This window comes from Haliotis rubra, unplaced genomic scaffold (genome assembly GCF_003918875.1).
Source record: "Haliotis rubra isolate DU_JTF1 unplaced genomic scaffold, ASM391887v1 Scf51, whole genome shotgun sequence".
Taxonomy (NCBI): Eukaryota; Metazoa; Mollusca; class Gastropoda; order Lepetellida; family Haliotidae; genus Haliotis; species Haliotis rubra.
In genome coordinates this window covers 2,326,275-2,470,453 of record NW_025767202.1, presented here as the reverse complement: position 1 = coordinate 2,470,453, position 144,179 = coordinate 2,326,275, and the positions used below count along the sequence as shown (strand labels likewise).

Genomic DNA, 144,179 nt, shown 5'->3' with positions numbered 1-144,179 from the left:
TGTGTGAAACCTATTTTGGTTTCCGACGCTGCGCAATTGCGGGGATATTTCTAAAAGGGGCGTACAACCATTACTGACTCCCTTTTGTACAGGAGGGTTCTACAGTTACTGTTGCAACAGGATATAACACCAGTGAGTACTTTAGTTTTACACCCGACTTGTGTCAAATCTGCCTCTCACTTTTGAATTTAATGGGATGACATTTGTTGGTGCATGCATTATCAAAATAGTCCGCTCAAAAAGATTTCTTCTACACTTTTCGACGTGCAGAAAATGGTCTGATTGTGTTAGTGTTACGCAAAGGAAGAGAGGCAGCTACACCCAGACAACAAGGTTAGATGGTTTGGAAAGTTCTCAAGTTGGTCCCAAGTGAATGACATTTATTATGTAAAACATATTGTCTTAAAGAAGTCATGTCACATATAAATTGAAGACACATATTATTCACCATTGCCACTTTATTCATTTTAAGGATGTAAACAATACGCTTGTCAGTTTTAAATAACACATGAATAAAATATAGATAGATACAACACCTCCCACGAGTGAAATTGTATGTACTTTTGTCCAGACAACGACGTCATATCTGCTCGATCAAGATGACATATATGATTATTCTGTCAGTTTTATCAGAAACATTCTTCATAGAAATCAACAAGGTCAGTATCTAGTGCTTAAGCAAATCGATCTCCACTCGATCAGAATCTAATAACTGACAGAACATGCACTTCCGTTGAACATTTACTCTCTGAGAATTTATTCTGAATCCAAAAGCCCTAATAGGGACACATACAAAGTTGTCACAGTCTCTCCTTAGATTGAGCAGTCTGTCATTGGAAATGACAGCTGATCACCCTAGATATCCATAATATGCCCATGATGGACAAATATCTATTCAATACTTGAATCCATACATCCTGATATGAATCACTTATGCTATCTGTCTTTGTGTCATGTTATGCTGATTTGGGTTTTATGTTTGAGAATGACCATGTTTACGTTGTTCTCTTTTGTCACGAGACACACGAAATGCATCTCATGCTTTGCATGTAAGTGAGTATTTGGTCAATAAATATAGAGACAAAACCCTTTCTTAATCCTAAGCAGTTTCTGTTAAAGCAGAGATTATACAAGACTATATACACGATATACTACTACATCTCAATCACCAGAGTAAAGTAGCGAATGCTTTACACACATCCCAACAAGAGGAACTTCTCAATATTTAATGTAGCATGAACACTGAACTGTCGTCATCGTATATGGCTAACTGATTGAAACACAGGCTGTAACATCCCTGAACCTGTTTAGCTCCATTACCTATTTTCAAAAGTTTCTGTTTCTACTAATGTCAGTCATTAGGTACACATTGTCCAAGGAAATGCCACTGTATGTAACTGTTCTTGAAGACACTTCCTCCCCAGACGGTGGTAAGCTGACTGTCAACGTGCAGATGACTTTGTGGTGATACAAGAAAAAAACAGGTCGCACAAAATACAAGGAGGATAAAGAAGCATGTTACCTCTGTTTTAACACTGTGAAGTACCCTATGACCCCACTCAGCCTTCAGAGGATGAAAGGAAACGCAAGACGAGGGATGAAAATTCCGTCTTGACCATCTTGCAAAATGAAGTAAGTAGCATTTTATAGTTTAGCTTCTGCTTTGATGTCCGGAACTGTGGCGGACAACCATCATCATGGATGTGTACCACATTGCTGGAAGATGTCTGAACCCGATCACTTACTGTCATATAGAGGATCAGTTAGTGTCCTCAATATCTGAGAGATACAGGTTCACCGAAAGAATACAACAAGAAACAGCAACTCCTATTTATTACCAACTTGGTACTGCAGAAACAGGAGTTATAAGGAACTCATCTGAAATATGTGCCAGAACAGTTGTATGGAATTAGCCTCACATGCTAACTTTGACATTTGTAATATAGAACGGGCATTCATCAAAATAAATGCAAGAGGACAAGTTCCAGAATGACATATCTAGTCTCTGCTGAACTTTAATGGTATCTTTTTGTCTACACCATAAAAAAGTGTTTTTGAATCATGATGACTATTCAAGACAGGTGTTCGCAAAAGGTGAGCGATCCTGACACTACCGCCCACCCATCGCAAACAAATGTAACTAATTTCGATTTGATCCTACCTGCGGGGAAATATTGACTGGAGCAAAAACGTTTTGGGATGTTTCGCTGCGTGATGCTCATTAAAGCGAAAAAAATAATGAGGCGAAGAGATCTCAGCTATAAGAAAGGTTCATTGCACGATTACTACCAAGTCGTAAGCATCACTGTCATACGATATTGATACCATGTGGACGTAGACAAGTATTCTGTCGCACAGGTGTGAACCGTCACAAACATATGAAAACGACGTTCAGTTGTTTCCGTGCAAACATCATGGGGACATATTGTGCAGGTCAAAACAGGCAAAAGCACTGGACATTGGTTTGGTCATTTGTGGGACACATTTCGCAATAGCCTCAAAGCATCTCCGATAACGCCTTTTGAAATCTTATGACCTTGGATGTTAGAGCCCTTGGGCAAGAGTCGCATGACCCTTGCGGTCATCTTCGTGGAGAGAGCAGGATCCACTCTACCTCAACGTTGTGACATTGAGACACCAACGGCTGGGATTGCTGGAATTTGGCTCGATGTACAGACATGTGACTAATGACGATGTCCTCATACAGTCTTGAGGGCAGTCTCTGGTCGTTATTAAACGAAATTAGTATCACCTTATTCTTGAGGCTAAACACTTTGGACAAATATTTATATAGTTCTCAGTGATGTTACGGTATGCATGCTTGATGTGATGTGGCTCAATGTTTACATTTTACACATCTTGTATTCATACGTATTTTGCTCTCATTCAAGGACACAAAGATATATTTGTATTTAAATTGTATTCAGAATGTGTTGTACTAGATAAGAGATACAACTCGTTAGTATTATACATAAAGGCGACTTGGGTGACGTTACGCCAGTCGAAGCATTAGTCATGAGACCGTCATTATCCATGTTCATCCAGATGTCAACACCACGTATTTGTCTTGTGTTAGCAAGGTCAGTTAAAACAGTAAAGGTGACCATTATACACATGGCGGGAGACGCCAGTAACGTCCAGCATGAGCGAGTGAGTGAGTTTAGTTTTACACCGCACTCATCAATATTCCAGCTATATGGTGGCGGTATATAAATAAATAAGTCTGAACCACACAATCCAGTGATCAACAGTATGCACATAGACCTAAGCAATTAGGATACGATGACATGTCAACCAAGTCAGCGAGCCTGACCACCCGACCCCGTTAGTCGCCTCTGACGACAAGCATGGGTTACTGAAGATCAATTCTAACCCGGCTCTTCACGGTCACGTCCCGCATAAACTTAATCGTGTTACATTAAGGTCTTGAGCTATTCGATGATCAAACAACATTTCTGTAAGAGTCGTATGACGATCAATACACGGTGCAGTTAACGAAAGGCTGATGATACCAGCATGTTATTAAGATCCGATGTTGCGCCACTGAATCTCTAAGATCACAGCCTGCTATTCCTAAATAGCAAAATGCACACTCACCTAATCAAGACATTAAGTTATCTTTAAACGTGATAAAAAAACAGCCTGGCTTCGTATTCACATGTGGGCAGAAGCAATGACGTCATTTGTGTTTTTTGACAAATGTGATATGGGAGCCAGTTTCAAGAGTGTGTTTCAGCTTCGCCTTTTCTTCCAAACGATGAACGGTTTTTAGGACAAAATAGCCAGAGATATACGGTTGCACATAAGAAGTGGCAAGTATGTAAAGTAACTGTCAGATTTGATTTGTTTTGAAGCGAGATAAACAGAATGAACCATGCGTCATACGTTTGTTTGTAATACAGCATCCAGTTACCAGTGATTCATCATCCGGTGACAAGAAGCGTGATTTAAACAGGATCCTTCACTCAGCCGTCAATGGTTTGTGGGGGCCTGAGTTTCAGATTGGCATAAGGTCAGTGGGCACTGAACACCAAACATCACCGATCATGTAAATATATCACAAGCACAAAAATTGATCACGAAGATGAAAAAAAGTTTAAGGTTATCAATTTGAATTAATCACTTAATCATATCGGCTGAACAAATTATGTCTCCTCAAACATTGTCCTCAGTTGTGATATTTCGTGTTGCGGTAAACATACAAACACGCACATGCTCATACTGAAGGGAAGATTCCCTATGATTGTGGAAAAAGCTTTGTGGCTTTTATTTCTATTTTATTTAATTACGTTTTATTGTAAGGAATCCGATAGCATAACGGTCAGTTAAAACAAAACGTGGATTTGAGACGATGTCGTTCAAACGATTTTGATTCGATTTGTCAAATTAATCAGCCCATAAACCAACACGAGTTAGAATTTGATGCAGTTAAACAAGAATATTTGCCAAGTGCTTTAAAGTGCATTCACATTATTTGAATTTGAACGCTATTTTACCTTTATGTCGTATGGTACCTCTCTCTGCAGATGATCGGGGCTGATTATTCGCTGTCTATATCGGGCTTTTTTAAATCCCATAATGTATATAATAAAAGCAGAAAAAAAAATTAAGTTGAAGTTTCCCAAATCATAAACCAGTGTGGTAATCGGATGAAACAGCACGTATCAGGATCCAGGTTGCTTGCTTCTCGCAAATGCGTTGTCCGTAGAGTATAATTAGTGCTTCACATGGTATTATTGAACTTCATGTCGTTAATCTTGTTACGTCTGTGATAGCCTGAAGAAACCAAATGCATTTAAATGTTTAAATGTTTTGTTGATGACATGGAAATACATTCTTTGAAATGTCATTAAACACACACTTGAATATATGACCTCGCCAGATGAAATGCTATTATTTGTCTTCTTGACAACAGTTAAATAGAAAGCTGACAGTAGTAGGTGATAGGCAGCGTTAACATGTGTTACAGGGGCATTGAAAAGTAGATCGGATAGACTTTGGTCTTTCAAGAAAGCCGGAGACAGATAGATAGATAGATATTCTTTATTTCTTCCAAAGTTTGAAGATTACCAGTGTATATTATGCAGTGATATTAAAGGCACGTGATACAACAGAAATGTACATGAAATAATTTATACAGGGTGGGGTGAAATACAATAATTAACAACATTTTTTTTTATAAATACAAAAATTTGAGACGCAAATTATAACATTTGCCCACACATCATACATGTAGTTTAACTGGTCTTTAACATCTTCCGGCATTCCGCCATGTAGAATTTCAGACAACTAATCTTAACTCAAGACTAAAAAGACTTACGCCCTCCACATAATCTTCATAGGAAGTTCATCATGTTGATGATATAGACAAGTGCAAAATAAATGATATCCCAATTTGTATTCTGTACGGAAAAGGTAAGACGTTTAATGTAACTATTGATCCAGGAAATATAACCAGCATTCATTAAACCCGGAACAGGTTAAGAAGCCAGCAACCGCTACATTCAAGGACGGGGAGTCAGGAGCGTGTACACACTCACAGGAGCATTAAAAAATACGAAAATGTGAAGAAAAAATCAACCCCATAATCGCTGTGGTGACATGTTAATAACAATGAGTACCACGTGCTTCACGAGTGTTTCTTTTAACAGGTGGTACATTTTTTTAATGACTATAAATAACGAATACATGTACTCTGTATGTTATTTGTTTGGAACATTATTTGGGTTCCAACATTAAGAGGAATATTTTACTGGGGAAAAACATATTTCACAGTTTTCAGTGTTCTGCGGCTAGGTTAAAGGTCACATAAACCCTAGGGGGGTACAAATACATAAATCACTAACTTGCATCGTTATAAATGAAACCCCGTCATTAAAACTACTCATTTCGACCTTTAATTGACTTAAATCGACCTTTTTTGACAACAGTGCACAATTCTCTCCCGCGAACGAAATTTCAACCAATCAGAGCGGCGCGCATCTGTGACGTCATATGAGGAATAGCTTTGGGGGCCGATGCAGAATTCATCTACATTTTAGGGGTTAAATTATCTTGTTTACAGGCTTGTATAAACCTGAAATCGTGACAATTGTTGTGGAAAATTAAAGCTATATGTTCTCACAATCTACTGTCATTTAATTTTGTCTCCTGCTTTGCCTAGTTTCCGAGTTACAACTTGTTTTCATAGACGCTTCTGTCAAAATCGATTGGTGTCGTTAGGCCCTATTTGTATAATGACTGATCCAAATTGATCCCATTTTACCTCGATAATTAATCATGTCATGTAAAAATCTGTTTGTATTCTCAAAACAGTGTCGGCCCATAAGTTTTCACATGCAATACAGCAATTAATACTCCCTTGTTGTTACCTGTGTTAGGTGGTATAAACCTACACATGTTATTTGTCATCATTCACTTGATGGTCAGTTAATGAATTTATAACAGGTATAATTATTGGTAACACACTTAGATTACCCGACAAAGGTTCCCATTTGGCATTTCTTGTGTCTGGAGTAAATATTCAACATTATAAACATCGATCAAAGGATTAACCGATAACATGCTGATTGATTAATTACTTTTATCTTACACAGCGGAATTGTCAAAAGGTAGTGTTTATGTATGTAGATTTACTAATCTATACTGAATACACTCTGTCGTGTCGGTGTCTGCGTAAAAACAACGTCCTTCTTTCAAAGGATTAACCGGCAATACATTGATTGATTGCCAATTATTGGCTAACTAAATTACTGTTTTTAAAGAAAGGCGGACATTATGCAATTAGTTGCCAGGTGTGCTATCTTGGGTGACCAATGAGACTATACACCAATACCTGAAAAGATTTATCACTTTTTCGTATATTAAACTGTTAAAAGACACATCATTTGGAACAGTTTTGTGGATATTGATGGATACATTCCTCGAACAAGGTAATGGCCTGATATTGTTCCTATAACTTTAATCTGTTTTAATTTTAATATTTGCATTTTGTTTTTATTCATTTGTCGTAGCATTCAACAGAATCATTGTTTTCGCCGTGAAGTGTAATGAGACAGATAACATGCACTAGGGTGTGTGTGCGAATTATGATTCACATTGGCAAACTATCAAATGTCTAGATATTACAGTTCTGTTATAAATTCACTATAAGTATCAGCAGATCGTCTGCTTTTTATTTAGTTTCAAAATGCATACAAGTATGATAATAAACTAATTAGGATTATAAGACCAAATATACAGACGCACATTAACTAGTATCTACATACTGGTGATGGACATTAACCATGGGAATGTAGAAGGAATTTGTCGCGCAGTATTGTGACTTCGACCCCCACCTCGCTTCCGTGGAAGAAATCGTTATGTTATAAGTTGTGTCATGCAAAATCCGTTTGGTTATGATTCCAATACATATTTAACTACGAGTAGAAAGTAGTTTTGATTTTCTAACTTGATGAAAACAAACTATAATCTCATTAATTCTAACAGATTTTTATATTTTTAAAAATGGCGGCGCCCTGTCGGGAACATCCGCCAGTCTGAGGATAAATGGTATTTAGGTTTGTTTTCACCGAGTTTAAAATCAAAACTACTTTCTACTGGTAATAAATATATATTTTATTGATAGCCAATAGGATTTTGCATGATTATAGCGTATAACATAACAATTTCTCTCGTGGCAGCGAGGTGGGTGTGAATATAATACTACTTACAATATTATTGTTACTTCGACCACAACCTCACTTCCGAGGAAGAAATCGTTATGTTACAAGTTGTGTCATAGAAAATCTTTATGGTCATCAATCATATGCATATTTTACTAGAATTAGTAAGTAGTTTTGATTCTTTAACTTCCGTGAAGCGATCTGAACACAAGTAAGATATCGTTTCAGGCTTCCACAACGCTCGCTTCGCCCTCACAAACATAACCCATTTAGCACGAACTGTGGGGTCCTGTGGAAATCTGTGCATGGGGAAACCATCGCCCGACCCCTAGGAGCAATTCACGAGAAAGCAACGATTCGGCATGTCGTCGTTGATGTCGAGAAATCATCAAAATGATGAGCGTGCTACACATTTTCTATACAACTAACTGAAAATCGTTCCTCATATGACGTCACTGCAGTGCTCTGGCGACAGAGTTACGTAACCTGTCTGTGGTTTCGTTGGCGGGCGAGAGGGAGACAGGCGACTTTTTGGCCACTTTTAATCGCTCGGTATTAATTAACCACAAGTTTTTAAAGAATAAATTTGGTGTTCCGCATAAGACTAACCACAAATCGTTCATATGTAATGGTTACAAGAGTAACAAAAAACAAAGTTTAGTGGTTCTTTAACGATTTGGAAAAGTCACACAACAAAGAAAACGAAATGGTTGCCTTCCTTGTGTGTTACTTCCAACATTCAAACAGTCGGATTGTACCGCTTGTTTCAGAACTATGAATCCTTGATTTAGAGTTCCGCACCCACCACCTGACACTTTACCGGATTCTATTGAGGTTTCTTTTGTCGATATAGAAAAGATGTTCGTTTCATCGTCAAGTCAGGAGACAGCATCAGCGTGCGGTAAAACTAATCACATACACTATCACGTGTCTGGAAGAAACGGACACTTGTTCTGACAGTTCTAAAGAGTTTGCTAACGCCATAGATATCATGTTGCAGTAGCAATGTAAAAGGCTATCTTGAAATAGATAACTGGAAATGAATAATGATTCGGGGATTGTAGCAATACATCATACGGCAAGTGGTGACCTTTTATCAATTTTCTGACGTGTGTAGTGGCCTTGAATACTCTGCCTTGATGTAGGTCAGTGTTCCATCACAACAGTGTGTGCTGCAGGTCGACCATGACCAAACGCATTTATCCAATCCTGTCACTAGATAAGGGCGTAAATGATCAGTTATTTACATCAGGCTTCTGAGGAAGCGTCGACTGACAGTTTTCAATTGATATAACGTATTTTGGTTTGAAGCCAGATTGACACTGACATTTGTTATTGAAAGGAGGTGAAGCTTAAACCGCATTCATATACCTTATGTTTTGTGTTTGTACATTACTCAAATTAATATAGTACAACCTGGATTTATATACATACACGTGTGACATGTCCACGGGGACTTAAGCAATTCATTTAATGGTTCTTAGTGTAGCACTTTGACAGGCAGGTGTCAACTGCGTATTGAAGCTATTGAAAGTAAGCCATGTAGTAACAATGCATTTTACGTGTATTACAGTGTGTTACGTTTACAGTAATAAGAAAACCAGAGGAGACAACTTCGTATGGCGTGACACATGTGGAGATTAAGTTGGAAAAAGGTTTCCCCTAAGTGTTATCTAAAAGATACAAAGGTAAACGATAATATCGTTAACGGAAGTTAAAGGAAAACCAACCAAGGGAGACGAAGACACTTATTCATTTGGTGTCATATGTATGTATATATCTACGCCAATGTATGGGTGACTAAACTTGTGTTATAGAATGTTAACAATCTGCTGAGACATTATGACAATTAATTCAATGCTCAGCAACAACACGTATATTTACCATATGATATATGCATGACAGTTATGTTTAATATAATTGTTTAAACTAAATATTTATCTTTTAAGTAACGCGAGGCTTAAACGTGTGTCATAAGGAGTAATCTGAAATTAAGACTCATCATTGTTAAAACCATGTAATGTTATATTTGAAAAAGATAGTTTGATATCATTTATATTGACATTGGAATACAGTAGCCGTCGCTTCCATGTTGTGTCTCAAACATGAATGAGTGTCGTAAAAATATAGCTTAAGTGTGTCTTTGCTTGTTTTGAATTTGATCATTGTGGGCCGATAGCTGAAAGAAATTAACGATATTCATGGCATTCAGCTTGTTACGAGTCCTGCGTCAAAGAACTGAATTACGAGTGGGAGATTTCCATCTAACAAAACACGAACAACAATGCTGGAATACGACAGACTTCGGTCTGCTATTCTATTTTTGGATAAAATGATAGTAAGAATTGTCAAACATGCAAAGAACATGCAATTTGAACAGCTTCGCACAAAGCTATTTAACGGTTTCACTATTATCCATGGTGCTCATTGCTTTGTCCTCGCTGGGAGCTATGAATACTTACATCATACTGGAGTTTTTTCATTTCACGACGAGAGTGAATATAATCTGTGACGTCTCATCCTGCATCTCTAGCCATCCTAGTATGTATACTGATGACCTTACTTAATAGAGCTACATGGAACATTCGAGGTATCAAACATGGAACTCAATTCCACATGTGTGACCCCATGCTTGATATTGGTATTCATTTTAGGAAAGAGATCTCTCCTAACCTCCATAATAACCGCCATGAATGAACAGACCTTCAGTCCACAAATACCACTATGACAAATAATATTTCACTTTAGCCATGACATTGTATCTCAATGATAATTGACCGTTTAGTTTCCCAGGCTGTTTCAAAGCATAACTTTTCTCATAAAAGGACAGCTCCCTGTAACCCCTTCAGATGAAATATTGAAACCAGGAAACATGGTACATTTCATGCCACAAGCTAAAAGGTATACTGTCAAACATCTTTGAATACAGTTTCTAACTAACCCTGTTGTACAATGCTCCGTGTGATAGACCGACCGAAGGAGGGAGAAACGTTTCACTCTACTTTGAACAGTATTTCTAGTTATTTCACGACTTATCATGATCAGCATCGTTTGGTTGGAGAGACCGCAGGTCTGAGCAGTGTGCTACTTTGTTGAAACTTACGAGCACTGTATCAGGCGGACAGGGATTCTATCTTAATTACCTGTAATGTACACCAAAACGTCCAAACCCATTACGTCAAATACGTCATACATCAAATCTCGAGGAATCGAAGGGGGAAAAAACCAAAAGCAACACTCATGATTGATCGTAGCACCGAGCGTGCAGGTCGAGGTCACCTGGGTTTTAATGATAGTTTACGACTGTGAGTCTGGAAGGTAATTTGCGTCTATGCTCCTGTTACACATGCAACTGTTGGACAAACATATCGCTAGAAGAAGCAATACTGGCATTCATGTCTGCAGACAACGCATTTGAGAGGTTTGTCAGCCACTGTGTGCCATTTTGTTCTTCCTTGCATAACACTTAACTCAGCACTTACAGACACGCACTCCATATAAACCACATTGGAAGTTCATCCTTTGTTGGGGATATAGGTACATGCAAACTGGATGAGTTTCCAAGTTTTACTTTGTTTGGCAAAGGTTCTAATGTTAATGAACCTGAAGCACGAACCTCACTTCAAAGGTGAAACAAGATTATCGTACTGGAAGCTTATATTCGTCCTCTGTATTTGTGACCTACCATTACAGATACATAGATTTGGTATGTCTGAATAGTGTTTTCGAACTTACTTTGCCTTTGCAAATTTGCACACTCAAAATATAGTGGACACTTTACGCACACGTTCCTTCAACAGGGTTTTACACGTCCACCAAATTACAGAAAACCAAATGTTTAATCTCCGGTTTTAGACGTGTTATTCCCAGCACTCAAACAGGCGGATTCAATGTATACTGAGTCAAAAAAGAAACTTCACAAAATGTAATTTGAAAAATAATGAATAATTTTTCTCTGATGATACATCTATGTATCCGAAATGGGATCCCTATCTTTCGACTCTAGAAAAACGTTAGCAAAACCCACTCAAACCCATCCATTCGTCGTGCAAATGACGTTAGTGCCAAATCAGGTTTTGCACGTGCAGTCGATCACGTGATCTTCACATCGAAGTTTTCTTCATATGCACGTGTTTGCATTGGCCTCAAGAATTGAAAAAACACTTTTAAAACACAGTTCTAACGGTACTTGAAATGCCACAATTGTCAAATGTGCAACGTGAACGTGCCGTTGGCATGTTGCAAGCGGGAAGATCAGTTATTGACGTCGCAAGAGCAATGGGATGCAGCCGTCGTACTGTGTATGACTTGCCAGGTCGTCTACAACAAACTGGCACCACTTCTGATCGCCCAAGGTCGGGTCGTCCACGTGTGACGTCACGAGCAGAAGACCGTCAAATCGTCCTACGTCACCTACGTGACAGATTTCTGCCGGCTACACGAACCAGGGCTGAGATGTTTAGATGTCGACTATCTTCACAGACCATTCGAAATCGGTTACGGGCTGCCAATCTCTATTCTCGACGTCCATATCGTGGGCCAATATTGACGCCGTTTCATCAACGTCAACGTCTGCTGTGGGCCCAACGTCACCTCCGATGGACCCAGAGAGACTGGAATCGAGTCGTCTTTAGCGATGAATCCTGGTTTACCCTCAGATTCGCGGACGGCAGGCATAGAGTCTAGAGACGACAGTGTTGTGTACAGGAAGTCGACAGATTCGGGGGCGGAATTTGCATGGTGTGGGGTGCTTTCTGTGGGAACAACCGTTCCCGACTTCTGGTCATCCGTGGAAACCTCACAGCTGCTGCTTACCGCGACCAGGTGCTCACCCCCTGAACTCGTTCCTTCCATGGCGGCTCATGGCCCAGGTCTACAGTTCCGGCATGATAATGCTCGGCCGCATACCGCGATGTTGACACGAAATTTCCTTCAAAACGCTGGAATCAACGTTATGGACTGGCCATCGAGGTCCCCTGACCTTAATCCAATAGAGCACGTTTGGGATGCACTTGGGAGAAAGCTTCGTGGTCTTAGGAACCAACCTCAGAATTTGCAGGAACTTGGCGCTGCCTTGCAAGAGCAATGGCGCAGAATCTCCAACCACGTGTTCACAAGCATCAGGCAGTCGATGAGGAGACGGTGTTTGGCAGTGGTGAATGCACGGGGCGGCCATACACGATATTGAACTATGAAATTTCGCATTTTTATTCTTGTGACTTGACATTCTGTATACCCATGTTTTGGAACGGCGGTGTAGCCTAATGGAGCTGATTATGGCACTGTCAGTGTATCGAGTACATCACACAGATCTCAGCAATGAAATAAAAACAATTGAACCATCTCTCGTTCTTTTATAGTGCCCTGAAGAAAGAATGTGAAGTTTCTTTTTTGACTCAGTATATTTCACTAGAATTATGGCAGATTTGATGGATGATTGATCTAGTGAATTAATTCTGCACCCACCACTCTGACAATGTTGCAGATTCTGCTATTGTCGATTCAAAAGAAACGTAATTTCTTCGCCAAGGCATGAGACATATACACTATCAGAAATTACAGCAAATGGACACTTTTTCTGTCAGCTCTAAAGAGTTAGCCAATGTCATATCTCATATCTCTGTATTGATAACTTAAAATGAATAATGATGTTGTCGAGGTGGTTTTGTATAACGTATTCAGGTAAACCAGCTACTGCGTCGCTGATAGAACAAGGTGTGTGTTCATATGAATGTTTAAGTGTGTGTGTGCGCGCACACGTCTGTGTGTAGCATTGTGTATGTTTGAAGTACATCAAATATGGCGCGCGCTATCATAGTTTGTCTACCAAATACGATTCAGATCACATCAAAATAAAAACAAGAATAGTTTTAACATGAAACATATAATGTTGCTATGAATTATTGGCTTTTTAACATTCACAGTGACCAAAAACATGTACAGTTAGTGGATGTATGGCCTGGTCAGCTGCATAGACAGATTCATACATGCAGTGGTATTCGGGGATTTTACGTCACACCGCAAGTGATGACCTTCTAAACATTTTCTGGACAGAGCAAGAACTGACATGTCCAGTGATCCATATGACAGCGCCTTGAGGCAGGTCACAGTCCAACAGCCTCGATGTTATTCTCAGATTGTTGATATCCCCTAGAACTGATCTCATCCTGTCACTCACAAGGGAACGAAAATGTTCAATTATCTATATCTGCCGCATCAGCCTTTGGGTCAAGCGTCGACTGACAGTTGTCCGATGATAACATGTTTGTATTGGAAGAAGCAAGACCAGGCTTTACACACAAACCTTATACTGGAAGGAGGTGAAGCTGAAACCACCTGTACTCGCATGCTTTGTGTTTGTACATTACTCAAATGAAGCAGTTCTACTTATACAACATACGTGCACATGTGCCATGTCCATGAAGGGTTTGGTAATTATTTTAATGGTCCTTATTATAGCGCTCATGACAGGAGTCAACTGTGTCTTGAAGCTATTGAAATGAGTCATTTGGCAACAATGCGTTTTACTTGAAACATGTACAATAATCGGAAAGCAGGGCGAGACATCACCTCTGAAAAATCAAATTGCAATAAGGCCAGTCCTGTCATGTATACATGCATGAATCAAGAAAGTTGTCGCAAAATGCTCTTTGCATATACGCCACTAACAAGTAGCATCTTATATCACTAGAGTTAACCCTTCATGTCATGTACATATAATCCGTCATACATGTATATAGTCATATGAGAAAATTATGGAGAGTTTTTACTGATTTGGAGTAGTAAACAGACTTGTCATTATGTCCAAATCTTGCTTTGAAGAAGCAAGGCAAGCAGGAAACGAGGCTACCTGCTGACTTTATGACTGGTAGAGTGGTAATGAGACCACACGATGCTGTTTGTCATTCATTTGACTTCGAGCAAGACATTGTCTCATCAACGACATTATAACGTTGGGCTTTTATTACATTGAACCAGAGGAGAAGACGCATATTGTTGGAATTTCATTATCGCTCCAACTGTGTTATCATATATAGAAAGAAGACACATTGACATATCGCCGTCAATTATACATCCTGTGTACATCGATCCGAAATGACGTTGTATTTCGCCAACTCCAGAATTTTGTGTCTATATTTCACAGCGTTTTATGTTGGCTCTTTTTTATCACTATAGAATGCCAAGGAATAACATGTGACAACACCCAATGCCTCACTGAAGCTCTGGACGACATTTCGAAATGTGGTGCAACAGTGACGAAAATCGTGAAATTACCTATTTTGAATTTCGGAATAATGTTTCCGTCCCACTTGTTTTGGCACCCGTGAAGAGCCACCTCCTCGTGGTGGGTGCTAGGTAACGCTAAGCGCTCTTCAACCCCCGAGTGGACCCGGGGGCATAGTGGTCCACAGCACCCCATAGCTGGTCTTTAGACCGAATTGGTCAACCTGTTTGTCGTGGGTTGCGCCCCTGTGTCGATGGAGGACGGTAGTCTGGTGGTTGAGGGCATAGGAGTCAGGAACAGTGTTCCTTTCGCCTAACAAACCACTTCGACCCTTACTTCACCTAGACGGGTGGTAGAATCGGCCCGATTCTATCAATCGGCTGGTCACGCCGTGCCCTGTGCATAGACTATATTTTTGCACATTTATCTTATTGGGTATTGGCTTTTTTATTTCCCGTAAACACATATAACTTGTTTTACAGGAAACTTTCCTCAAAACAACTGACACATTAGATTTACGACAGTACGACTCTCACCATTGCTTTTCACCTGTAGGTTACAAAGCAACCGGAGGAGCTTCTGCTATGATACGGCAGGGTGTTATTCATAGTCCAGTTTCTCTGAATACCCCTCTTCAGGCTGTTGCAGTACGCGTGACACTGAATATGGTTTTCACCTTGTGTTCTTTATACATCCCGCCATCGTATTCTCTTCGAATGTCTGATCTTCAGGCACTTTATGACCAACTTCCCAAACCCTGTGACATCATGGGTGATTTGAATGGTCATAACCCGCTTTGGAGTAGCAACGACACCAATACGAAATGAAAAATACTTGAGGAGTTTTCTTATATAACATTTTATGCCTTTTTAATGATGCTTCTAAAACCTATCTACATCCTGGAACTGGAACTTATTCCTGCTTGGACCTTTCAGTTCTAGATTCCAATTGACTGAAAGAATTTCAGTGGTCAGTTCCCGATGACCTCTGTGGTAGCGACCATTTTCCTACCGTATAAAAATCCGTTACATCATTTGATGTTCCTCCGTCATCAAGATGGAATTATACTAAAGCAGACTGGGATCGCTATGAAACTCTTTGTTAGGAAATCCTAACACCTGATGTTTTCAGTGATGTTCCCGACTCTATTAAGCTCTTCTCCGATAAGCTTCACAAAATAGCTGATGATTGTATTCCGAAGTCGTTGGTTTACTGTTGACTGCAAATACGCTAGGAAGGCACGGAAGAAGGCTGAACAGTATTTCCGTCGCCATCCAATGATCCATAATTTAAATAAATATAAAATTCTAAATGCAAAAGCCCGGCGTACTTTTAAACAAAACAAACGCCAACCTTGGCGAAATTATGTTTCAAAGATAAATTCACGAACGCCGATGTCAAAGGTATGGAACATGATCCAGAAAAGTAAAGCTAAGGGTAGCAAGTCAAGCATACACCATCTCAAATCCGGATATCAATTGTTAACTGATAAATATGATATCGCAAATAAGCTGGGTGAAACACTTGCGAAATATTCTTCCTCATCTAACTATGTTCCTCAATTTCAAGTATACCAAAATCAGCAGGAGAAGAAACTTATACATTTTCATTCGGATAACGGGGAAGATTATAACGAAATCTTTTCTATTCATGAACTTCAACATGCTCTTGAACAAGCGCACAATACTGCTACAGGAGCTGATGGTATACATTATCAACTCCTCAAACACTTACCTGAATCATGTTTAGAGACACTGTTGAATATTTTCGATGAAATTTGGACATCTGGTAAATTTCCTTCATCCTGGCGTGATGCCATAGTTGTACCTGGACGCGACCATACCGATCCATCTAGTTATAGGCCCATTTCTTTAACTAGCTGTGTTTGCAAAACCATGGAACGCATGGTCAATAACAGATTAACTTGGCACCTGGAATCTAATAATTTAATCACAAAGATGCAATGTGTTTTTTGTAAAAATTGCAGTACCAATGACCATTTAGTTCGATTGGAGTCATTTGTTAAGAATGCCTTTATTAACAAGCAACATGCAGTGTCAATCTTTTTCGATTTAGAACAAGCTTATGATACCACCTGGAAGCACGGCATCTTAAAAGCGATTTACATGATTTTGGCTTACGGGGTCGTTTGCCTCAGTTTATATCACGGTTTCTAACCGATAGTCAATTTCAAGTCCGTGTTGGTTCTACCCTATCTAATCATTATTATCAGGATCATGGTGTCCCACAAGGCAGTACTTTGTCTGTCACTTTATTTAGTATCAAGATCAATAGTTTGGCTAAATATTTAAATGATTCAATTGGTGGTTCGCCTTTTGTGAATGATTTTGGCGTTTCTTGTCGTGGGAAAAACATCATTCTGTTGAACGGCAATTGCAGTTGTGTTTAAAAAAAATCAGTAAATGGTGTCTTGAAAACGGCTTTAAATTTTCTATATCAAAAACAAATTGTATACATTTCTGCCGTAAATATAAACCGCATAAAGACCCTGAACTATTTCTAAATGGCTACCCCATCAAAGTTGTCAAGGAGGGCAAGTTTTTGGGTCTTATTTTCGATTCACATTTAACCTTCCTGCCACATATTAAATCCCTTAAAGCCTAATGCCTGAAGGCACTCGATTTGTTAAATGTTGTTTCCAATTCAAAGTGGGGAGGGGATCAAAATACCCTCCTTCACTTATATAGATCCTTGGTGAGATCTAAACTTGATTAAAGCTCCATCGTATATGGTGAAGCCTGGAAAAGCAACCTAAAACTCTTAGACTCTATTCACCACCAAGGTCTAAGACTTTGTCTTGGATCTGTTAGAACTTCTCCTGTTGACAGTCTCTACGTCGAGGAAGATGAGCCTTCTCTTACCCAACGCCGTATAAAATTATCTTTACAATATATTATTCAAAACTATACTCCAACGAGTCTAATCCTGCATTTAACTGTGTCTTTAATCCTCTTTATGAGGATTTGTATAACAAAATGTCTTCTCTTGTTCCGCCTCTTGGTTTACAAATTTAACCATTTATTTCTGCTGCCGGCATTGACCTGGAAAATATGTCTCCTTCCCGTCTTCTTTATTCTCCTCCTTGGCAATTAGTGAGGCCACAGGTTGACCTAACACTGACAAAGTTGAGAAAATCAGAAACAAATGAATTACAACATAAACAGGAGTATACTCAATTAAAAACTAAATATAATACATACAAATCCTTATTTACTACTGATCGATACAAGGATGGTGGCGCTGTTGCTTGTGCCACTGTCATTGGATCCACAATTTCTTCCAGGTTACCAGGCGATAGTTCTATTTTCATAATAGTTCTAAATCGATAATATCCCATATTAACAACTATAAACAATATATAATATTTTCAGATTCCCTTTCTGGCCTTCAGGCTATAAGAAATCTATCTTGCAAACATCCACATCAATATAATTGAATTGTATAACGAGCTTGCTACTGGCCAATACGACATCGTCTTTTGTTGGTTACCCAGCCATGTTGGCATTTCTGGGAACACAATGGCTGATCTTGCTGCTAAAGTAGCCCTTAACAAATCTGTGACACCACTTATCATTCCATACTCTGATTACAACGCTGCAATTAGATCGTACATCCGCGATCTGATGCAGAAGTGGGACACCCAAGTAGGTATCAATAAATTACATGAAATAAAACCTTATATTGGTTACACCTACTTGGGTTGTCAGTCCAGATTTGAGGAGGTCATTATGCGACGATGTCGCATTGGCCATACACGTTATACCCACAAATACCTGTTAAAAGGTGAAGATCCTCTGTTTTGTATCCCTTGTGATGAGAGAGTCACGGTCAAGCATGTCATGTTTGACTGTGTTGAAGTCTCCATCATAAGGGATAAATATTTCAATGTAAAAACTGTTAAGGATCTTTTTACAAGTGTTAATTTTCATTCAATCATTGGTTTATTAAAGGAATTTGATTTAATTGATGAATTCTGATTAATATGTTTTGTAGATAGATGCATGTTAACGATTGGTAGTTTAACTTAGTAACTTGGATTGTTAGTAGCTGTATCCTCATAGGGGGGTTAAAGTATAGTAAAATTATTGGGTACGTAAGTCCCGAAACTTTCAAAGGAAATTTAAATTTACCAGTTTTTTAACCCGTAGTATCTTTGTGATTTTAAATCATGGCTAAATTTTCCTACAATCGCCAGTGGCTGAAGGGATGGTGTAAATCCAACTAGGGTCCATGCAGGGTAGCAAAGGTACTGTAAGTCCCCATGGTCCCTAGTATGGATGATCTACCTTCAGTTGTTGGCGATCTCTAGCCCATTTTTATTTTGTATTGTCCCTAATAGTCATATATTTTTAAGTTAAATGCTAGTTTTAATACCTAAAATTGTGATATTCTAGATGTTTTACTGTCCTTTGTCGACAGATTTTATAATATTTATTCTTATCATATTAACTGTTTTAGTAACAATATGGCTGAAATATTGCCGAAATTTTATAATACATGTATACTGAACATCATTGAAAGGCACCACTTATAAAAGTTCCGATTATTAAAACCACGTGAAAGGAATTGATATTTTTAGTGGATAATAAAAGATGGACGACTGACAAAATCAACAACACAGAAAAGACGCTCATTCATTGAAATGTTACACAGTCAGAAAGGATCAAACACACGTGGGGTCAAATCGAAAAGTCAATATCGCGTGTGACCGCCATTTGCATTGACACATGCAGTTCAACGTCTCCTCATTCAGTCAATAAGCGTCCGAATAGAGTTCTTGAGGATGGCATTCCACTTCTGCAGTAGTACAGCCTCAAGTTCCCGGATGTTTCGCATCTGTTGTCGCCGCGAAAGACTTTGACCAATTTCGGCCCACAAGTGCTCCATGGGGGATACATCTGACGACTGTGCTGGCCAATGAATAACCTGGATGTGTTGCTGGGACAGATACTGCATGGAAAGTCGTGTTGTGTGTGCCCGTGCGTTGTCCTGTTGAAAAGTATGGACATCTTGGTGGTAATTGAAGACAGATATGATGTGATTCTGAATAATCTGCTCACGGTAATAAAGGGCATTAACTCTCCCTTGACAAACATGAAGGCAGTCCTGTGATTGTAATTTATTCCACCCCAGACCATGACACTCCCACCACCCAAAGGTCTGTCTGAACCACACACTCATCAGCATAACGTTCACCACGTCTACGCCAAACACGTAATCGGCCGTCAGCATTAGGTAGATGAAGACGTGACTCGTCAGTGACTACCACACCATGCCATTGTTGTAACCTTTACTGAAAATGCATGCTAGCCCATTGTATACGCTCATGACGGTGTCTGTCAGTCAGAATTGGTCCAACGTAAGGACGTCGCGCATGGAGCCCTGTAGCGTGTAGACAGCGTCGTATGGAGTCTGCGCTGATGACCCCCACGTCAACCTTGAACTAGTGAAGCAGTCCGGGCAGTCGGCAGTGTTCAATCACTGATATGGACAAGGTCAATATGGCGATCCTGATGGAGCGTCGTAACACGTTGTTGCCAAGGCCATTGAAGGTCACATGTGATGCCTGTCTACTGATGTCGTCTATGAAGCCTAACGATGGTGGAGTGGCCAAGTCCAAGTTGTCGAGCAATATCCCTGCTGCTAGTGCCAACCTGAATCATGCCTAGTGCACGTTCTCTTTCGTTCGGTGTTAACCTCGGCATCTCTGTCCTCGTTTCACAATCGTTAGTGAGGCAATGAGAATCGGTTCTCATACACCCGCTTTTAATGTCATACTCAGTATGATTTCAGAATGAAATTCGCGCTTTTTTCATGCCGTTGCTGCATGTTGATGCATTTTGGAATTAAGAGTCATACTGTGTACAGGAATTTGTTTGGAACTGGACATGCCCTTCGACTTCATGTTAGTTATATCATTGATTATTCATTGTCATGCTGAAATCCATATTGATGTAAATATGGACAATTTTAAACTGGTGCGTTTTCAATGATGTTCAGTACATATTCAGAATATCATTATAACATCGTCAACTGTGGCATTTCCTCCCCACAGGGCACAAACCCTGGTCCACAGGTTTCCTAACCTGTTTGTGTTAATAGTTGAAACATTTGGTATTAAATGAAATAGGGAAACTTTAGGATATAAACTTCCACGAAACAATGAAAAAACAACAATAGAATGACTGAAATGACAAAAATGGCTAACGAAAATTCATTGAATGTGTGAACACAATGTTCTACTGGTTTATGGCGCCATGCATGTTTGCGGGTTCCCTCGCATATGCAGTGGGATCTACACTTGTGTTGGTTGTGGAAGCTTGAGTTGAGACGGGGATTTCAATGTTCAACAACAACATTTATGTTTATTGCATATGAATGTTTTCGTTATAATCATTATTTAATCTTCACGTTTACTAACACATAGATCGATTTCAGTGTCTATTCTTTATGTAACTATTCTCTTTGGAACACAGTAGGTTCTAATACCTTTTCTATGTTGAACTGCGAACCCGAATGAATGTTATAAAAGTAACACATACAAATATTATATTTGATTAATAAAGCAGTTTCCGTTTACTAGAATGTGATATACATTAATGACAGCTGACGGAAACAAAGAGTTTTGCAGCATATCTGTTGTAATTTTGCAAGGATGAATTGTGAGATCGAGATATATATCTTTCGAAACAAAACACAAATTTAGCAATAATTTAGTGATAGGCCATCCAGCTTTTATAAGAGATAAGAAATACTGAGCTGAATTGTCAAACGACAAAGAGTTTGTAATCTGTACAGTTTCAAACATATATTGTATGTGATATGCTTTAGACATGTTGCTTTGATTATACTTAAACTCTGATGCTAGACATACTGTTTTACTGCTTTTGTAGACAGAGTTTTAATATCATTCAAATTGTTCTCATCGATATATGGCTGCAACACTGCCGATTTAGCTCTCTCACTCACTCACGCGACATGTTCCAGATATAATTACAGTCGCAAAACCTGTAACGCGTGACTTTACCTTAGGTCAATGTGTGTCATTGTTGTAACTCTCAGCACATTAACATCAACGCAATGCCACACAGGTCAGATATGTGTCAGGTTCTAGACAGTAAATACAAAAATACCTGACTCACTTGAGCTCCCATTAAGATGATGAATGCATGAGATGCAGGCACATGCATGCTTTGTGGCCGGGGACAGGGTGCCACATCAGCAGCGTGATAAGGCCACACTCACATACAGCTCACGTAGGTGCTATATTGCATTAAGACGCTGATGAGATGGTTCAACATGCACGAGATCCACAGTCGCTGACACCAGTGGGAATTGTCCACATAAAGCGGACACCAACTTCCTTGTGCATCTATTCGGCATGTCTGGTATGACATATTGACTACTTCAGTGGTTGTGTAAGAGAAAACACCATATGGCATTAACACATACAATGTAGCATGCACACAAACACACACACACAACACTAACAGCACATACACTCACAAACAAACACACAAACACAACACTAACAGCACATACACTCACAAACAAACACACAAACATACACACACAACACTAACAGCACATACACTCACAAACAAACACACAAACATACACACACAACACTAACAGCACATACACTCACAAACAAACACACACAACACTAACAGCACATACACTCACAAACAAACACACACAAACAACACTAACAGCACATACACTCACAAACAAACACACACACACACACACAACACTAACAGCATATACACTCACAAACAAACACACACACAACACTAACAGCACATACACTCACAAACAAACAGACACACACACACAACACTAACAGCACATACACTCACAAACAAACACACACACAACACTAACAGCACATACACTCACAAACAAACACACAAACATACACACACACACATCAACACTATAGACATAGACAACAAATACACACACACACACACCAAATGCCTAAAACCAAGTAATGGGAACCTATCATGCCTGAATAGAGCCTTAGTAAAAGTCATAGCTTATATTAGGTATAAGATTATAAACAAAGCTTCAATAACCATTTGAATATTACTGCTTAATAATGTCGAACATGCACTCTCAAGTAAAGTGTAAACACAATGGCCACACAATCCAGAGAAGTACATGTAAATACTTTCCAAGTCTTTCATTATTTATCCGCGTTTGGTTCCAGCATCAAGAATCGTTTGAGTGGAAAATCAAGATAACTAGATACATTAACGGGGTCTCCCGGGACACTCCACAACATCCCGTCATCGCTTAAATAAGCATGGACATGCAGCATAAACACATCACCAGTGCCACAGTGTTCAGCTGATAAGCGTGGATTACCATAAGCCAAAATAATGTGTATGGAAACACTGTAGAGTCACAACACCTCGTAGTACCTCTGCAATCCAAGGACTGATCAATTAGGACTGTTTTGTGCTTGGCACAGTGCAGTGTACACATTTTGTAAAGAGTGATTGTAATATGGATACGTTACGATTCTACCAGTAGATGTGAGCTGCAATCCCATTGTAGAGAAACATTCGCTTATGTGATTTGAAGACAACGCGCAAACGCCAGGGAATAATAAGCCTGTATTTGCTGCCACGAGAGTGTGCATTTGGCGTAAAAGGTGTGAAAGGTATTAGAAGAGGTAATTATTGGAAATCAGAACACATTTAACAAAAATTAAGTGTTGAACTGTGTAACGATGTGATGTGTACATGTGGTGTGTAGTGATTTTTAAACGCACTACAGTTGGAATTATTTCACATTTCTGTGTTGCTTGATGGTTTCAAAGCGAATTCTTTTAGGTGGCGGGGTGGTTGGGTGGTGGGGCGGTGGGGTAGCCTAGTGGTTAGGACGTTTGCTTTTCACGCCGAAGACACAGGTTCGATTCCCCACATGGCGACAATGTGTGAAGCCCATTTCTGACGTCCCCCGCCGTAATATTGCTGGAATATTGCTGAAAGCGGTGTAAAACTAAATTCACTCACTCACTATTTTACGGAGTGATTTCCAGTTAAATCATTGTTTCACCGTGAAACAATGTTCTTCCGTGACTGTTTACACTCATATACATAAGTAACTTAGTCATACGTCAAATCACTATTAACTGAGAGAGAAACTAACCTCTGACTGATTGTGAACTTAAATAGATGAACATTTTACTACTGTAGTTTGGAGACTAATTTGCTTTTGATACACTTATATGGTAACTGCACCCGTGGGTTGAGTCTCACATGTTGCCGTTTCTTGTTTTAAACATTTCTCAGTTTCAATTCAATTTTTCACCTTTTTGTGTATCACTTTAAAATGTATTTTTCAAAGACTTTAACCGAATGTGTTCTTTGAACACTTTATCAGTTTGGGGGAGCTCTGTTTGTTATCCCACACTAAGAGAATTATTTGTCAGTAAATTGTATACTTGATTATTGTTTTGGAAACGTATTCACGAAAAGAAAATCAAATAGTTGTTCCTTTATTTCAAGGAAAAACACGTGTGGAATTCCAGCATTCGAACAGTCGGATTAAACTTTTTGCACCAGGATTAGGAGACAAATCTTGATCTAGTAAACTAGATCCTTATCTTCCACTCTGCCGCTTTGCCGGAAACAAACTATCTCGGAAGTATCCTCCAACCTCACAGAAATGATGTTGAAGTTCCGGTGGTAAAAATGTCTCTCGATAGATAAGTCAAGACGAATAATGATACTGTTTTTTACACATTTTGAAATGTCCGGTATGGTCAATTGCAACCACAGATTCATTCAAATCCATGACTTCCTGTAGGACATGTCAATATTGAGGACAAACTACCATCTGACGTGTCCAGTGACCTATATGACAGTGCCTTAATGCAGGCCACAATTCCACAGCACACCTGCGTCACAGATAGACGATGGCCTCTCGAGTTCACCCCATTCTGTCACTCATCGAGAAGGCAATTGTTCAGTCGTTTCAGTCGCATTGGCCTTCTGATCACGCTTTGACTGGAAGGTTTCCAAGGATGCAACAGATTCTGTTTGAAGAAGCAAGACCATACATAACACAATGAACTTTTTATTGAACTGAGGTGAAGCTAAAACCACTCGTCTATAAAAGAAAACACACTTACTTTTCATCTCAGTTTTCAAGTAAACCAGCAGTTGTGGGAAGTTAACTTTGTGCCAGGCTAATCTTTGAAACTTCACCGCTGTTGCAGTGACGTGAATGTTATCATTACTGTGTGTCATTACTATTATAATCATTGATTATATACTGAACATCATTGAAAACGCACCACTTATGAAAGTTCAGATTATTAAAAAGCAGGTGTACGGAATTGATTGTTTTTGAGTGGATAATAACAGATGGACGACTGACAAAAAACAACAATACAGAAAAGACGCTCATTCATTGAAATGTTCCACAGTCAGAAAGGATCAAACATACGTGGGGTCAAATCGAAAAGTCGGTATCGCGTGTGACCGCCATTTGCATTGAAACATGCAGTTCAATGTCTCCTCATTGAGTCCCCAGGGGCGTGTCACGCTTAGAAACAGCGTTAGAAAGACATATAGGAATATAGACCCTACCCTAGTACTATATAAAAGGAAAGGAATGTAACGACGGAACCACCCCCTCCTCGATCAAAGTTAGATTTCACCACGTTAACTATTTTTAAGGCCCCGTCGAGGCCTACGGATCGAAAGCGAGATGATGTACCGACAACATGAACTATAAATGGTCAAAATCGGATCATTATTTCAAAGGTTATACGCCACGACTCCCCACAAACAGCTACCTCCGCAATTCCAAGCCAAAATCATGGATCACCCAAGACAGCGAAAACTCACCTTTTAAATTCGTTTATTAATTCCAGCCACGTTGACAGCACCTATGTAGGGCTAGATTCGATCGGCAGCGCCATTCCACGGGTCTAAAAAACTTATTGCAACATCTACAAATCATTTCCTCGACAGTAAGCAGACATTTCCTCCAAAACCATCGGCTATCATACTCACTTGTCGGCCATAGATGGCCTTGACATGCAAGTGATCTGAGCAGATTCGCAGAAACGAAATTGGGCCATCCGATTGGTTGAAAATATAATATACTGTAAGATTTTGACTGTTTGCTAATGGGCGCGAAATATGAAGTTTGCAATAATCCTATATTTTGGATTATGTACGGAACAGTAAATTGTAAAGAATAGTTTTAGAGGTTGTAAAAATGCATTCGATATTGATATTCATTTTTAGGAAATTATATTTATAAATATTCAACTTATTCTTATTCTAACTTATTTAAATTATTCTTACAAATTTACTGCTCAGGCCCCGATTTCTCGAAACAAACTTAAGTTTGAGTTTTAACTTAAGTTCGAATTTTTACTCAAATTTGAGAAAATGCATTTCCCATGTTGAACTGAAATCAATATTAAACTCAAACATAGTTGTTTGGGCTTTTTTATTTTAAAAATGTAGTTGAGTTAAAAATTCAGTTGTTTCAAATTGTCAAACTCAGTTTGAAATCTGAGTAAAAACTTAAGTTTGTTTTGAGAAATTGGGGCCAGGTCACTTAAATGTCAAGGCCATCTATGGCCGACAAGTGAGTATGATAGCCGATGGTTTTGGAGAAAATGTCTGCTTACTGTCGAGGAAATGATTTGTAGATGTTGCAATAAGTTTTTTAGACCCGTGGAATGGCGCTGCCGATCGAATCTAGCCCTACATAGGTGCTGTCAACGTGGCTGGAATTAATAAACGAATTTAAAAGGTGAGTTTTCGCTGTCTTGGGTGATCCATGATTTTGGCTTGGAATTGCGGAGGTAGCTGTTTGTGGGGAGTCGTGGCGTATAACTTTTGAAATAATGATCCGAATTTGACCATTTATAGTTCATGTTGTCGGTACATCATCTCGCTTTCGATCCGTAGGCCTCGATGGGGCCTTAAAAATAGTTTACGTGGTGTAATCTAACTTTGATCGAGGAGGGGGTGGTTCCGTCGTTACATCCCTTTCCTTTCATACAGTACTAGGGTATAGTCTATATACCTATATGTCTTTCTAACGCTGTTTCTAAGCGTGACACGCCCCTGTGCTTGAGTCAATAAGCGTCCGAATAGAGTTCTTGAGGATGGCATTCCACTTCTGCAGTAGTGCAGCCTCAAGTTCCCGGATATTTCGCATCTGTTGTCGCCGCGAAAGACTTTGACCAATTTCGTCCCACAAGTGCTCCATGGGAGATACATCTGGCGACTGTGCTGGCCAATGAATAACCTGGATGTGTTGCTGGGCCAGCTACAGCATGGAAAGTCTTGTTCTGTGTGCCCGTGCGTTGTCCTGTTGAAAAGTATGGACATCTTGGTGGTGATTGAAGACAGATACGATGTGATTCTGAATAATCTGCTCACGGTACACTAAAGGGCATTAACTCTCCCTTGACAGACATGAAGGCAGTCCTGTGATTGTAATTTATTCCACCCCAGGCCATGACACTCCCACCACCCAAAGGTCTGTCTGAACCACACACTCATCAGCATAACGTTCACCACGTCTACGCCAAACACGTAATCGGCCGTCAGCATTAGGTAGATGAAGACGTGACTCGTCAGTGACTACCACACCATGCCATTGTTGTAACCTTTACTGAAAATGCATGCTAGCCCATTGTATACGCTCATGACGGTGTCTGTCAGTCAGAATTGGTCCAACGTAAGGACGTCGCGCATGGAGCCCTGTAGCGTGTAGACGGCGTCGTATGGAGTCAGCGCTGATGACCCCCACGTCAACCTTGAACTAGTGCAGCAGTCCTGGCAGTCGGCAGTGTTCAATCACTGATATGGACAAGGTCAATATGGCAATCCTGATGGAGCGTCGTAACACGTTGTTGCCAATGTCATTGAAGGTCACGGGTGTTGCCTGTCTACTGATGTCGTCTATGAAGCCTAAGTGGCCAAGTCCAAGTTGTCGAGCAATATCCCTGCTGCTGGTGCCAGCCTGAATCATGCCTAGTGCACATGCTCTTTCGTGCGGTGTTAACCTCGGCATCTCTGTCCTCGTTTCACAAACGTTAGTGAAGCAATGAGAATCGGTTCTCATACACTTGCTTTTAATGTCACAGTCAGTATGATTTCAGAATGAAAATCGTGCTTTTTCATGCCGTGGCTGCATGTTGATGCATTTTGGAATTAAGAGTCATACTGTGGACAGGAATTTGTTTCTAAATTCGTTTGATATGATTAGTAAACTTAGTTATTTTATTAGTATACAGCTGTAAATAGGGATAAGACACATAACAGAAATTGGGAGCTCGTACGGGAGATTGAACATATGGAATTTCTTTGTTGTTTTCTGGTTTCACGGTCTGATTTAAACGTAACTGTATTGATATTGTTTGTGGTGAGTACTTTGTTGTTGTTTTTCTGCATTCATGTGCGGTTTAATATGGTCCAGGACTATTGTGGCAACACATAATTGACATATAATCAATCATTCAACGCAACTTCAATTTAGTTCATTTGTGTCCACATTTCTCTTACCAGGTGAGCTATATTTCTTAGAATGGGAGATACCAGATTCACTGTAGATACCAGGCTGTCGTGGGTCTTCGTCATGTTCTTGGATGAACAGGATATCGCTGCAAGATGTCGAAACAAGGCAATCGGCTGAGGGTATTCACCTCCAAAATATAACGAAAACCATTCATCTACATCAAACCCCACGCACAAACGTGTGTCTTTGGTTTCTAACACGTGATTGGTATGTTGTGAGGTCGTTGCCAATTTGTATCTGGAGGCGGGTATCTTTATGTGTATTGATCAAAGCAGAGATGACTGGCTTGCTGGATCTGTAGACGACTCAAAGAAACCATATCACTTCTACCTACTAACATCAAAGCTGGAAGTGTCGGTGTCACTGACCGTGTACGGAATCCTTGATGATATTGTCCAGATCAAGGTTTGAGTGACTGCTCATTTGCCCACAGACAGTCATATTTCGACTCTTCTCTTTATCATAAATATATTACACGATGTTGGTCTGGTTAAACATACAAACACAAGTTCGGTGACTTTAAAACTGGAAAAATAATCTGAGCGAACCAGGACTGTACTTTCATGTGTGCACCAAAAATTCAAACTCTTGTGTATGCTCACGATTACATACATGTGATTTGGTGACACGTCAAATAAGAATTATGTAAAGAACCTATAGTAACATTCGCGACGTATTGTAAATGCAAACTGGTGACAAGGGGTCTTCCTGTGCCCAGATACCATTACCATCGAGCATCGAGGTCACATGCTTGTATCAACAATTTACGACCGTAAGTGTGGAATTAAGTAAGTAAATAATTTGCTCTTGCTACACACACAAAGGTAACCAACATGTAAAATATATGCGGCCATCTATGTCTGGAGACAACCTGGATGTTGTACCTCATTGTACCTTATCTTACCATTTGTACCTCATTGCGAACTATTAAAGACAACATTCAAAGTCCACTGTCTCATATTTCATTCTTCTTTTATGATTATTTTGGCAAGTAGAACATAGATGATTTCCCCAAGTTCTACCTCGTACAGAAATGATGAGACATCTAAGGTAACTGAAGCCCAACTGTCGCCTCAAAGGTAACACATAACGCATAACAGGAGCATACAATATATGTGTTGATTAAAGGTCTTAATCGGATTGTGTTCAAACTAAAATTGTCATGCAAACAGGAAACATTTAAGACAAAGATTAATGATAGACATGTTGTGCACATGACCGCTGAGGACATGAGCAGTATCAGTGGCCAAAGCGATGGCGGACATCGACCACGCGATTGGGAAACGATGACTTGCACCAAACGAGTCCACCAGCCTGCCAACCCGATGCCTTCAATAGCCTTTCCTGTAGACAAATGGAAGATATTTTTCGAATATTCAATTTTTTACTTTGATGTGGGTTCGTGTTTATATTTTCTTATTTTTGATTGTTACAGCAGACAACATTGCAATACATTTAAATGGTTTCGTGTCGTGTTATTATATTGTGTTATTGGTAGTGCATTCTACACTTGAGCGCATGCTGAGGGTTTTATTGTTTCTAGCATTTTAGAATGAAAACGCAATGGTTAACCCAGCAATTGGTTTATACATAGTGAGTGAGTGAGTGAGTTCAGTTTTACGCCGTTTTCAACAATATTCCAGCAATATCACGGCGGTGGACGATAGAGATGGGCTTCACACATTGTACCCATGTGGGGAATCGAACCCGGGTCTTCGGCGTGACGAGCGAACGCTTTAACCACTAGGCTACCCCACCGCCCCGGTTAAACTGCATTTTCAGTGTGTGAATTCGTGCATGATGCAACACACGTTTCATTTTGAAATGAGGGAAAAACCGAATTTAATGTCCCGCCGCGAGCTCATGATTTGCTAACTTATACCGGAACTGTTAATATTGTTACGGGCTGATTTTCAAACAAGACTACACTATAGCATTGAAATTTTATAAACCATATTGACACAAGGAGTTGTTGGTGTACAATTACAGAAGGTCTAGAATTTGTCAATATCCTTAAATGATATGTTCTTGTATAAGGAGTTGGCAGCTGGAAGCAATTTGCTGTTCTCAGATATGCATTCCTTCTTTCGGATAGACTGAACTCGCCGTTGTGTCGTCCATGTGTATATAAACAAAGCAGGTACAGCCAGCATTCTGTGAACTAAACTATTTTACAATCAACGATACTGATAAAACAAACAAAAGACAAACACAAAATATAAGTCTTCGCACCTAAAGATTCCTACAAATCCATGACTTCCTGAAGTATTTGAGGATTTAGCAAACCGTAAATGATGACCTTCTTCAATTTTCTTGACAAACCAATAGCCTCGATGTGCATCACACGTTGGCCTCTTGAATTCATTCCATGCTCTCACTCGCCTCTTGAATTCATTCCATGCTCTCACTCGCTAAGGAGCCACATGTTCAATTATCTGTATCTGCCGCATCGACCTCCTGATCAAGAGTCGACTGACAGCTGTCCAATGATACGACGTAATTGTATTGGAAGAAGCAAGACGTTACACGCTGACCATTTTCATTGGAAAGAAGTTAAGCTTAACCCACCTTCCTCTACATTGCATGCTTTGTGGCTGTTCATTACTCACATCAAGACAGTCCTACTTGGGATTAAACTTATACAACGCACGTACACATGTGTCATGCCCATAAAGACATTTGCAATTAATTTAATAGTTCTTATTATAGGGCTCCTGACAGATGTCAACTGTGTACTGAAGCTATTGAATGTAACTCAACAATGTCTTTTACGTGAAACATGCTCAGTAACAGGAAAGCCGGACGAGACCAGTACAAACTGCAGTAAGGCATGTAGTCTATCGTGTTCAAGGCTGGGTTGGATAAAGCCTATACGAACCAGGAAGATTGTCCCATAATGCCCACTTTGCATATCTACGACTCAAGAGTTATCAAAGAACATCCACTTCTATAGTTGCTACAGTTAACAAGAGCTATTATGTCCCGGCATGAGTCCTGTGGAACAAATCGTGAGTTCTGTAACTCTTATTCATTACCAAGCAGTTACGATGAAGCACAAATCTTGTTTTGAAGACGCAAGACAAGTAGGAAAGGGGACTCACTGTTGCCTTTATGTCTGGTCTGATGGCGACGAGACCCCGTAATGCTGTTTGTAACCTATTTGACTCAGATTTAGACATTGCGTGATCCACGCTGACTAGCCTGTCAGGATCTAATAGCGTTATTCCAAGTTGACTGACACTATAACTACGGCTTGTTATTACTTTTAACAAGAGGAGAAGAAACATACTGCTGTGTTGGGATTTAATTAACGCCCCAATTGTATTATCAAGGACATAAGACACATTGAGAGGTCGGCATCAAAACAGCATGTGTGGATCGGTGCTATCGCGACCAGCTGGACGAGCTCTGTTCATTCTGTTAGCGATTTTAGCTTTATTATTATTGCAACATAACTTCAACAGTTTACAAAATAGTTCCTATATATAGTATCGTTGTTTGCAATGGTATTTCTACAGGCGCTTCATTTCATCGCTGAATATCATTTGTGTTCCAAGTGTCAGCTTTCACTTTATATCGAGCAGTTGTCTATCACCTCCAGCCTTTGGTTTTCATATTTCACTGTATGCTGTTTTCATAAATACACCACAAACGTTTTACAAAATTCAGTGCCTCAGTGACGCTTTGGTGGACAATTCGAAATGTGTCACATCAGTGACAAGCATGATAATCAAGCCGTGAAGGTCCGGGTCAGAATGAACCTTCAGCAACCCATGCTTGTCGTAGGAGGCGACTAACGAGATTGGGTGGTCAGGCTCGCTGGCTTGGTTGACACATGTCATCGGTTCCCAATTGCGCAGCTCGATTCTCATGCTATTGATCACTGGATTGTCTGGTCCACACTCGATTATTTACAGACCGCCGGAATATTGCTGAGTACGGCGTAAAACTCACTCACTCACTCAAGCATGATAATCGACGCAATTCTCTATTTTGACTTTTACCATTGTGTCCCCTTTTTCAAACAAACAATTCACTAGCATTTGCATGCGTTTCTGACCAAGTTGGTAGGATATGCACATATTGTAATGAACACAAGTTATCAAGTCTATCTGATACTATTATAAGCACCTGCACATGATGTGGTCGGAAGCGTAAAATAGAAATTTCTGATATATGCATGAATGGCATGCTTATTATAATTGTACAATTATTGTTGCACTCAGATTTTGTCTTATGCCCATAAGGAGTAAGCTGCCGTTTCTATGTTGTGTAAAAATGTTACTAAGGTAACTTTATATGAATAATTGGGGTTGTTGTTTTTTTTATTGTTTTGGGTTTGTTTTTTGTTGTTGTTATTTTGTTTGTTGTTGTTTGTTGTTGTTTTGGGGGTTTGGGGGCTTGGATTTTTTTTTTGTTTTTTTTTGTTTTTGTTGTTGTTTTGTTTTGTTTTTGTTTTTTGGGGGGGGTCTGAATACCATCATTGTGACATCCAGTACCAAGAGCTGAAGGAAATGTCGAGAATTTAAGCTTTCCGCTTTTAAACAAGTTAAAGGGATGTTGAATTAAGAGATTCTAGATGTCTCTGCGCTTAGGTACGAACAAGATTTACTGTGAAAGTACCGATTTGTTTTTGCTTTGAAATAGTTTAGCAAGTTTTACCACAGTTTGGTTAACATGTAGCCCTGGTGACAACAGTGTGTTTCCAGATTCGCTAATGTAATTACAACACAAACAAAGTCTTTCTGGCAAAGACAGTTCTTTCGATTAGCGGTATATTATGCCATCTGTCCATTCCATTTATTTCTAAAGGAACATTTTCTTCTTTCCTGTTTCCTCCAAACATAATAGCCTTTGTTTGCGAGACCTGACTTTGCATTTCAACACATTACAATAATTTTCAAATTATCTACAGGATTGGCAGAAAAAATACAGTGTCACATGCATAGAGTAAAACAAGCAATACAACTGTTATATCAGTTCCAATATCCAGTTGCAATAAGGGTTATCTCATCATTACCATGCGATCCAATGAATGTCTCTATGTGATTTGAAAAATAAACTAAAGGGTATTGCGATAAGGTCTCACCCTGCCTTATTCTTGTATTACAAGGGAAATAATTCATGACACATGATTTTATACTATCGTATACTTTACTTATTGTCAGAAAGACTTCCTTGTACGTCACGATCATCAAATACCTTAAATCTGACCTTGTCGAAAGGTTCCAAAAATCCCTATAAAATCAGTAACGTTCTTTGCTTTCTACTTAAGGAACAAAACTATTATCAGTAGTTCTATAGCTATCTCTAAAACTAGTCTAGGCTTCTGATAAACTATACTTTCTTATAGAACACAAGTAATCTAGTACTTAGAGCAGGTGTGAGTATTAACACCTAGTGAAATTATCCCCAGATACTTTTCTGGCTATTGTCGGTTACCCTTGTTTTATATATGGAGAATATCATTCCTTCCATCCTTTCCGTAAAATATCTGTTTGGAAATTTAGACTATAAAGTAATACATCATACACACACATTGACGTGCGTACGCACGCACGCACATACGCACACGCAATACGTAAATACATGCATACTTCAAGTTACCGTGTCACACAATGATATCAGCACAGCTACATACATGTCAGAAATGTGTTAATTGCTAGACAGTAAGTACAAACCTGCCTGACTCATCTATAGAGCTCCCATTAAGATAATGAATGCATGAGATCCAGTCGCATGCTTGTTGGCCGTGGACAGGGTGTCACATTCGGCAATGTGATAAGGCTCCTATACAGCTCACGTAGGTGCTACATTGCATTAACACGTTAATGATACTCACGAGATCACAGTGGATGACACGAGTGGGAATTGCTCACTTGAATCGGACTAGCTACCAATTTCCGCGTACGTGTATTCTACCCCTGTCTGGTATGACATTCAGATTGATCCAGTCGTTGCGTTCAACAAACTACATTGTGGCGATCCAGAACCTTTGCACATGCTTTTCTTTCTATCTTCAGTGAAAACACTACATGAGCATATGCGCACACACACACGCAAGCACGCACGCGCACACGGACAGACAGACAGACAAACAGATACACAAACATATACACACAAGGCAGATACTCAAACACATACCTACACCAAATATCTAAAATATAATGACCGGAAACTCTCATGTTTTAACGGGGCCTTCTCTGACAACTATACCTTACGAAAGTTCCCCTGTTACCCTTGGGGGAGGGAAGGGGGTTTACCACTTGATCATTACTATTGACACTCTAGCACATGTCGTCGACACCCTCTAAGTATACACACAGTGGCCACACAGTCCAGAGAAGTAAATACTTTCCAAGCCCTTCATTATTTATCCGCATTTGGTTCCTGCATCAAGAATCGTTTGAGTGGAAAATCCGGATAACTAGATACATTAGTGGTGTCTCTCGAGACACTCAACAACGTAACGTCATCGCTTAACTAGGCATAGCCATGTAGCATAAACACATCGCCGGTGGCACAGTGTTCAGCCGATAAGCTTGCATTACCATAAGCCATACGAATGTGTATGGAATTCAAGAACGTGGATCAATTAGGACTTGTTTTTTCTTGCCACACTTGGTACAAATGTAGTTATTTGTGATTTTTGTTTGGAAACGTTGCGATTTTATCAGTAGATAGGTAATACTTGTAACAGGAATGAGCGTGACGGCTCAGTCTGATTGCTGAGAAACTCAGTATGAATAGCACCAACGCCAGAGGACAACCACTCTCTATTATCTGCCACAATAGATTGCTTTCGGCTTAAAGGTGGTGGAAAGTATATGAAGGACTTACTGAAAATTTGTTTGGACAAATAAGGAGTTCATGTAAAAGGATAAGAATGTGTTGCGTAAACAGAAGCACCCGGCACTCCCACAAACAAGTGATCTGCCGGATTGTAACCTCCGCTATCAATACTTTTCTCGTTAAGTGTTTGTTTTCTCAACATCAATGTCCCAAGGGGGTGTCTATAACACGTCAATTAAATGTAACGTTCAAAGTGTATCACAATAACGTCATTAGTTCTTTTCTCCACTTTCTACCAACTAGGTGGGGATAAAAATGAAACATACTAATTTATGGAAGACAAGTCCTTGTTTGTTGCATAGAGCCACGTTTCGGTGTAGATTCTTAAACTGTTGTCAAGCATTTTGATTCACACACTTCTAGAATCACACAAATAGGTGGGGTTAATGTATAACGGAAGAAATAGGGGTTATTCGCTGGATCTTGATGTCATAGAACTCTAGAGGGTCCTTTTGTATGTCCCACATAGAGGATTTCACGTGGAGAGAGTGTTTAAAAATGACTGACTGTTAATGACTTAATAAAACAGAGAACACTTAAGAAACAGGCCCACAATGCTGCAGGTTTCAAGAGAATTAACGGTACACAAAACATTACCAAATCCACAGTAAAATCATCACCCAGCCAAACGTTAGAACCATCAAGAGCAGTATTGCCCATTCGATGTTATTGTGGACATGCTTATACTTGCGAAACATCACGGTTCCTTAAAACGAGAAGTACCCATGAGTTCCGTTTCCAGGGTGAACTCAAATTAGTTTCACTAATTTATTTTTAAAATTTACATAAGTGACGGCACCGAGCTACAGCACCCAGTGGGACAATTTCAGTGCCTTTACAACAACCTCAAAGACTTCAGGACTTCCAGGAAGCACTCCAAAAGGAACAGCTGGGATACGTCATGTTCAGTCACCAGCTTTGTGTTGAGCAGGCAACTCCACTGTATCCGCAACCCAACTTTACGAGCTCTGCCTGATGCTTCTCTATAAGCTTCTACAACATACTCTGCCCGTCATTTTGCTTGCCGTCGTCGGATCCTACACGATAACGTCGCTCCTATTGATGAAGCAGTCATCTACATATAGTATCCTCACATGACATTCCAACTTCTAAACACCCCTCATAATGCTTTTAATTGAGGTATCGCCACATGCAATTTTACCCCCATTCAGCGTTCATAAATCTCACTTGACGGTACATTGACATATAATCCTATACTGTTTCTGTCGGTGGTTGGTCCGGCCTATCGAATCCACAAAGTTATACTTACTGCACTTTCGTAACATCAGATCGATATGTTTTCGACAGCTCTCTATCTCCATTTCATCGGAATGTCTAACGACTGAGTTCTGCATTCAACTGAAAAAGCTCTTCGTATTAAAGCCGTTCCAAGGATACAATTCGATAAATAGACCCATGAAACTGCTACTTCACAACGCATAACGCCATTTTAAACATTTGATCATCCTTCAAAAAGTATTTAAAATAACATAAAAAGATTCGAATTCATTGAGCTGCCACAAGGGGTATTTTTTGTTTTTGTTTTTTTGGGGGTGTAAAATCCCATGATTCATGATACATTACTCGATGACGTACATGTAAGTGTACATGTTACGTGAACATTTTCATGTACAATGAAATGTCTAGAAAACCAAAACCTTCCAGGGAACCATTGAAATATCAGGTTTACAGCTTGTGCTATCTGATCAGGTGTTGCTTCTTTGTTGTTTGACTTCCTCTCCGAGACAGGTTTACCTGATGACATGAAGGAGGGCAACAGCGGTATATATTATTCGGGCGTGGCAAATCATTCCCCAGCCGTGTGATCATGATAGGAACAAAATATTCAATGGGAAAAAAGAAGGAATGGTGGGACATTTTTGCATTTCAAAAAATAAAAACATTTAACCAGAAATATATCTAAACCAGATTGATACAAAGTTAGTCTGTGCCATCAACATTATTTTTGTGTAGTAACGTTGATTGAGCGGCGGCATTTTCATAGTTCGCTTCTCCCATTTACATTCATTTTGAGCACACCGCTCAAAACTGGAGATCAATTTACTTTTCGATTGACATTTACGGCAATACAACAGAAAGCCTTGTTTTGTTTTATTGTATTATCCTTGTATGTACCACTTCAGATTGTGTATACACAAACGTTCATGTCGGTGCAACATGTCGACACAAGACACAAGTCGCCGACACAAGTTAGCTGATTGTATTTTCCTACAAATTCTAAAAACGTCATTCATCAACATTTAAGTCAATTTTGGCTTCCGAGACTAGAGTGAGTACATACGTAGAGTTCATTGCCAATTTATTTCCAGACACAGGTATCTTGATGTGTATTGATCAAATCATAGTTGACTGCCTTGCTGGATCTGTAGACAACTCAAAGAAACCATATCACTTCTACCTATTAGCATCAAGGCTCAATGTGATGGTGCCAATGACCTAGGACAGAATCCTTGCTGAAACAGTGTAAGACGTTTAAATGACTTCTCATTTGCACTAGACAGAAACAGTTCCAATACGACTCTGCGGTTAATTAAAGATATATAGGCACATGGACATACTGTGAATGCTCGTGCACGAATATTAGACGCTCGTAGGCTGACATCAGGTCTATGATAAACTTACACGTAAAGATATTATTGGCAAAAGAAACATGCATAATATGGTCAACCTGTTGGTGAACATCAGGTGTCATCGCTGATTGTCAGTGATCCATTCATAGACTTGCCATGACATGTGTGATCCATTCATAGACTTGCCATGACATATGTGATCCATTCATAGACTTGCCATGACATATGTGATCCATTCATAGACTTGCCATGACTTGCCATGACATATGTGATCCATTCATAGACTTGCCATGACATATGTGATCCATTCATAGACTTGCCATGACATATGTGATCCATTCATAGACTTGCCATGACATGTGTGATCCATTCATAGACTTGCCATGACATGTGATCCATTCATAGACTTGCCATGACATATGTGATCCATTCATAGACTTGCCATGACATATGTGATCCATTCATAGACTTGCCATGACATGTGTGATCCATTCATAGACTTGCCATGACATGTGTGATCCATTCATAGACTTGCCATGACATGTGTGATCCATTCATAGACTTGCCATGACATGCGTGATCCATTCATAGACTTGCCATGACATATGTGATCCATTCATAGACTTGCCATGACATGTGTGATCCATTCATAGACGTGACATGACATATGTGATTCATTCATAGACTTGCCATGACATATGTGATCCATTCATAGACTTGCCATGACATATGTGATCCATTCATAGACTTGCCATGACATATGTGATCCATTCATAGACTTGCCATGACATGTGTGATCCATTCATAGACTTGCCATGACATGTGTGATCCATTCATAGACTTGCCATGACATATGTGATCCATTCATAGACTTGCCATGACAAATGTGATCCATTCATAGACTTGACATGACATATGTGATCCATTCATAGACTTGCCATGACATATGTGATCCATTCATAGACTTGCCATGACATGTGTGATCCATTCATAGACTTGCCATGACATATGTGATCCATTCATAGACTGTTTCATTCTGTTTTAATTGCGTTAGGTACCTTAACGGGAAGATGCTGTCGCCTGATAAGAAACGACCATTCACAAAGGTAAATGATGGAACGTTATGGCAAACAACTCACAAGAACTTTGAGGAAACAACTGTATCCGTGTATATCAGAACAACATAGTGCTTCTAATAGCTGATAATATCTCAAGGTCGCATCTGTGATATCTCGGGAGTCACGGTAGGACACTTCCATTAAAACACAATGGTGACATTTTGAAAAGCATTAAGAATTAATGAACATAGGATACAGCACTAATGAACTTTTACACCAACTTCCCTGATGGGTTGATGAGGACGTTTCAGGTATGTTTCACGGGGAAGAAGAATAATTTCTAACTTGATCCGTCGATGATTGGAAATTGGATGATTATTTCACACAATTCATTTGGAATTAGTGTTTGATTTTGAACTTACGTTATAATAAAAGGGTCTTACCAGTGACAATCACCATCAGTCATAATGTCCATCTCCTCAACAATCTCCTGGTTACGAAGACGAAAACTGTTAGATTAATAAAAAACGGTTCCTACTTTTTCTCAAAAGTGTTTTGAATATGAAAACCAGAAAGGAGAGTTGAAAGTTTGCGGAAACGTTTTTTTCTTTTTGCTTTCTTTTTTTCACTATTTTGTTTCAGAAATCGACTTATGATTTGAAATTAATTGTCAATAATTGTAACATATCTTATGGGATTACGCTGTCTCTGTAAGATATATTTTCTAGTGTGTTCTGTGTTCGAGTCCTACACTCTCATAATGAGGCAGCACATTGCCAGGGAAGTCAGCAACCCAACCCACTCAGCTACGAGGCTTCCACAAAACATGGAAGTGTATTAATATATATCATCAACGCTACATAGTCCTTAATTTAACTTTGAGGAGGATCGTCGAGGAAACAATGTCAGTATAACGAGTACCTTTAAGCATTAAGCGAAACGAATTCAACATGTATAAGAAACCCTTTTACGTAATAGCTGTCTATTCGGCAAAGATCACTCACACAATCGTTAATTCTCCCTATGCCAGGAATAGAAAGGTTCACAGTTGGGATCACATCTGTGAGAGTGTTGTGTTGAAGGTTAATGGCTTGATTGAGGTAGTTCCTTATCGGCCTCTTCTCTTCAGGTTAGGTACGAACAGGTCGATAAGGTGTCACGGTGGAAATACATATAAATCTATGTTAAGGTCGGGAAGCTGCCTCTAGGCAAAATGACTACTTCAGTCACTCACAGTAGCTGAAGGGCTTCGGGTATTGGAAACGTCACTGACGGAAACCAAGCCTTGATCCCAATGTTTCTTATTATGGCACTTCTATTTCCGTGTTATATCCGCGAGATATTTCATTTTATCTACTTGTGGTCATGATAGAAACATCAAAGGTGACTCTTCTCTTGTCAGATTGTGGGAATACATTAGATGAGTCATGTCCTGATTCAGAACTGCGTTCCCATGTTCAGAGTGTGTATGTCTGATAATCATCAGTAGTGAATAATATGCAGTGAGTGCGTGCGTGCGTGCGGCGTGTAGTGACGGCGTGTCGGCTTCATGAAAGCACGAGACCCGTGAAGATCCAGGTTAGATTTGATCTTCAGTAACCCAGGTTTGTCGTAAGAGGCGACTAACGGGATCGGGTGGTCAGGCTCGCTGACTTGGTAGACACATGTCATCGTATGCCAGTTGCGTAGATCGATGCTCATGTTGTAGATCACTGGATTGAATGGTCCAGACTCGATTATTTACAGACCGCCGCCATATAGCTGGAATATTGCTAAGTGGGGCGTTAGCCAACAAACCAGCCAACAAACGCTCGACGTGATGAAGGTCTTTGACGTTTACCACGTTTGTGAAACACAAACACTGATATGATGATGACAAACACACAAACACTGATATGATGATGATGACAAACACACAAACACTGATATGATGATGATGACAAACACACAAACACTGATATGATGATGACAAACACACAAACACTGATATGATGATGACAAACAGACAAACACTGATATGATGATGACAAACAGACAATCTGACAAATATAATTAAGTGGGACTGGGATTCGAACCCACGGGCACGGAGTGGGTGATACGTGAGTGAGTATCCAAATTCGAAATGACGTAAATATGTGAAGGTTAAAGTGACAATCCTTGATACTCACTCACTAACTGGCCAAATATATAATTTGTCCCGTTAGTTTTCTCGAAATGTCACCTTCGATTTGTAAACACGGGGATAAATCAACCAAACAAGGATTCCATGCAATATAACGTCCCATTCGTAGACTCTGATCTCTGAGTAGAACCCCCATCGCTTCCAACGATCAAAGCGAAACTATCAGCCATAGAAACCCAGCAGTCAATAACTAATGTGGTTGGCTGGTTGTGGAGACCACACCAAACTCCGTGCACGGGAGGAAAAGCCTGTGTGTGTAGGAGTTCCCTCTAATCAGCCCCGAGTCGTCCACTCAACACCAGCCGCACGGCGCTCGCTACACGAGCAGTCTACTCAACTCGTATTGGCGTTACGGCAAACTTGGATTGATCTGAGACCCGCTAATGAAGAGACTCTTTAATTCTGTGGCATTGAACAACCTGCTTGCTACTGCCTCGACGTATTTTATTTTCACAAAGACCGGATACGGGATGTTGTGTGGAGAGACGGACAAACGCACGGAGTGAACTGTAAGTTTGAACAAAGTTTAATACTGTCCCACCTCGAACTGTGAGTCAACTTGTAAAGGTATGGTTATATCAGCTCGAGGTTGGAAACTCTGACTGAGTTGCCTGCTGTTTATCCATATATATTTTGGATTATTTCTCACTCATATGTCTCTAAAATAGCTTAATCTATGAAACATGTACACATACTTTACTTTACTCTGTAAGATGCTTTTAATACCACTTGTATATATCCTATCACACCTAATTCATTTATAAAGGAACGGAAATTGTTGAAGTGCCTTGCGGCTACACGGGGCTCCATGGACGTAGGTTGATAATGACATGACTATGGGGTAGTCAGTGTCAATGTAAAGTCTGCCTTTAATCATAACCAACCAGTATGAAATATTTTTACTCAAGAAAACTCATTCCCTCCTCGTAAGATCAGTAGGTTATAACTGTTGCAGCAACTCATGCGTCACCCCAGAAACTCTCGCAGAACCAGCACGTTTATAGTATATTGTACTGGCATTCAAAATATAGAAATCACGATTTTAACAACCGTGCGATCTCGTGTCATTTATCTGACACCCAAAAAAACCTCAGTCGAGATGATGTGTTATAAGAACGACTGTCACGTTAATAAAGTGAGCTAGGTCTATTACCTCCAGACATATTCATCTCGCAACTGTCCCTTGGAAAGACTGATACTCATAAGAAACTTTCACATGTTTACCGCCACGTAGGCGGGACTATGGTGTTGGCTGCTCGACGCAAATTCATAAACATGTTCAATGTAGTTTGTTTTGATTGCTTGGCAAAAATAAATTGTTACACAACACGCAATAGGTACATACATATCAGTCACACTGATATAGAAACCGAAAAAAGGAGACCCACTATGCTCATGTTTTGCTAATTTAATTGCTCTTCGCAGAAGTTTGCAATAAAAAAAGATCGATATCTTCTTAGTGCCCTATCTTGTGCAAATGCGCTGCGTATGTAATGATTAACTATGCAAGGCCTGTGATTTCTATTAGTTACATCTGTCAAAGTGTTTTTTAAGTCAGCATTGTTTTCGTACTGTGGTAGCGTTGTCTTACATATCTATGGAAATTTGAGTTGACAAGGCACAGCGAATGCATTGTTGTCATCAATCTGTGACGTAATTTTGCAATTATATTTTGACGTTATTTGTTATGAACACAAAGTGGATTGTCGTTGAATATTCAGAAGAACGCATTTTGTTCTGTTCAGGTCTATCTGCCACCGAAACTGAATCGAAACTGAATAATATATCACTTTATATATGTAGATTTTATAAAACTGATGAATATATCGCTAGAAGCATTTTTCATGCCTATAAAACAGATCTGTAACGCTGGAAGCTAGTCTCCATTGATATTGTAATTATGATATATTATTATTCTAACCGTTTTCAAATGCGTTTTATAAAAAGGCATGCAATGCAATTCATGAGTGACTAATAAAGTATTCCGATAACAGTGAGGGTTATGTATACAAAATGGAGCAACTTCACAAAATGACTCTGATTGAAGGACGAAACGGATAATAATATTGTCCTGTCCAGGCGATATGCTCGTGCCAAGTCAGGTTGGTGAGACATTAAGTTGTCGAAAGGAGACGATAGGTCGCGGAAAGGCAATACCAGTAGATAGATGTAATAGTCGAGGGAACGCCATGTTTTGCATAATCTAAGTTCATTGCGGATACACCGCGCTCTGGGCGCCCGTCGGCTTGGCGTTAAGGCATACCCTGCTGATAACGATATGTTATTCATTAGATATATTTTGACCTTGACCTCAAAGATTTGATGCCATGCACATCAACACACAGTGATACACACAAAATGTTTGTTGAAGTTTAAGCTTCATGACAGAAAGTACACCAATGTTACGACGTCAAGCTGTTGTGGTCAAAGCTGACTTTGAAAGATGGACACAGGCAAATGGTGCAGCGTGGTGTTTTACTGTTTTCCCTTGTAACAGCGACAGAGGTGGTCCAATGCAGAGTTCCTTCCCTTGGGAACGTCACAAACTCAGTTATTATCTCCCCTTTCTTAGTATGTCAGTATCGCACCCATGCTGGTGGGTTTCAGCAAAGTGATAACTTCTGAGACCCGCATCACTTTGGGCTTTCCCCCCGATGTAACTGGAATAATGTTCAATGCGATGTTAAACCCCTCTCTCGGACACTTTACAAATTCCTAAATCTGTTTTCCTGGACTGGGTTCGTGTACGTTTCCTGGTGATATTTCACAGAACAAGCACCGTCGAAAGTATGTTCAATGTACGCCATAAAAAATCAAACTTCTATGTTGCCAGCTTATCGTGAATCACAGTGGGCATATTTGATATGTATTCTATTATTGTGATAACGTAAATGAACACAGATATACCATATCATATGCAAATCTTTCATACATCTATGCTATAAATTCATTCGTGTGTGACAACCGTTTTAGCTATTTTGAATTGACAACAGATATAGGCGATACGGGTGTATCTACATGCAACATGTTGACAATCCATGGAAAGAATATTCATAAATGCACGCTATTAACATGGTTCTATGGAGTCAACTGGATCGCCGCCATAAACAGTATTCCAGTTATATGACGGTGTGTCTGCTTAATAGGGGAGGAAAACCCGAAGTCATGTAAGTCCCAAACGTTTACCACTTTACTGAAACCATCGAGCACGGGTATGTTGCTGACAAACCAAGAAGTATTACGGTGACTGGGATTTATGGGAACAGTAACATATATGTATTGTAGAATTGTAGATATGACTGTCCCCTGCCACAACGGGAACGGGGGACGTTGTATTCAGCAGCGTCCGTCCGTACCTCCGTACGTACGTACGTCCCGATCCTTCTTAGCGCGACATCTCATGATCTGTTGTACCCAATGAGTTCAATTTGGTGGCAGCCTACATTGGGGGATTACGCAGACGCCAGTCGATTTGGGTGACCTTGACATCATTTGACGACACTTTGACCACTTTTCAAACTCTTGTTAACGCGATATCTCATGATCTGTTGTACCCAATGTGTTCAATTTGGTGGCAGCCTACATTGGGGGTGACCTTGACCTTATCTTCAAGGTCACCATGACGATTCGACCATTTTTCAAACATATGTAAACGCGATACCACATAAAACCACGAATATATTGCCATTTCTTACAAATTTGATATCAGGAATTAACATAACGGGTATCAGGGTAGGGTAGGATAATAAAGGGTGGGGTACCTTGGTCGAAAGTTTGGACCTGTCCCAGCCCTAATACACACTGATACTGACAGTGGATGTGTGCATCTGTATCTATACATTCACATCTACTATATTCCTGAAATATCTTCAGAGTTAGGAGAAGAATCTGAGAAGCGACCATGACTAAAAACTACATCACTCAAGAGGTAATCTTCCATGTGACTCAAAGATAAAAACTAGTAAATATCTTATATTTCATTCTTCTTGAGCGTCGGGGGACATTGCCATGTTAGTGGCAAACACTTGTTATGAATAACTGTATAGATACTCTATCAAATAAATATATTAAATTAAAATTGTAATTGGATATTACTTGAGTCTGAAATCACTGCAAGACGATACCATGTCTGCGAAAACATTGACGGAACATGCTAGCCAGGAAATGAGGTCCCCAGAGGATGATCAATGCGTGGGGGATATGCTTATTGGTGAAGTATTCCTTCTCATTTGCTGCACCCATATCTGATTATATATGACACAAATTGATAAAAATGATGGTGGTTATTCCATTCAATGAATATAAAGTAGAAACAGATCCAAGGGGTATATATCTGAAATCGCTGTAATATAACACTGATGGCTTCCTGAATTAGATTAGAGAACCTTCAAACCAGTGCATGTTGCATATTCCGGCACTAAGGCCCATGAGAGAGGCTGAATTCTAAGTTCTGTTTAATGACGCTCCCATGTGGGGGTTCGAACTTGAATAGCGAACGCATTAGTCAGTAGGTCACCCCATTACCAAGTTGAAAAAAACAATTAGTCATGACCAATAAATAAGAGCAGCAAAAATAAATTGCCATGGCCACTTAAAGACTCTCCTCATGGGAGAGTCCATTGAACGCTTAAAACTACGTGTCTTGCCCCACAGGTGGTGCAGGAGACCAGTACGGTATGTGTGTGGCCCGGGCACCTCGTGAGGACGCCTCGGTGGGTTAGAAAGCTGTCTTTGTTTTCTTGCGAGTTGCTGCCTTATTCTGAGAGTAAGCGTTCGAATCCCGGGTGGGACTTAACCCCAAAACTATTATAACTACCCCACTGCTATTAACGTGTAATATAACATATGCTACATATCATTTCTTATTATGGATCATGGTCCACCTATGTGGATCTGATGGTACATTTGTTGCACCCAATACGGATCTCACGGTCAGGATTGTAACTGATCACAGTACAAATGAGGAATGAACATGTTTTAAGACATGTCAGTGCTTGCTGCATGGTTATGGCAGTTGTATTTCTCAATAAACATACTGGCTTTATTGGTGACATTGTTTTATCTGCCACATATACCCAGTTTTATGGTAAATTGGTCTCCAGATAATTCATTCATGGTTTCTTTTTGCGATGATTTAGCGCCACACTCGGTTAGGTGACGGTTAGGTCTATAAATAATCGAGTCTGGACCAGATAATCCAGTGATTAATCTCATGATATCGATCGATGATCTCATGTCAGCGGTCCTGATCACACGAGATACTAGGTTATGGAAACTAGATTTCACCTCATTGTCACATTATATGTCGTCTTATTTTCTACGTCAGTTACCCTTATATATGGATCACTAAGTCAGTGATACACCAGACCTTCGCGACATTAGCGTACAATTAACATTTATGTTGCACTTGCTAATCACATTCAATTTGTGTCATTTAGTCTATCCTAGTACCCCAGTACTGACGCTCATTTTATACGGACATACAAGAAGTATTTCATAAATAGTTTCCACAAGCAGCAGTTGAGAACGTGATTTTCCTCATCCCCCATTGCAGCTGTGTAGATTTCACCTCATCAATACATATCCAGACATCGGTTACGTCAGCTGATGAGACTGTCTGACAGCTGGCCCGTCTTCGTGATGTGAACAAACGACCTATAGGCGGAACTTCCGGAGTTAAGGATGAAAACTTCAAATAAACAAGTTTGATATCTCAACATATCTCACCAAAGGCCTCCACAGTGTTGTCATGTTGTCACTTGATCAGAAACATCATCTCCGTTATTCCTGTAACGACCAGACCGCTGTGATCTAAATACGCATATGATGTACTTTTCAAACAGTTCTGTTTCATGTTTGATTTTTCAACATGCCATTTCAAAAGTAATTTCCATCTGACTTTATCAGAAACATAAATATAAGGTCATTTACATAACGTTCAAAGACGTTGCTGGAAGACATTGATCACAACTGTGCATACACATGCCTGCATTTGTTTCGATTTTCTAAATCCAGAATTACAATTTTAGACTTCCTGCCATTTTAAACGTTATGATAATCCAACTGATACACAGTGCACTAGGGTAACAGTGTTACTCCGTCTAGCATCACTTTCGTTGTTATTCTGTTCTGAGATGGTCGACTGGGTTTCCTTGTCAAATACTCCTTCATCGGTATTATCGATTGCGTTGTATTAATGTTTCAGTTCATGTGCATGTCTTAGAACAATGAATAAGAGAATCGATTAGGAGAATGGCTACAAAGGATTAAAATGTATTAACTTTTAGGATTCCAACGGTTGTGTAAATTTGATGGTTTGTTGCAATGGTTGTTTTCGATTGTTTGGTTATCAAATAGTTCTTTACGAATGTTTGGATACCAAATAAAATGTCACGAGAGAATGAAAATAGCATCTGAAATGATGTACTGTTTACAAACCATTCTATAAAAATACAGAATTTCTCTTTATAGAATGCACGCTTCTGGAGAATTGATTCCAGTAAGGTCATCAGTTACATTACATGTAACAAATGTTTTATTTGGGATTACACTTTCTCAGTAACATTTGTTACATTTGACCACTTTCTAAATTACATTGTGTGTTAATCAGTTACAAGTTACAGTAACATGTTAAACAACTATAAAAGAACAGTGTCAAGTTGGATATTACTACGGCAGAGCTTTGGAGGACATTGGCCCGTACCCTGTCACATGCATTTCACAGAGAGACATTCACGACGTACAATGATGACACGAAAATAGGTGCCTAGAACGGGTTAGTTTGTCCATCCGACAGCATGCAGGTTATGGATACTCTGAACTTTTTCCTTGTCCCCTTTTCAGGACATTGAAGTATGAAGTAATGCAAATGGTGCAATCCATATTTGCTATGTGTGCCTTGAAATGTAATGACGTCCATCTGATCGAGATGAATGTAACAGGATTACAATAAAAGGCGATGTACATCAATGTTCCCCAGGACCGGACGACGTATGTGATGTCGAGCTCTGTGTAGTCATTCCGTCATCACGACCACTCCAGCACTGTCCTAGCTGGTTATAGTGACAAGCTTCATTAGGCTGCCCTGTGCCAGTCCATTTAGAATTGACTGCTTCAGTGTTCATTGTCGCTCATGTAATCGTCCGTAACAGTTTAGTTACCACAGGCTCTTGAGGCTGTGTGATAGATGTTGACATATGCCACTTGTTGGAAGTCCCATGGAGCCGATAGCCAAGGGATCATGATCGAGGCTATTCTAGGAATTAGAGCCTACACCCCGCGGATTCAGACCATACGAAGTACATAACTCTATACTCTCGCAAATTGCCGGGGTTTAGACCATACGAAGTTCACAACCCTACACTCTTTAAAACTGCTGAGGTTGAGACCAATCACGCGTTCCTAGCTATGCGATATAAAAAAACCACTTGAACAATTTAAATGTTGCGGTAAGGGATAGACTGAAATCCACAAGGATATTACCTAGAATATATTGCGGTGAGGTGGCCTAGCAGTTAAAGGTTCGCCCGTCCCGCTTAGCACCCCATTTATGATGTTCAGTACCACAACATCATAAGGTTATGTGTAGAGAGTTGTTAAAGTCGACGTAATACTGTAATCATCCACTCACTCACTCAAGTCACAAAGATAGAACCCAATAATGACAAAAACAACTCTGAGGCATTTACCGGGCAAACAGTTTCATTTCACTTGAAACTAGGAAATGCCTCAACCTCAGCTGTAATCTGTAGATACACGCAAGATTGGCACATATTTCATCTTGTTCTGAGGACGTGTCTCGCCATGGCGTCAGACAGCGCCTATACAGACATAGTGCTTCCTCTATATCCCACCAGGTTCGTGATCTTGGTAACGCCTATTGTTTATTTGCTGTGTCGACATTGATGAGGCAAGGTGATTCAGTTGTCGACGGATGTGTAGATAGTGTTTCACCCTCCTCCTTGTCTCCGGGTTACTCACCAGACTGGAATACAACAGTAGCAATTCTCATAACTCGACTCAAAAGAACAAATAGTCCAGGTTTTTATTCTCAGAAGAAAAGAGTTGTGCTTTGCTGGTGTGATTATTCCATTCCCTTTTTGACAATAGTGGAATAAAGGAAATATTATTGTTTTATATCGATCGAAAGTACTCATTTGTTCACTATCTAAGGAAATGATTGTTAGCTTGTTATGTTTCAATTACGAATTATTTTCGTTATTTTCATAACAGCCACAGTATTTCAAAAGAACACTTTATATGCAATGTTGATATACCTCAAGCCGTTACCGCGTCCTTGACGGAATATTTCAATCATGTTTTGCATTAATAATTCCAGTTGTGTTTACCATAAATAAAAATAATACTAGTTGTTCGTCAATGACAGTGCACGTAAAACGCTCATCAAAAAATTACTTAAATGCCCGTCGCCACAATCGAACTATTCGTTGCAACACGTTAGATATTAATTTCACCAATGAAATAATTGAATTCCTAAATTGAGAAGTTGCGATATGAGCTTAAAATGGTACAAATATACTTTAATTATCACTACGTTAAGATTTTTATATAATTATGTAAAATCTAGAATCGTTTGAATCGAAAAATCGCCATTGGAGCTAAAGTGAACATTTGTAAAGCTAGTGCATGTAAGCTTCTGTTTAAGATTACAATGTTTTCCACATCTGGCATAGACGTGGAAACTGCTTTGATTCCATACCTTCATTTATAATACTACCCGTGAAGGCCCGGGTTAGAATATTGATCTTCAGTAACCCATGCTTGTCGTAAGAGGCGACTAACGGGACCGGGTTGTCAGGCTCGCTGACTGGGTTGACACATGTCATCGTATCCCAATTGCGTAGATGTTCATACTGTTGATCCCTGGATTGTCTGGTCCAGACTCGATTATTTACAGACCGTCGCCATATAGCTGGAATATTGCTGAGTGCGGCGTAAAACTAAACTCAGTCACTCACTCATAACCAGTATCATGTCCTTGTATGTCATGGCTCTGAACCTGTGAACAAGCTCCCTATTGCCACCACTTGTCGTCTTTGACAGGCAGGATATTCTCAACCTTTCGCAAATATGTTGAATCATGACTGTTGGACATTGATGCTGATTGTAAGGCAAATGTCATACAGTGGACTCGGCTTTAGTGGAGAATCCTTATGAAGATGGAGAGAGCGTGTTCATACGTCTTTGCAATGTCGAGTACCACCAGGTACTAATAAAGAGACCATGCAAGTCAGATGTTACATCACCTGATATTGTCTCGCGTTTTGATTGGTTATGATTACCAGACAAGTTGATGGTCCGATGTTAAGAATCTGTATGAGAGAGGTTTTACCCCTTTTTTTAAATTAATGAAATATTAAAAGGAAGTTCTCTTCCACTATCCCTGTCGGTTGATCTTCCGTAGCAGTAAACTCGGGTTTCAACATTAAAACGGTCTTATCTTACATTTGAAGAAATAGCAAAAGGGTGCACTAGTTGACGACACGGGAGCACTCCCTAAAGATACGATGATATGATAACATTAAGACGTTAAGAGTATGTTAGGTGTCACTGAAATGTTTGGAGGTGTGATCTACACCACCGGTATCAGATTCTCTCTCCCCTTATGAAAGCCTTTTGAATAAAACCGGCTTCATCATTGACTTGGGCAGTGGGGTAGCATTGTGGTTAAAGCGTTTGCTCGTCACGCCGAAGGGCCGGGTTCGATTCCCCACATGGTCACAATGTGTAAAGGTGTCACCTGCGGTGATATTGCTGGAATATTGCTAAAAGCGGCGTTAAACCAATCTCACTCATCATTAACATTGAGGTGCGTATTCATAAAAGAATCTCAACGATATCTTGCTACTGCGCAATGGAATATCGAGACTGATTATTTTCTATTGTTGACGTTTTCTCTGTATATTTACAAATAAATAATGGGTATGCTGCTTCGCTTACTTCATCTAAAGAGAAATCCCACAATATATTTATTCTAACGTTCAGTTTATGTATAAAGGATTATACCTTTTTGTAACACTCCCAAAGGGTTCGAGTTTAGAGAAATAGAATCAGTAGGACGTTTAACGTTGCGTAAGCTGTCTTCAAAAAGGAAATTTAGAACAAGCTGGGTAAGCGCTAAGTTGTGTTATAGACATGTCGAGGGTTTTTGTATCAGGCGCGTCAGAATTTCAAAGTTTAATCGAGCTCAAAAATGAAACCAGGTGGGCTTCCTGAAGCACTAAATTTGTTTGAGTAAAAGAAGCCCTATCTTATCTTACAAACTGTAGATGATGGCAGGCTACCTGTGTTCTTCGAAATTCCTTTTAATTTAAATGTATGATGGACATACATCAAGGTGCTGCTCATGCATGTATATCAGTCGATAGTCTCTAAGCTGGACAGCTGTTAAAAAACAAACGATGTACAACACAAACCGTCGTGCTTTGAACGTCTCCCGGGGACTATGATCAACACCTGTTAACACATTTAGCTCATTAATTGTTTACCTATAAACATTATCACTTCACATTTTTAGGTACGGGATGTTAAACATATTAGTGGCATCAGTGAAGATGAATGTTTTATGACTGGATCTCCTAAATAAATACCTCATCTTAAGAAGCATACAGCACTAGAACTTTATCGAGAGAAGACTATTTATTGAATAATGTTCCCATTTCCTTTATAAACGCCGGGATCGGGTGGTCAGGCTCGCTGACTTGGTTGACACATGTCATCGGTTCCCAATTGCGCAGATCGATGCTCATGCTACTGATCACTGGATTGTCTAGTCCAGACTCAATTATTTACAGACTGCCGCCATTTAGCTGGAATATTGCTGAGTGCGGCGTAAAACTAAACTCACTCACTCTCTTATAAACGCATGTTACCGATACCAAGAGGTTTCTCATAAGGGAATTCATGCACATCACAATGAACCACTGTCACATAGCAGCATGCTACCATGAGGACCAGGTGATGGACATGGAAGGTACCGAGTATTTCATCGAGACATGGAAGAATTGTGATCCAACAACCGAATATAGTTAAAGTACGAGGACTCTTGCGCAAGCGCGATCGTATTTCATCATCGACTGGTACATATTTCTTTCTAAGGTGCCAAATTTAATACTCAGGATCGATTAATTTAAGGCAATACAAACTGTCCGGTGACCTAAATTAAGAATCCCACACAGGGCTAACTGGCGCCTTTTCTATTGATGATGATGATAATGTTGGTCGATTGTTCTGGGATATCCACAGATGCCCTCTTCATGATGATGGGATATGGGAGTAACGTTACACGGATGTGCAACGTACATACTTGTGCAACAATAGTCTTATCTAATTCTATAAGTATCTCAGTATTCTTTGATAGAGTACCTCAGTGTGTGTGTGTGTGTGTGTGTGTGTGTCTTTGAACGCTATGAACGTTATTTCTCCAATCAATACTAAGTAATCAAGGCATTCTAGAAATATTCCTAATCAGTGAACTAATGTATAGGGAGTAGGGTTAGATTGATTCAGACAATCAAGAATAATTACAAAAACTTAGACAACCATTCTGTGACGCAGATTGTGGACGTTTACCATTTTCGTAACACCCACGGCCATGGTCTTTGGTCAAAAGGTGAGGACTGTATGAAGGGTTTGTCTTGGTCTATACCATGGATGTATCTTGGCATCGAACCAGCTACAACAACCCATCTTCCAGCTGCAGCCAACAAGACGGGAAGCAGATTATACAGTCAGAACCAAAATTGAAAGAGAAAGTAAAAACTGTCTTTTCCAATTACCTTATGGAGTATTCTATACGTTTATTACATGGAATCCACGTACACAATGTGAAAGAACAAGAGAGGCGCCATGCATGTTGATGTCTGCCATCCCAGACTGTTACAGTAGAAGGTACATATCTGGTTGAGCACTAAGTCATGTTACCGGATGTTATCATCACTCAAGTTGAAATCTCTGCACACAGAGACACATTTTGATCAATACAATCACTGGGAAAGTTGATGTTTTTAACAAAATGTGTAATCTCGCGCGAACGTATTGCCTTACACGGATTTGCATCGTAAAAATGGCCCCTTTTTATTGGCGTTCTACCTCCAAACCGGATATATAGGGCTGGAATAAGCATGTTTGTATGAAGAATAATCCTATGGGTTGGCTGTCAGGATATCCTTCGGCTTCGGAGCTAATCAATATCTGAATCGCCGGCTTACAGAAATGGAATTACATGCAAAAGTGGCCAGGGTTCCATTGTGAAAAAGCATTGTACACCATGCCTAATCTGCCTTTTCCCCTAGTTGTCTATTAGTCGTGCCTGGTGTCAATGTTTGATTGATCAAGACAACGGTGGCGCAAACATCCTTAGGTATCTAAATAGCAGTAAAATAGGAAACGGTAAGCAAATATTGATCGATAAGATCTATAAATGTTACTTGATATGCATTATTCACATAAATGCGTTTAGTGAAAGCAGCTCGTGATTTAAGTAACACAAAAAACAAGGTTAAAATAAGTGCATAGACTGAAAAACGTTCTCTTTCCTACAATTACCAATGGGGAATCTTGAAGTGTGTAATGAGCTCACGGTGTGGAACCAACGCCATTGATTTACGTTGGTGGAAAGGAAATGTTGAACAATCATGCTATCTCACCATTCATTGCAACAAAGAAACAAGCCAATACATATGGTTGTAATGGCATAGCGTCCCTATTTGTTACGTGGTGACCTGGACAGCGGAAGACTTCAGTATATTGCTGTCACTGCGATACAAAACACTCGTCAGTCGCGTTCCCCCGCACACGCCACAAGCCAGTGATCATGGGTTCGAACCCCGGTTCACCCAGATCGTGTTCCTTCTCGTTGGTTTGACCGAATTGGTGACGGTCTGAGTCCTGCACCGCTTCAGGCTTCCTTCGCACATCAGGCTAACAGGTTGTGATGAACCTGCAATACTGTTCAAAGCACACTCAGTTAAAACCAAGTAACGTACCAAACATTCTCTGACGGATTATCTTAAACACACAGCGTCTAGGTCCTTAACAGAGGTCTACGGGATCTAAGATCATATATAGAAATCATTTCTTGAATTTTGAGAAGATTAGAGACTGCTTATTGTCTTGGTTTAACGTTTAATATCTTAACTCATATATTTGTTCATATGGTAAATTGGAATGTATACACCATCATTACATACATACTTCAACCAAGCACGTGTTCATATGATCGTGGAAGATGTTCCGCTAGGGTTAACAACCAATTACCCTACTTGTAAATGATGGGTTGGCTCCAGTATTAGACATGGTAAGTTCTGACAGTACTTCCTTATGGTGGCCTAGCACACTCCTACTTATTGCAGTGGAAGTCATGATGTACAAAACATTACCTTCCGTCGCAAAACACATGTTGCTACTCAGAGGTCTTTTTATACATGACCTTTAAAGCTGCCTCAGCCAATAACATTTCAGTTATATATATTCTGCTGGTGTTTGTGGTATAACCATCACTGGGATGGTCAGATCTGTGCCCATAAGTATGTTTAATTTCTCGACTAAAGAGTAATGCACATGTAGTCCATCTGCTTGTGAATATGTACATTATACATACATCAAGATACAGATAATAATTAAGTTTCTTTACACATTGACTAAGGGGCAAAGGAAACTATTATCTCCCCGCTGAATTTTATGAAATGTTTGTTTTTCAATTAAAATGTCTAGATTGGCGATATTAAGAAGAATATAACTACATGGATGTACCTTTTTCAGAGAGAGTAATTTGATCCACAGTTATTATATTTGCAATAAACATACTGTAGCATAAAACACAGCTGCTACTGTCCGTATCATATTTGAATATATAAATATTATGAATTTGGCACAATCGGCAAAATGTACGACACCAATGGAATAGGGTTAATGTGTTTGCAATTTCATTTTTTATCTCAGTCTTCATTGAACACATTTATTAGCGAAACACAGATTGCGTTTTTCAAACTGTTTCAGAAATTGGTATCCTTTCTTTTGGCTCTAAGGTTTAATTAATTTGAACGACTGCTTGCAATCGAATTACGCACATTGTGAGTCCCATCTGAATTGTTGATGCCTGGCTCAAACTGGTTTTACACTTAACATTTGTATATTTGAAGACTCTTGGTTGAAAGTTATGGTCTGCTGATAATGACGAAGTAATCCACACAAACATTCTCAACACGTATGGAAAATGAGTAGGTTCACGCTATACCTCCTGTCTGCACGCATGGTGGGAGCGATCCATAATGTTCTTGCGCGGCATCAACGTTGACCACCTGCTCTTCCTTGCGTTATCCCGGTATCGTTGAATGAGGCGATGTGCACTCAGATTCAGCTTACATGAGATAAAACTTAATAGCATGCATCTCCACTTTAATCCGTGGCAAGGACTTGTATCGCTGGCACATCCAACCATTTCCTTCTATCGACTGACACCACTCATGGTAGGTTCATGTCGACTTTTTTTTTACATACACGCGGCTACCGTTACACTGATTATAGTAGTTAGACGGCAACAGTTGATGTAGATGTTGATGTCGAACAGTACAACCCTGCTGAGGCTATACCAGTGATTGGGTTTCGCCAAACGAAAATAGATGGCGATGAATCACTTCAGTAAGAAATATAAAACGTTCAATTTAAAAAACATACTGCATTCTGGTGCTCCCTTCACTTGCCATACGTTTTAAATCACTTCCTTGATGAATGACTCCTGAACGTATTAACATACATTGCTCTGTGTTGGTGATGGACATACTCTTTATTTAAAGAACTATGACAACAGGGACAGATTCGTTCACGGTATAACTATTTTATGAAAAGGAAATATACTACAGAATTGTATTTAAAAATGATATGTAGAGATGAAGGCGGTAAATTGAATTTGGAACTGAACGAATAGCGTTCTTGGTAGCGATTAGTTAACCACGTGGTTATCCCCTTGGTTCGTCTTTGGTAAATCCCGAGCTACATCAGTTCCCATTATTAGCCAGAACATTATATGTGTTGTACAAGGAAAATTGATGAAAATGACATGAAAGGATAACTGTCCCTCACTAGTGACTACAGGTATTCGCGAGACATGTAAATCTGTCCCGCTGTACCCACCACAACCATATGTTCCATAAAATAAATGTCTGTGGCCTAATGGCGCATCCCGGCGGAAAACACTACTCGCTCATTCGAACTTCTCATCATCGGATTTCGGCTGACATGTGCCAGGAAGCACCATCAGCGACATGCTCTCCAACATCACCCTGCTAATTGAATGGAATGTGGTTATCTGTGAACATGTATGGCATTTCCTTGCAAAAGAGCAATTCTTACTTTGGCTCTCCCTAGGATAGCTGATCTAAAAGTACGGCCCCACAAGATGTGACGTCTTGTCTAGACGGTAGTGATCAGTACATGATAAAGGAGGTGGCTACGTCAAAGTAAGACGAAAGTATAACCTTGGCACTTAACCATTCTGCAGTTTAGCTGCAGTGAGTGTATGAACAGGGTTCGAATCACTGTTTGGACAATCATTTGTAAAAAATAAACATCTAGACTTTTGCGATCGTATATTGTTTTTATGTGCTATGAATAACATATAATTGAAATTTGAACGAACTCGGTGAAGAAATGAATATTTTAGAAAATTATACCGCAACACTCGTTACATAAAATACACAAGGGGTGACACTCGCGATGCTAAAAAACCTGATCGAAAACCGGACAGCCCGATACTTTAACGTGCGGTTCAATCAAACCTTACGTCTTTCACACAAAAACTTGTGTTGAGCTTGTAGGTCATTCTTTTACCTTTCTGCTCATAATATTCAATTTGTCTGACTGCATTTCATATTTGACCGCTTACCCTCGCATTTACACAACCCTCTCCTGTGAACACACGTCTGGCCTCTCTTCGGTAAAAATCGACAGTTTCCGTAGATTTTTTAGTGACTTGGAAACAGAAAACGGTTCACGGGGTCTGCTGCGCTAACGCTTCGACACATGGATCTGAAATTTGATGACGAAAATATCGCCTTTTATGTCTCGTATCTTCCATCGTTACAGGGTAGGTTTAGCGGATATATGTTTCGATCGCCTGGTGATATAGCTAGAGAAAAGCGTTTAGATCTATATGAATGATGTTAGCCTCTGTATGTTTGTTATTAATTATGAAAAGCCATATATTATCTATTTTTTTCAAATGCATAATGATAAAAAGGTGAGTTCACTTGAAAACTCGAAACGTCGTGAGAGAAATTAAAAAGAAGTTTAATCCATAAAAATATATTGGACATAATGATAAAGTTCAACCCATTGTTTTTTATTTGTGGGTGTGCTTATAAAATTGTCGACTGTCAGTGACATAATACAGAAAAATATATTCCTTAACTTGAGTTACTTTGGCACATATCATTTGTAAAAACAGTTAAACAGATTCATCCATAAAGATACTTTTTTTTCACAGAATTTTGTCACACTAAGTGTCTGAATCGGTTTGCAAAACAACATGGAAACTTTATCCCAATATTATTCAGAAATGTATATGATAACAATAAACATGGTGAATCAAATGATCTGTACACAGAACTACACACAAATATACTGCTCAATACAATGACACATTATTTTACTAAACTGACAATATAAAAATACACAGCATGATCAGTATGTTAATACGTTATCATAAAATACATACATTGCCTTAAAAGTAGATATATTTGAAGATGAACTTATTAGACACTACATTCCACTATTTGTGAGTTTTACTAATGAAACCTGTCCTGAGTACTGTAGTTTCTATGGCTTGAAGCTAGTATCAGAGTATACATTTGCTATATTGATCATTTTGAGCATGATAACCCTGGTGATATTAGAATAGATCTGATACATGTCAACAGTCATATAATTTGATATCAGCAATTATTTAGCCAGATATCAGTTGACATGTTTCTGTTGCTGCAATGGACTCTTTTTGCTTTACTTTATTACTCTTCACAGCAGTACATACATACATACATAGTTCAACACACAGTCTGTGATTTTGCTTTACTTTATTACTCTTGACAGCAATACATACATACATAGTTCAACACACAGTCAGTGATTTTACTTTACTTTATTACTCTTCACAGCAGTACATACATACATACATAGTTCAACACACAGTCTGTGATTTTACTTTACTTTATTACTCTTCACAGCAGTGCATACATACATAGTCAACACACAGTCAGTGATTTTACTTTACTTTATTACTCTTCACAGCAGTGCATACATACATAGTTCAACACACAATCAGTGATTTTACTTTACTTTATTACTCTTCACAGCAGTACATACATACATAGTTCAACACAGTCAGTGATTTTACTTTACTTTATTACTCTTCACAGCAGTACATACATACATAGTTCAACACACATTCAGTGATTTTACTTTACTTTATTACTCTTCACAGCAGTACATACATACATAGTTCAACACACATTCAGTGATTTTACTTTACTTTATTACTCTTCACAGCAGTACATACATACATAGTTCAACACACAGTCTGTGATTTTACTTTACTTTATTACTCTTCACAGCAGTGCATACATACATAGTTCAACACACAATCAGTGATTTTACTTTACTTTATTACTCTTCACAGCAGTACATACATACATAGTTCAACACACATTCAGTGATTTTACTTTACTTTATTACTTTTCACAGCAGTGCATACATACATACATAGTTCAACACACAATCAGTGATTTTACTTTGAATTTTTGAGAATGTGCTCTGAATTTGTTTACCAGTTCGCCATTGAATTAAAATTGTATGGTGTGTATCTAAAATGTGTCTTTTTATAGACATTTGGGTACTGTGTTAAGACAATTTAGACTAAAGCACTATCTACTCTTAGTGAACAGAGTGAAAAGGCTATTATGACATTGTACAGGTATTAAAAGAAAGTTGGAAAGAGATTTATTCAAGATATTTGATGCTATGATTGTTCCTATAGTGTGTTATGGTCCAGAAGTATAGGGGGCCTCATAAGGTATAATTATTGAAGCATAAAAAGTGTAAATGTTTTCTCAAAATGTGTAAAACAACAAAGAATGCTATGGTTCGGGGAGAATGTGGTACAACCCCTCTCCAACTTGTTAACACCACGAGGGCTTTTAAGTATTGGTGCAGTCTACTGTATTTGGATGAACACTGCCAATGCTACCTAATGGACGTCTCTGGCTGTACAACATGAGCTTCTAATATTAAAAATATTCTGTTTAGACTTGGAATTGAATATGTGTGGTTAACACAAGATGGGAAATGTGAAGATATTTATTCACCTTTTGACAACCTACAACAATCATGGTGTAGTTCTGTCAACAGTATATCTGATTCCTTCTGTCAATATTTCATAATGCGTCCGTTTTCCTATTACATGAAAAACTGTAGCTGTATCTGGGATTGGAGTGAGGTAGGGCATGGAGTACATTCAGTTTTATATAAACTCGTGCATGTTGCCCATACACCTGTTATCAAAATTCTCTGTCCTTTTTCCCAATGGTGGTTTGCCGTTTTGTAATATCAGTGATTTCGACTTGGTGTCGTTTGTTTTGTCCGTTAGTTTATATCATAGTCATGTGATTTTCCATATCCAGTAGAAAACACGCAGATGGTCCGATGTTTAATTTACTTATCGGTAGCATCAGGCAGATGTTGCCATACCATGAGTTTTGTTATACTTTTTAAGATCAATGCCTATATCACATCACCATGATCAACCCAATGCAAAATGAAAGAATAGATATGAATGTTATATTAAAATGATATATCCCAGAAAAATAAAAATAAAAGAATTTTTTTTTATCTTTATTATTATTACATTTTTGAAAGCATTGTTAAAAGTCCATGGTTGAATTAAGCAGTTATGTTTTTCAAATGTAGTATATCTATGTATTTTTAATTATATAATGTGGTAAACAACCATTTTCTAGTTACTATTACTGGGCGTTCAGTTTATTTCCAGCATACAACAAGAGAAAATGGGAGCAAATCATCGAATTATACATCATGAAATTTGCTAAACTAATGATAAGTTCAACCAATTCAACCAATGTGGTCATTCAGATCCATGTGGTATGTTTACGATTTCGAGACAATAGCGAGCTGTCACGAAATATCAACGCACATGTCGGTGTTGAAAATGGGGTCTGTGTTATTGTTTACATTACGCCCATGTATAACGCTTTTCGTGTCTCGAAACTGCATAAATAACATTTTCGTACACAAAAAGATTTACGGAAACTGTCGATGTTTACCGAAGAGAGGCCAGATGTTTGTTCAAAGCAGTGGGTTGTGCTAATGCGAGGGTCAATGGTCAAATATGAAATGCAGTCAGACAAGTTGTATACGATGAGCAGAAAGCAAAAAAGAATAACCTATACAAGCTCAACACAATTTTTGTGTGCAAAACGTAAGGTTTGATTGAACCGCACGTTAAAATATTGGGCTGTCCGGTCTTCAATCAGGTTTTTAGCATGACGGGTGTCACCCCTTGAGTATTTTATGTAAATAGTGTAGCGGTACAATTTTCTAAAATATTCATTTCTTCACCGATTTCGTTCAAATTTCAAATATATGGTAATCATGTCATATAAAAACAATATACGATTGCAAAAGATTTTTTATTTTTACAAATTATTGTCCAAACAGTGATTCGAACCCCTGTGATTGTATGTATGACATGTTTGGGAGTGTAAAGAGGCAGGGTTGGTTGTTGGTTGACGCCGCATGTAGCACTAGTCCAGCTGTAAATAGTCAGTCTGTAAATATATAGAATCTCACCCAAGTGTCTTCTGATATCAAATAGATCAACACGAGTTGTTTAAAGTTACAAATATCCAAGGCTTAATTTTACTTTAAGCAAATCGTGTTGATATATTTGATATCAGAACACACGAGGGTGAGATTCTTTTTATCATAAAAAATAATTCTTCTTTAGTTTTCAATGAAAAATGTACACCTCTGAACACGGTACTGCCATTAGACTTTCAATGCATAGCATTGTCAGGGTATTGTACAAACTCTGCTGTCAAAACGATATCTCGTAGGAGATATGGTTTAATCTCACACAAGCAATATATCCTGTGGAACACAGTTTTGGATGATCAAACCAAGTCTGGACCAGACAATTCAGTGAGCAACAGCATGAACATCGATCTTCACACTTGGGATACGGTGACAACCAAGTCAGCTGAGTTGCCGTCGGATCTAACTCGGATCTTCACGGTTTAGGTTCAGAGTCCACTTGGTACACGATATGCACATCAACGTGATGACGAACAGTACAGGAGCACAGTGACTCTAAAGATACACTTCGTGTAAACTGAACTTATTCTATGAGATCTGACTGGTGTTCAAAATGTCCGACCTCAGACTAAACTTCTTAATCTCCATCTTGTTAACCGTGTATATCTACCACAAAAGTTTTTTCCTTGGAGAATTTTTCTACACTAAATTGTGCAGCTGAACAAGCCGAATAATAGTGCCCCCCGTCGTGATATTAGTGGAATATTGCTGAGAGCGGCATAAACCCACACTCACTGACTCCTGTGTAACCACTGTGCCAGGAGTCGTACAGTTCCTGTTCCTGTTTAACTGCCAGGATACACCGTGTTTCACATGCTGCTACTGTCAGTACCCATTCTGTCTGGAGTTTCCAAAGTGGTAAACGTCTATGCCCCCCCCCCCCCCCCATCTCTCTGGGCATTCGTCCCATCAAGCTTACACGCCGCAGTATAATTGAACGAATCCATCCTTTAAATCCCTCGCACTCTTTATCTGAAATGTAGAGCCATTTCCTTTTCTCCGAGGCCATTTCCCACTGCTCAGTAAACAACATGTATGCGATGTTTGTCTTAGGTTGCGTTTGTGTAAACCAGTGTCACATGCAATGGTGGTATTTACTTCACAGTGTTATCGCAGTTAATTCCGTGCACTAAAGAGAAATAACACCCCTTTTGCAATACATTATAAATGATCTATTTTCGTTTTAGGTTTTCTAACGCCGTTTATGATATTATCGATTAAAATTCCCTTCTAATGTAATATCACGTTCAGCCACCCAGGTCAAGGACGATTAGTGTTGATGAGTGGCTATAATTATTAGACATGGATTTAGTGCGTTGTTACTGAGTTTGATTTTGAACCAAAATATCGATAAAGCTGATCTTTCCGATTTCCGCGAGGTGAACCGATTATAAATTTATATTCTGACGCAATAGTTCGTTCATTAGCGCTGTTACCTATTCAGATGAATCTCATGATTCGTCCTGTTCTTGCTTTCTCCTTAGCTGTTGAATCATGAATGATTCTGACAGCTATACATGTGTAATGGCGACAGGAGCAGAAGCATTGTTCGTTAATGACAACAGGATGCGTGTGTCAGAAGCTCAATAGGTCATGATTAGTGTGTATGCAAACCGTCTGGATATGACAATAAAGCCACATCCGTTCTAACGTCCATGCCACATCAATTAGCCACATGAACAATCGATGGCATACTCTCAGCTGTCTGTAATTGGTGATTGTGTGGCAGTGTTGCTATTTTCATCCTTAAAGATATAGTTATATGCTGTTAATGACAACACACTAATGTCTTCCCCAGGGACACAGTGCAACGTTCCTGTCGGAATAAATAGTAATTAGATTAATGTACACATTTATAACGCGCCAAATCCAGACACTAAAAGCTTCAAATAAAATTCCGAAACTTATAAAATCTAATATAAAACAGTATCATAAACATGTGCTTATGAATCTCTTCAAACTGTAGTGGCGCCAAATGTTCGGATAAAAGTAAGCATAGGCAGAACGCTTCAATATTAACCCGGTCGATGAATTGCTGTAGAGCAGATATGCATTCTTAACCCCCTGGAGAGTACACGACCCACGTTTTCTGATGATGCGCTAGAAGGTTATCAATCATCCTACCGGGTACCCGTTTCCTGCTGAGTGAATAGAGGTACATTTCCAACAAAGTTTCTTGTCTAGCTATGTGCGTAAGTTGGGTTTAACGACGATCTTATTCCAGCGATATCACGACGGGGACACCAGCAACGGGCTTCACACACTGTCTCCATGAGAGAAATTGAACGCTTGAACCATCAGGCTACCCCTTCGCCATTCTTTTCTGAGACGACACTGAATAAAACGTGTTTCAGTGTTGGGCAGGGCCGAACCGGTAAAATCTCCCCCCAGTCAAACTGCCGAACACGATCACCCATCCACGACGTTCCGCCACAAACATTGACTATGGGCTCTTTCCAAGATTTCAGGACAGATCAATAAATATACGTGAACACATTGTTGCAGAGTCAGCAAATATTTTTTGCTCTTTCGGCGCTTGGCAATTGATATTTTCCTGTTTTTCCTGGACCAACTTGCGTGATCATCTTTATATTCATATTTTAAACATCTGGCTAGACAAAAATGGAAAATACCCCTTCTTAAGGTGGTGGTCAACGCCAACAGCTGCACAATTAGTAAACCAGCGCAAACCGTCGGGTTTGAATCCACGCGTATTCACGCCTGGTGGTATTTTATGATCTGGAGATTGCTAACGCTAACGTGTGAGTGATAATTTCGCGGGGGACACACTCACAATTGTAGTCGACGAGAGGGTGCATCCGTTTCTCGCCTTCAGTGACGATGGTGATACAGCGATACAGCAGTACGTACGAGAAGACAAAGTGATAGCACGAAGAGAGAAGGTGAAACACGAGACGAGAAAGTAAAAGTGAAGTGAGACACGATGTCTCGTGTTAACACTTCTTCGTGTTCGGCTACTGGCCTCGGGCTCCTCAACAATCACTCGCAGGTTGACATGCTGGTTTACAGAAACGCGCTCGCGTGTACATGTTCTATCTTGAAGCGTCGATAACACTGTGTGACCCCAAGCAGAGTCGGGCAAACAAACAATGTGAAGACAATAAACAATATAATGACAGAGAAATGAGCTCGATACATGCAGAGTGTAAAAGCATGTTTCAGTATGGATCACGTAGCTTTATAGAAGGAATTAACATCTAATTAATAAAGAGCTGTTTCAGACAACCAATTACTCGGTACGCGGTCATATTGTACACAGGTTGAGGGGTCATAATCAAGATTCCTCTAGTACGTGTATCTGTCCGAAGAATATTTCATCGTCATGTGTATGTTGTCAGTTCCATCTGTGTGTTTTTTCACAGCAAACCATCTTCCGTATGTGAGATGGAGAACAATTTTGTGTGATCAGTCACTTGTAACGGCGTTATCTGGCGGTTACGGGAGCGCCACATCCGTTGGTCTAGATAATGGTCGCTCTCCTGGGAACGGTATAGGTACAGAAGTGGTTCAATGTTGCGTGGTGTGACTCTCCAGGCACCAGGCAAATAGAGCGACAATCACTGTTCCGCTCATCAGTTCCACTGACGAAGTTGACCATGTAGAACATGTAATCGAAAAGAAGATTCACATAACAGTAAACTGAATAACTCTTGTAGATAATAATTAGCGAAAGCATGTATTATATTATCAATGATATGATCAGTGTAGATGTACACGTTCAGTAGGTTTACCGTCGGTGTACACGCTCGTATATGGCTGGTGTAGTTTATGCCAGACAGATGGTGGTTGATAAGGCCGTTTTTGATTGATCTTAGACGGACGTTGACATGGCGATAGGGTCGTGTAAGGGGATGTGCAGTAGGATGGTCGTCCACATCAGGATGTTGACTTCTGTGTTAGACTGCTCTCATCAGATTAGCTGCCGGCTCGCAGATGTCAGGATGGCAAGATGGCACCGGTTAGCTGGCTGATGGTCCCACACTTCATGACTCTTGTTAGTCCAACCAAGTAAGTGGAGGCAATACCCTCTGATTATGATGGTTGCGGAAACACTACGGGTGACATTGTGAAAAGAACGCGAAGCCAACTGGAAGCCAATTGGAAGCCAGCGGGAAGCTAACTGCAAGCCAACTGGAAGCGAAGTTGAAGTCAGGTCATGCGCCTTCTCTGACAAATAGTCAAATACTCGAACATGACTAGGTTCTGTCGTACATACTTTAAATCTTGAAACACAAATAAAGCAGTTTTTAGTTTCGTGCAGCTTTGTGCCGTAGTTTTGGAAACTCACAAGGTCACATATTCTTGTCTGTCGGGGTATATGATAAAGAGATTACTACATCCGATTGGGAAACCTACCGTCTGTACCAAATACGCGTTCCCGTAAAGATACATGACATAATATTTTAATCTTCAGCAACCCTTACCTATCGTGAGAGGCGACGACTTGAATCTGTTGGTCATGCTCGCCGACCTGGTTCATGCATGTCACAGAATTCCAGATGAGCCGATCGTTTTCAAAATGTCAGCCACTGGATTGTCTGACCCGACCTCGACTAATTACAGACCCCAGTCGTGCAGAAACAATATTGCTTAGTGTGGCGTTAAACATGAAAGCAGCAAGATTGTACGGAAGTACGTGTCAAAATGCATTATCTTTCCACGCTCTCCATCGCTAAATACAGCTCTGACAAACGTCCCGTAAAATCCGGGTAATGTGTACATACGTTCTTTATTTACAGCATGTTTCTGACACCGTGTGGTGCACTAGTTACTGGCAACAACAGCGACAAAACCTTTCCCACATTCATAAGAACTACCTGCTGAAAGCACAGCTATGTCACAAGTCCGACCTCACCATGAGCATGCGGCCATGAATCCCCATCACGGAGTGATGACACCAGGTGTTTGAACGTCTATATTTTTTATCAAAAAGCAATATTTACAAAGATTTATTAGTACGAGTTACATGTACAAACTAACGATTGGAACAGCTTTCTAAAAGTTAATTCAAGGTCCACGTAAATCAACCTTGACGTGTTCGCGTCGATGTGTATGTAAACAAACAACGCTAATGGATCCAACACGTTTATGCATGAACTTAAGACAGGTTGACTACTCCAAAACAAATACACATGTGAGAAGAAGTGTTTTTTCTGTTAGAGCTGGTCATACATGTCGGATGTTTTTTTCTATTTTAGAAACCGTATGTGTACTTATGTGTTTGGAAAGCAGGTGTATCTGGTTATTTACAATGTATTAACACACAAGATAACTTTAAAGTACTTACATGAACTATTGCATTACTTGGGTTGACTGTAGCACTTTAAACGTTAAAGGTCGACATGCAACATAAAAACATAGCCCTCGCTTCAATGATGCAATCATTTACAGATGCTAAAGCCGATTACAGGGCCACACAGAGGTCATCTCGGTGTTGGAAGTGGCCGAGGACGGGAACGTTGTGAGAACCATACAGTTACCATTAGACTACCGCTTCGTCTCTGAATATATGTAACAATGATAGTAACAAATATACGCATTTGAATTGAAAAGGAGCCCAGTTAGATGAGAAATCCTGAACCTGGTGAAATCTAGACTTGATTTAGTTAGGGCTTTAGCATTGCAGGGAGGGCTAGGCAGTAGGGAACATAATGTGGTTCAGGGGCTGTGAGACAGACTAATATACTCACTGAGCCTGTCTGGAGTTATTAGATGACAAACACCCGCGTGCGTTATGGGATGGCTGGCGTATTGGGAACAGTCACCCCATGTCTAAGGAGTGTTTTGCATGCACCATTAGTTAACGCTTAAATGGCGTCATACGCTCAATGTATCATGACGATGTGGGAATGATATGTTGTGAAGTAATTTGAACGTTATCTGTATTAGTTTCCGTTACTTTTCCCCCAAAAAGATAATTTCACGAACATTTTATTTTTCTGTCTATATAATCACGATACAAGCTGTAGCTAACATAAACTTGTTCACCCATTGTAGCGACAAATATTTAACTATTCAATTATTATTCAACAGTCTCATTAATTAACTACTTTGAAGAGAGCACAGTGTGTTTTTGAACAGAAATCATTCAGCAGTAGGCATGTAGGAAACATTTCTAATTTTGACGCGCCAGTCAGAAAAAAAAATATGTAAAAATGATATTCCTCATTTTCACATGTGCTGTATGTTCCCGTTTTTCTTCAAGATCACCAATGGCAACAACAAACTTCAAATCAGCTCTAAAGATATATCTCTTTCTTTAAACATGCCCAAACTGACTACCTTCTTGTGTTTCTGTTTTCTGGCTTTGTACAGCGCCAATTTACTTATGGATTTTAGGCGCTATAGAAATGCATTATTATTATTTTATTTTTATTATTAAATCAACAACCTGCGATGTCTGAGCAGGATAAACATTATGAGGATTGACTAATGGTAACATCAATTTGATATGAACTAGTTCTCCGTTAGTTCCTTTTTTACATTTCGTGAAGAAATGACATTTTATGCCATAATATGCAACTGGTGGTTGAAAACAATGCCGCCAGCTGACTGAGTCAACTCCCACCAACTCAGCTATAATACCCCAAGGCCATGCGGACCAGTGTAGTCAGCACTATGTCTTAGCTATATGGACATTCTTTTATCTGACCTCGAGCTCCACTCCGCTTTATCGTATGTGTCACACCCCTTTCTGAGTTTCAACCGTCTTCTTCTAGTTCTTGTAGCTGGGTTGTTTAGAATATTTATTTATGAGGTAAAGTACAACTGGTAAAGAATCTAGTTTTTTACATTCATTTGCAATGCCGTTGTTCTGTATTCCAGCCAAATAGCAAAATAAATGTCTGAACATTTAAATAACTTAATGTATGATCTCAAAAATGTTTTCGTGTGTGATGTAAAAAATATGTTCGTTTCGTGTAATCACGAGTTCTTGGATTATAATGCATGAACCTAGTTCAAACTGCTCTTTGAGTTTTGTTATTCATAACTGGATTAACCGAAAAATACAACCAGCGCATTCTGATAAATAGATTTAGTCACAGTGCAAACTGCGCTTGAAATCCTCACTGGAGATGAATAAGTGAAGTTGATCATATGATATAGTTTCCCCAACACCGATCTGGAGGACATCAGATGTACATGAACCAGTTTGACACGCACTCGACTGTTTTGTACCCAACGTAGATGATTCCTGTTCATACAGTTTGAAGCAGTTCATGTTCCTGTTGTTACATCTGTCAGGGGAACGGCATACACACGAGTAAATAAAAGCGCTCCGGCAACGATGCAACAACGATGCAACAACGACCGCCACCGTGGCGCGTCAGTTCCAATGCATTAGTGTCTTATCGCATCTTCATCTGATCGTCTTCATGTGAAAACATTACAAAAAGGCGATGGAAGTAATTTATCATTCGTCACTCTGTGTAAACAAATCCGGATACTTTGGCAGTGGAACTGTCAAGTTAAATACATTCGTACCTGAATACAATGCACTGATGAAATACGGGGCCCGCGATTATTGTACACGTATTTATGCATTCATGCATTCCACTCCATGCAAGTTAATAATGTAACACAATCCGATCGCCCTGTAGCTATTTCCAAGTAACTGTCAACAGGCAATGTTTATACAACAGTAACTGTTTAAGGTACGAGACAAATTCATTTGGTTGGCTGATATTGGACGCAAGGAAAGATGCCATGCCAGTGTATCATACCTATTATTCAGATGTCCCGATATGTTCATTATGTGTGGGCGAGAATGAGCAGGAGATACATCAGTGACTGAAGTTCGAGACCAACACATTAGGATTCGTCGAGTTATGAAAGCAGAGACGTTTCTTAGACACGCAATCAATTTGCTGGAAATGACAAAGAATTAGCCTCCAGAAACAGATTTGAGTAGTTGTTCATTTCCGATACAGAAAAGAAAAAAATAACAGCATATAATGACTACATAAAAAATTAATCGATCTCGATTATCTGACGAAACAGATTTCACTGGAATGCAAAACAAAATTATTCTGTTAACCTTATGATCACTGAAAATCAGCCATGACACCAGGTGTTTGCGAAAAGGGCAAGCCCGTATTGCCCTACCGCTATCACCTCTTATTTTCATTGCCAGAGGAAAAGTAATCACCTAATACCGATCAGGAACATTTGAATTATTATAAGTAGTGGAAGTCATGTTTCTGGGCGAAGTTTCATGTCCGTGAAGCGAAGAAAGAGCAAAAAACGAGATTTAAGATAATTGACAGGAAGTGAACGAGAAACAGGAATACCTGTCGGATGAATTGTGCGTGAATGATTATGGGTTTTTTTCGCTCCTGGCAATAGTACAGAAGTTGCTACAGGGGATGTTTATACAAATGTCCAGATGGTTGTTTTACAAATGGCTGTCAGGAACCATGAATCTAACTCCGAGTTGGCTGAAAACGGAACTGAACAGCGAAATTGACTTAGCTACGTTTTCAAACAACGCGGTGTAAGATAAATGTTATCTGACAACCACTTGAGCAGTACTTCTGTTTTTACACACCCTGTACTTTTTCCTAATCGAAGCGATGCATATTGTGTCAAATCGCATGGTAACACATAACACAACCATCGTGAGTGAAGACATCCAGGTTACTGCTGCAGGATGCAAAGCCAATGATCATGATCATGATTGAAATACGATCGACTGAAGAACAACAACAGCAGCAGCAACAACTACAACAGCAGCAACAACTACAACAACAGCAAAACCAATGTATTAACACCATTCAGACTTTCTGGTCACTATTCTCTTTAAGCCGCGAACTGGTCCAGCACGTCCAAGTTTTCACATCTTTCTTGTTGTGGGACAGTCGCAGATGCCCTTTCCACAAAGATGTTTCAAAGATGACATGCGACTCTTGCTCAAGTGTGGTGATGTCTGACTCAGCTTTCAACGTGTTATGTAACAGCTGCGTTTGTGTTGAACATTTGAATATTCGAAGCATCGATGAACACAATGGTGTCCGAGGAAATTCCCTGATTTGAATTCCTGTCTGCTGAAAAAAACAGATGTAAACATATCTATAGATGAAGACAACGATGTACGTCATCCTTGACCGCCTCCGTGGTGTAGTGGTTAGAGCGTCCGCCCGGAGAGCGGAAGGTCGCGGGTTCGATCCCAGACCGCGTCATACCAAAAGACGTTAAAATATGGTACTTGTTGGTCGGCATTAATGGGTACAACAAGGACTGGTCGGCTCGGAGTCAGTATAATGTGTCTGAGTGGGGTATTCATGCTTCACTGCAGCATGGTATCTCAGTGGGCTAGCACTATAAAACCAGCTTAAGTCTGGGCTAGTACAAGCAGCCTCACATACACATACACACGCATGCACGTCGTCATATGAGCGAAATATTCTCAAGCACGACGTTAAACCCAATTCCACCACCACCACCACGTCAGTCCTTAGACGTTTTGATAGACGTATTGATGACCGTGGTGACACATAGGGCCATGGGAGAATCAACAAAGGCTATAAATGGCATAATATAAATAGCCGCAATTAATGAAAATGACAGAGAGGCAGGTCAATATGCAATGCAGTGGTGATGAGGATTAGGACGGCGATCAGCGTGAGGGCGTTGTGTTAATGCACGTGATCAAGTCAAGTCGAAATCAAATTCTACAGCCTGGAACTCTCAGTGAAGTTAGTAATTAGCGTGAATTTTACTGAAAACTTCGACGAAACGGTTTCCATTCTGCCATCTTGTTCCACTTAAGACTGACGCTTTTTAATGAAGTCTTTTATGCTTTTTCAGACTGTATAAACATTCGTTCCTCCAATTTGTGAACTACTGCAATCTTGGATTATTAGCATTACAAAGTAAAGGTTTGACAGATTGTCAAGGTAAATGAATTTACACTTTTTAGCAGTGAGAATTGCAATGGAACAACTAATGGCTGCACATTCACATAAAATTCTTCCATCACTGTCTCGTTATACTTACAAGACAATGTTCGGTAGGCGCTCATAATAACCTGACTGGAGACATATATGACGCACACTAGGGCGCGTGGTTGAGCAGCACGTGTTTCTCGGTGCTGACTTTGATTTCCTGTATCCTAAGTACGCCTGTGTTTCTCGATTACGTATGTCTTGACCTGGGCCCATTCATTAATGTCACTTAGTGTCACGAGTAGATTAATTTATTCAAGCTTTCCGGAGCAAATGGTTACATAGAATATTCATAAATTCAATGTTCAGCTCATTATCGATATAACATGCTACGTTTGAATGTATTGTCGGGGGTTATAGCTGCTCGTTTTCTAAGAGTGACGTCAATAGGGAAATTCAACACTCGCTAATTTGTTCACATTTCAGATTAGAATAGTTTTGTGAAATGGCACACGCTTTAGGCGAAATATTGGACTCTTATCAGTTAAGTAGTATTTTTATGGTTTTTCCTTTGCGGAAAATCAGCCCTACAGTCGTTGTACCGTTATGATATTCAATGACAGGCAATTTGTATCTGTGCGTCTGTTCTTCACGTAATAAGCGAGATGATTATACGGTGGCATATCATATTACTAGATGAAATAACTGTCAGATTCAAAATAATGTCACACTGAACTGAAACCAGCATGTCAATAATCAGTCGAATCAGGGACGCTTTACCAGTGGTTGAAAGCATGAGCAATCATCCATTGGAGCACAGTGACCCGCAGCATGTCCGGTCGAATACAGGATCTACATTAGACGCCATGAGCAGTGATGTGATGTTTGTGGAGATATTCTAACCTGTAAAGCGGTACAATGTGTCAGTCTGGAGTCTGTACGGTTAAGTAATGTTCAGTAGTACTGGGAATGAGAGCCATGTACATGTGTTGAGGGACGGGTTCCATAACCGTGTCTTACTTACAGGATCCAGATGAACTGATTGGCCGTAGCAGACAATACGTCGCTGTTGCTACACAAAACACAGGCGCGGATAATGGCGATAAAGAGAAGTAATAAATGCAATATGTCTTGAGTGAGGGCTTTATGGGCGATGAAGACTTTATTACTTTTTTACAGCTTCTTTATCGACACCGTTAGTTAATGCAGGTTTATGAGATCAGTTGATACCAAGTCGCAGGTGTTGGCTTTGTAGGGCCTGACGAAGATGAGCATGTTCAGAGTGAGCAGATATCTCATTACAGGCACTTAACGTCTTTCACAATGCCAAGTCACTTGCATATTAATTTTAACTGTCGGACCTAACTGGAAAAAAGTATGGACGTATTTGCCAGTCCGTTTTGATGCTACTTTAGATTCCGGTAGATACAACGTTACTTTCATGAATATATTACCACCTGGTAATCCTGTAGAGGCGGTATGGTCATATTTCCTTTTGTGTTAATGTTTGTTTTCAGCATCTCAAACAAGTGTGTGTAACATTTTCTGTATGGGGTACATCGAATGTGTAGGATACACAGATGTCATATTTGCCATAACAGAACCCTTCCCATAAACTGTTAATCTCTTTTAAGAACTGGGTCCATGTTACGATTCCGACTACACCATTAGCACGTGTGCACGATTCACTGTCATTGTGAGGAGCCAGCTGTTCGCGAAAGGTTTAGACTATCATGCCTTACCAGTGGCATCCGTCACAAACACATACAAAGGCACGGCAGTTGTTCACTTAAAAAACAGGAATGTGCGATACAATTCAATGTAAGAAATCGTTTTCCTGTGTGCATCGTCAGTTTCAGCAATATGTTTGTGTCATGCTTCCTGACCAAGTCAGGGTTAGGAATAGGTAGCTCGTTTTACTTTCGGTGTAAATGCTTGGCGTGGGGGCCATGCTTAGTGTCCTCCGACGTCAGATTAGTCCTGAAAGTCTTCTCAATGGCAATCCTTCCTAATGATAACAACATATTAGGAGTCGAAATGTAAACTACTCCCTGAGACCAACTGTTTTATGTTATGTCATAAATGTACAGTTACGCTCGTCCCTACTCAGGTTGTTCTTTTCTAATGATAGTAAACGAGATATTGCATTCGAGAATCGCCTTACCAAGAAAGGTTTGAAATGTTTGGCATTATGACAGGCCTCCCTTCATATCAGTTAACAAACTGTTTCGTCTGTGGGTTTGATTGCATGTCCAAAAATCGTTCGAGATAGACGTGTAGGTTATCGATTAAACATGAAAGAGAGAGTACTGGTCACAACATAATCGCCCATCATGTTGTTGAAATGATGAAAGACGTCATTTGCGTTCAGATACATGACTATATGTCTAGTCAGGCACAAATATTCTATGAATTATATCAGAGAGGGTTTTTCTATTTGTCTGTGGAATATTCCCTTCCTGTAACTGCGTCTGAGAGGGGAATAAAACATGATCTTGCAATGTCAGACGTGAAGTATGTGTTTAAACATATTCAGGACAATTTCCTGTATGCCAACAACATAATGGTACTCGGCTTTTCGCGAACACCTGGTGTCATCACCATTGGACATGCTTATGATGAAGTCGGAATCGGACAATGGATCTCACGATGAAGGCTTCAGGTTACCATGGAATGAAACTCTCGCCTATGCAACTACAATGCCTGTTTTGAAAGCAAAATCATATGCACATATCCAAACCTTTCATTACATGTTGGTGTGTTGGACTGAAAATCGTTTTTGAATAATCATCAGGAGTTATCGGTAGGGAATGCGATTTTGTGTAATAATTTTGTCTTGCTTATAACAATGGCATTTCAGCCTGATGTAACCGAGTGTGTGAGTGAATGAGTTGGGATAGATGCCACAGTGAACAGACGTGACAGGTTGTCAGCTTATGATGGGTTGAGATAAACTGATTCAGATAATGTTAGACGTTTACAAGTTTACCGAAACCCATGAGTATGGTACAGTGATTTCATAATCAGATCCGGAATTCCAACATACGATCATTGGATTCTAGTGTTTCCAAGGGACGTAACACTGCGCAGCAAATGTTCACGGTATGGTTACAGCACGTACAATCTCTATCTTTAGGTACATTCGTTTAATGATTCAAATGAAGCGTGGAGAGGAAATGAAAAAAGAGATTGGTCGCGGCAGCTTCCACGGAGTGGGCGAGTGTGGTGTCGTCTGCCGATGGATCAATGTCTTATCAGTGTAGCCATCTACAAATCTGTCCTTCATCGCTCTTGTCTGTCATGAATATTTAAACACTTCTATTGTCAGACGCAACGGCACTCAGTGCAAGTCCTAGCTCGCGATCTGGTCACTTACGTATAGTGTAAAACACAATACAATGTGTTCTTTAACATGTTATGTGATGCTATTCTTCGAAACAAAGTTGAGTGACAGTTATACCAGGTCCGAAATTCAACACAAACATGCAAGTCAATGATGACGTTTCTGTTTTATTGGTTTATGTTTTAAGTATTGACCATGGCAGTTCACATGCAACAGCTACAATGCAATCTATCGACATTTGACTATGCCTTTTGTATGATGATATACGCGTGAAGATCCGGGTTAGATTTGGTTTTCAGCAACCCAAGCTAGTAAGAGACGACTCGCGGGATCGGGTGGTCAGGCTCGCTAACATTGATTGACACATGTCATCGCATCCCAATTGCGTAGACTCGATTATTTACAGACCTCTGCAATATTGCTGGAATATTGCTGGAATAAAGCTGGAACATTGCTGGGTTTGGCGCTGAACAACAGACAAACCAAACAAACAACTTACATGATGATAGCGTAGTATATAGAAAGTAGAGAGTTACTAAATATCTTATTAAATGAAAGCAATCAGAACTCAGGAAGCGAAATATCACTCTTAAGTATGGGTTTTTACGACCCATCAACGCTAAATTACAATATTTGTGTTCTCGTGAAAATCGGATATACGCAGGATGTATTTATAACTTTTCATACTTTGTGACGTTTTTGTGTTCGTCCTTAATGTATCCAGGCGATAATAACTGAACAAGAAGAAGTCATACGTTTGTCTTAGATCATTTTCAGACTCATCGCGAATATCCCTGGAAACAATTTCCGCACAGAGTGTATTCCGGACAGACATCTTCCTGTTCTGGGTCCTTTCGGGTGATTAAACATGATGTACACACCGGAGATCATTGTGGGGCATCATATGTGATGACACGTGTGTGACACAGTCTTACCATACACGGAAGACACAATCCAGAATCATGTGTGAATTGTCACAGTGTTGCGTTGCGTGCACCTTTGACCGTCCAGGGTCATTCAGGTGACGCCGTGCCAATCACATAGGGAGGAGGAGTGTCATATTCCTGGAATATTTCCGAGGTTGAAGCTAGAAATGGGCTTTATACAATTCAGTTAATCGAAACACTGTCTTTTGCGTGAATGCTTTAACAACCAGACTACCGTACAACCCTGCCACAATGACGCAAGGATCAGATGTTTACCACTTCGATGAAAACAAGAGGACGAAAATGGGTCTGATAAACCAAAACTCATAACCTGGTTTTCGAACCTACAATTATCCGTAATCACTCAACTAACAGACGCACGGCGAACTGTGTCGCCATTGACGGAATAGGACCCATTATAGAAACTAATTTTTAATTTAAATTTTTTTTATTCTCATCATCAGCTCATTGATTCTGTCTGCTTTACAACTGTTGATCAGAAGCTTATTGTTGTCCTCTGTTGTGTTTGTCGATGAATAGAGACAGTTTAGACAAACAAAACAGAATAGCCTTGTCTGGTAACTTATGTGTCCTGGAGTGTCGAAACCCAATACATTCCACATCCTCTCGTGTTCATGTCTTCTCGCGACTAATGTAGACCGCTGATGGACACACTTGTCTTCTCAAACTTGTGAGGTAAACATGTGCTATTATAGAAGCCCAACAACCGTTATAAAGGCAGGAGAAACTGTGATCTCCCAGAAGGCGATCAATCAGGCCGATCCAGAGTTGATTTCAAGACAACGGACACACATGTGCTGTAAGCTGGAACCGTAACGTTGTAAACAAGAATGTTCAAAACCAATCAGACAACTGATCCCGTTATTTAATGCCAAATGACTCTGGGGCTTTACGCATCTTCGTAATGGCGTCAGAACCGACTCGTGATACGGGGGTTTATAGAACTTAAGAACGCTGACTTTAAATATGATACAATTACATTGACTAACCGCCTACGGTGGAGGTTTCACTTGAATTACGAGACATCATTCGAAACACTGACACGGATTTATTAGCCGGGGAATGTCAGCTGAACCATAAACTAGAAAGTCGAAGACTTCAAGTGAATGCGGCAACTTTATCAGAACCTCCGGCAATGCAAACGTTTCCATGGCAACAACGAATCAATCACTTATATAACTCGGGTGATATTCGCGAAATTCATTTTCGTCGTTTTCATTTCTCTTCATCATCTAATATTTCCTTATTTGCTTTCACCGAACACTTGATATTATCACTATTTTATAGTGATTCATAAACACATGCAGCAACGGGTGCTGCGTTTACAACAGTTTTCGTATGATAATATAAATCATTAATATATGTTTTCTGTCACCTTTAGTTCCAGTTACGATTGCGGTGTAGAATGTTTGCGGCTCACGTTCTAGTGGAATCTGCACCGGAACAATTACGTAGTAACTCAGTACTGCAAGTTGAATTTTGTTTTCAATCCTGTACAACGGTTGCCTCTTTGAGAACTGTCGTTCTAGCTCGAAGCAATAGCGAGCCGTATGTTACAGCACACATACTGAACAAGTGTAAAGACAGTTCAACCACGTTATCCTTTTAGAACGTTAGTTATACAATATAAAGTATTTTACTGATTGTAAGTAAATAAGGTGCATTAAATACTGGACACAAGATGATCAAAGCTGTGTTATCCCTCCAGACTTTGGATACATTTGGTCATCAGAATCAGAATTTCGGCAGTCGGTCTAATACCGTCGTACAGCTGGAGTAAGATGGGCAGCATGTCAGTCAGTGGGTCAGAATCCGTAATTTGCAGACCAACGTCGTACAGTTGGAATACGGTGGGAAGTATGTCAGACAGTGGGTCAGAGTCCGTTACTTGCAGACCACCGTCGTACAGCTGGAGTGAGATGGGCAGCACGTCAGTCAGTGGGTCAAAATCCGTAATTTGCAGACCAACGTCGTACAGTTGGAATACGGTGGGAAGTATGTCAGACAGTGGGTCAGAGTCCGTTACTTGCAGACCACCGTCGTACAGCTGGAGTAAGATGAGCAGCATGTCAGTCAGTGGGTCAGAATCTGTAATTTGCAGACCAACGTCATACAGTTGGAATACGGTGGGAAGTATGTCAGACAGTGGGTCAGAATCCGTAATTTGCAGACCAACGTCGTACAGTTGGAATACGGTGGGAAGTATGTCAGACAGTGGGTCAGAGTCCGTTACTTGCAGACCACCGTCGTACAGCTGGAGTAAGATGGGCAGTATCTCAGTCAGTGGGTCAGAATCTGTAATTTGCAGACCAACGTCGTACAGTTGAAATACGGTGGGAAGTATGTCAGACAGTGGGTCAGAGTCCGTTACTTGCAGACCACCGTCGTACAGCTGGAGTAAGATGGGCAGTATCTCAGCCACTGGTTCAGAATCCGTTGTACAGCTCTTGTACTGTTGCGTATACATAAACATAAACAGAATTTGATTTTTATCCGGTCTTCGATTGGCATTTGAAGTGATGCACATAAGGAAGAGGGTTTTAGAGATTTATTATGAGGAACACAACGTTTCGGAATATATACTCCTCTCAGGTAAAATAATGCTATGAGGCAAAGAGCATATATATGTACAGGTAAGGACATCAAAAGTAATAAGACAGCAAAGGTATAGGCTCAAAAGGGAGCCAAAAGTTAACTGACGTTGATAGACGATTGGCAAAGGACAAATGGAAGCCACCGTGACAGTTAATTAGCACTGAATGGAACCCAACACTCACCGTGTTGATTTACATGTTTGGAACACAGACCTCTAAATTCAATAAGGAATATTTGTCCGGACTTACGTTGTTCTTCCAGACTGTCGGTATATTTTGTTATGTTGCCGAGAAACTAACTCAAAGAAACAAACACCCACTAGTTCATTTACAAAACCACCGTCAGCGCTGCAGCACCAACAAATGGCAGACAATTGGGAACCTGATATCCAAGCCGGACTATGTTCGCGGACACAGTTTCTACAGCCTGGCAGACGCTGCTGTAAGTTTCAGAATAACGCCGAGACCAATTTCCGTGTTGTATAGTATTATAACAAATATTGCCATTTAGCATGCAAGGTAGAATTAAATGATAATATTACCCTCGTATGTCAACGAAATGGCGACTGAGGACGTTTCCATTTCTCCTTACGGAATTTCGGGACATTGCCTTCGTTCAAGTGTCGTGGTGATTCATTATTGCATATCCCACGCTTTTATATAAGTGGTGGAAGAGGATATAACCAGACAATAATGCCTTTGCAAAACATTAAACAAGTGGACGAGGATAATGGGACAGAAAATATATATCCTCAGATTCTCACCATTATCCCCACAGATAGCTGCTTCTTAAACAGTGAATTTACATGATCATAGATGAATTTATATACAGACGCAAAATGATCTACATTATCTATCATATTACGTCAAGATGATCAAACAACGTTTGAAAACACAGGATCTCTATATTGAGATCAAAGATTCCGCTGTGATTTCACAGTCTTGCGTTAACTTGGAAGGTAACATCGTCTCTTCTGACGTGGTGAAAACCATCAACCTCTCGAACTTGTTCATGTGCTTCTCTCCCAGCAAAGTCCAACTAGGCTCCATGCAGGTAGCAGAGGTACTGTAAGTCCCCATGGTCCTTAGTATGGTGATCAACCTTCAGTTGCTGGTGATCTATAGCCCGCTCTTATATTGTCCTGTTGTCTCTCGTGATATATTTTTATGATAGCGTACTAGTTTTAAATTAAGAGTTGTGATATTCTAGTAGTTTTACATTCCTTCGATGGCAGGTTTTTACGTTATACATTTATTGAATTGAATATTGATATCAACTGTTCTTGTCACGATATGGCTGCAATAGTGCCGATGTGACGTTAAATCTTAACTCACTCACTCACTCACTCTCCCAGTAAAGGAAAGCATGCAACTAGTGCCGCACATTCAACGTACCAGTACACCTAAATCTATGTTCCAACTGACCGCCTCCGTGGTGAACTGGTTAGAGCGTCCGCCCGGAGAGCGGAAGGTCGCGGGTTCGATCCCCGACCGCGTCATACCAAAAGACGTTAAAATATGGTACTTGTTGGTCCCTGCCTGGCGCTCGGCATTAATGGGTACAACAAGGACTGGTCGGATCGGAGTCAGTATACTGGGTCTGAGTGGGGTATTCATGCTTCACTGCGGCATGATATCTCAGTGAGCTAGCACTATAAAACCAGCTTCAGTCTGGGCTAGTACAAGCAGCCGCACATACACATACACACGCATGCACGTCGTCATATGAGCGAAATATTCTCAAGCACGACGTTAAACCCAATTTCACCTCACCTCACCTATGTTCATACTGCTCAGAATCCGTTGTGTCCGACAATACCATGAACATGTGTTTTTTAATCATTGTCTCTTGGTGATGGGACATTGGTCGGGTGTTTGTGAAAGGTGAACGTATCCTGAACCACCGTTGGTGCACATACACAACTATGCTAGCTATTCACCCGGACCAGCATAGGAACCCACACGATGACCTGACTGATGGCGCGGGGACGGGCGTGCGTCCGTCAACTGAAATGATGATCATGGTGCATATGCCCCGGAAATCTAGCGACATTACAGCATACATTTGCAATTACATGATTTGTTGTTCAGGACGTATCCTTGTAGTAGGAGGCCTCCACTAGCTAATATTTAACTAACACCCCAACACTATATTCACTGGATGTTATTGGTTTCCGTTTCTACTCCGACTCCGTCAAGTGGAGAGCTAAGTGCACATGTATGCTCTAGCAGTGTATGAAATAAGCCAAAAACCCAACCAGACATCAGGGCTGGTAACTTCAAAATGTTACCAGCCAAAACTGGGTTTAACCAGACCAGACACCAGACCAGATATGTATGGAACATGTAAAAGTTTTACCAGACCATCGGGCTGGCTGGCTGTAAATCTAGACCGTCCGTCAGAAACCCAACCCGTCTCGGGCGGTCGAACGGGCCTTATGTCATACACTGGCTCTAGACAAACGTATTGCACTCATGTCATATATGTAAAAGCACAGGGATGTTGGGCCACTGGAGACAAATCTTGCTTTGATCGCACATCATGTAACTGATCAGCTTACTGTGGGATATAGTCTCGAGCTGATGCAGGTCACAGGGGACTCACTAACCTTGAAGTATATTCAGTGTGAATCTGGGCTAGAACGCACCGTCATTGGGTTCCAGGCATCTATTGGTCGCAACTCTACACGATGAATCGAGGAGCTGTAGACGATCACTGGTTCATGTACTTAATCGAATCATTTGTAATTTGCATGAAAGGAGCGTGAATGACTTTCCAAATTTTAAAAACAAAACAAAACAAAAAAAATAGTTTAAGATGCCGAATTTCATATAGGGTAACTAAACAACACGCAGTAGTTTTCTGAAAACAATTTGACAAAACTTAATATTATTAATATGGTTCTCTTTGTTGAAGAACTTGATTCACTCTGTGACATTAAAGATTTTTATCAGTCAAATATCAAAATGTCCTGATCTGTTCCTCCAAGCAGAAATATGTACTGTGTAACTAAGCCAGTACGTTTGTTTAGTGAAGACAGATTTAGATCCTGACGACCGAATGTCCTCCCAGTCGATAGATTGTAATAAAAACAGCAACCATCAATAGTCACATGGCGGGGATTGTGAACATTCGCTGATTGGTTCAGATGTAAAAGAAAAGTCAGTACCTAGTGTCACTTATAGTCGGCATGGAACCACTTTAATTACCTGCGCGATGCTATCTGTAGTGCTTGTAATTACCAGAAGTAGTGCTGGGTGATAAAGGCACTTATACTACAGTGACATTAACGAGATATGAACATACAGCATTTAACACTCTCGTGAACAAACATTCACGAACAAGTCATGGTGCGAATTGAGAGTATTGTATTGACATTACTTTGTTTTCATTCTGCATCTGACAGAAAATGGACGGATACGGTTCGGTGATGGGATTATGGCCATTATCTGATTTGTGCATGGCTGCGTTTGTTTGTTATAGTAACACGGCTGGTTGATGGGCGTTGTATGAACTACAACCTGAAAGTGTAATTGAGTTGTACATGATATGATATGTACTCTGTAACTTACACATTTCTGTCTGCAATAACGTGTGTTAAACGGTTAACACTCATCCAACCGACGCGAAATCAGCAAGTTCACATTAACTGTAAACAGACCAATGAAGAAAACCGCTATATCGTTATCCGATTTACACCAAAGTTTTTTACAGATCAGTTGTCGCTAAATCAAGATTAACAAAACAGTGAACTTTACCGTTCTAGTTTTCATATATGATTAGGAATAGTCTTTATGTCTCGTAGTATACCCCAGGCCATCACTACTTAATTATGTCAAGGGGCTTCTATCAAAGTGTGTCATATCAGGTTTGGGTGAAACTGTTCCACCAGTGGCACCCATCACAAGCACGTGCAAAGCAAGACAAGAACTCCCCTGAAAACAGCAGGGTGGACATAACAAATGTAACATGATCAACTAATGGAGTCCAACATATCTTTGGTCGTATTTCATGCAGTTGTGTCACTCTGAATAGCGATGTGGCAGTCACGGAACTGTATCAGATCATCGCTCTACCCACAGTTAAGTTTTAGTTAGATGCAAACAGAAACAGATCAGCAAGAAGTGAGCTCACCCTATACCCATGGGGATGCCTGCTTGTGGTCTTAATTCCCATTTCGCCCATAAGGAGAAACTCCGGAATTTGCGCTAACTATGTTCTCAGTAAATGTCGTATGACAGACATATGATCTCTCCTTTGAAAGGTGGACACTTCGCAGTAGATACACGTAGCTACGATTTCGTGTATGATGACCAGATCATACACATAGGCAATAGCCTGTTTGAAATCGTACTTGGTTGCATTTATTATTATTGCATGTACTCCATTTCTATAAATAAGACATATTAATCTGACAAAGCTAAAAACTCTCACGGGACCGGGAAAATATTATGCTTTCTGAAACATGCTCGAAAATTCCTGCAGGAGAATTCCGCGTGTCAGGTGATGTTTTATCTCAACAGGACTGGAGTTGTAGTGTTACGTAGACGTCACGTGCAGTCTAGAGGATTGTAATGGTTATACATGGCACGTTGTACCATCGAGTAGACGGTACCAATAGGTGGTGTGATGGCATACACAGAGTATGACGGCTATTCGCTGTATGACAGATGACATGTGTTGGACAAAGAACTGGTGGATAGTCTAGTATACTGACGATTAGTAAGAGGCGACTAACGGGATCGGGTGGTCAGGCTTGCTGACTTGGTTGACACATGTCATCGGTTCCCAACTGCGCAAATCGATGCTCATGCAGTTGATCACTGGATTGTCTGGTCCAGACTCGATTATTTACAGACCGCCGCCATATAGCTGGAATGTTGCTGAGTACGGCGTAAAACTAAACTCACTCACTGACGATTAGGCTCAAGTTTTCAGATGTATCCTCAGTTTGGAATATTTGGGTTTTGTACAGTGAGTGATCGGGTTTTGTTACGCTGCCTGAACTGTATTCCAAGGCCTAGATTTTCGAAGCTCTCTCAGCGCTAAGATAGTCGTAAGTTAATGTTAATGTACGGCACTTACGACTATCTTAGCGATAAGAGAGCTTCGAAATATCTAGGCCAAAGTCAGTCCACTGTTGTGCAGGTCTCAGAGTCAACGAATTACAGGAAACCCACGAGCACGAGAACCTGCATCATAATCGAAGATAAACGGTTTCCGGTGTGGCCATGGGCGGCAGATCTGCTCAGCGTATTGCTGTGTCTAAGTATGGCTGTGCTCCGTGCCAAGGTGTTTGGTATAGACGTTGTGATCTTGATCAAGAATTTGTGACCTGTGCTGTTTGATGGTCTTACACTCCACATAGGATCATCTTGTCATCAAGTACATGTTGTTGTTAATGTTAGTGAGTGAGTGAGTTTAGTTTTACGCCGCATTCAGCAATATTCCAGCTATATGGCGGCGGTCTGCAAATATCGAGTCTGGACAAGACAATCCAGTGATCAACAACTTGAGCATGGATCTGCGAAACTGGAAACCGATGACATGTGTCAACCAAGCCAGCGAGCCTGACCTGACCAACCGATCCCATTAGTCGCCTCTAACGACAAGCATGGGTTACTGAAGGTTCATTCTAACCCGGACCTTCACGTGTAGTTGTTAATGTTAATCTGCTGCTTGTCACATAATACTAGGTATATATTCCCCTCATTACTTATTTGAAGTCATTGGTAGCTTGATAACGTTGTAAGAATCTACACCCAAACTTCGCTCTATTCAACAAACAGGAAGTTGTTATCCATAAAGTCGTACAGTTTATTATTGTCTCTCCAGCTTCTAGAATGTCGATCAAACAATAAAGAAACGTTCCCAACCTATTTATATAACTATCTGGCCGCACATCTATTGTCTGGTGCCATCAATATGGCAGATACTGTCGTTGTCAGAGACAACGAGGGACACATCCGCCACTGAGTTCATTACTGAACTGAATATCTACCGAAAACCAATACGTTTGACAGCTTCATGAAAGCTGGATTAAACCAACGTGTGTGTTTTGGAATTTCTATTTAAAGTCACCGATATCACGTATAAAGAGAGTGCTGATGTCGATGTAGAATCGGGCACGTCATATTATCTATATTGATTTCATTACTGATGTAAACAAATATTTATCCATATTTTGTATATTAAGTTGGTTGGGGTTTTTTTGTGAAATACAATAGCTCTCCTCGAGGTTCGTCGTGTAAGTAATTCGAGATTTGCGCATTAGGTACAGACTTGTTAGACATATGATGCTGGTGCAGCCGTTCCGGACGTAGATGTCTTAAAGTTCTCGCCTCAAGGCATGTCTACATGGGTTTGTATTACCTTGGGAGGGACATCTTTATTTGGTGGTGTTATGGAACCTACGAACGCGCGTGTATCATTATAGAATTATATATATACTGAAAAGCAAAAGAAACGTCGTAATATTTGAAATTTCATTTAAGTATCAATGGAGTATTTGAACCTAATTTTTTTAAATATATACCGGAAGTCAAGTTTCAGTAAAACATGTATCGTGGTCGTATAACCTGTTTTGTCCAAAAAAGTATTGTTTGAGATTGAGGTTTGAAATGGGTTTTTTGGGGGGGAAAGGAAAGAGTTCGCACAAACACAGAAGTTATGGCTAGGTTAACGAGAAATCAACGACAACAAGCCATTGGGCGTCTAGACGCTGGTCAACGTGCTAGAGTCATTGCTAATGACTTCAATTGCAATGATGTACATTTTATCAAACATTCCAGGAGAAAAGTGGAGAATTGACAATACGAAGGAGTATCTACATCTAAATGATATTTTAGCACGATACATTACATAACACGTTGTGTCACTAGCGTTATCCCTTGAATCAATATGCAGTGTTTACAGCACAATGCCGGCAAATGTGTTTTTGTACCGAGCTGTTACAGCATCTATAATCACTGTTTTCAATACAGAGTTTTTATCAAATATTTGATTGAGGCCGTAAGCTAATTGAAAATATTCTGAAGGGAAATTACCACAAATCAATATCAGTGGAGTGTTCTTATTCATAAAAAGAATATTGGATTGCTTAAGAGATCTTAAGTCTTAGCAAATTCTAAGAAATACCAAAGATTGTTCATAAATCTTTAAATTGTCTTAGTCATATTCACAAAAATTATTTAAGTACTGAGAGTAGTCGAGTGGATTTCTGGTGACTTTGAATATTTTTCAAAATAGCTGCCATTCGCAGAACGGGATAAGTCACCTGGGGATGTTCTAGGAGTTCAGGGCGGTATTCGAAATGAATGAAGCCGTTGCAAGACAATTATTCGTTTCCACACCATCTGTGACACATCATCAGCGCTTTACGAGTAACAGTTGCACAAGCTATCGCTATAACAACAAATTTACTTTTCCCTGCGCATAAATACAGATGTTGATAAAGTTCCATGTGTTTCCCGGCCCATAATAGGAAAACATCACACTATGCAGCGCGATACAATTTTTTGGCTTTACACATTAAAATAAAATGCAGCACAGAGATTGGGTGGGTGATTCTGGCACAATCAGGTTGATAAGCCTCATCATTAGCTCAGGGCCCTTACCCCCTGTACACGCAGCCCCGACAGCAATTGGGATTTCCCCAAACAAGCGCTACCTTATACAACCCACCAACTTTCTACGGGAAGCCTTCACAAACTGCAGCCTTCTCCATTACCCACAGTGCGAAGTGGAGAACTCGGGTACTCTCCTGATCTGCTTCAAGGGATCAGCTGGTACCAAACCACGGTCTCCGACAACAATGGGGAACTTGACGGTGTACTGAACAACCGCGTCTGTGCCGATTTGATGCGTGACTTCTCTTGGTTGACACTCTTTTCTGTGGCGTTAAGCAGCACAGAACTACGCAACACCAATATCGGCAAGAAAACCTTGGAATGGCGTGTTTTCTTCTTACTTCTTGACATGTTTTTCAAAGAGCTCATCATAGGAAGGAAATGTGCAAAAGAGGACATGAAGAGTCCCCCATTGACCACACACCACCCTCCTGTCATTGTATATATAAGTGACTCAGAGTGACATTGTATATATTAAGTCGATATGATGCTTCGTGTGAGGGTGTCAATATCACTGTATACCTGTGTCGCCCAAGCCTGAAAACGATTACGAAAGCACTGGTACACTTCATTGCGAGCGTACAGCTCTTGGCCTAGATTTTCGAAGCTCTCTTAGCGCTAAGATAGTCGTAAGTTAATGTTAATGTATGGCACTTACGACTATCTTAGCGCTAAGAGAGTTTCGAAAATCTGGGCCCTGAACTCCTGATTTCCTCAAATCAACCTTAAGTTTGTATTCTAACCATAAAGTTTCTTTATCTTCCTCTAACCTGCCTCCCGTGTGTTTAGACCTGACCTTCCAGTAATGAATATTTTACAACTGTGCACACCGCATGTGCCCCGGGCAGGTAGAAGGTAGCCTGATTGTCCGCATGTGCCCCAGTTAGACAGGTGGTAGCCTGGTTACCTGGTTAGACAAGAGAGATACCCACATATGTCTTCGAAGATAATATTGACATACGTTGTGACGAATCACGTCCGACATCATCATCAAAGGCTACTCTAACCAGACATATTCGAATATTGGAAGGAGTTATGCAGACTGGCGTTGGCAGTCATGCATTAAATAATCTATTGCATTGCTTTCAACATCAGCTTACTCTAGATTTCCAAAGAACAAGATACTACCTAAATTAATCTTCAGGAATTTCCAGGAAAGGGCGTACACAAATCTGTTTGCAATATATCACACGGTGAGTGTTAAGGACTCGGCTTCACGTATATCACCCTTTAAGCATTGGGCATTAGAACCGATCGCGTAACCACCTGTTTCCCCTCTGCCACCTCCTACCTATAGTCCCATGTTTAACTTTGCAGACAACGGATTAGAAGAGAGTACGAACATGTTTGCGTTAAGTTGAATAGAAGAACCTCTTCCGGTTGATTTTGATGCTTCGTGTGATGATTACCGAGCTTTACAGTTCGACTGAGCTCCAAGGAAGTATTTTGATTATGGCTTATGCACTAAGCATATCAAGTCCTTCTTCCTCTGTCGATTTACCCCAGGAATTTACTCATTGCAAACAGTCTGATCTCATGCTCTAATTCTTAGTAACTAGCCATATTTATAGTCTATGAATCTCGCACATCCACGTTGTATTGGTTTGGCTGACATGATATCCAGTGTAAACCGCCATCTAATATTTTACTACCGGGGATCATATATACTGATTGAACAAGCGATCCTTGAAACGCGGGGCTATTTAAAGGCTTGACTGACAGCCTTTAAGCTGCTGAACACTGTATGAAGACACGAATTGCATCAGTGTGGGCAATTTGCGAGCTGATTGGAGGTGTGACCCCGCACACTATATGATACCTAGAGAAACAGCGACTTTCGTCTGGTGATGTTTAGCAGAAGAGTGTCTAGACTTTTTTAGGTCCCGTTATCGTCTATATACATATACCACTGGCGCTCCCTGTAAGCTGCTGTCTGATACAAGTCAACTGCCTTCACTCAAAACTGATGTAGTTTGGTCTGTGCAAGATAGTCAGTTCACTAACGTGTATAAAGAGCATGATGTTTATTTTCTTTGAATGGATTGTTTTCGTTATCTGTTTGTCTCTCGCGTGTTTTTCATTACCCTGAACTGTTTTCAATGAGGGGCACGCATCATAATTCCAGATTCCATTATGATTCATTTCAATTAAATTATGCTCATGGGTTGCGTGATGTCTGACTGATCGGGTGAGTGGGAGCGAGCTACTACTTAAGTTGAATTCCTCATAACCAGCTAACCCCCATATGTGTAATGTTACGCCTTTTCATGATTTTAAATTATAAAAAAATCCCTAATATCGACGAAGTTGTTAAACTTTGGTGTGTAGAGTAAATAAAAGTGTTTATTCACTGTGGTTTATTATCCACTGAAACAAATTCCATTCGGCTTAAAAGGCAACAATACGGTGAAACATATATAATGGATCACCCAAAAATAGTGGTGACACCAGGTGTTCGAGAAAAGTGAAATCATATGCTGCCCTACCCGCAGTATGCTCCGTTCACAACCTTCCGATGTAGCTCTGCGTGTCCAACTCACTGCACCGCGATAAACGACAGGTATCTAGTATGTGCGTAGCTTAGGCTTTTCCTTAAATCTCCCACAGTCAGATTTAACACCCACTAATCAGTATAATATTGTATAGTCTCTTTAATGTCAAACCAACCCAGGACCACTTCAGTTATCTCTTATTAAAACATAATATATCTTTGGACGTCGACTCTATCTTAAACACGAATAATTACCAAATAGTAATGGTATCAGGTGCTCGCGAAAAGGTGGGGTGCTTAATTGTCACCAGTGGCACTCGCTAAAACACATGCAAAGCCAAGTAAAGACTTCATCTGACAATGCCTGGAACAAATGGCAAATATGAAATTAGCGAGTTGCGTCAACATCATGTTGGCCAATGTTTGTTTAATATCCTCTACATGTCTTCCTGAAAACCTTCGGAAAGCTTCACTGAGATCTGATAAATTTAACAATGGTCAAACAAGTCTGATTAAGAGTCACGTGACGCTCTTTGAAATCTTTCCAGAAAGAGCATGTTCGATTGCACCTCAACTTGTGTGACACCGCAGGATTGATCTCCCAGATATGATTCGACATTAAGGGAATGTACTCTTAGAACAGCTAACGAAACAAAAGGAGGATCTGGATATTACGTCTTGAATGGCTTTTTCCATGTAATGTGCAATTACACGTCTCCTTTATTACATGTTGATCGTGAGTCTGTCTCATTATTACACTGTCACTTGAGACGCGGACTACTGAAGTTAAACTAATATAGCAGCTTCTTTTCCCTTTGTAATTTCCACTGTCACCTATTCGCACCAGAACGGCACCAACTGTCACTGCAGTTGTCGCCCACAGACATTGGTTCTGCGGTCATCTGTGACGAACATTAATTATGCCGAAGTAGTTGCCGTATTTACGCTTTGCGGGATTCTGGAAGAATGTGATGTTTTCTTGCAGGTGGTTGTGTGTTGGGCTTGTGTGTAATGCGTCAGCTCTGTGACGTCATGTTCAGATTCAATGGCCCTCATGCTAAATTGGTCATGTCCCCTGCCCTCATACTTCAAGACTCCTGCTTATAAAACCTATATTCACTCACCCACACACTGTTTGTTCAAACATATGGCCTTGTTTGAATCCACTTTACAGATAACTTCAGTGCATTTTTCGAAACTTAAAAGACTGGGCGCTGTTTCTTGTCCACTTACTTGATTAAGTTTTAGACATGAAAAGTTGTGGTAAGCATACTCGAGACGTCTTAAAGAGTTGTATGTTTACGATACAGCAACCTTTATCTTAGAACACGAAGGTAAGACATACTAATTGTGGAAACACGGTAAGTGTTCCCCAAACAAGGGACGTCATTAAGTAACAGGAATCGTGGACATAAGAGTTCTCTTCGGATAGCCTGCATCCGCTGTCGTCTAAACTCTCTACCGGATGTATTACATCAAACAAGTTAAAAGGAAGCAGAATAATGTATTAGGTCGCTGGCTGAGATAATGGGGAGATGCTAGGACTGTTATAACAGTGTAGACGTCTCTTCTTGTAGTCATCAGTCAACTTTCTGCAGTTGAAGCATTTGTGTCATCAAGATGTCTGACGCTGCATTGTCTGTTCCTGAAGTAACTGAACCCCCACGGGTCTGGACTTAGGAAGACTCTTTACAATAGATACATCCACAGTCTGAGTTCTCTTTGGCATTCCGTTGTCGTTGCTGTATTGTGCAATATACACTCTATATGATTGCGGCATGTGAATAACGCACAGTGGACCAGACCATGACTGTTGTGACCATCGTCGGATTTGATGACAAGCAGGTCATCGACCAGATCATCAGATCCATCAGCAAAGGTTGGTTACATTCCTTATACATATTTCACATCAGAGTTTAAATCTTCGACATATGAAGTCATACGTAACAGTTCAGCTATACAGTGTGGTTTTATAAGAAGAATTGTTGTATAATGAATGTACTTTCTCGTGGGACTGATTTGGCCAGACTCGACTCTATTGTCAGTATATTTCCATTGTCAGATATTTCCCGCACATCAACTATCTTGTTAATATAATAAATGTGTATTGGTTTGAGGTAAATAAATGAAGCTTATTGTTTTAACTTACTAGTGTCGAATTTAAATTTTTGTGTTGCCAACGAGAATCATCAACGAGTCTCGTCTTCTTACGGTGGTCTCTGACGTAAAGTCACATACATCTCTATTTACGTCCGGAGAGAATTAATTCAAAGTGTCCAGTCTACAGAACATGTACCCTACGTGTGTTCCGATTAGTGCACAGTGTGAGTCAGTACTTGTGTCTCAGACTCCACCTTCACAGAGTGTCTTGCAGTTCCGGTATCAACGCTTCCATTGAGGCTTCACCTTTGGTGCAGGTTAGATAAAGACAGTAAATATATACTATAAAATACTTTCAAGTATGAAAAAGGCAACATTTACTTACAGAACATTTTGAAATAGTATCTCAGTGACGTAAATGATAACCTAATTAGTACAACACACACGAACACAATTGTACCGACAATGGTGGCACGGATGTTCACGAAATGGCAAAACGGAAGTTCCCGATATAGACGGTCCAGGTGTTGACGAAATGGAACGAGTGTACCCGACATTGTCCACATCATCTGCCCTATATAAGGTGAATCGGTTACTTATATTCCCGGGCGAAATCAATGCTAAATTTGTCGGAAGGAGGATGTCGCCTCCTCTGTTCCAGTAATATCCTCACCTGTTAGATAATGTGGGGTGCGGGAAATCAGTAGTACAATGAATGTAAGAAAAGGTTCATAGTTGCGTTAATTAGAGGAATGTAAGTGGTAAGCCCATGTTTATAAACCTGGTGTTAGTTTAGTTTTGTATCAAACTGTGCTGGTATCTGAAGGAGTGATGTGAAACTGGGTTCAACGTCTCGTTCAAGGTATAGTTAATGAGTATACTAACCTAAGTATTCGTATAGCATCGGCACGAAACAGTTGGATGAACCAGTTTGAAGTTCTAACAGACAGAATCAGCTTAGGTTGGTAGGTTAGTTGTTTGGTTGGTTGTTTAACGTCGCACTCAGCAATATCCAGCTATATTGAGTTGGTCTGTAAATAATCGAGTCTGGACCAAACAATCCAGTGATCAACAGCATGAGACACGTGTGTCAACCAAGTCAGCAAGTCTGACCACGTGATCCCACATAACGGTAATAGCTATGTCGTCATCATGTGTATGACGTTAAGCAGTTAGTGACAATAGCGGGAGACGTAAAACGTAGTCATGGGGCGCGGTGGGCGAACTGGCTAAAGCGCCAGGCTAGTGATCCAGCGAGATTGAGGTGACGGGATCGAGCCCACCTGTGACCGGGTGTAAAAAACCTTGGAGTCAACTTTGTGTGTAGACTCTTTCAGTGTTGTCACAGTGTACAGTACACAACCCTGTGCACTTAAAAGAACCCACGAATCCGTTGGTGTATGACCCAGTTGCGGGTACAGCAACGTGCAGTGAACTTGGACAAAGTACTGTGACTATGTGTCCCAGTCCACCCAGCTGTGAATGGGTACCTCGTAAGGATGGGAATGCCACAATAACTCGGTGCGCCTAGTTGCTGCAAGAGTTGTATACTCCCCAGGGAGTTGAGATTGACAATACGATGTGCCGTTGAGATTGACATCCAGTGAACGAGGGAAAAAACAAAGCAAGCGCAAAGAGTCCTTTGCGGAGATTTGCGCTATATAAATGCTATCCATTATTATTATTTATGGGCGACAATAAGGTTACGTTCGTGACGTCATCGTGTTTTTGACGTCATAGTTAGAAACAATAGTGGTGGACGTGCATGCATTATGGTTTCAGTGCACAAATACATACTGAGTTACATTGAGAAAGGATTTTCTTCAATGACGTCAAACGACGACAGAGAAGTCATACACGTATAATGATAAGGGGGAATAACTCCGTTATGCGTAACACTAGGTCAATGTAACTCAAATCACTTGGAGGGAATTTGTTGTGGATACGGACGCTATATTTTCGTTATTTTATGTTCATGGTGAACTAAATTATTCAAAGTTCCCCAATGTGAGCGGATGCAGTTTGGTAGTTTCACAATTTACAAGAAGAATGACAACGTATTACATGTGAAAGCACGTAATAGCGATTTGGATGGCCCTATCCGATATATAAGTAGGTTCTTAGATTCCCATATTCTCCTGTTCGTGTAGATGTAATTTGACTAATTTTGCATCGTTATTACCAGAATACTAGCCATATTTTCAAATGTAATGAAATTGCTGAAAATAATACAACATTTTAGTTGACGTCATTGCTTGTTTTATGCATTTTGCGACGACGACATTTGTATGCTGATTAGTATATATCTCACCTAATTTCCATTAATTGTATATCTCGGCTTCTACGTCAGAATTTAACCCTCTTTAGACAAAACATAAAATGACTGATTTTTCCATTTAAATAGTGTCCTGAATATATCAACAATTAGACGGTTTGACAGCGTATCTTATTGTGAACAACACGCGCACCTGTTTGGCATCAATTTAACGTAAATAAAAATAATATTTCACAACACCCGAATATTTTGTTTGGGATAAGAATTTTGTTTGTTTATGATTATGTAGCTATTTCTCATCATACGTATGCAATGAAAGATGCAAAAAGATAGCTTTTTATATATGGAACTATATTTTAGAATATGGATGTAAGATTTGTCCGAATTAACACATGAGATGGTATATATATTTTTCAACAATTATCCTATAAATGTAGTTAGAGTTTGGTATCCTGTCATCACAATATTATTTAATCGAATATGAATTGATTATATTATCGAAAACAATGATAGAGAATCATAAAACGTTCCCAACAAACGCGCACCTAGCCGATCAATATGCGTCATTCTTTTGTCTATAAAACGACACAAAATTATGCAATGAACAAGACAATTCCTTTAAATATGTGTGCATGTACATTTCATACCATAAATAAATAATTTTCATTAATATTATCAGTTTTACATATAAGGCTGAATTAAATCACCGTTCATTAACCTGTTCATATGAAATTGCATTATTAGTCCAAATAAATTTAATATTGTACATCATAGGAACTAAAGTAGTTGCAGTTGTGGCTACGTTTGATCTTCTAACCCTTGTGTAAAGGTTTAGAATATGGAGTTTTGCACAAAATATGTCAGTTTCTTATGTAAATATGATTCAAACAATCAAATACTTTCAAAGAATAAAACACCGTAAACCCTTTATGCACGTATGATATGATATTGAACAAGGCTAAATGTAGATGCTGAAGTCAGTTTCATGAAAAAGTATCTGAACTATACGCAAAATATACACCATAATACTGACAGTGTAATCGGAAGGATTGGGCGATTGTGTTTACTCTTGTTCAACCGACCTTCACCTCAAAGAAATTGCCTAATATGTAGAACAATGTTGACGTATGACATCACTACCGCTGACCGATTTCTTACAAAATGGCGGCTTTGCTGACAAGGGTACACAGGATTTTGCGAAGACCCTTCCATTGATTCGAGATCGTTTGTACATAAATATGAGATGTAAGTAATCAGAATGATTCTGACTATCTGTGTATTGTTATATGTTTTTATCGTTTTCACTATAAGTAGGAGAAAAAGCCAGAAATGCAGATAATTACCGTTGTCGTTCTGCGTGATTTTGCATCAGTCATGGCGTCACGCTGCACGGAAACTTTGACAATTTCTTATGAATTATCAAATCATTGCATTGTATCTATTTATAATTTCCTATTTCTTGCTACAATACTCTTTCCATGCATATTCCAAAGGTATTGAGCCATTGCAAGCAATGAATAGACGGATGAATGTTGAAACATTTCAGAAAATGGTACGCATTCTAAAATCGGAATTTGTCTTTATTTACATTTCAGAGAAGCGCAGTCTTTCAAGCACAGCGTTCGTTTTCACACCCAATATGTTTCGTCTCATTTTATCTAGACAGTTGGTATTGGTGACACAGACCAGTTGCAATTTGATTCTAAAATGTATGGGGAATTCAGTGATGCATTTTTCAAAGCTGAATATGAAATATACGTGATGTAATAGGCGTCTCAATACCGGCCTTCGCGAAACGTGATTTTGTAAACACTATTCTACCGCGTTCGTGTAAGTGCATTTTCGAAAACATCCCAACCGATTCTAGATTCATCGGCAACGTTTCAGAATTATAATTAGCGATTTCATGTAAAACTGATATCAGTGATCATGAATAGGTATTTTTTTAAATTCAATACTCCCAGTATTTATCCGATTTTCACATTTCAAAACATACAGCAAATAACGCTGTGAATCGCGATTTCGTACTGTGTCAAAAATGGCGACATTTTCGATGGAGCCTATTTTGAAAGGTCATTTTCAGCACTTGAGCTTTGTCTAAAATAATAGTGGATGGTATAAAGAAACAGGAAATTCCCACCAGAATTCAAAACTGTGAAGTGTATTTGTGTGCTTGGGATATTTTTATTTTTATTGGACTTGAAATTGAGGGTTGAAGGGGAAGGACATATATGTCCCTGTGGCATCAAGGGGGTTAACATCATTTATTGCTTATACACCTGCAGAAATCACTTATGTATATATATATATATATATTTGTATTATCTACATTATTATGCTATTGACGTCATTGTTAGAAACAATAGTGGTGGACGTGTATGCATTATGGTTTCAGTTCACAAATACATTATATATTGTAATAATACATTACTATCTTTCCGTTTCAATGATAAACAATTACGGATGGAAAAAGAACAAATGTTCTCATTGTGTAAAATGTAATTACAAAAATCACATTTGCTGAGTGTAATCACTTCTCCCTGAAGATAAAAGTGAAACATGTTGGAGAAGATCCGTGTCGTGTGATTATTTCAGAAACTTCTTCTTATATATGTACTACTGTACACTCGGTATTCTCATCACTTTCTTTATATATATAAATTGGTTAGGTCTTGATGTAACTAACGAAATGGAAGTCATTGACGACGTAGGCTGTGAACCAATGAAGGAATGGAAAAGGAACTTTTTGGCCAAAGTGAAGTGAACAGTTATATAAATATATATAACTGTTCACTTCACTTTGGCAAAGCCAGTTGGTATTTGAAGATGGAAGTGGATGCTTGACGATGATGAGTTTAGACACAGATCATAGGATCCTCTCCAACCTGCCTGATTCTAACAGCTGAGGAAAGATTTATTCATTCGCGTAAAAGGAAAGTAATATTCCCTGCTGAATCACCAGAATAAAGATCGCGTTGTTCATTATCAGCTCTCTTGTCAGCGTGCAAGCATGTTATCACGGACATCGTTGATAGTGCATGCTTATCAAAGCATTCGTAAAACGTCACTTCTCGGCTGTGACCTGTACATCACCTGCCAATCAATTTTACGGACACCGTCACGATTATGTCTAAAGATGCACTTGGAAAGCAGACATTACAAGGGTAATAAAATAAGATAACATGACAAGCCCACATCGTGGAATGGAACCCTAGTGCTTTAGCATGTCTATTAAAGTAATTAATTCTATTGGGCTAACATGGCGGCGTGGGACCGGGGGCGCTACATTTGTTGCTGAGGACGAAAACGCATGATGGTACTAGGTCTTTGAATGGCATTTAGAATTGATATTAAGCATAAGGAAGAGAGTTTTATACGACCTGGACAACCGAGTAACGGGCATCTGTTTTGTCACTGTTCCTATATTGTAGATGTTCACATGCAGGGCGATGGTAAATGCACTTGTTCATGTACATGCACGGTGGGATTGGTCAGGCAAAATAGTTCCTTTTCCATTCCTTCATTGGTTCAGACAAGATTGACAAAGACTAGATATAAAATTACCAGTGTTTCTGGAACCTTTGCCACAGCCAACGTCGTCAATGACTTCCGTTTCGTTAGTCACATCAAGACCCAACGAATTTAATACTCAAACATGTCGTCAATAATAAGTTATAATATTACCATTGACGTCCGCTTCTTACGTTCTCGCCCATAGTGAATTTAATTTGATGGGACCCCTGCGTGTGACTGAGTGTACATTTCTACTTTGCATCATATCAATGTTTTCATGATTCAGCAAATTTAAAAACCGTTTTTTTCTATTTTCTAAAACAAGCTCTCTATCTGTAACCACGTCCCCTAAGTGCAAGTAGACCCTGCAAATGTAACTATAAACACCTTTCAGCAGTTTGATCATGTTAATCTCTTTCTGTATGCATCGTTCTTATCAGAGCACATTGATAGTCCAGTGATGTGAGGCTCTCGGTACCAGCTTCAGAATAAAAAACCTTCGAATTATCTGTTCGACTTTCCCTGCACACTTTGCTGCTCAAATGTGGCGTCCATAACCCCAAGCCATAATTAGTACAGCGTCCCACAGTGCCAGGCCATGCCACACCGTGATGGCAGATGGTTTTATGCGAAACGAGAATATTTTATAGTTTTGGACGATGTAACCCTGTGATTTGTGTAACACTATGTGTCCATGTTTAGATATATGTGACATTAATATTATATCTATGACATGTTTTAATGATATTTATACACATTTGAATACGAACGTATGTTTCCTTAACATCATAGGATGTAATACTCAGACGACATAATAGTGTATTTCATTGCTGTTTTCCACCATAATATTGCTGGAATATTGATAAAAGCGGCGTAAAACTAAACTCACTCACTCACTTATTGCTGTTTATATGTGTTTACTTCAGACATAAAACATTTGCGGGAAAGGGATGCCTTATCATATTGTTAATGGTCACAAACAATTCAGAGTGTACAGTACAGTAGACTCCAGGAATTATATGTTATTTGAGGTATTTGTGGCTTGTGACGTATGCAATACTTATTATTACATTCTTGACTGTAACACTTATGCAATGTGTTCGTCAACTGACTGTGATTACAGATGATTCGGTATAAAATAAGTCTGCAGGTGTGCTTAATGTGAAGCTTTGATACACCAAAAAACATTCAATTTGTTAGTATTTGAACATTTTACAAAGCATGTGATGCTCACGCTTATCGGAATCAGCTGTCGTGGCCGATATGTGTTAATTCAAACTGAGTAGTTTTGAAACCAGATCGTTGAGTCCAACCTGTCAACCGGTGTCATCATCAGAGTTACGTATGAGGTATGTCCGAAGTGTCCATTGACAGGACACGCATGTGTCTTTCTGTATAGCCCGCTCGAGTCGCTAGCCTCAGTCACTGTGAACGGATATGCCCACAATCATCGACACGAACATGAAGGACTCAGATACATGTCCCATTAAATTTTTTGTGGAACATCTTCTGATTCACAGTTACATGACCAAGCTTCAGATGATGATAAACTGCATCCCTTGTTGAAATCCTAGGAAGATATTAGCTGTCCAGTATGCAAGCCCCGAAACCTTCCTGGGGTGGTGTTTAGATAACTCAGAGTCGTTATCTGTGATACAATAGCTGATGTCAACTTTGCAAAGTCCTTATCACGAGATAATGACTTAATACTTTCATCATAGAGGAGGACGTCTAATATGCAGGAATATTGAGTTCTTGAAAATTGCGGGGGATAAATGACGAGGAGAGCATTAACTCTAATTGAAGTGCAACCCTATTCTTTCACATTTCTATCTCAAATTCACGTCCATATTAAGTTTAATTTAGAAGCAACGTGTTCTTAAGTATGATAATAACCTAACTTGACTTGGTTACAAATCTCAGTTATAAAATCAGTTGTGTCAAGTTCCAACAGCGACATCTCCGCTTCCTGACAGGGTAATTCTTGTGCCGCTCCTGCTACAAGTGCTATCCCCCATGGAGCAGGAATAAATGAGCACAGATAGTTCATCAACTATGAAAAGTGTTCAAAAGTCGTTTTAAAATGAAATCACTATACTTTTAATGCCATAATGACTTGAGCATTATCACGTTTAATTGGCCAGCAAGACATATTCTATTTACAGTAGTAAACTGGAGCTATAATGTCCGACATTGAGAAGTAGGGTATGTTGAGCATGTGGCACTGTGATGAAACGTTTACATGCAAATTACAATCGTTTTTTGCCTTAATCCTGTATAACAAATGTAGCAATTCGAGAGTTACGTGAAGCTGCTGTCGAATATTTGGTCCATATACATTCAGATTTAGCTGCAAAAACGGAAAGACTCCTTCAAGATTTCATTTCCTTATATCCAAACTTATCCATTCATATGAATAGCTTTACCAGTTCTCTCTTCGGGGGATTGGAATTGACTTCGTTAGAGAAGATTAATGGCTACAGTAGCCTGTTTTATTGTGTGTAAAGGATCACCCCCTACTGTAGTAGCGTTCTTCTAACATGCCCTGTTACAGCTGGAGAACATGCGTCAGAGAAGTAGGGAGAGGCAGGTGCGTGTCGGTATGACCACAAAGCAGTTGTATTGACAGATCGATGGACATGTCGGTACAAATGTATTGGCATCGGCACAACTTTCCGGTAATTTCAGCTGAATGGTTAACCACATTGGTAATTAATCGCGAACGTAATAAATAGCTTGGATGTTAAGGTTGGGTCTTTATTCGTTTGGTCTTAGATTTAGAAGTTTATAACGGCAGAGAATATAAAACATCAAAGAAGCATGATTATCCAGGGGATGGTTTGCTTTTTGTTGGGTATAACTGGGTAGGTGTAGATAGGTCGGTGACATATGTACTGTGTGGTCGGGTGCTCAGTTGTCATATAAAAATAGCGCACTACTAACGAGTAAATGATTAGGTGTGTTGTTTGGGGGTATTGGGGGATAGCGTATATTCTAGTGGTTAAAGCGTTCGCTCGACACCCCGAAGACCGGGTTCGAGTCCCTACATGGGTACAGTGTGTGAAGCCTATCTCTGGTGTACCCCGCCGTGATATTGCTGGAATATTGCTAAACGCGGCGTAAAACTCAACGCACTCACTCACTCAACCCATGCACACATATTCACATACACACATACATAATTACACATACTTATGCTTGTGTGTGGTGACATACATTCGGTGTATATATGACGTTTAACGCAAACATGCATGAACAAATGAGTATGTTGAGGAAGTAGTATTACCCAAAGCATATTAGATCTCTTCTTGTAAGTTATGTCAGGTGGAGCATATCATAGCTGCCCTTTTCGCGAACACCTGGTGTCATGAATGGTTCTCACTGATATAAGTACATATATGTGACCGCTATTGTATTTATATGGGATCTATTTTGCCGATGAGGGAGATCGGGCATCATCCGCCGTTAGCTTTTTGTATTAGCAGTGAACAGGCGGGATTGCATCTCGCAAAATACTTGCTACATCTGCTACCAACATGGATACAGGATACGAGCATATGCTAATGGATGTCATAAATACATATGTGCCGTTCGTAGATATGACTCATTATCTCCCGTGTATAAGGATTATTTCTAGCGCTGGAGATAATTATCAGATGTCTTGCTTGTGTATGTTATCAAAGCTTTATATATGAAGATATTTTGTTGATATTACACTGTCAGTGCAAAGTAAATACGAACCTTTGTCTTGATATGGGAGATAACCCAAGTTACGGAGTCGTGCGTGGCTGCGCTTCCAGGCGCCATTTAACAGCCTCTTTAGAAGCAGTCATCGTAAACTTAGAGATGCCACCTATGCTCACGTAGAATCACCCCCTACTGCATGATGGAACCGCTGGTAAGGCAAATACGAAATACACCTGAATCGTCCTCAAGAAAACAAATAGAAAGGGTATCATATCTTTATTCCCAATGTCGATATGAAAATACATATATATTTTCTTCTTGTTGTTCTTCTAAAACGATAACAAAAAGTTACTGACTGACTGACTGAGTTTGGTTTTACGCCGCTTTTAGCAATATTCCAGCAACATCACGGCGGGGGACACCAGAAATGGGCTTCACACATTGTACCCATGTGGGGATTCGAACCCGGGTTTTCGGCGTGACGAGCCAACGCTTTAACCACTAGGCTACCCCACCGCCCAACAAAAAGTTAAGCGCCACTAGCATTACAACAAAAGTAAACAGCCGTGATTAATGAACGTGGATTTATACGTCATTCCTTCTCTAGTATGAGATTGTTCTGTATTGATCTGATATCCTATAGGTGACTGGGACGGTGGAGTAGCCTAATGGTTACAGCCTCCGCTCTGAATACATGTATTTTTACAGTTGAAAGAGATTTCGCTTTTAGAGTCACATCTATACATTACATGCATCCACACAAAACAAGAACTTATCGTGTTTGTAAGGCACTGAGGCAATACAAAAATAAATAGGAGATAAGACATAGCCTTGGCTACGCCCACTTAAAGTTTGCAATTAAACCGTTACATTGGTAATACTGACTTTGTGATGTTGTTTAGACTAATAATAATACTATAATAAGTCATCTTCTATAGCGCACAGTCTCCAAACACCCAGTTATTGCTTGCGGCGCTTAATCAGAATCTGATTCTTATTACCCCGGATAACCCAAGCTGCCTTTTAGGCGCTAGAAGGTTATAGTCACATGACTTTATCCAACCGGGTATCCATTTTCGGCTGGGTGAACAGAGGCAATTTGAACAAACTCACTTGCCTAAGGTGAGACCACATGCATCACATGTGCTTCTTTGTGGGACAGGACTGAAATCCTAGAACCTCTCAGGAGTCAAGCTGCCAAACACGCCCAAGGATTGTCCGAGCTCGACGTTGCTTAACTTCAACTGATTCGTGACCTGAGCACTGTGCACAGGACCACTACCAATGAGATCTATGGATGTTTTGGTGAATACAACACTATTTATCCATGCTCCGACAAAAAGTGCAACAGATACATTCACTGTGTCTGCACACTTCGATGTTATCCTTATTTTCATTCACAACTCTGGCAGAAGCCAACATGACGAGAACTGATAGTGACTTTTATGTATACAAATGCTCCACCACACTGGTGGCCAATATTGTTCATGCACACTCCGAATAGCAACATCTCTGTTGTTTTAAAATTAGTTTTAAGCGATATAAAAGTTCAGATACAGAATTAAGTATTTCTTTTCATAACATTCTAGCAACAGGTGTCGCTTTTTATGTTGTTTATGGGGATGGTATTTTGATGTTCAATTATTCAAGCGTTACCCGGTCAAATGTAACATTTGTTTCTCTGGTACTCATTGAGTAGATTCAAGATACTGTGAGATAATCAGCTAGTTTTGTCGTAACAGATATATAACACAGGCGTTGAACAAAAACACAATGTATATGTACAATAGTAATGTCGTGGTTGAAGGTGTAAAAAACATGACTCATCACACCGGACTTATTTGCCTGGCGGGTTCAACTACAGCTGCAAAAACAAATATATGCTTTAGTTAAACTTAGACCTTTGAACCTAGATTGCATTTTTTTAAATAACTTATGTAGATGTACATGGTGTGGCAGCAATATTTCATTCAGCCTGTACCAATGATCGGCCAGACCCTTTGTTTTTAAGTATTGTTGTGCAGGACTGAAGCTGTTGTAAAGTGTCATCTCAACGTTTCTGTAAATAGAATTGATTCAACAACCGCTAATGGGTAATGCACATAGAAACATGTAAAAAACTCGTCGCATTATCAAGAGTATTAGAATGTATTAGAAACATAAATTTCTTCTCAAAAACGTGAATGTTTGCGCAGCACGTTATCAGGATTACAGGATGTCTAGCTTGATCGGATTGGAATTGACGTCTCTTCGTGTGTTTGTTTCCAGTCTGCCATCATCAGGAGAGTCAGAAGCAGTCTTTGCAAAAACTGCTGGTGTTGTGTTATGCCTAAAGGCGGAACAGTTTTAATGCTTTGGGATTATTGTGTAGTGGGATTTACCGCGGCCATGTCGGTAAATTGTTACAGGAATTTAAACTGCCGTCGTTAGCAATGTTAAAAACTGGCACAACATGTTTCAATTGTGTATCCTTGCTAATCGGTAGCTGACACTTTATGTTTCTTATTTGGGTGACTTTTGTCAATATTGCTGAATTATTTATGTGCCAACTTAACATCCCACTCATTTGGATATTTCAGGTAGCCATGACAAAGATGCACCGCCTTGCGAGAGGATGCCAGAAAGTCTTGGATGAAGAAAATGCGCTGCACCTGTAACACAACGGAAGATCATCGAGGCCTTGTTTATTCTCCTCAACGGGCACCTGCTGTTACGTTTGTCCACGGGAAGATGGCTCTATGTTAAACAGAAGACATAAATACCACCCACTCTAGTAGATCCGAAGGTTTAGCTATCTGGGGATGGAGATTCGTGTACTTCCAACTGAATGTGCTGGATGTGTACTGGATATCAATTGTGAAAGTTGTTGATATTGCTGATCTAGGAATTGTTACATCTCTGAAACCTGTCAACAAACATGGAGGTGAATGAATCCCAATATAGCCTTTCTAGCTCCAACAGAACCGAGCAAGCGGACTATGAAGTGTATTTCTTTGTCCTTACCCATGCCAGATCGTTCAGAATTGGAGGTCTTTGTGTCGCGATTCTTGGATTCATTGGAAACACGTTAGCAATCATCGTCCTCCAGAGGAAGAGAATGTGGTGCAGCACTGCATACTTTCTCATCCTTCTAGCTCTGTATGACAACATAATCCTCATAGCTGCTATCTGGCAAAGTGTCTCCTACTTGCAGAGTAACAGCGACACAAGCATTGTGATCCACAAGGTGGCCTATGTGTTATTCATCCCTGTAAGTTACATTGCCCAAACCGGAACAATCTTTATGACACTCGTGGTGACCATTGAAAGATATGTCGCCGTCACTAAGCCGTTCAAAGCTCGCATCATATTCTCTCTTTCATCAGCGAAGAAGATTTCATTAGGAATATTTCTGTGGTGTTTGGTGTACAATATTCCTCATTATGTTGCCTTGGATCTATCCTATACCACTGTGACAAACAATGTTCATTTGTCAGAGTTTGGAAAGCAGTATGTGTACCAAAAAGTTTACAGCGTTTATATACAGCTTCTGGCGATGTACGTTTTACCGTGGCTGGCAATGACTGTGTTTAATATTTTATTACTACGATGTGTTAAAAAGATTACTATGATTCGCCATAATTGTCATTCCAAGAGTGCCGCTGACGATGGCCGTCGGCTAACTTTGCCGGTCATTGCCGTGACGACGGTATTCTTCCTGGCATATCCATTCCCAGCATTCGAGGACACTTTCTGTAAACTATTCGACCCTTCAGAGGTCGGCTTAGATGACACATGTGGAGTTAAAATGAAGATATTGTTCGAGCTGATTAGTGATATAGCCAAAGTGTTGAATTCTGCAGCCAATTTCATATTCTACTGTTTACTCGGCCGGAAGTTCAGGAGGACCTTCCTGCATCTTGCAAGCAGTTGGAGACGTCGTATGTCAACTGTGGTGGCCAAGTCGTCCATGGCGTTTGACAATCAAGCGACACTGTCGAAAGCAGCGGCGTCAGTATATTTGGACAGAGAGCTTAGTCTCCGTCACGACATCAACGATGTGTAAGGAGACTCTACTCAACTGTTCAATGGAGAGGCACAGCCAGACAGTGCTTAGGGAGTAATTGGCGCAATCTGTCTGAGAAGATACGGCTTACTTAATCACCTTAATTACATAACACAGTCTGAAACCTGTGAAGTGTATGTGGGATGGTGTCAATGTTATAATTAACTACACTGCTTATCAACAGTGTCGTCATCATTTGCATCCAGTCTGCTGAGACGTAGACGCTTCACATGACAGCCACACATCATTTGAGGGCGGGACCTGCACGACACACAACGTCAGGGTGGCAAGTGTATGTCTATCTTATGATGGTTTTCAGATTGTCAGATCGAGTAATATCTTTGTCTTATTTTCAAGACATGGTGATACTTTATTTTCGGATCGGAATTTGTATTTTATGATAATAACTATGTTTACATTTTAGAAGCATGTCGACGCACGTTGACTGTTGCCTGCCATGGCATCTTGATGTCAAGGATAACTTGTATCCTGGGCTCTTATATATGCTCGCGCTCAGTGTCATAAAGCACGTGTCAAGCTTGTGTGTCATTCGTCATGCTGAGGAATAATATTATTAAAGAAAGAGAGAAAGATACGTCTTCAGTTTGCTTCTTTATATCATGTATGTGCGTATGTGTGTGTGTGTCCGTCTGTTTCTCTCTATCCATAATTACCTGCTGTACATTAACTAAAATACCATGTCTGAATCAATTTGACAGCATATCTTATATCAGTGTGAGGGTTCCCTTGGACTTTATACTCCAACTCAGTTTCTAAAGTTTCCAGAGTGTATAAAAAGTACATGTATGTCTCAAGTTTCGTATGATTAGGAAATCGTTATCATATTTAGGACGAAAACTGTAGATAAATATGTAAGAGTTATTTAAGTATGATATACTCTCCCAAAATGAAACGCATGGGTGTATTTGCACGAATTGAATCTGCTAACTTTAAGTGCGATAACACAAATTTCACAGTATAGAAGATAAAATGTCCCATAAAATGAACAGCTTATAAAATGTTCAATAAGGGAAGGCGTCCGTTCCAGGTGGACGTTGTCTTCAATGTATTTTGTGATCGCCATGAGCCCTCCAAACTGCTCAGCATCGTTTCGGCATGGACTGGATAAGTTTTTGGAAGCACTGTAATATCTCCATACTGAATAGTGGCATGTGTTGTGTGAGGCCTTGCATCACTTGCTGGAAAAATTCCCTCTGGCGGTCGAGGATTGGAACCATGTGAATCCTTAAGACTTTGTCTCTGTACCGGATAGCAGTTAAATAGCTCTGGCGGCGCGCAAAGTTAGATTTTTGCGTGTAGGATATGGCTCCCCGCATCATGACACCTTCACCACCATATCGGTCAACCTGGACGACACAATTCTGGGCAAAACGTTCATTTCGACGTCGAAGGACACGTACTCTTCCGTCACGACACTGAAGCAGAAAGCGTGATTCTTCACTGATCGATACACGTCGTCAGTTTTGTAGATTCCAGAATCAAACGGCACTGCACGACCGGACCAGTCGACGTCGATGTAGTTGTCGAAGCACAGGACCAAAATGGGGTCTTCCGGCTTGAAGTCCAGCTTCTCGTAAACGTTTACTAATGGTTTGAAATTTCATAGATCTGTATCACATATGCGTTTCTTTTTGGTTAGAGTATACGAATTAACGATAAAACCATCAACACCAACGACTAATGATCTATCTATATATTAAGGTTACAGCTTCTAGTAAGTCTTCATAATACTTACTTCATATAATGACAGTAGTGGGTGTTATGAAAATTACGTGAGGAGCATTCAGTTCATTGCCGTAAAGCCTCGTCCAGACCAGAGTCCCATTTATGACTTTAATTACGTCCCTCGGTGGCTTATTCAGGACGCGTCCACAGGAAAGGTCATTCATTAATCCCGTCCCGTCTGGGTAGTCATGTCCCACATAATCCAGAGTGTAAATCACCTTAACGGTGAAGTATCTGTTAGACTGCATAATCAGAAACCGATCATGCACATCCCATCTGCCAGATTGCGACAAGCCGTGAGAAGCTTCTTATGCATGTTAGTGCGCTCAGCTTATTTCCACTTTGAACAGTATTTCTGACAAACCTTGGCATATAATCGGGACAGATAGGACATTCGAACAATGACAAGGCTTTAATATACATGCCTATAATGGTTGTCACCCCCCACCCCACACCCCCTCTCCAATTAAAAAAAATTAAGGGGGTGACAACCATTATTGGCATGAGTATGTTAATACTTCACTGAGATGCATTGAGCCAGTAGGCACTCAGGCAGGGTATACACGCATCCAGATAGGTGTTGATTTGCTGCCCAAACACTGAGATGCAACTGATGATTTGTACAGCATCATTAAATATATCCGTGTATAAAACACCTGTTTAGGCAGTACCTGCATTTCTACATTGCATCTACACTTACAAACTGGACTGGTTTCTTGTGATATTCCTGAAATATCTTCAAGATGCTTGGCTGTACCCTCAAAGGGGGTTGATGTAGCGTAAAATTATTGTCCTCCTGAGAGGGTATGTAAGTCCCGAAACATTCAAAGGAAATTTAAATATTACCAGCTGTTTTAAATGTAGTATTCTTGTCATTTTAATTTTGGCTAAATTTGACTTCAGTCGCCAGCGGCTGAAGGGGTGATATAAATCACTAGGGTCCATGCAGGTAGCAAAAGTACTGTAAGTCCCCATGGTCCCTAGTTTGGTGATCTACCTTCACTTGTTGGCGATCTATAGCCAGTTTTTATATTATTGTCCAAATAGTGCTATTAGTTTTAATTTTCCACACTAGTTTTAGTTGTAATTGTGATATTCTAGTTGTTTTACTGTCCTTCGTCGACAGGTTTTTATAATATACATCTATTCCATTTCAGTGTCACATATGTTCTCGTCACGATATGGCTGTAATATTGCCGATGTGACGTTAACTAATAACTCACTCACTCACTCACCCACTTCAAGATGCTGCCGATGTTAAAACATGAGTCGAATTGTTTGCATCAGTAAATAATCACAATGTATTTGATATTTGTAACCAATCCTTAATGTTGTCCGTGTTATTTCAATGCCCAACTAAGGAATATTCTAAGTGAATATAAATAATCAAGCCTGGACCAGGAAAATCGGTGACTGACACTCGGATCAGAGACCAACGACATCGTGTACGGTGACATGAAGTACATCAAATGACCACCCATTCGGTCGCCTCATACGCCAGGCTTCAGTTGCTAGGGCCTCCACTTCCCAGGGATCCCCACTGGATCTGAATAATGTTTACAGATCTATGGAACTAAGGACTCCAACTGACATCGGATATGAGAAACACAGAACCGTACACAAATAATTGACAGCTTCCCATGAGCAGGTAATTCCAGAAACACAACATGGAATCAATTCTACAGTATTAGTGTTAGAAGTGTGGAGGGGTGGTATGGGACGCAATGTCACAAACGAATTAAAATATCAATTTTTGTTTTTTATAGCGAGAAGCGTGCATGTGTGTCTGCGTGCTTGCCTACTTGCGCGTGTGTGTGTTTGTATAGTCCTGGTTATATTGCCATCCCGCGGAGATATCATCCCGCAGTTGAATCCAGATGACCTATTCAGACACAGTAGAACGCCTCTCAGTCAACTTGTCCTTGTTTAATTCCCCAATGCGCTTGCCACCTTTATACATCTTTTGGTACAACGCGAGATCAACGTCCGACCTTTTCTCCGGACAGACCACCAAGGCGTGTTGGGCAGTAAGAAGATGTCAGTTATAATCGAGATATTGTTTTCACGGCACAGACGTACAAGATTGTCTGTCCATTGCAGCATTAAATATGGACACTAATGACTGGCCTCGCCTAGATGAAAAAATAACTGACTTTCATTTCACGACGAATGTATGCTATAGAAATACAGAGCTTCATGAGTTACAAAACTGATGAAGGGGCATTTCCCAATGTCTACAAATAATGTCAAATAGTGCTTAGAGGCTAGAGTGAATATGTCTATGAACTGTGTACGCGAACTAATCACTGAGATCTACCTTGTCTTGTATTCATCGGAAGCCCAACAGCGTCGCCTCAAACAGTTATTCTCGGTTAGTTCATCTGGACTCAGTCGGAAGCTAAACTTCAAAGAACGTTCATCTTAATCCATTTCAGGAGCAACCGCGCCTTTGGTTCATTTTCAAATTTTATGACTTTTGTAATAAGAGACTTTACACCCAATGACATTTATGTGAACGATGACGTCACGACAACCACAACTATTCCCGGTAACACACGTTTCTGTAATTACAGTGTGGTATAACGGTTCAAATAGAATGTTACTGTTATGAATTACGTATCGGTCAATATTGGGATTCTCCATCTTAGAATTTACTCACGTGCGGCACAGTCAGCAAAACCTGATGAAGATCAATTTATACAACACCAGTCCAGAATGGCAAATATACTCTCGGTATCTCTTTGCTCATGAAAAACGGTTTGATGTTATACAAACGTCACAAATGCAAATAACCTTGCAGCCTGACGCCAGACTCCGACGGCGTCCATCGGACGGGGTCATACAAACCAGTAGTTTATATTATAAACAAAGTTCAACTTCATCGATGCACATATCTTGTTCCATGCAAGGTTTGGAATATTTCAGATACTCAGGTAACTATTGATACCTAGCATTGTGGATACCACGTCCACATTAAGTCGCCCCTTCCGCAGACCTGGTTCAAGTAAAGACGAATCATGTACAGAGATGAGAACGTTACACTAGTGTAAGTGTGAGCGAGTGAGTTTGGTCTTACTCCGTCTTCGGCGTGACGAGCGAACGCTTTATCCACTGGGCTACCCCAGCCAGTCCTCTTTTCATTGGGGCATTAAACAATATATATGTCACTGCATTACGTGTCACATTACGTGTCACACCAGAAGTCATGCGGGTTTCAGACGTTTACAACTTGGGAGAGACCCTCAAGTACGGATGTGATTGAAATCGGGGTGGATCTGACACTCGAACGCCTGGCACGCCTTCGCAAGCGTTCGCTCATCACGCCGAAGACCCGGCCCGCCATGACGATCTGGGGCGTTCGGACTACAAGCCTTCCTGTATCCCCTATGTAAAGATAAAATGCCAGGAGATAACAGGTCAATAACCCATTGAATCCCAGCCTGTCTTCAAAGGCTGACTACAATCGTGTCCTCTCAGCAGACACGGGTGGTCATTTGGAACCATTACTCCGTCCAGTGTGCACTTGTTAGGAGCCAGGATCATGTAATATTGGCTGTGAAACATCCTACAGATGATCCTCGGTTTGTCAGCACCGGTCTTGTGGTATAAACATCTATCACTGTGGGATTTCCCTCCCATCAGGCTGACACAACGTGATACAAGCTGAAATACTGTTCAAAGCGGTGATAATTCCGACTCCTGTTAAAGTAATGAACCAGATCAGCGGGTCCTATGATCCTTAATCTGGAAGCATTATTAGATTCCTCTGATAAGAAAGAATCTGTATTGACTTGTGAGACGCATATTTGAAGAACAAATACCTCTGACCATTTCGGTTCTTAAATATCCCCCTGGCTCCTTCACTCTTTCCCTTCTGCCATTACACATCATAAATGACGTCAATGACCAAAGAAAGAGGCTCTTCATGCGGAGCTAATATTGTTCAGTCAGGCAACTGTATTACAGGATATTTCGATCGTCTTACAACTAATGTATTGTCCTCTGACAATGATCTAGTCCTCCTTTCACAAGAGTCCGCTTTAATACCCTGGTTTAGTTGTAGTCTGATAACCAAGGCTAAAGTCCACGCTTTCGTCTCTACTTTCGTCTAACGGCGTTAATGAGTGTTTGCATCACCTAGACGAGACTGATCACTCGGGAAGCTAATCTTCAGCCCTTTCTCTTCCTATACACAGAACTGTTGGTTGTAATTTAACGCATGAGTGGACAAATGCAATCTCATGTCAATGCCCTACCATGGAATGAGAATAGAGATTTTACTGCGTCTTGTTACCGACGCTTATACTGACGTGACACATCAATATCAATCTGTTCCACTATCTCTATCTACATGTACGGTTTATTTGAAAGAAACTACAGATTATTCTTTTGGCAAGTACATTATTTGCTATGAAACTGTTTTTAACATACCATAACATGTAATTTTATACAGCGCTTGGTGTCGAGGATCCAATGGATCGAAGGTGGAACTCCATTAGTTCTGGGCATCACACTGTTACAACTGATTTTGATAATTGCAAACATGAATTACTCGCATTAACACTCAAGCATACATTGAGATCGGAAGTTAGTCTCAATGTTTTACCTATCTGAAAGATTGCAAACACACGTACAACACATATACAAGTATTGAGCCATAAACAAGATGACTTGTCACCCCTTTTCCAGGTCTTTTTATACAGTTTTACTAAGTATGTATTTGCCTCGCTACAATATTTGTCGTCAATCCACACGGCAACGTCCGCATAATCCAACACCAAACTCAACCGACTCCTGCAGTAAATTTTACAGACTCGTTCTGTCACCAAAACCCACTGCCACATCCACACAACAAATACGACTGACACAGACCAACGCCAAACCCCACAGCAACTCCCCTGCAAGAAACCCCCGAGCCAACCATTCCGCTACTGACCAACTCACCACGTACTTCTCCCACCACACTGAGCAGCTCAACCACCTCTTCAGTCAAGCCTTTAAATCCACTGCACAATCCTTGTATTTACACATACTGCAAGTACACATGTTTATTTGAGATTGTTATGTCAATCATTGGCTAAGATAGAAGTTCCGTGTATTGAAGTGGAACACTTTCTATGGAGAGACAGCTTCTTTATTGCATAGGTGCGACGTTTCGGTGTAGATCCTAACACCGTTATCAAGCAAATGATACACGACATATGCAACAAGGAGAAATATGTACATGAAGAGTATTTAGGTTTATTAGGTGTTAGGATCTACACCCAAACGTCGCATCTATTGCAACAAAGAAACCGTCTGTCTATAAAAATAGTGCTCCTCTTCATCATACCAGCTTCTAATTGCCACTTAAAGAAGTTCCATGTTTTGTTATAAAATGCAACTTCACCCTCCCTTGTTGGCAAACTTAATCTTAAACGTTTTAGGTACGTTTTTCACTTTAGGTAAAACGTAAAGTAAGAGGCGGAATCACTGCACTTCTTCAAATTATTTGAAATATACATATGGATTAACAAAATCAGTTCGCTCTGAGGTAGTTGGAATTTTGGTCCATCACTTGATTGTCTGGCCTGTTTAGGTTGTGCAATTGGTGGAGCAGTGTACGTGTGCCTCTCTTATTTGCTCTGAATGTCATCACGGAACTTCAGCGATACATTCCCCTCTGTTCTACCCAATCTGTCTCGTCAGACAATCGATCTTTGTTCTCCGTTGGGGTTGACGTTTTACACTTATGTTTCAGGCCTATTTCACGTCATTAGCATTTCCCCTATAGTTAGTTATCAAGCGATGATTCTGTGAGTGACTTGGGTTTATTGAAGATTGAAAGCAATCTTAACCAGACGCGTGGTGTCACGTTGAGTTAGTTCTTGCGATTTTACGGACGCTGCTTCCATTTTGTGGGACATCGCGGGGTTTGTGTCATTTACTGGGTTTGGTTTACGTACACTTCAAGGGAGCAGCCGCGTTTTGTCAAATCACTGGCTCATTTTTTACCTTGATTGAGTGTGTGTGTATGTTATTACGCCACTTTTAGCAATATTCCAGCAATATCACACCAGAAATGGGCTTCACACATTATACCCATGCGGGGAATCGAACCCGGGCCTTCGGCGTGACGAGCGAACGCTTTAACCACTTGGCTACCCCATTCCCGGAATCCTCGTACACCCATCCAATGTAAGAATCCTAGCCCTCTCTGAAAATTTAATCGTCCGACCCCACCAATCAACTGAATGAATCTGACTCAACAAAAAAGTAATAATCCGGTTCCGCCCATCCGTATCAGAAATCCGACTGCAACATTCGAGTTCGAGAATGGGGCCACACCCATCCACTCAAGGAATACAACATCCCACCCATCCACTCAAGGAATACAACATCCCACCCATCCACTCAAGAAATAAATAAAAAAAACCCCAGCCACTCAAGGAAGCCGATCACACACATTTACTCGCAGAATCCGACCCTACCCATCGTTTCAAGGAATCCGTGCTCCTTCAGTATCCCCATGCTTCCCATTCCACTACTTCCACTAATCTTAAATATTAACTCACTCACTCACTCACTCACTCACTCCACTAATCTTACCCTAAACATCCACACTATGAATCCAACTCCAATCACCCTTCTCAACAATTCGATCACACCCTTCTCCTCATCTCACCGATCCATAAGTACGACCCCGACCTAGTCTATAAATCATCCCGTCCATTGATCCGACCACACATTTAATTCGATCAATCCGGTCCCTCACACACCCTCTTAAATTACAAACACATCCAATCAGTACAATACAGTAATCATTCGGTATCCTGGTATATCACCACACCCATCCGAACCTACCCACCCACTCCTGTAATCTTACATTCTGGTGATATGACCCCCACCCATCCACTCCAGTAATCTTAGATTCCGATGATATGACCCCCACCCATCCACTCCAGTAATCTCACATTCTGGTGATATGACACCCACCCATCCACTCCAGTAAACTTAGATTCCGATGATATGACCCCACCCATCCACTCCAGTTATCTCATATTCTGTTTGATGTGACCCCCACTCATCTACTCCAGTAATCTCACATTCTGGTGATATGACCCACTCATCCGCTCCAGTAATCTTAGATTCTGGTGATATGAGCCCCACCCATCAACTCCAGTTATCTCATATTCTGTTTGATATGACCCCCACTCATCTTCTCCAGTAATCTCACATTCTGGTGATATGACCCCCACCAACCCTCTCCAGTAATCTTACATTCTGGTGATATGACACCCACCCATCCACTCCAGTAAACTTAGATTCTGGTGATATGACCCCACTCATCCACTCCAGTAATGTTACATTCTGGTGATATGACCCCCACCCACCTACTCCAGTAATCTCACATTCCGGTCATATTACCCAACCCATCCCCTTCAGTAGACCTACATTCTGGTGGTATTACCCAACCCATCCGCTCCAGTAAACCTACATTTTGGTGATATGAACTCACCCATAAATTCCAGTAATTATACGTACTGCATTTGCAAATATCAACCCCACTCGTCTCACTCTTTCGCTTCGGAACATCAACTCCACTCACGGTACCGAGAAATTGGCCACAACCGTCGGCACCAGGAATCCGACCCCGCAATCCCGTCCTTGAGTCCTAACCAAGTCACTTGACTCTGTTCCTCGCAGTTGCTGGTCCATGTCAGACATACACGGGAAGAAGGGAGTACCTTCCCACGGCATCCACCCCATTAACCGACTCAAACAACCCGACTTAAATGTCCTTGTCCTGTGGCACCACATGTCTTCTGGCGCCAGCTTTCAGCAACACACCAACACGTCGCTTCTGTGATCAATTTATACACGCATTTTCCATTATCACATAACTCCGGACATAACACAGTGTTTATTTGATATTTTACCACCCTTTCAAAACACGCAGTTTGTTACATGTCCGTTAGCTGTGACGAAACAAATAGAGATCACAAATATATCACAGCCATTAATACCGTGGACGTTAATGGAATGTATTGTTCGGGGGAATGGTTCTGAACTAACCAAATGCTGGTTAGGACGAGAACAAAGTGCTTGCAAAATATAATTTAAAAAAATCTAAAACACACTTCACGCCTGCTAAAATCTTTGTCGCTATTCCAGGTGTAATTCATATGCGTGGCAGAACGATATTTGGGAAAATTAATTGATATGACTATAAAACTGCGACAGGTGTATCTGAAATGTGTTGCCGAACTTCACAGTGGCCTCCATTGTGTTTCAGAGAAAGATTCATCTCAGGTACACTTGTGTTTGTAAGGTTGCAGCTTTCCTAAGTTACGATCCTTAAAGAAATATCAGAGCCCATTCAACCCCTCATAACAGATTCATGTTCCGATACCTGCATCAGGTTTGGGCTTACTGATACTACCCATAAGACAAAGGGGCAAGGGAATTGACTTGAACCCTCCACTCCACTCAACTTCCACGTCTTGTAGAGCAACGTTCCAGCAGCTCACTCCTTCGATCTGTATATATACTCATGCCAATAATGGTTGTCACCCCTTCAATTTTTTTTTATTGGAGAGGGGGTGTGGGTGTGGGGGAGGGGGTGACAACCATTATTGGCATGAGTATATATATATAGATGTTGTTGTTCAATCGAATGATCTTTTTCAACGGACAATTCAACGAGCTCCATACCACTCTTGCTCAAAATGAATGTGTTTGAATAGATAAGTGCAGTCATGGCCCAGTGGAACCCAATAGGACTGATGCAATTCCGTATTTTGACGTATACCATATATTCTCGTATTTATTTTCCGATGAACAATTGACAAGCAATTGCATGTGTTTATAAGCGCACATGTCATAACTGTTTGACAGTGATTCATTAACACATGTTCATGGCATGGTCGGAATCGTTCATAAGATTTCGTCCCACAGCTGTTCATAAGGAACAAAAGCAGCACACTTTCATTGACATAAAACGCATTGTCATATGTACATTGTAATCATTGGGTTAGTCACACATTGCATGTATTTTAGTGAAAACTAAGAATTGTATTTCGGAAACCATCTCGTGAAATCTTAGTACCTGTGTCTCCTGTTGCAGGTCTTCATTGCCAAGCTTTGCTGTAGCAATGTACACACGGCAACATTTTAATATTGCTCTGATTGATAAACGAGGACAATGGGAGATAATCACATCTAAAGTCTCAGTATCTTACACTTCTCACGGGACAATTCAACATGGAATTGTGTAAGGCTTTCATACTTTCATATTTATGTAGGTACGGTATGGTGGCCTAATAATGAAAGTGTTCATTAGTCACGCCGAAGACCCGGATTCTCCATTGAGAGCCCATTTCAGGTGTGTTCTGCCGTGATACTGCTGGAATATTGCTAAAAATGGGGTAAAACCAAATCAATTCACTTCTACTTCCGTACTCACCCGTCGCTACCCTCATCCCCAATGATCCGTCACGTACAGACATGATCAAGTTTTTAACACGTCATTTACACACTAAGCCGTACAAAGACATCCCCTGAATGATTATGCTGTTGTCTTTCCGTCACACAGATGTGATTGCTCTGATACATTACTAGGATCTTATGGATTTTATAACCATACAAGCGATAAAACTCTGTCACACGAACAAAGAACACATTGTCTCGTGAAGCAAAAGCCCGAACCGATTAATAACAGATTATTCACCCAGGAATCATTTACAATCAATTTAAAACGTACGGTAAAAACAGTTATTTGTTTGTAATGGCCAATGGCAAGAAGTGATCTTTTGTTGATTCGTAAATTTTGTATAATTAGTTTTCGCATGATTTCGTTATCCGAAAAACAAAAAAAACACATTGCCAATCCTTTTCTTTGGAGTAATACAACTAAAATGTCAATCAATGCATTTATTTTTGTCAAAACAATTCGAAAATAAAAATAAAATGTAACGAACGATCTATAAGGTAAAAGTACTGATTTAAATTACGCAATCTCAGTAGGACTGCCTGAGTCTCTCTGGCACAATGGCTGTGCAGTAACATGCATATGTCTGAGGACAGGGGAAATCATAGCACATCCGGGAGGATGTTTAATGTGTAAATATGTTTGATGTTTCTCACAAGCGCAAAACAATTGTCGTGTTGAGTTTAGAAAATGTAGACAATGCCGTTTAACAAGGAAATTTGGTCGATACGTTTAAACAGAAATACACAATGCTTTCTTTAAGAACGTTTTCTTGCTGTTGCATAAGTGCTCTGAAAACGTGAAATCACATTTAAGATGTACAAATGTAAATGAAATCTTTTGTAGTCGAGTGAAACAAACATATTTACAAGGGTATCATCAGTGAGGAATCGTTCCTTTTTATATTGAATTTTCAAGATATGTATTTTATGTAAATATCCTTTTAAACATAACGAGGTAAGTGATGTAAACACATGTGTTGCCATGGCTGAATCATTATAACTGTACTTTGTGAATGTTTTGGGATTCTTAAGATTTGACATTGAGTGTGTTACCTTACATATATTGAAAGGTACAAAAAGTAGAGCAATGGAGGTGGATAATTCATACAGCTCAGATTTGAGTCGGTGGTATAGATGATATGTTGTTTGTGAATATTGATCAGTTATGTAATCAGTGAAATAGAATCCTATGTTGAAATCACTTAACATTCACTGTGATGTGAGTTCTGGGGTCAGAGGGTACATACACTGCAGAGTGAGGGGCAGACATACATCACTTCAAGAATACAATTTCCTGATAAACGTACAGTTTAGCCCTTGTTGTACGGCTTGTTTGTTTGTTGTTGAACGCCGCACTCAGCAGTATACAAGTTATATGGCGACGATTTGTAATTATGTTCGAGTCTGGATCCAGTGATCAGTATCCTGAGCATAGATCTACGCATTTGGGATACGATGGCATGTGTCAATCAGGTCAGCGAGAATGACCACCTGATCCCGTTAACGCATCTTACGACAAGCATGGGTTGTTGAAGATCAATTCTAACCCTGATCTTCCTGGGTCTTCATCCATGGAAGAGGACATGTGACCGCTGGTCATGGTGACTAAATGCTACAGGATCACTGATGGACACGCCTTTAACACCAGCCAGTTGATCATACTAGTAATATATGTTGCTTTGTAATGCATGTTCTCGATTGCCATCGGTTTAAATCAGTATTGTTTCATGTTTAATGTCCTGACTTTATACTCAACGTGCATATCAAAGATGATAGTATGTATGTAATTTCCTACACAAATTACTGTTTGTACGTATAATCTCCACTGCATCAGAAACGAAAGATGAAATGCACCCCGCAGGAGTATAAACTCCAGGTCATTTCCAGGGTCAGAGAAACCGAAACGAATTTCCTTAATGAAACAGAACACCGTCAGAGAATGATCAGTCTCCATCATCTGCAGATACAGATGCAACTTAGCGTAAAGCCTAAACTAGTGGTGAAAATTACATGGGTCACTGAAAATTAGTGATGGCACGAGGTGTTATCAAAATGGGTAACACCGGCCTCTCGGGAAATATGGATTGGTTGCCGCGTTCCTGCCACGCGAAAGCGACCTGTAACAATGGAGTCCTGACCAGACAAGTTGTCCAACGCTTTACTCGGTGTTCAATGTCCACATTTAGTCCACCCAGCAGCGTGTGTAATTTTCCTAAACCTGCTTCACATCAGGCGCATCTATATTGATAATGATAGAACCACTTTGATGTAGATGTCGCTCGTCTGTCTCTGAGATACGAGCACTGAGTTGTTGACAGCAGGTCCTCCAAGCTTACAAATATCACAATAGAACTATTTGAATAACGGCAACAAAACCAGCGACAAGATCGATAAAGGACATAACGCAGATATAAGACCCTTGTGTTCAAAGAGCCGCATGTCTTTAACATACGTTCCTTAATACAAGTTTATCTGCTTTTGATAGTTTGTGAATAAATCACAGTACATAAGAAGAAACTAGAACAATTTACTTTCGACATAAATATCAAATGCGGTGAATTGTAACCAATACGACGTTTAAGTGTATGTGAAGGTTCTGAGGTTTTGACCGATTTCTGCTGGTTGATGTAGCGGGTTGTCTAATTGGGCGGGATAGTTAATAAGAATTTGACATGATGAGATGTACAGACCTTACGTAGGTCACAGACGTCACTACAACGCAATGATCTATAGTGTTTGAATTGGTTGAGGTCAACGGAAGTTACATACAAGCGTGACTGATAGTGGATGTTGACCAAATAGATGACACTCATGGCACGGGAATGGCGGTGACTCCTGAAATTGTAATTAGCTTTATGTAATTAACGTTTACTATTTCATCTTTTGGTAGAAAATCGGAACTTACTCTGGCGTAACGGATTTTACGTCATCACGTGGTGCTTCACATAACTTTATGGTCTTTCGTTCTGTTCACAAGCACTGTGCGAGAAGTCTGATGGATGCTTTGCCTAATGGGTCGAACGTAGAGGAACGATTGACGCCATCGCTCAGTGGCATAAAAACCGTTTGATACCCCAATGATCCACATTGTCCGAATGACTGGCACAGATCTATTACAATATTTATTGTATATTGTATAATTACCGCTATTGTTTGTTCTTACGTGTTAATGTCGGACTTTTTTCAAGAGAATTAAATTGGGAGGAGAAGAAAAGTGAAGCTCACTGTATGTTACTGTTGACCAAAGCTGAAAGAATCTGTTCGCCTCCTGTCAACAGTCTGCACAAAAACACATATTATCCATCATGCTCCAAGTATACAAGGTTTGTGTGCTGTCGCCAAAGGTTTGTTTGTATTAATTCCGTGTTCAAAACTTCAAAGACCAGAGAATAATCGGTCTCGATTATCAGATTCCATAGGGAGGCTGATACATTTACATAACACACTTAAATTTTCCTCTATTCGCACGGAGCAGTTTTCGTGAAAAGAAACCATTTGTCCTACGGTGTCGCTATCGTCAAACTGTGACGTCCAAGACATGTTGTCTGTGTGTATGTGTAACGTGAACCGTTTAATATTTCAAGTATATTCGTTTATAGTCACACGGGGACGTGGTTTATCTTCTTCAGATGTTAGAATGTAGGTAACGCTCAGGGGAAGTCGATTATTCTCTGTAGACCATTGTTCCTGTCAATCTTATTGATTCTGCTTATCAAACAATTAACATATATTGTCTGTGTATGAACTAGTGATGCGGCCATTCGTGGATCGTCTTGGGGCTATTGGCATCCTGGAAACTTAGATAAGACAGCGACGAGCAGACAATGGAACAGTATTTACTGATACCACCAATCCCGAAATGTTTTCGATCGACCCTGTTCATGGCGTCCCCGGTCCCTGACCCTGATACAGGATCCATTTATCCATTTCTTTTAGACAACGATATCAAACTGTTCATTAAATAGATGCAAACATTAATGAGTCTACTTGACAAGGAGTAACGGGTTGTGGATACATAATGGGTTAGGTGATTTGAAATCGTCAACATGTAGGCAACCCTCCACGGCTACTGATTTGACTGTGCCTTGCAAATTGACATATTGCTGACACAGGTCTGCCGTGTACACAATGTCGAAACTGGAGAACTCGTCACTGGTAATGTGTCATTCTTTCAGATCCGCATCTCTTCGCGAGACACTTTCTTGATGGTCGTGGTCAAGTATGTTCAAATGTCCGGTCACCGTCGCCCCGAGATCTCATGACAGATCTGGCGGTGAGTCGGTGATTGTGTGGGGTGCCATCATTATGACTGGGCGGACCATGCTCCATGTCGTGTGCGCAATGAATGGGCACTGGTGAACTATCGAGACGATTTACTGAAACCTTTTGTCGTCCCAAGTGTTGGTTGACCTTTTTCTCTTTTGAAAACGATAACTTCCACGTTGTTCACCGTCCAAGAATTATCAACGCTCATCCCCAGTAGCACAACATCCATAGAATGACATGATCAGCAAACAGCCGAGACCTTTATCTAACTTAACACGCCAGGGACATTATAGGAATACATCAACGTCAGAGATCAACGACCATGTTGGCTAAACTTGGGCAGGCTGCAAGAGGAGTGGGACTCCCTCAAATCGCCACTGGGATACTTGTACAAGTATGCCTAGTGGGGCGAGTACACAGATCTTGACGGTATAACGCACTTACAAAGTCAACGTCTGAAATGACCTGCGCCTGTCGCCCCTCAGAAACGTGGGCGAAGAAATAGATCTACACTGAAATGTTACTACCGGCTGTATGGATCCCCAATTCCTCCATTATTATCATACGACCAATCACATAAACAAATATCTCATAGAATATTGGAAATCTTAAGCATCCTTTATTTTCATTGAAGTATGAGTGAATGGGGTTCCTATTCATAGATATACACACATAATTCATCGTATATTACCATTAAGGAAATTTGACCGATCTTAAAAGAACCAAATCAAGCGACAAAGGTAATATAAACATATCTTACCTGTAACACTCATTCATAAGTGTTCCTTTGAAAATATATTAGCCTGGCATTTCTTGCGCTATTGTCACAATAAGTGTTTGAGAAAACACTGTTTTGTTAGGATTTGTAAAACGATTTGTGTTTTACACAACGCATCAACTGAGGTAATATTGGCCACCTATCCTTCGTAATGATTTCAGTCCTGTGTTTGAGGAACCGAGGAATGATATTTCCATGCACAGTTGCACTCATTCATTGGATGACGAAATTGAGTCTTCATTTGTTTGGAGGCACTGGCGTCTGTCCTGTATTGATGTTCATCGCACATGTTCTCGTTTTTCTTTGATACTGTTTGAAGGAGAACCCAGGGGTTGACAGACAGGGTATTGTGTATGGTCCAGGCTTGATCGACCTGCACCTCTGACGGTACTGATGACAGATAAGACAGCATCGGTTGGAAACATTTGCATGAAGAAATGCTCTGAATATATTTGTTATATATAAATAGTTATTGTTCATTTAGCGCGATCAATTTATCATTACCTTACAGTTATCACATGCCTTTATTTGCGCAAAATACCAGGAACATAGATCAATGAAGAAACACTCATGAAAACAAACCGATCGAAGTGTCACGTAATTTCATAAAAGGCCATGATCACATTTGTGACTGATAGTATATATCAGAAGAATTCTGGGACCGTACACCTGTGGATGCTGCAAATTATAGGGGTGCGATTGCCGTCCTTGGGTCGGACTCTTGTAACAAAAAGCACTACAGAACACGAATGTATCCTTTCAATTCGGACTTTACATAAGTTACATGTAAGATACTGCCACATGCATAGCCAGGGTGCTGACTGGGGTAGTTGTCGGTCACAACTGTTAATCAGCTTTTGCCGTGACACCAAACCTGAAGAAATGTCCATTCTTCGAGCTTCTTTTGGTGAGTGAGTGAGTTAAGATTTAGAGTCACATTGGCCATATTGCAACCATATCGGGACTATTACAATCTATACTGGATTAATAAAGAAAGGTTATTTTGTAAAATCTGTCAACAAAGGACAGTAAACAGATAGAAAGTTAAGACTAGCATGTCAGCTTTAAAACATTTATTACAATACAGAACAATACAATATAAAACCTTCTTTTGGTACTGGGTTCCAAATCTCAATTAAAACATGTACATTACGGTTTGTATATTCGCGACAAAAAGGATCAATAGCTGCTGTCTTTGTTCCAATCTGCAGTGACAAAGAAAATTTGACTTAATTTCTTAGAATACAAGTATATAGCTCTTGGGTATGAAGGAATTTTGCCCCGAGTGGGCGAGTATTCTTGTGTTGATCTGTGCCCCAATACGGCTGGGAAGTTCCTCAGCACGTTTTCACGGTTTTCAAGCAAATGGGACCTCCTAGGTTTAGGGATATCTTTTAAAATTAGTTTTTTCCTCGAAGACCGGAAGTTCTTAGCCCAGCCTTCTCTTGTCCTGTGGAACGGCAAGTAGCCCAGCCTTCTCTTGTCCTTTGGAACGGTAAGTCTGGAATTTGATTCTGTAGTATATCACCTGCGTCTTTATTTTCTTACTTCTAACATCGAAACTCCAAAATTCATTGCCTTTGTCCAATTCATTATTTCATGATCTTAAAAAACATAGTAAAAATTGATTTCAAGCATTACTTTATATATTTGACACATCCTGTTTAGTCAAATCTATCTTGAGATCTTTAGTCAGATTCTCGTACTATTGTTATCACAGGTAAGACATTGTATGCCTGCCAACTTCTCGACAACATGTTACCATCGTTTATTGCGAGGGTTGTTATAATCTACAAGGTTACAAGTTATGACATGTTTTTAAATTCGTTCCGAAAACTGTGAGGGAGAATTAAAGGTCTGCCAGAACAGATTGATGTTATAAGCGATTTTGGAATTGAAAAAATGTATTTGCCAGCTTAATATATTACCACAGTTAATGTTAGATTCTCCACAGCGTCGGACTGTGTTAATGCAATTGGAGTAAATGCAAAAATGTTATTCAATTACTAAGAGAGAACTGACTTCTAATCACACAACGTTCGTTATAAAAACATTTGACACCATGGGGTTGATAAATTACAGAGGATACAGGCTGATCTTGTTTCCTTATTGGACAATTCAGTGGAAGCGGTCTAAAACGGCAGCCATCCAATCCGGCATGCTCTCAATATCGGCACTAAAATATTATGCTCTCAATATCGGCATGCTCTCAATATCGGCACTAGCAAAAGCTAGTTAATATGTGATCATTTACAAGCCCTGTAATCCGGCGTCATTCTGTATTTCGGCAAAGAAAAAAACGCCCAATTGACTGTTTATACAATAATCGACGCGCTCTAAACCGGCATCCGTTATCTCGGCTCTCCTGTTGATTGGCTGATTGGCTGAACGTGTAGATGTACATATCAGCTATCAATTTTGTGTCATTGTGTGTTGCACAGACGAATTTCTCTGAACACGCAAACGACACCATCGTTACGTTGAACAACTCGCCAATTACCTCAACTACGGTGGGTAATTGTAAGCGTTTACAGGTCAGTAACTGTCCAATAATCAGATAATTGCACATGAGAATTTAGCGATTATCACAGCAAAGATGAAACTAAGCAGCTAGTTAACGAGTTCTCATCGTGGATAATTGTTATTTCACAATAATTTCTCCTTTTCCAAACTCATGTACATTTAAAATGATGAATTATTATGACTATTGTCAAGGGAATATCAACGTGTATCCGTGACAAATATCGACCAAACATTTCATCTCTTTCTTCAAATATCATCTTGTTATCTCACAGCCGAGCATTAAACGATCATACTCAAGATATGTGTCTTCCACTACTGTTGCAGCAGGGAATACAAATATTGACCACACTATTCGACATTCGACCCCACTTAGCTTTTCAAATAGTCCAAAACAAAACTGAATAGACGTGGTGTGTATGTTTTTGCTGGAAACTTAGTATGACAAACATGCATTACGATTAGCCAAACATTAGATTGCGGACAGCCTCATGCAATTCGATACATTTTACGTTTCCATTGTACAATTCAGCAACCGCTGAATGAAATGCAATGTTGAAATGCAATGTTTATTTAAATGAAATGCCTATCACATCTACATGCTGTAACTGGTAACCCGCTGACGTTGCAGCATCATGTCCAACCAGATATTTCCAACTGATTTATTGGTCAATATGAATCGGTTCAGTCAGGTAGGTCCAACCGATTAAAGTGAATCAGCAACGTTCATTCAGTTGTTTTTACAAACGTATATATAGTATGTACATGAAGCCATCATATCTACGCTAGCCAGACGTGCCAAATCCATATGCAGCCCCTCCAATCTCCAACTAGAGTAGACCATCTCATGACCACTTTCATAACCCTCAATGGCTACCCGAGACAACTAGTGGAAGCCACCATCAAGTCAACTCTCCAACATCAAGACCGAACCAGACTCAAACCTGAACCATCCCCCATCATTATTAACATCCCCTATGTGGGATCCATCAGCCATCAAATCAGCAGACTACTGAAGAAAACGGCCAGAATTGACACCACATTTTCATCCGGTAGAACACTAAAACCCTTACTAAAATCCAATGGCAAAGGCAGCTGCAACATCACTCCTAACCCAACAGGATGTGTCTACAAATTGGAATGTAACTGTGGTGACACTTACATCGGTGAGACTGGCAGACCTATTGCCACTCGGATAAAAGAGCCCAAAACATCTGTCAACAAATCAGACTTAAAATCAGCTCTTTCTGAACACTTAGTTAAGAATTAGTTAAGCTAAATAACCTAGTGATCTGTGATTTCATAAAAGTCACAGACATTCACACGATGAGAGCGTTTACAGTTACTGTACTATAGCCGTGCACTGTTACTGTGGAGGAGACAGAAGAGAGCGTTTCATATTACAGTATTCCAAGTATGTTTGACTTCGAGAAGAGGGTTAAAGAGGTTGGACATGCGTCATTCACGTCTCTGTGGGCGTACCAAACCGACCCTTTAAACACATTATAATTGAAAAAAACCCGCCTGTCACGCACAAATGTACTTGCGAAATGTTATCTTATTGCAAGACTGTTTGATACACATGTTCACACGGACAATACGTTATGTGAGTCAAGCAGAATAACGTTCTTGATTTGAAAGACTGGTCAAAACCGATCGAAACTAAAGTTACATGTTTTAAGTCTACAGAAATATTTATGAATGAAAGTGCACATTGTTTTGGGGAGGTTGGTAAAATGGAGAGTTTGGTACATGAAAGTGAAAGTTGATGGTTCATCATTGATATGCGTGTTGTCTTGCTGTGAATAACAAATATCTAACATCGATTTCAGAAACTGACACGTTTTGCCAATTTAACTCGTAGAGAGTGTATGGACCTGTCTCTCATGTTTGTATTAATAGCTGCCTTGTGACTAAAGAGATAAATACACTGTCATCAATGTTACCTCCAAATGTAAATGGACTAAATGGAATTTGGAACTTTGATTGATTCCTGACGTTTTCAGCACAAACAAAATTCTAATAATAATAAGTGACAAAATCCTTTTCATGTCCATAGGAACTCTCTACTAAAGCGGAGTCTCTTGCACAATTCCGACTATGTCCTGAGCATGTGTTCACTATCAACTAGTGATGCTACAAGGATAGTCACGGGATTAACCACGGTTACCTATGGTACAAGCCAAAATAGGAAATTACATCGGACATGTCTTCCACATGCCTACCATACAATTTTTAGAAAGCTTTACTGGGGTCTTGAATGTTGAAGACCGCCTCCGTGGTGTAGTGGTTAGAGCGTCCGCCCGGAGAGCGGAAGGTCGCGGGTTCGATCCCCGACCGCGTCATACCAAAAGACGTTAAAATATGGTACTTGTTGGTCCCTGCCTGGCGCTCGGCATTAATGGGTACAACAAGGACTGGTCGGCTCGGAGTCAGTATAATGTGTCTGAGTGGGGTATTCATGCTTCACTGCGGCATGGTATCCCAGTGGGCTAGGACTATAAAACCAGCTTCAGTCTGGGCTAGTACAAGCAGCCGCACATACACATACACACGCATGCACGTCGTCATATGAGCGAAATATTCTCAAGTACGACGTTAAACCCAATTTCACCTCACCTTGAATGTTGAAGCCTTGATAGAACAACTTCAGAGAGGAAGGACCATATGACAGTCATTGATACCGTGATGGAAAGGACATGTTTCATTATACTTATATATGTGTAATGTACACAAAGCTTGGAGCTGTTGGAATAATCCCGGTCATGAAAGTCCTCATGAAAGGAAACATGACACCCTTTTTTGTCACCCTGAATTTTCATGCATAGCTCTGAATATGAAACACTTGCAACCTGTATTTCAAGTTAAAGCGGGTAAATCCGTGCAAGTGAATTGGCTATTTGATTCCTGTAAGAGATCATCGATATACATGAACATTTTGTTTACGTCATGACCAAATTACCTTGTTTTGATTTTGCCATCGTGAGCAGAAATTCTGACGCAATCAAGGGAGCACACTTTTCAAATGTTACTCAGATTTTGTCAATGAGGAACACCAGCATTTTACATATTGTCACATACATTAGAAATCACAAATCTCGATTAGTAACCTGTAGTAATGCATTTATTAATATAACACTTTAGGAAGCACAACAGAGTGCCTGTAAGGTCGTACTTTCAAAGAATTCGAACTAAGTCAGTATTACGTCCTATAGAATCACTCTGGAATGTGTGTACATTAGCATAAGGAGGAAGATAGCTGTAGCAACTATCAATAAACAGTCTGCCCGTATCGTATCGTTTAATGTTAATATAAGACTTCAAACAACTACATCCTGTCTTCTGTTGGAAAATCCAACACGTTTTATCGTATCGAGACCTGTTTAATGTTTATGAAAGTAGGCCATTGTAGGCCTTTGTGGTTGTGGTTATAACATTCAAGGCATTCGTGTCATCGCACCCCAACTGCGAAGGGCGATGCTCTTAAGGTCAATCTCCAAAATCGATTATTTGCCGACCGCCATTCTGTAAATGTGGCGTGAAACAAACAAAACATTAGTAACTTCTCGAAATCAAACACGAGAATTTTGACGTTTAAATAAAACTTGAGGTATATCGACAATCTGACAGCGGTCAATAATCCGATTATTTTTTTCTTCAGCAATGTTCTAAATATGAATCTAGCATTGAATTTGGTATACCTGCATGCATTCTTATTTGAATTATCAAGATATCTACTATCGATAAAAGCAGATTTCATTCGACAATTTTATCCCCAACACTAGTTCCAATAGCAGCCGGCGATATGAGTGTAAACAAATAAGTAAATGCTTTCAAAAGTGAAGTGAGTGAAGAACACGACCAAATTACCTGAATCAGTTTCAATAAAAATAAAAACTGGGGCAGTGGGGTTGCCTAATGGTTAAAGCCGAAGGCCCGGGTTTGATTCCCCACATGGGAACAAAGTGTAAAACCCATTTGTGGTGTCCCCCGCTGTGATGTTGCTGGAATATGGCTAAAACTGGAGTAAAACCATACTCACTCACTTACCCACTCACTCGCTCACTCAATAAAAATACATATTTACATGCGCTACAAATGTTTTATAGAAGTATATAAAATCAATGGCTACGTTCAACGGCACTCAAAATCTCATCTCAAGAATGAAACCTGGAGTATTGTGCGGCCCACCGACCAATTCGTGAGTGAGTTACAGTAAACACCCTTCTGAACAATATTGATATCGTATATGGGTGAGTTACAGTAAACACCCTTCTGAACAATATTGATATCGTATATGGGTGAGTTACAGTAAACACCATTCTGAACAATATTGATATCATATATGGGTGAGTTACAGTAAACACCCTTCTGAACAATATTGATATCATATATGGGTTAGTTACAGTAAACACCATTCTGAACAATATTGATATCATATATGGGTGAGTTACAGTAAACACCCTTCTGAACAATATTGATATCATATATGGGTGAGTTACAGTAAACACCCTTCTGAACAATATTGATATCGTATATTGGTGAGTTACAGTAAACACCCTTCTGAACATTATTGATATCGTATATGGAGTACAGACTAAGTCTCACAACTTTGCTAATGCAAATAGAACACTATTTAAACGGTATTCAGATCCCAAAGCTCAATACACCTATTAAGAAGGCAATAAGTGAAGCGTTGTTCATATTTGTTTTGTTGCAAACCTCCACTTCCAACTTCTCAGAGATTGTGGTTGATTGTGTGTTTGTAGTTGTAATGAGCCGTTCTTTACATTCACTGTCGTAATATCGTTCTGAACTGAAGGATACGTTCGATTGAGGTAGATGGGTACAAGGCATTCAATCTAGATTACGTCATCTGGATTAGTTTTACTATCACTACATTCATATTGATTTTGTGACTTGGTGTCATTACCACTACAGTGATTCTTTACACTGTTGTTTTCCTTGGCATTGGAAAATGTAAACACAAATGATTATCCATAAATTCTTATCAACGTTAACTTAGGCGGATACTCTATATCAACGAAGTCATGGCTCTTGTAAGTAGTACATTGTATGTGCTATTGGGAGAAATCATCGGATTTGTTGAATTCGCCTCCTCATAGATGTCCTTCTTTTTCTTTCCTTACTGTGGAGACATACCGCATGTAAGAAGTTTGGTTTTTTCAAGACTACTATCAGATTTGTCGAATTCGCCTCGTTATACCAGTTTTTGTATACGAAAGATATTATCAATAATACTCCAGTGATGTTTACCGACTGCAGTGTCTACAGAAAGGATGTTAACTCGTGAAGGTGTGTAGTGTCAATATTGATATATATAAAGGGAAGAACAGTCGAACAGTAAAAGAAATATTTGGACACTTCTAAAGTCTTCGACAACGGAAACAGTAAACGGTATTCACAGAAATTTCCCATGTGTTTCTATTTATCAATATTTAGGGACCAATCATTTGAAATTGGAGTTTGAAAAATTCAATTGTATGAGAAAATGACTGAAAACAAGACATTGCCAAGAATAGAAATATATTGTTGCAAAATAATCATCTGGTCTTAATACAAGAAGTTCAGGTCTCCTCTTCTGTGTACATCACTTGTAACCTAAGGCCATGTTATTTTTTATTATAGGGTATTTATATAGCGCACATATCCAGGCAACTAGTGCATGCTCAAGGCGCTGGTATTTTTCCCTCGATCATTGGATGTCAATCTCATACTAGTGCCCCACTGTTTGGGGAATGTTCCATTGTTCAACAAAGAGTTGAATATTCTTGTTAGGATAGGTGTTAAGTAATTTTTAGTTGCTTTAAGTAATTCACTTTGCAAACTATCTGGTCCGGGTGACTTATTGAGTTTAAGATTCTTTAGTTCCAAAAGTACTTCCTCCTCTGAGAAGAGTCTGTTTATACAACTGTCTGAGACCACTTCTGTATTTTGGTCAACAAAATATAATGTTGAATAATCAAGAGTAGCATTTTTCATGAAGAGCAGGTGCTCAAAGTGGTCACACCAATCATCCTGACTAATGTTTGTAGATAGTGAGAACATTCCAAAAGGATCTGGGATTATTTCTAGAATTAACCAGTAACATTTTTTGTTGATTAAAGTATTCTTGTCTGTTCCTTCTGTAGAGAGATTTAAACTCTTTACGTAGCTGTTTATAAATATGAAAAATATTTCCCAAAGTTCTGTGCAGCCTCAGTGCTGCATATTTTCTTCCTTTAGCACACTCTAAGTCTTTGTTCCACCACGGTGGTTGCAAGTCTCCAGCTGGGTTAATTAAAGATTGTTTAGGTTTATGAATTTTCCTCAAGTCACAGGCAGCAGTCTGGTACATGTTTATTAATATTGAGACACAGTTCATTACATTTTCTTCTGATTGTCTATATAACTGATCATAATCAGAGAGAAAGACATCCTGAAACTTATTTAAAAATGGCTGCACAGAGTTGCTGTTCCACACATATTTTATCCATGGATCACATTTAGTGTGCATAGATTTCTTGTTGCTACAACTATTTCGGTGACTTGGACATTGAACATTACCAAAATTTTCCAGGGTCAAGGTGCAAGCAAGAGGAAAATGACAAGAGTCATCTCTATCAAGTATTTTAAAGTCAGTGAAATATTGAAATAAATCAGAAGATGCTAAGATATAATCAACGACGCTTGTACCGTTATATGTAGAACATGTAAAGTTACCATCAGCATCTTCGAATAGTCTACCATTAAGTGAGTGAATTCCAAAAGTACAACAAAGATTTGCTAATTTGATACCGTAAGAGTTATAACACTTATCTCTACTTTTTCTATAAATATTAAATACATCCTCTGGATTGTCAACACAGTCATCCTGGATGTGAGTAAGATCATCGTTAGGGATAAAGTCAAGAAAGTCGCTCATTCTGGCATTAAAATCGCCTGCAAGAATTATATAGGTATCATGATAGCTGTCTTTTATAGATTCAAGATATTGACCAAGGCGGGTTATCCCATCAGTCTCCATTGTATCATAAATAGGTGAGTTTTGAGGAGATATATATAAACACATCAGAATTAGATCTTTCCCAATAGTGTTATATGAGGTTTTCAGGTGTAGAACTACACAGTCCTGGAAATCACCAAAGGTACGAGTCACATTGCCATGTTGCACAAGACCATCTTTGATAAACACAGTCACACCGCCACTGTATCGGCCGGATTTATGCTGTTTAGGGCGAACACTGTTGTAAGTATAGTACCCACATAGATAATCGGAAAAGTCTTTTGCGTCACGAACGAAAGATTCACATAGTCCGATAATCTCAAATCGTTCACATAGTTGCTTGAGATCAGAATAACTCGAACTTACATGTTTATATAGTCCTTCGACGTTCCAGCTGAGAATGTTGCAATTGTACAGGCCCTGGCCGGAACATCACATGTTTTCATTGAGACTAAGGCTTAGAGTGCTCTCCCTTGGCTGTGATGTAAACAAACTCGTTGGATCAGCTGATCGAGGATGCGGATTGTCCTGTTTGGAGAGGTCACTCACACATACAACTTTGTCATTTTTACGGTCATACATGTATGTTTTCTCATCGACTAGTAGTTTGTTTTGGCGTATCCTTGGTGTTTTCCCCTGGTTTCTGGCCTCGGTAAAGAGACTGGATAGTGCACGGCGATCCTCTCGGACTCTTTTCGTAAGGTCTTCAGAAACTTTAAACTTTTGGTTGTCCTTAAGCTTTTCCCGTGCTGTCCGAATTATATGATTTCTGTCTGCTGTCACGACGAAGTGAACAATAATTGGTGAGTCTTTCTTGCGCAGTGAGATACGGTGCGCCCTCGATATAATGAGTTCGTTGATATTTTCTATCATTAGGGTATCTTTCATGAAAATTCTAACCTTCTTTTCAGAAATATCCGAAGTTTCATTGGCATCCCCATCAATGCCGTGGAACACAAGATTATTCCGCCGTGAACGTGATTCCATGTCTTCGTGTTTGTCCCTCATGTCCTGTAGCTGTTGTTGTAAACGTCTTTTTTCAGTTTTCAAGTTGTCCAGCTAGTTTTCCACGTGCGTCGCCATCTTGTAAACCTTTTCATCCATGCGCGTGGTGCGTTCATTTAAACCACTTAAATCACTTTTAGTTCCATTAATACTCTCATGAGGCCTTCATTTGTGAACTTTTCCGTGGCGGTTGCACCTTCTAGCAATGTTGTTTGTCGAGTAACTCGGGAGGTTGACTTGTCGGGCCCCGGCCCCGGGTTAGTTTCAACATCACCACACGCGGTCAGCAATGTCAGTAGCAGCAACAGGAGACGCATAGTCATTGAAACTTTTCTTCCAGGGAGTTGGAAACCATTTACGGACCTTCTGCATCTACATCTGTATTTGGTTAAGTGAAAGTTCCAATTTTTGCACGATAGGACACTAAATCAATCCCCATTCTCGGAGAGGGTTGCGTGCACGTCCTCCCTGTCAGATTACCCAGCATGCATCATCTGGTCTTAATACAAGAAGTTCAGGTCTCCTCTTCTGTGTACATCACTTGTAACCTAAGGCCATGTTATTTTTTATTATAGGGTATTTATATAGCGCACATATCCAGGCAACTAGTGCATGCTCAAGGCGCTGGTATTTTTCCCTCGATCATTGGATGTCAATCTCAACGGCACATCGTAATATCAATCTCAACTCCCTGTGGTGTATACAACTCTTGCAGCCACTAGGCGCACCGAGTTATTGTGGCTTTCTCATCCTATGCATATTAACTAACAAACTAGACATCGAATTTGGCTGTGCATTCTCTAGGAGGGAAAGAAAGCAGTGTGTCTGATCTGCTTCAACGGATGGGGTGGTGGGGTAGCCTAGTTGTGAAGGCGTTGGCTCGTCACGCCGAAGACCCGGGTTCGATTCCTCACATGGGTACAATGTGTGAAGTCCATTTGTGGTGTACCCCGAAGTAATACATCACATTATCACACATTGTACCCATGTTGGAAATCGAACCCGGGCCTTCGGCGTGTCGGGTGAACGCTATGACTGATGCTAATGACGTGCAGCAGGCTATGGACTGACAAGAAGACATTGAACCAGTGAATGCTGTCAGTGCAAAATATTTCGCAGCATCTTTTACACCAATTAGCTGTGGTAGAAGACCCGTATGTAAGTGTGGTAGTGTGCAACCGATTCTTTACTGTCATATTCTGAACTATATTCACTAATATGTCCTGACCTTGAGGCAAGAGTATGCGTGGATCATATTTAGCCGTTTTATGTATGCTAGTATCAGGCCCACAAATTTATAACCTCTGACTGAGGAGCAGACAGCTTTGGGGAAATAATATTCCCACAAGTACATGTTCAGCACGTTGCAACCGTCACATGCTCAATATCGTTACTCTCTAATGATAAATGTGCTAAACAAAGTGCATTGAACTTCCAGCTGGGATGATGACGTAAACGTTGTTTCTGATCTACCTGTTTCCACAGGGAAACATGAGGGTAGCACCGCATCGTCACTAATACAGAGGGTAGCACCGCATCGTCACTAATACAGAAAATGTATCCCTACAATATATGTCTTCTTGATCTACCAACTACAGTCTGTTTTCATTTGAGACCGATGAATTGCTCACTAACACAAACTGTAATATTTGCAACAAAACCAAATTTTGCACAGCCACATGAAATCGACAGACCAACTCTGATGGTTTGTCTCATAATTTTGGACACCCGAATAAAAACATTGTTTAAAAAAGGATCATTATTTTGTTGTCACCCTTCGCTATTTTTGACGAGTGGGGACCACATGCAGATAGAACACTCAGGTAATCAACAGGCGTGTGTTGTGAAATTTCAATTTCACACGAGCAACTCGCACACCTGGCTGTTCTAGCAGTAAGTTGTCCCCCTCGTAAAAAGTAGTGATTCATACAGACAAACATTGTCGGTATTATGGGCCTATGGCCTTTTTACTGAATACACTGTCTGTATGTCTGTGTGCCTGTGTGTCTGTGTGTCTCTCCATATAAGACTTGAACGACGTATATATGGTCTGACATGTTGAGCTAGCCAGTTGGCAAAGTTTTGCAATACAGTAATTTGATTGAGTGTGTTTACGTTAACCTTGAGCTCTTCCGTCTTCCGAGCTCATCGCTAATAAAGGAGGTACACCAGCTCTTTGTAATGCAACTGCAATTTCATTTTCCTTAATATGCGTGAGAAACATACATCGTGGATTTTTGTGTACTGTTTCGGTATTGGTGTGTTGTGGATAGATGGAATGTGCTTGAGGATTCAGCGGCAATCGATATTAGTAATCACTTACCGCCTTTTACCTTATTAACGTGTTCCAATTAGGACGGACACGCAGTGCGTACATCTTCGGCAGGTATACAATGTGTACTACATTGATTATTCACTGAGGTAACCCAACCATGCATTGCATAACTGTCGAAAGTATATCCTCAACAAAAATAGAAACATGACACCAACATTGTTAGAGTAGTAAAGGGAATGGCGGTACGGACCTCAAAGCAAAGATAAAACAAGAAGGAAAAGACCAAAAAGAGGAGGTGCTCTCTGCATTTGAGTATATATAGAAACTCTATGTTTGCATTGTTGTTGTTTTTCCTTCGCGGTCCCAGTAGTCCATGCAACCCCAAGACAGGTATACGGAAAAACAAATGGAGTCCAGCCCAGAAAAACAACAACAGGCGAAGGTGCACTCGAATTAGAGATACACAGGTACATAGGTATAGAACACAACAAAATGCCAGGAACCAAGCTATCGTGCGAAGCCCGTGTCGAGATCCGATCGGGTCGTTTGTCCCTTCGGGAGGCGAAGAGGAAGTACCACATATCGCAAGCCCGAAACACGCGAATCCGAGGTGGTATAGAGCCACAGACGATGACGACAACTTCCAACATGGTCTTTGAGATCCTGCTGGAGAAGTGTCCCCACGTGTTGCTTTCCGACCGAGAGAAACAAATCCTGGAGAAATCGGGACACACCTTCTACGAGCGCCACCAGATGCCTCGGCAGTTTCTGGAACTGTATTTGCTGTGTTATCGCCAATTCGTAGAAGACGGCGAAATAGTGGATTTCGTCTACCTCTACCCACCCAACCAATTTCGACCCGCGGTGGGCAAACTCCGCATCATTCTCGCTGCTAGCTGCTGGCAGGAACCCAAGGACAGAAGACACCACCCGTACCACCATTCCCTATACTATTGTTAGTAATAATTGCGGGGTGACGGGAGTATGCCGCTACCCACAGATCAGCACCGTGGCCGTGTCATGGGTAGGTTTGATGCTGGTCGGTCGGTTGTAGCAGGTCGTCATTGTACGGTACACTGTGAGGGCCGTGTGTAACAGATGGGCACCTTTGCAGGTCGCTCATGGTCTGGGCGTCGCGAGTGACGTCACACGAAAATGGCGTTAAAATCAGACCACGTCATCTCCGCATCGGACTTGAGACTATAACCCTCACAAACAGACTTGTGACTCCAACCCTCACAAACAGACTTGTAACTCTAACCCTCACTAACAGGCTTGTGACTCTAACCCACACTAACAGACTTGTGACTCTAACCCTCACTAACAGACTTGTGACTCTAACCCTCACTAACAGACTCAAGTTCACAGGAAGACTACCAGCACAGACCATCAGGAATTGACTGTGCACCGTAAGTAACATTCACAGGACCTATTGTTATGAGGATGCTTTTTTTAATTAAAATGTCGCATTAATTAACTTTGAGTTATTCTGGGTGACATAAGTTCAAAACGCTGAGTGTGGATTTAAACTCACATCTTGAACCTGGGCTATGTAATTTCACCTGTAAGGAGAGTAAGCTGAGGAGTTAGAGTTACCTCCTCTTCGTTGTTGCTTCCGGTGGAAGACTGTGGGATTCATTCCAGTAATTTCTACATGGTTGTAGGGTGATCTAAATGGTCGTAAGGAGGCGTGGCTTCTGTTGGAATTCTCTGGAACCGTACAATGTGCATATATAAGGGATGGGTGTTGAGATATAGGAGGGGGACTACGGCTACTTTGGATTTACGCTCGTCTGTCAGCTAACATTGACCGCGCAAGTTACGACACCTACGCCTACATACATTCACCAGCCGTCAACAGTCTTCAATCGGTACATCGACAAGAATCAAGACTGTGGTAACTATAATAATAATAAATATAAATGTGCATTTATAATGCGCGCAATCCAGACAGATATGCCTGCTCAAGGCGCTACAATGGGAATGTATAAAGATAAAAGTCAGGGAGTGTTGAGTGGAGTTAAATGTCACTATGATACTTGGAGAACATATGGGTCTTTAGTCTTGATTTGAATTTCTCAAAAGTTGGACACAGTTTCAACTCTGATGGAAGTGAGTTCCCAGAGGATAGGGGCAGTGCTGGAGAAGGATCTGGAGCCAAATGTCTTCAGTCGATATTTAGGAACTTGGAGGAGATTTTGGTCACTTGATCGGAGTTTACGTGCTGGAGTATGTGGAGTCAAGAGTTCAGATAGGTAGTCAGGGCTGGTGTTATGGAGGCATCGATATGTGATACAGAGAAGCTTGAACTCTATTCTAGCTTTTACTGGCAACCAGTGGAGGTCTCTGAGCACTGGTGTCATGTGCACGTGTCTTGGTGTTCTTGTGATGACCCGTGCAGCAGAATTTTGCAGCACCTGTAGCTTAGATAGCAGTTTACCACTGATGCCCTGAAGCAAACTGTTGCAGTAGTCTAGTCTTGATGTTATTAGACAATGGGCAAGTACCTTTGCAGCTTCTGCGGTTATTAAGTGTCGAATGTTGCTGACATTTAGTTAATATTTTAGATTTATGATCCAATATTTTAGATTAGTGACTCAATGGTATTGTATTGTATTGAAAATCTGAATTGTCATTCATTGCAACCTTGTTTGTTTATTCAAAATATTATTGAATATGATAAACTTGTCTGTGTTCTATTTTGTTGGCTTAAAGGGGATTCACAAAACGTTTGTCACGGTAATTTCTAATCCGTAACAAAAATCCCGACGCCATTTCATCGCACCGAACGTTTGCGATAGGTCCTCAGACATGCCATATTCAGGTGGAGGCGGTAGAGCAGTATTATCTTCAGGAACGAGTCACTGTGGCTGTGGCGAAAGGTGGGAATGGGGTGGGGGAGCGTCACGCACAGTCAGGCAGAAAGGTGGCTGACCTGTCTGGCAGCCTTTATATCAAAATCGACCTTGGAAACTTAGGAACTATCGATTGCATTATAATACAAGCATAAGACCACGCAGTGCATATGCATATGCCTACATCACAGGTTAATGTAAGTCGTAAGAAAATGTATGTCGTTGCCATAGAATGTGGGAAAGCAGATTGTGCGTAACTACAATATTGATAAGACCCCGGTAAGGTGTCGACGTGTCCAGTACGGAAAACACGTGAACAGCACCAGTCCATCAACAGAGCTCTAAATCTGAAACCCTAGTCACATGGTATATTGATTATAACACAGTTGTGTAAGGGAGCGACACAGTCGGCCTCAACACACGCCGTCTCAGAATGTCGTCAAAAGCTGGGGTCTATGTTCTGCTGTCGGGTAGGTTAGATTCATATTATCATTTCGTTATCTCATTACGTTCATTACGAAATACAGTTGAAGTCAAAACAGCAGCTCTATTCAAGATTGCACGACGATGATGTATAAGACAATTGTGATCATCTGATTTTCTTTGAAAGTTCATTCAGAGTTCTTTTCAATTTTGTGTTTTATTAATCTCAACATTTAACACTTATTATGTAAAGAATTAAAAGAATCTAAAGCGTGTTATACTAAGATCAAAATGCAATACAAATGCAAGTTACAGAACTATTTCAAAAGATGAAGATCTATGAATAAGTATGTATATGTGATTGTTTTCGGATATATTACCGTCATTGTTGTTTATGTGAAGTGTTTGCTGAGTAAGACAACCCAGATATTGATGCAATAAGCATCGAAATACATATTACCCGTTCCATGGATATTCCGAACAGATGTATTGAGGGTTCTACTGGATGCAAATATAGCTCTATCATTTCTACACGAAACGAATTTGCAAGCAAAACAAAGGCTTACTGGAAAATTGAAATGCCAGACATATTCTGGTACGTCACTTTTCCAATTTCTTGACTGGTAGCAGCATGGCAAAAAGATCGTTCAAGGCGGTATCCATTTCAAGTAGGCAATTATACACCCTTGCCAGTCACAGTAAGTTTATGTCAGGTTGTATTACAGGCCTGTGTTTTCCGTATATGTGGGTAGGTCTAAAGTATCCTTCACAGAGGTATATAATGTTAGTGCAAAATCTGGAGTTTTCTTTATGTTTATGCTTTTTTAACTTTCTACAGAAATACATGAAAACCAAAAAGGATAGAGCCGAATCAAGCATAACTGACTTTCTGAAACAATACCAGGTCAATGACCTTATTCAACTACTTGTAAATAGGTCATCATGGGCCTGGGTCATCACTGAATGTGTGATCATGGTCTGGACTGAGTTACCCTCACGTTGTTCATGCTGATATATTCCTGAGGATATTTTCCTGATGATATATCTCTGATGATATATTCCTGCTGATATATTCTGTTGATATATTCCTGAGCAGATATTTCTGAGGACATGTTCATGAGGATATATTCACGATGGTATTTTCCTGATGATATATTCCTGATGACATATTCCTGAGGATATATTCCTGATGATATATTCCTTAGGATATATATTCCTGATGACATTCCTTATGATATATTCCTGATGATACACTCCTGGTGACATATTTCTGATGATATATCCCTGATGATATATTCATGCTGATATACTCCTGAGGATATTTTCCTGATGACATATTCCTGATGATTTAATCCTGATGATATAGTGATCGATGATCATGCGCAAAACAAAGTCAATTTTGGAAGTCAACCTGCAAAATAATGCATATCGTGCGTTCGTCGCTGCATGAAAGGAAAATCTAAAATGTACAGGGAAGGATTTGTGAGAGTAGAATGAAGTACGGCCCCAAAATACACAAAGGTCGGAGAGACGCTTAAACTCAACCACATGGGAGCCATACACACCCAAATGACACGAACGTGATTTATATTGCTTTGAAAATGATGGATTTATCATTAGTGTGTTAGCTTAACTGTACAGCAAGTGAAACGTGACAACATGCTACGATTTACAGAAGCTCAAATCAGTCGACTGCAGACTGATGACTTGGCTTCAGTCCTAGCCAGATTTTTCCATATATCAGCGAGCACCATTGCAAGCATGGAAACGTTATGAGGGCAGCTTAAGGACATAACGTTACACAGATGAAATTCTTTGACCTCGTGTCCTTTCCATTATGCAACAAACAAACGTCATTTTTCAACACGACAACGCCGACCTCACAACGGACCTTCTGAGGAACCATAAAATCCAAGTACTGTCTAAACACCGTCGAACCTTTACGAGATGCTCTTGACAGCGATCAGTGACAGCGGCTTTTGCCAAATTTGAACAAATTATTATCTGTGGATTTATCATAAAATACATGAAGTAAAAAAAACACCTTTGCGTTGTTGTCTATTTTTGCAGAGTATATTAGATAGAATAGAATAGAATAGAATAATACTTTAATGCCTTTTCAGGAATTTGTGTTACATCAGCAGAGCTACTGACACATTAGAGAGATACCAAATATATTTACATAAATTCTTTGATTTAGGCATCTTCACATTTGTTTAAGAGTGATATGGTACTTGGAATAAAGGAAAAGGATGTACGGGCTCTCTTAGTTTTCACAATTGGAACTTTGTATCGGCGGCCAGAAGGGAGAAGGTTGTATTCCGAATTTAAGTAGTGAGTACGGTCAGATATGATTTTGACAGCTTGATTCACGATTTGCCGCTCATATATTGATGATAAACATTCAAATCTGACTCCAGCGATTTTACTTGCAGTGTTAACAATTTTGTCTATTTTAGATTTGAGATGAACTGAGAGAGACCCGTACCAACAATGGATGGAAAATGTTAAAATACTCTGAATAAATGCTACATAAAAAGATGACATCACAGATGGGTTAACATTAAAAGATCTCAGTTTACCCATGAGATGAAGACGTTGTTGACACTTTTTGTATAGGGCTTCAGTGTTAGAGTTCCAGTTCAGCTTAGAGTCAATGAAGGTTCCCAGATACTTATACTCCGACACTTATACATTCAAGTGACCTGAAAATTTAAACACGTTTCCCAGTCTGCATGATCAGAAAGGTAACGACTGCCTTCCGTGAGCAAATGTTCAACTTTCGTCGAGCAGTATTCCAGCAGATGAAAACATTTAAGGTACAGTCCACCGAGTTCTCTCTTTTCGATGATTTCCGAAAGTGCACTCCAAAGATTTTTTTTATTAGAATTACGACATTCAAGGAAAGATATGTCTAGCATACATGTGGGGGACATTTCCAAATTATCTCCATCAGTGCCTAGCTTGTGACATATGCAAATCACTATTTTACAGTCGACCATATGTTCGCTGGAATTCTCTTTGCATTTGTACTTCTTTGTGAGTAAAGTTTAACGCCATGTGTAGCAATATTCCAGCGAAATCATGTCATTTGTTTCTGGATAAAACCAGCTATTGTAAATGTCAATAGGCTCTGAGAGTACCAATACACTGTAATCTCAGACATACTTCGAATTGAAATATTAACGGGATGTTTATACACTTACCATAATAATTCACCCGTCTATATTAGGATAAAAGGTTCCAGAAAACAATCTGCTTTACCGTTTCTGTTTCCCAATTTCGTCAAAACCATTCAAAAACCACCACACTAATATATAAAGTCTCGGGTTTAATTTCTTTGGTGGGTCAAAGGATTGCATGATCCCAATACTGGGTGATAGACGACCTAGAACGGGCCTGTTCAGTACCAAGAAACTAATTGTTGACGCTCAAAGGCAATCCCCAATAACAATGCCTTTAGATTCCTAATTTCCTCAATGGTTCATTTCTGTCAGTATCCTTACAATAACACTGCACGCCAAAAGCGGACTCGATACAAGACCGCTTGACGGATTTTTACTCTGCAAATAGATCAATAGCTATACATTACGTTACGATTCCTTTTGAAAATTTAGATTTCATTACAAAAGAGAGAAAGTTAATACAACCAATGTTCCGCTTCAGTTAAACAGTAGGAGTCCAATGGTAATGTTGCAGAAGAACCTGAAGCTTAAACAGTAATTAACAGTTTGAATTACAATGCTTGTTAATTAAATATCCAGAAGCAAAATTGTTCATTCGACTCATGAATGTTGCCTTTATGTCGGTGGTTATATATGTGGGCGTTACGTTGAAATCTCGTAACTAAGCATACAAAGTTATTGTAGCATAGGACAATTGTTTAATCTACAGGCGTAGTTAGGTTTCGTTATCTCGAACTGGATTTAATCGGAATTTCCTTTAAGACGTGTGAGAACTGCCGTTGTTTCATCGATAGTAATATGCATTATGTCGACCCTCATATTTTAACGATAATATGGTATCGACACACCGGACGTCTTGGCGATTATGTGGCGGTTATGTGGCGGTTATGTGGCGATTCAGCCTCGTCTCACGGATACATTTTCGAGTAACAAAGACTTGACGTTAAATTGTGGAGGGTGTAATTGTAATCATTTTGTTTCATGGCATTACGGCATTATATACTGAACATCATTGAAAACGCACCTAAAATTGTCCATAGTTTCATCAAGATGGATTTCAGCATGACAATGATCAATGAATATAACTAACATGAAGTCGAAGGGCATGTCCAGTTGAAAGAATGCTTTAGAAACAAATTCCTGTCCACAGGATGACTCTTAAATCCAAAATGCATCAACATACAGCCACGCCATGGAAAAAGCGCGAATTTCATTCTGAAATCATACTGACTGTGACATTAAAAGCGGGTGTATGAGAAACGATTCTCATTGCTTCACTAACGATTGTGAAACGTGGACAGAGATGCCGAGGTTAACACCTCACGAAAGAGAACGTGCACTAGGCATGATTCAGGTTGGCACCAGCAGCAGGGATATTGCTCGACAACTTGGACTTGGCCACTCCACCATCGTTAGGCTTCATAGACGACATCAGTAGGCAGGCAGCACCCGTGACCTTCAATGACCTTGGCAACAACGTGTTACGACGCTCCATCAGGATCGCCATATTGACCTTGTCCATATCAGTGATTGAACACTGCCGACTGCCAGGACTGCTGCACTAGTTCAAGGTTGACGTGGGGGTCATCAGCGCTGACTCCATGCGACGCTGTCTACACGGTACAGGGCTCCATGCTCGACGTCCTTACGTTGGACCAATTCTGACTGACAGAATGAGCGTATACAATGGGCTAGCATGCATTTTCAGTAAAGGTTACGACAATGGCATGGTGTGGTAGTCACTGACGAGTCACGTCTTCATCTACATAATGCTGACGGCCGATTACGTGTTTGGCGTAGACGAGGTGAACGTTATGCTGATGAGTGTGTGGTTCAGACAGACCTTTGGGTGGTGGGAGTGTCATGGTCTGGGGTTGAATAAATTACAATCACAGGACTGTCTTCATGTCTGTCAAGGGAGAGTTAATGCCCGTCAGTACCGTGAGCAGATTCTTCAGAATCACATCGTAACTGTCTTCAATCACCACCAAGATGTCCATACTTTTCAACAGGACAACGCACGGGCACACACAACAAGACTTTCCATGCAGTATCTGTCCCAGCAACACATCCAGGTTATTCACTGGCCAGCACAGTCGCCAGATGTATCCCCCATGGATCACTTGTGGGACGAAATTGGTCAAAGTCTTTCGCGGCGACAACAGATGCGAAACATCCGGGAACTTGAGGCTGCACTACTGCAGAAGTGGAATGCCATCCTCAAGAACTCTATTCGGACGCTTATTGACTCAATGAGGAGACGTTGAACTGCATGTGTCAATGCAAATGGCGGTCATACGCGATACTGACTTTTCGATTTTACCCCACGTGTGTTTGATCCTTTCTGACTGTGGAACATTTCAATGAATGAGCGTCTTTTCTGTGTTGTTGTTATTTCACACATAATTATTCACACTCTGCCATCATGTATATCCACTCAAAAAATATCAATTCCTTACACGTGCTTTTAATAATCTGAACTTTAAAAAGGGGTGCGTTTTCAATGATGTTCAGTATATAAAGCACCAGTTTCTGGTTTCGAAGGGGCAACTTCATTTTCATGATGCTTAGTTTAAAGGTAAACTCTACTGCGACTAACAATACACAGGGTGGGGTGAAAGAGCGTTACTGTAGCGGTACGGAGGGGATTCAGGGTTAGAATGTTAAATATGAGTTGGTATGCCATGTTACGACACTCAGACTCCCGCGAATCTCAGTCAGCAATTGTCGATATAGGCGTAAGAGTTTAGTTTCAGAATGAGTCAGGTCATGAAACACACCTTAGACTGACTGAGTATGGTTTTACGCCGTTTTTAGCAATATTCCAGCAATATCACGGCGGGGGACACCAGAAATGGGCTTCACAAATTGTACCCATGTGGGGAATCGAACCCCGGCCTTCGGCGTGACAAGCGAACGCATTAACGACTAGGCTACCCCACTGCCCCACACACCTTAGAAGGTTAGAAGGTTTTCACAGATGGTGAATTTAGCATTTCTAGAGAATGCTGATGTAGAAATGAGCGTTTAGATATCAAACCCCACCCCATATTCATCCCCAACCCTACCTCCAACACTGATGTTGAAGTGGAGAGATTGGTGGGCAGCAGTATGACCCATGACGTGTGCAGAGATATACTACAGATCTGACCTCTAAGTCTTGACCGTGATGAAGTTCTGTTGGTGTGGTATTTCCTGATACCCTAAACAAAAAAATTTAAACCTACAAATAAGGCGTCCCAACTAATCGTCATCATCACACAAATCCTTCCTCAAGTAAAAATGGCAAAATCCTCATACTCGTAGCCATCGTCGTCGTCATCATCCGTTTGGGGAATCTCTGATACAGAAACGTCTTCGAAGGTGTCTCGAGTTCGCTTACCTTTCCTTTCTATTTTCATCGAAAGTGTGGACCCCTTTTTTACTCTTCTTCTTGTTACGCTTCTGTTCTCTTTCGATCTCTCTCTCGGGCTTTCCGAGCTGCTTCCACTCTTCTCGTTTAGGTTTTGCCTTCTCACTTAGTTATGTGCTAGTTTGTTTCATCTGTTTCTCTTCCTCTGTTCTTCTCTTGGTATCTAAGAGACGTTCCCTGAAGTGTTCTCCTCGGGCAGATTTGTGCAAGACTATCGGCGAATATTTTGGATCACGGCTCAGTACTTTGGATACAACCAAATATTTGTCAAATGCGTTCAAGTTATTACTGTGACTGCAGATGATACAGTTGATCGTGATGACGTGTCTGTTTAGGGTGTCTTTGTGTATGCTCTAGGGCATTCTGGTTTGGTGATGTAATTCTATCATACACACCCTCTTGGATTTTGTTGTTGTTTGTTGATACAGATACCTGTAAATAGCTATTTATTTTAAGAGCTTTAAATGGTGTTAAACTTTTGTAAGAAATGGATCAACAACTTAACAAATATTATGACTCACAATACTGATTGATGGACATATTTTATAAGGGAAATATCTTTTATTTCAAACTGGTATTTCTGCTGCAGCCGACTATAGGTGTATATTACATTGACTATACATTAAAAATATAGTGTCAGAATTTAAAAACAAAATGAAATCAGATGTGTGAGGAACTGCTGATCAAAACGTAATTAAATATTTATAAGTAACTGTTACAGGGATGTGTAATAATTATGAATTGGCGATAAAGGCCTTTCAGGGGAAACCCGTTGGTTGGAGGTGTGTCTCCGATTGTATTACATTGAGGTCGGTGAAAGTATGCGAACTATTTGAAAAAAATTAAATGCGGTAAGAGTTGAATTGCCTGTGGAAATAACATTATTTTATTACTTCATAGATGCTATGGCACCCGAGACTTACACTGTATCGTGTTCTGTCGTAGGAAATGCCGTGACAATATACCGATTTTCCGTGACGTTCACCCCCAACACACACACACCCCACCCCCACCCATCGTATTGCACATGGAAATTAAACAAATGATGCCTTTCTATACTAAAATCACCGCAAAACATGTGTCAGTTAAAGGTTTTTCGGCGTAAAGGATCGTTTTTTCAATGAAGGTGCAGCCACAGGGGCTTGTAACGCTAAAAACTGCCATCAAGGTATATACTATCACTGACCCCGAATTGAAAAGAGTCAGCGATTTGATGGGACATAATTTATTTTTAGCCAATGAGCTCCCTTGCTCTTTTAAGTGCGGGGCAGGTTAAGGCCAAGGTCGTCAATGGCGAACGGGTACGACGCAATTCTGTTTGCGATGAATAAAGTACGTAAACTCATTATGACAGTGAGATGTAAGTGTCCCCAAAAGTATGGCGACTAGCGTGCTGGCAGGTGCCATTAGTTCAACATGTTTTGGTGCATGTCGTTTGTGTATACTGTCTCATTTTGTAGGTAAATCTATTGTGTGCATACTTTAAATGGGATAAATACAGTGAGTATTGTTGAATTTGCCCTGAAACGAACCTGGTGTGTTGACCTCGTTACATCCCTTTCCTTTTATATAGTACTGAGACCCGTCAGTAACAGTATATACCTTGATGGCAGTTTTTAGCGTCACAAGCCACTGTGGGTGCAGCAG

The 144,179-nt window shown here is 40.1% G+C and overlaps 2 protein-coding genes across 2 annotated transcripts in view; both read left to right on the top strand.

Annotated features, from left to right (window-relative positions):
* Positions 1 to 41,415: 41,415 nt before the first annotated feature.
* Positions 41,416 to 104,181, top strand: LOC124292210 (FMRFamide receptor-like). The gene is made up of 2 exons (XM_046729263.1): positions 41,416 to 41,668; positions 102,125 to 104,181. The coding sequence occupies exon 2, from the start codon at positions 102,463 to 102,465 to the stop codon at positions 103,588 to 103,590; it is 1,128 nt and encodes a 375-aa protein (XP_046585219.1). The 5' UTR covers positions 41,416 to 41,668; positions 102,125 to 102,462; the 3' UTR covers positions 103,591 to 104,181.
* Positions 104,182 to 135,924: 31,743 nt separating this feature from the next.
* The window catches only part of LOC124292202, a 9,987-nt gene continuing 1,732 nt past the window's right edge, over positions 135,925 to 144,179 (top strand). Inside the window, exon 1 of the mRNA XM_046729254.1 lies at positions 135,925 to 135,982. Coding sequence (XP_046585210.1) covers positions 135,946 to 135,982 — 37 coding nt within the window. The 5' untranslated portion in view covers positions 135,925 to 135,945. The remainder of the gene's footprint in view (positions 135,983 to 144,179) is intronic.

Excerpts from the sequence above, each read along its gene's own strand:
- LOC124292210 (XM_046729263.1), top strand. The coding sequence starts at position 102,463 with ATGGAGGTGAATGAATCCCAATATAGCCTTTCTAGCTCCAACAGAACC.